The sequence below is a fragment of the Cryptomeria japonica genome, chromosome 7 (assembly GCF_030272615.1).
Source record: "Cryptomeria japonica chromosome 7, Sugi_1.0, whole genome shotgun sequence".
Lineage (NCBI taxonomy): Eukaryota > Viridiplantae > Streptophyta > Pinopsida > Cupressales > Cupressaceae > Cryptomeria > Cryptomeria japonica.
Genome location: NC_081411.1, coordinates 493,794,715 through 493,938,893, shown reverse-complemented (window position 1 = coordinate 493,938,893; position 144,179 = coordinate 493,794,715). Strand labels below are relative to the sequence as shown.

At 35.7% G+C, this 144,179-nt stretch overlaps 1 protein-coding gene across 1 annotated transcript; it reads left to right on the top strand.

Moving 5' to 3' along the window:
• Positions 1 to 33,069: 33,069 nt before the first annotated feature.
• Positions 33,070 to 124,850, top strand: LOC131856828 (uncharacterized). Its single transcript, XM_059208766.1, has 8 exons — positions 33,070 to 33,242; positions 33,724 to 33,775; positions 33,845 to 33,943; positions 60,759 to 60,999; positions 91,801 to 92,067; positions 92,155 to 92,270; positions 92,415 to 92,561; positions 124,557 to 124,850. The coding sequence occupies exons 1-8, from the start codon at positions 33,070 to 33,072 to the stop codon at positions 124,848 to 124,850; spliced, it is 1,389 nt and encodes a 462-aa protein (XP_059064749.1).
• The last annotated feature ends 19,329 nt before the right edge of the window (positions 124,851 to 144,179 follow it).

The window sequence follows — 144,179 nt, the reverse complement described above, 5'->3', positions numbered from 1 at the left end:
TTGCTCAATATTAACTTCCTCATCAAGATCCCCATTAAAAAATGCACATTTAACATCCATATGATAAACCTTGTAGTTTTTATAAGCATCATAGGCAATCAATAATCTTACAGCTTCAATTCTAGCTACAACTGAAAAAGTCTCTCCATAATCAATTCCTTCCTTCTGAGAATATCCTTTACAAACCAATCTAGCCTTATTCTTTATAAATTGACCATCCTCATTCAATTTATTCCTAAAAACCCATTTAGTTCCAATAAGATTTTTTATTTTTAGGTCGGGGAACCAAAGTCCATGTGCTATTTTTTTTAGTCTGATCTAATTCTTCTTCCATAGCGTTCAACCAATATTCATCTTTACATGCCTCAATTACTGATACTGGTTCAACTTGTGAAATTAAACATACCTCATTATTTTCTAGTGTTCTTGTCATCACTCCATTTCTCTTATCTCCAATGTTTTGTTCTTCAGAATGATTCAATATCACATATCTAGGAGTCTTATGACTCTTTGTTCCTCTTCCCTGTTCTTCAATTACTGTAGAATTCTCTTATACTATCGGAGTAATTGGTTCAACTCTTTGTTCAGGTAAAGGTGCTACTAGTTTAGATATAATCATTTCCACTACCAGTTCCTTCTCATAAACTCTGATTTGACTTTTGTTCAGCTCATCTACTTTGACATTTTCACTCTCCACAATTCTCTGCAATCTCTTTTTATAACATCTAAATGCTTTGATTTCATTAGAATAACCAATAAATATTCCTTCATCACATCTAGGATCAAATTTTCCAATAATATCATCTCTCCTGATATAACATTTACTACCAAAAATTCTGAAATACTTAACTGTAGGTGTATTGCCAAACCATAATTTATAAAGTGTCTTACCGGTTTCTCCTTTGATATGTACTATGTTGAATATATAAACCACTGTACTCACTACTTCTCTCTAGTAGATATGAGATAGACTAGCTTCCATCATCATCGTTCTAGTAGCATCCACAATAGTTATGTTCTTCCTTTCCACAACTCCATTCTGCTGAGGTGTCCAGGGAGCAGAAAATTTTCTTCTTATAACATGCTTGCCAAAAAAGTTATTAAACTCATCGGATGTGAATTCTCCACCATGATTTGATCTCAAACATTTAATCTTTAATCATGTCTTAGTTTCCACTTTAGCCTTAAATATTTTAAACTTTTCAAATGCTTCAGATTTTTCTTTAAGAAAAGTAACCCACATCATTCTAGAATAATCATCAATGATTAGCATGAAATATATATCACCTTGAAAACATTTAACTCTAGTAGAGCCACACAAATTAGTATGAATAAGATCAAGAACGTCATTTGATTTATCTTGTATACTCCTAAAAGAGGTTCTGACTTGTTTACCCATTTGACATTCTTTACATACCGGATTATAGGGCTTCATAATCTTAACTATATCTCTAACTGCCTGAGTTGAACTGATCTTCACAATGCAATCAAAATTCACATGACACATCCGTTTATGCCATAGCTAACTCTCATCAATCTGTGTAATCAAACATATCTTCTCACCAGAGTTCAAATGAAATATATTACCTTTTATCTATGTATCGGTTGCAATCTCCAAGCCAGATATGTTAATGATTTTGCATTTTCCATCCTTGAACTATAGTTTAAATCCCTTATCCATAAATTGTCCTACACTCAAAAGATTATGCCTCAAACCTTCAACATAATAAACATTGTCAGTATTGTTCTTACTATCCAATGATATAGTTCCTTTTCCTTTTATCATACATGCCTTGTCAGCTCCAAATCTAACTAGACCACCATCAAATTCTTGCAAAGATAGAAACTTGCCTTTATCTCTAGTCATATTATGTGAACAACCACTATCAATTACCCATTCATCCTTGTCTTCAATTTTAGCAACAAGTTCCTTCTCTTCAGGTACATTTTCTTCTAGTGCCAGATAATCTTCTTTGATAGCCAGGAACACCCATTCCTTCCCATTGTTGGATCCACTAGTAGAGTCTTCTGCCAGTTCATCATCAAAATCAGTAATGCCTTCCTCATCTACTATGTAGCATGGTTTGTCTCTGTTTTTCTTGTATTTATACTTGTTCTGATATCTAGGGTTAGGCTTAAATGATCTTCTAACTCTTACTTCAAATCTTGAATTTCTTTCAAGACATCTAGATGGAAAATGACCAATCTTATTACATGCAAAACATTTAAAAGGTGTTTTTCCTTCATACTTACTTCATGTCGGTCCTTTAGGTACTCTTCTAGCAAATAGTGCTTCAAAATTATCAAACTCATCATCTTCTCTTTTCATATCTTCCAATTCCTTTGCATACAAAGATTTCCAATCTTGCTTACCGGTTGTAGATGTAGATGCATGAAAAGAAGGTTCAGACTTCACAGCTCTAGAGGGTCCAAATGCTTCAAGTTCAAAAGAAGATAGTTTCCCAACCAAAGTATCTTTGTTGACAGATGTACTAGCCATTGTTCTCAACTCATTAATAGAAGTAGCCTTTATTTTGTAATCAGGTGGCAGGGCTCTTGAGACTTTAGAAACAATTTCATCTTTGCTCAAAGTTCCACCGCAACATTGAATTCCCATAACAATCTCATTTATCCTTTCATCTTCTTCCATCTTTAGGTTTTCATATCTCATCCGGTAACCATAAGGTTTAGCAATCTTTACTGTAGGGTCACCTTCATTAAGAGTCTCCAACTTATCCCATATAGCCTTTCCAGATGACTTGTCAGTTAATCCCATTATTTGTTGATTAGAAAGTGCACACAAGAGGGCTTCTCTTTCTCTACAATCATTCTCAAGCTCCTTGTCTAGGTTTTTCAGAGGAGGATTTCCAGATCTTGAATTATAGGGTCCAACACCATTCTATGTGATCTCCCAAATCTCCTTGCGAAGACATCTCAAATGAGTCTCCATCTGAATCTTCCATATAATATAATTTGTTCCATCAAGCCTCACAATATCCCTTCAAAAGATAGCTCCAGAAGAACTGGATGAACTTGAACTGTTAGTTGCCATAGGATCTTACTCGAGCGGTTAAGCTTTCTATGGAGAGGACCAAAGCTCTGATACTAATTGTTAGACAACCCAAATAACCAAAAGACAACTGAAAGGTGGGGGGGGGGAGTGAACCAGTTGTCACAGATTACCGAAACCATTAAAAATTTAAACTTTAATACTGAAACCCAAAACATTAATACCAAAATAGAAGATAAAATAATTAAGCATAGACAATAATCACATAATAAATACCATTCACACAACACCAAGATTTATATGTGGAAAACCTGGTAAAGGAAAATAACATGGTGGGAAGCATACCCACAGTCAGATAATACTTCTATAGTATGTGAATTATAATTGAGGGGCCTGCACTTGTAGAAAGGCCAACAACCTAGAGCACACTACTCATCACAAAAGGAGCCTCACTGACTACATAGAAATCTAGACTATAATCCGGAGAAGTGTTTAAGTGCAAAAGATAGCATCTCCTATGCCTGAGTACAGTTTCGGTTTAAGCTCAATACTGGAGGACTATATCCTCTTACACAAACCCAATTCGATCTCCAATGATTGACCAATTCCTCTACCTGAATGATATTACATTATTCACACATTACATTCCTTGACCATGACCTCTAACAATAACCTTGATAATCTACAATGAGATCTTACATCTATATATACAAACCCTCGACCATAAACAATCAGGTCGACCACCAAACAATAAAATGATTACATAATTACAAACCGTGTAGGCCTTAGACCAAACAAATAATATCAATGCATAAGAAATCCCAAAATACATCAATAGGTGTTATCCACATGTTACATTAAAGCCGGTCCATAACCTAGATCAACCGAGACCCAATATAGGTCCACATGCTTCACCAATGATCTCCAACCGCCAACTCTTGAACATGATCACCAACAACATCCTGAATCTCCATCAGAAGCTGCACCAACACCACTTATGCAATTCATCAAAGAACTTCACCAAAAGCTCTGCCAGTGAAACGCTCGCCGAAACCAGAAACCAATCTTCTAACCAAGAAGGATAGCATCCGATCACTAGACCAAAACCAACTAACCAAATATGAGCATGAGTATCATGAACAAGCCAATTCCATCACTAGACTATATCAGAGCCTACTAGATCATGTTGGATCCAAGTTAACCAGAAACAACTCAACCTACTGAGACCAGAAGTGTGTTGATAAAGCATCCAAACAGCTAGTGTTGGCATCAATGACAAAAAAACAATACAACACATAATCAATTCCACCAAATGACCAACAACCTTTTGGAAGGAAGCTATTAGAATTTTTTTTACACATTCAACTGGGTGCATATAAAAGGTGATTTTGGTAAGACTCCTTATGAGATATGGTTTGGTCATGTTCCTACAGTTAGATATTTCAAATATTTTGGAAGCAAATGTTATATCAAAAGAGATGAGGATATAGGAATATTTGATGCAATATGTGATGAAGGAATCTTCTTGGGATATTCTGTTGGCCATTTGGTGGAATTGATTACATGTTTCATTGATGTTTTGTCATTGATATCAACACTAGCTATTTGGATGCTTTACCAACACCCTTCTGGTCCTAGTAGGATGAGTATTTTTTGGTTAACTTGGATCCGGCATGATCTGGTTGATTCTGATATAATCTGGTGATGGAATTGGCTTGTTCATGATACTCATACTCATATTTAGTCAGTTGGTTTTGGTTTGGTGATTGGATGCTATCCTACTTACTTAGAAGATTGGTTTCTAGTTCTAGCGAGGGTTTCACCGATAGAGATTTTGGTGGAGATCTTTGATGCATTGCATAATTGGTGTTGGTGCAACTTCTAATGGAGTTTCAGGATGATGTTGGTGATCATGTTCACGACTTGGCATTTGGAGATCATTTCTAAAGCATGTGGACCCATACTTGGCCTCAGTTGATCTAGGTTATATAACATGTGGATAGGACCTATTGTTGTATTTTTGGGATGTCTTATGTGTTAGATATTATTTGTTTTGGTATAAGGCTGACATGGTTTGTAATTATGTAATTGGTTTATTTTCTGGTAGCTAACTTGATTGTTTATGGTCGAGGGTTTGTATAAATAAGATGTAAGATCTCATTGTAGATCATCATGGTTATTGTAAGAGTTCATGGTCAAGGAATGTAATGTGCGAATAATGTAATATCATTCAGGCAGAGGAGTTGGTTGATCATTGGAGATCGAATTGGGTCTAGAAGAGGATTTAGTCCTTCGGTATTGAGGTTAACTAAAACTATACTCAGGCATAGGAGATTATATCTTTTGAAGTTAAACACTTCTTCGGATTGTAGTCTGGATTTGTATGTAGTCAGTGAGACTCCTTTTAGGATGAGAAGTGTGCTCTAGGTTGTTGGCCTTCTTGCATGTGAAGGCCTCTTCATTGTAAATTCACATACTTATCGCATAAGTGTTATCTGATTGTGGGTAGGCTTCCCACCATGGTTTTTCCCTTTACCGGGTTTTCCACATACAAATATTGGTGTTGTGTGGATGGTATTTATTCTGTGTTTATTGTTTATACTTAATTGGATTAATTATTATTCTGGTATTATTGTTTTGGGTTCTAGTATTATTGTTTTAAATTGCTAATGTTTCTGGTAATCTGTGACAATTGATTCACCCCCCCCTCTTAGTTGTCTTCTGGTTATCTGAACTGTCTAACAATTGGTATCAAAGCTTTGGTCCTCTCTATAGAAAGCTTAACCGCTTGAGGAAGATTCTATGGTGACTAATAGTTCAAGTTCATCCAATTCTTTTGGATCTCTTTTCTGAAGGGATATACCGAGGCTTGAAGGAACAAATTATACAATATGGAAGATTCAGATGGACTCATCTGTGATGTCTTGGCAAGGAGATTTGGGAGATCACACAGAATGGTGTCACACCCTATAATCTGAGATCTGGCAATCCTCCTCTGGCTAACCTGAACAAGGATCTTAAGAATGATTGTAGAGGAAGAGAAGCCCTCTTGTGTGCACTTTTTGATCAACAAATAATGGGATTAACCGACAAATCATCTGGAAAGCCTATATGGGATAAGTTGCAGACTCTTAATGAAGGTGACCCTATAGTGAAGATTGCTAAACTTGATGGTTATAGGGTGAGATATGAAAACCTGAAGATGGAAGAAGATGAAAGAATTAATGCATTCATGGAAAGGGTAAATGAGATTGTTATGGGAATTCAATGTTGTTGTAGAGCTCTGAGCGAAGATGAAATTGTTTCTAAATTCCTGAGAGCCCTACCACCAGCTTACAAAATAAAGGCTACTACAATTAACGAGTTGAGAATAATGGCTAATACATTTGTCAACATAGATACTTTGGTTGGGAAACTATCTACTTTCGAGATTGAGGAATTTGGACCTTTTGGAGCTATGAAAACTGAACCTTCTTTTCATGCATCTACATCTACAACCAGTAAGGAAGATTGGAGAGCTTTATATGCAAAATAATTAGAAGATATGAAGAGAGAAGATGATGAGTTTGAACAACTTGAAGAACTATTTTCTAAAAGAGTACCGAAAGGACCGGTAGGAAGTAAGTATGAAGGAAAATCACCTTTTAAATGTTTTACATGTAATAAGATTGGTCATTTTGCATCAAGATGTCCTAAAAGGAATTCAAGATTTGAATAAAGAGTTAAGAGATCATTTAAACCTAACCCTAGATATCAGAACAAGTATAGACTCAAGAAAAACAGAGACAAATCATGCTGCATAGAGGATGAGGAAGGCATTACTAATTCAGATGATGAACCAATAGAAGATTCTGCCAGTGGATCCGGCAATGGGAAAGAATGGGTATTCTGGGCTACCAAGGAAGATAATCCAATACTGGAAGAGAATGTACCTGAGGAGAAGGTACTTGCTACTAAAATTAAGGATAAGGATGAATGGGTAATTGAAAGTGGTTGTTCACATCATATGACTGGAAATAAAGGGAATTTTTTGTCTTTACAAGAAATTGATGGTGGACTAATTAGATTTGGAGATGACAAGGCACGTATGATTAGAGGAAAAGGAACTATATCATTGGATGGTAAGAGCAATACTGAAAATGTTTATTATGTTGAAGGTTTGAAGCATAATCTTTTGAGTGTAGGACAATTGGTAGATAAGGGATTTCAATTACAGTTCAAGGATGGAAAATACAAAATCGTTAACATATCTGGCTTGGAGATTGTTACCGGTACGTAGACAAAAGGTAACATATTTCATTTGAACTCTTATGAGAAGACATGTTTGATTAAACAAATTGATGAGAGTTGGTTATGGAATAAAAGGTTGTGTCATGTGAATTTTGATTGCATTGTGAAGATCAGTTCAGCTAAGGTTTTTAGAGATATACCTAAGATTATGAAGCCCTATAATCCAGTATGTAAAGAATGTCAAATGGGTAAACAGGTTAGAACCTATTTTAGGAGGATACACGATAAATAAAATGATGTTCTTGATCTTATTCATACTGATTTGTGTGGCCCTACTAGAGTTAAATTTTTTTATGGTGATAGATATTTCATGCTAATCATTGATGATTATTCTAGAATGATGTGGGCTACATTTTTGAGATAAAAATCTGAAGCATTTGAAAAGTTTAAAATCTTTAAGGCTAAAGTGGAAACTGAGACATGATGTACGATTAAATGTTTGAGATTAGATCATGGTGGATAATTCGCATCCGGTGAGTTTAATAAATTTTATGACAAGCATAGTATAAGAAGATAATTTTCTACTCCCTGAACACCTTAGCAGAACGGAGTTGTGGAAAGGAAAAACAAAACTATCTTGGATGCTGCTAGAACAATGATGATGGAAGCTAATCTACCTCATATATATATTGGAGAGAAGCAGTTAGTATAATGGTTTATACATTCAATAGAGTACATATCAAAGGAGAAACCAGTAAGACACCTTATGAATTATGGTTTGGCAATACACCTACAGTTAAGCATTTCAGAATTTTTGGTAGTAAATGTTATATCAGGAGAGATGATACAGTTGGCATTTTCATGAAGATTGCATTAATGATATGTTATGTTGTCATTGATGTCAATTAACCGGTAATGATATGGTTGATATTGTTGTAATATTGTTTTGTAACCGGTAGGAAGAGCTAGTGAAGGAAACTATAACCAGTAGGAAGAATTTGTGGAGTGAACTGATATTGCTATATATTGGAGAGTTGAATAGGTAACCGGTAAACCCTACCTGTTGTTTTTGATAAACCCTAATCGATTAATTTTGGTGAATTGGTTATATTGGTTTACAATCTGATGATGAGTGGCAATTATTATGACACATATGATTATTGTATGAAGACAATTTCAAGTGATTTTGGTGAGTTGATGTGATGGTTTTTGTCTAGGGAATGAACAAGTATATTGCATATAATGCAAAGCACGTGATGAGCTACTAAGATCAATGAATTAGTGATCAAGGAGCGATCGAGGTTTTCTTGATTGATGTGCAGAGATTGCTATGTAATCCAACAGTCATACTTGAACTGACTTGTTTGTAATCTCTATGAGAATTAGGTTTTTGTTGTGTTACCGGCCTAATTGATTTGTTTATAAGGTCGATGAAGTTGTTTAGTTTCAGTGTTGGCAAAGATCAGTTGAGTGTGTTGTTGCCAAACTGGATGATGTATCTATAGTTTGAGTAAAGGTAGATAGGAGCATGAAAAGGATCTGATCAAGCAAGTGTAGTGCTATTCAGACAGATCAGCAAACTCCTGTTGTTTTCTAACAATTATAGCAGAACTAAAATCCCCTAACTAGGTAAGCTCTAATAGCTTGGTACTATTCAAATCCTCTAACAAGGTGATCCAGTAGCTTGGATTTTCAAATCCTCTACTGAGGTTACTCCTTATAGGGTATTGCTTCTAACAAGGCATTTTAGTCAATCCCTTAACCAGGTGGTCCCTAACATGATCTGTTCTTAACAAAACTTTTGTAAAGCTTTAATAGGCTAGGCTCCTAACAGGGCAAACTTCAGAAGAGTTCAAATAGTTATCTTGTGGGTCTCATGTCACCATGGTTTTTCCCATTTGGGTTTCCACATCAAAATATTTGTGTCAAGTGGTGAATGTTTTTGTGGTTATGTTCTTATAGTTGATTTAATTAACTACTTTGATAAGTCATGATAACTGGATGCATTGAGAAATGAAGTCTATTGACTTATGATAAAGTATTTAGATGTTTATGAGTTTGAAGTTGTTTACTATTAATTTGTTGTAATAGTCAACTGGTTTATCTTATGAGTTTTTATCTTGACAGTGGTATTGCATTGATAGTTTACTTTGAGAGATTGATTTTGAGATTGGTGAAGTTATTATCAGTTTTTCTATCTACCAACTCACCCCCCCTCTCAGTAGTTGATCGGATATTTATTCTTTCATCATACCATCAGATACTATTAGTAAATTTGATCCTAGAAGTGATGAAGACATATTTCTTTGTTATTATAATGAAAGCAAATTATATAAATGTTATAACAAGAGATTGCAGACAATAGTGGAGAGTGATAATGTTAAAGTAGATGAGTTGAGAAAAAGTCAAATCATAATCTATGAGAAGGAACTGGTAGTGGAAATGATTATATCTGAACTAGTAGCACCTTTACTAGAACAGAGAGTTGTGTTGGTGCCCAAAACCACAGATTGGAAAACCCAAAGACTTGCCAAATCCTCAAGCAGTCCAATCAGCCTTGGCCAATGAACAGGGATAGTCAAAGACTAAATCCCTCTGCACTTTAGGCTCCACTAAACCTAGGTGGGTGTAACTCACACTCTCAAGCACAAACAAGATTATTTAAAGTGGATTTAAGAATTTTAGCAAATTACAAACTAGCAAATTGTTGTATGCAATTATGCTTTATTATGTGCTTTAAATAAATGCCCTAAAAAAGAAATGATTGTGAATGTATATTGCAAATGAGATTTCTTCCAGGACCTAAAACACATATGCATAGATAAGTTCATATAGGATTTGGGAAGGATGTTTTTCTATCAAGGACCTTGAATGCATACAGATCAAAACCTTGAAAAATCAATAACAAAACAGTGCCTCTATCCAGGGATATATATGACACTTTGTGGACAAAATATATTATCAACTGAAGAGACAATTTCTCATCAACTATGAAGGTTCAGTATGTGTTACACAAACAATAAAAACTCAATCTTTCACTTAATGCAACAACATGTGATTCACATCATAGCTAATCTATACATAGATTTATCAAGAGGACAAAGATCATCAACACAAAAGTGTGCACAATATTTGGAAAAGAAATAGCAAACCTTGTATATTAACCTTCGGGAAATGATTGCATACATAAGCTTCACTTGTAGATACTCCATTACAAATTTCTTGCACAAAATGGTACTTCTTTTTCCTACAGACTTCCCTAGTACAAATGACTTTCAGTCCTTACAGCAGCATGATGTTCTCTATAAATCCCATCCCAAACAAAATTACTCCCTATAAGTATGTCCATGAAAAGGCATATATGAAAGGACACACCCTTTCATACACAAGAGGGAGTTATGAATAGTTGCATTCCCAAAGGACACACCCTTTGGTTTGAAAAATAATTACAAGTAATAATCCTAAAATCAAACTAAAGAAATTCTTTACTAATGTTCTTTTCAATCTTTCACTTTGATAAAACTCCACTTCCACTCTTGAACTACTTGATATTCCTCGTCACCAAACTTTGATAAAATATCCCTAATATGGATTCAATTCAAACATTAGGGTAAAAACATGATGAGAGACAATATCATTAAGTCACCATATTGAAAGCACTTATGTATAAATATAATTTCCCCTTTCTCAAAATTTATTCTTTTATAACTTCTTCAAAGGTAATTAGAATAATATAATAAATATCAAAGGCTACAAATAAAATTTATTTTCAAAGTACTTTTGCAAGTAAATAAAGATTATTATGTGGTGAGAAATACTCCCTGCTCAACATGTGCTTAGGAACAATAAATTCAAACTTTCATATGTAAGTTACCTGCACACCAAACAATGTAATAATAAAAAAATCATATTACATTAAGGATATTTAATAATTTTCCCCTTAAAATAGAATTTTAGGGCAAATGTTTACATAAATAAGAATCCCTAATATTCACATGATTTTCAAATATACTTCTCAAAAGTAACATTAACCACATAAATTTTACTTTGGAAATAATCATTTTGGGTAAATACTCCATCTTTGCAATAATATATTTTCACTTTTCAATTTAGGATAACATATCATCATAAAAGTGAATCAAACTCTTTATAATTTGCCCTAATGTATATGTTTTTATTTTAATGAATAAGGGTAAAAGATCATTCAACTGAACATAAGATGACATGCTAAATATTTTAAAGGTCACTTAAGTCAAGTAGGTCAAATGCATTTTTCTTTTCTGATAAAATGAAAACCTTATTACTATCTGAAAAGTAATAAATAATATTAAAATATTATTTATATCAAAATATAATAAATAGAGATACTTTCCAAAATGCTTTTGCAAATGATAAAGTTATATCCCAAATCATAATATCATAACATTATATTAAATTTAGGTAAGAATTACTTCTTGTTGTCGTGTTGTCATAATTTCCTTCTTGGAAGAATATATTTCTTTATACTCTTTTCACGTGTAACATCTTCCACTTGATTTCCATCAGTGTAGCTTTCCACTCTCGGGATAGCATGTTTTTAGTTATACTGATGCTTGATGATATAGGTCTTTCTCATCGGCCCATCGGGGTAAGTAATTTATTTCTCCACTGATCATCCAATGCATTTTGCAAAGCCTCATCAGTATAGCCACTCCATCGGGAGATCAAGGAAATGAGTTTTTAGTTACTTCGATACCCGATGGATTAGGGTTAGGGTGAGAATGCTGGTTTTTAGATAGCAGGATTATCATTGCGGTCCACCCAAGATATTTAAGATATAAATTTTGCATTACAGCTATAAATTGATCAATCAAATTCGTACCTAGGACCTTCCCTAGAAGGGTATTACTTTTTTCACCTCTATAGTTATAGGCGGGAAGTTCAATATCCTTCCAAATCATGCATGCAATGCTACTGAGTTGTGGACTTGTGGTAGTAGAAACCCCCGCATTCCAACTTTCTTTCAAAGCTCAATCAAAGCATAATGGTGACTAATAGCGTGATCGGGAGCTGCCTTATAATAGTTGGCTTAGAAAATTCAAAGCTACTGGTTACGGAGCCGATCTAGTCAATATGATTGCTTTCATGCTTCCAGAACGGTATTCCTTTTATGGAATCTTAGAAGGGGAGCCCATCCCGCTGTTATAGTTTCTCTAGAACAACTGCATCTAGATCCGTTTCTGGGTCTGTTCGGTATGCCCATGATAATGCACTCACTTACACCAGCAATTTGATCAATTCTCCCATGAAAAGAAGCATCAAAGAGATGATCCATGTTTTTCTCAAATGATGCAAGCATTAAGACACTATCTTTCATTTTGGCAATGCCAAACCTTTTCATTCCTAGCACTTCTCCCTTGAATGTCATAACAGCCGCAAGAAGCATCATATGTCGAATATCAATGCTCATCCCATGACTCTTCATGGTACACTCTATTTGTTCAATTATGACACTTCTAGCCACCTCTATTCCAAGTGTTTGTTCGATTTCAATAACATGATTACTTTTGGTATTTCTTCCATCGACTCCTTCAATACCCATCATAGCTGCAAGATTTGTACCTTCAACTAATAGATTGTACTTTCTCTTGTCTTGGTTAATGATAACATGCTCCATTGTGGAAAACCCTTCACAACCACCTTTGTAAGCATTTTTATTAATGATTGCATGGAAAAATGAAGTTTCATTCTATCTGCTTCAGGAGGAAAAATCAAGGGCTTCTCATGGTGTAAAACTAGAAGGCGCTGCTGCTTCAATTTTGGTTTTGGAGCTCTTAAAACAGATTCGGCCACTATAGATGCATTAATGTCAAGCTGAAGAGAGTCGATTCTCTTCATATCCAGCTTAACAGGCAACAATGCTTGCACCTTATCGGGGGATCGGGAGGCTTTGAAAATGCCTACACCGATACCCGATGGGTGAGACACATCGAGCCCGCTTCGCACTTTTCCTTCAACAATTTTATAATCATTTATTTAAAATGATTTAGAAGATTAATGCCCTTTTCTATAGGACTTCTCTAATGTTTGAAATCTTTTATTCAAAAAATTTAAATAATTTCTCCAAAAGATGCTCTCATATTTTAAAACATTTATAAAATTTTGAAAGCCAATAGCATATAATTGAAACATCTCTTACCCCTACAATAACCACACTCAAAGATGTATTAATTTTGAAAAATGTCATTTAACCTTTAAGAACACAAAATATTTAATGAATATATTATGATATCAACCTAAAGGGAATTAACATGTAAATTAAGACATTGAATTTAATATATTGAGGCAGGAAAAATTGAGATAAGATGTAAAAAAAAAAAGCTTTCATGAATGCATATGGCTTCAACATTTTGTACTAGGTTAGATATAAACATTTCGTAACACGATCTGCTCATTGAAATATTCCTGCATGAATGGAATATCCAACATGTCTTTAAAATATCATATCTTGCATTTGGATTTATTCAAAAGATAGTGAATATTAAAATTGAAATACTTGAATATAAACAAATTTCAAAAAAGCATCATACTTTTAGACAAAAAGAATTAGGGCTTGAGAGCACGCACCTCGAGATTCAAATTTGTGCAATACATACTTACCTGAAGTTTTGATTGCATAATAGGTTCCTGAGGGCTAATCATAGGCGATACACACAATCGTATGAAAAAACCTGCCTTCTGACTAAATATGGAACTCTAAAATTTGAAAATTTTAGGGTTCCAATAGTGGCTCTTTCTGGAGACATATGCTCCTTGTGAGCATAGCAAGACTCTAGTTGTCTCTAGGAGAGAAGACCACAACATTCATCCCCTTTTGTAAATCATCATCTGAATCTTGGGTAGCCCTAGGCCCCCACAAATTAATATTTTCTCTTCCCTCTATCAAATACCTGATTCTAATTATGCAAGAATATGAACCTTCTGAAAACACTATAATTCTCACTTGCTCCAATATCTATATATTTGATTGTATTCCTTTTCTCCACTCTACTATAATAGGCACAAACACGCTCCACCAATATTACTTGATCACTGTATCCTTGATTATATATGGCTTCCAGATTTGCAATTTGAGAAATATTTATCCAATGTTTATTTGAAAACCCTAATTTTTCATCATGTGCCTCTTCTTTAGAAAAAATTAAATCAAATTTACTATATGTGAATCTCACCTGAGTGCAATTTTCCCATAAAACTTCCATATCATAAATTTGAATATTTTTCTCATGGTGCAATGCATTTTTCAACTGTGCAATACTCCTTGGGTAAAAAATATTTGGTAAATATTTCTTATAACATTTTTAAATATTTATGTCCATAATATATGAACTTGGATCCCCAAAATTTTCATAATTATCCTTTATGTCATGTTGTATCTTCTTTATTGACATTATGTCCCAAAACACCCTATTTCTTTCACATAACGATTTAACATGAAAGTGATTTTCAAAAATATTTTTGTGAGATAAGTCATCATATATTATTATTTTACTTTCATCATATAGTTGATTTGAAAAAATTAGGTCATCCCCAAATGCCTTTTCTCCTTCCCTTTTCTCATATGATGCTTTCGGAGAAACATTATTTTTGGAAGTATTCTATGAAAATATACTATTCCTTTTGGTCATATCACTATTTATTATTACCATATTTTCCTCTATGGTTTCCATTTCTGAAAAACTATGATCAAACTTGCTTCCCTCTAACTGCAACAAATGAAAAATATAGGCATGCCTTGATGTCAGCCTTCATATAATTCATTATTTAAAGGATTATTATGATACGTACTTTCATGAGAGGTATTAAGTTCTTTATCTTTTGGAATAATGTCTTCACAAATGTCCTCTACAGAGACGTCCTCTTGTGCATAAAATGTATGTATATCTATTTCACAAAATGGATTAGAAAAGAATTCATATCTTGGAAACCTTTCTTCAATTTCCTTTGGAGATTTGTTGTACTGAAGATTTGAAAAACTATTTCCAAGTACACATCCCCTATTATACTCATCACCGTGTACGAATTCCTTTGACATAATTTCCTGGGAATTGTCACTTACTTCATCAAACACATCCTGAATGTGCCCTAATCCATTAGTTTGCTTAATTTGAAAAAAATATGGACCATTTTTCTGAACATACCTTTCATATTCTTTATCTAACAAATACGAAATTTATTCTAGACCGAGGAATGTTTCCTCTTTATTATTTATGTTTGTACCTACAGATATGGATTCTTCCCTTGCTAAATCCACAATTTCTTCTTTATCATTAGATTCTTCCTCTAACATGTTTTCATATAAAATCTCAAGTAGAATCCTTACCTGAGGATCATGATGAATCCCCAACTCATGCATTTTTCTTGAAAATGGGGGCTTGATGTTTGAAGGTATTTTTGTGTATATATTGAACATCCTCATAAATAATTGTGTTGTAGATTCATCTTCCTATTTTTCTATGTCAATAAATTCATCCAAAGGAGACATACAAACTTCTGCTTCTATTATGTATTGTTGGTCCTTCTCTAGCTCATAGCTCATACTTCCCTCTTCACCTGCATCATAAAACACATCAAGGAACCATTTCTCCAACTCACTCCATGATGGGATGCTATGTGTAGGGAGTGATTCATAAGCTTCTCTTGCATTGTCCTTCAAAGTCTTGACAAGTAATATCATCACATAATCTTCTGCATAAACTTCATAATCCTTTACAAATGTATAAAATACATCCAAATGATCAATTGTTGATTCATCATATTCACTATGGAATTTTGGTACAAGTTGTGATAGCTTGGGGAACAAATTTTTTGGAATACATTGAAAGCCACTGAGATCCAATGGCCTGATGCCATCTGGAATAAAAGACTTTCTTTGAAACATTTTCAAAAAGGAAATTTCTCATCTCCCTCTAGGTCTCTTCCCCTAGTAGAGCCATCAATTGAAATAAAAATTCCTTTTAGGTAGAGTCACCACCTCCTAAGAGGAATAATACTTTTATTTACATTTCGAGCTTCTTCCTCTAGCAAGATCTGAAACAAGCTCACCAGAAATTCTGAATACTTTTTGTAACAACTCCCCAATAGAGTCGCCAATCTGTTGTGTGACTCAAATGAAGAAAACAAAACTTATCAAATCTTCAATGAAAAAATACCAGAGCTTCTAGGTGAATGTCAAACTATGTATAACAACTCCCCAACAGAGTCACCAATCTATTGGTGCCCAAAACCATAGATTGGAAAACCCAAAGACTTGCCAAATCCTCAAGCAGTCCAATTAGCCTTGGCCAACAAACAAGGATAGTCAAAGACTAAATCCCTCTACACTTTAGGCTCCACTAAACCTAGGCGGGTGTACCTCACACTCTCAAGCACAAAAGAGATTATTTAAAGTGGATTTAAGCCTTTTAGAAAATTACAAACTGGCAAATTGTTGTCTGTAATTATGATTTATTATGTGCTTTAAATAAATGCCCTCGAAAAGAAATTATTGTGAATGTATATTGAAAATGAGATTGCTTTCGGGACCTAAAAGACATATGCATAGATTAGTTCATATAGGATTTGGGAAGAATGTTTTTCTATCAAGGACCTTGAATGCATACAGATCAAAACCTTGAAAAATCAATAACAGAACAATGCCTCTATCTAGGGATATATATGACACTTTGTGGACAGAATATCTTATCAACTTAAGAGACAAATTCTCATCAACTATGAAGGTTCATTATGTGTTACACAAACAATAATAACTCAGTCTTTCACTTAATGCAACAACATGTGATTTGCATCATAGCTGATCTATACACAGATTTATCAAGAGGACAAAGATAATCATCAACACAAAAGTGTGCACAATATTTTGAAAAGAAACAACAAACCTTGTATATTGACCTTCGAGAAATGATTGCATACATAAACTTCACTTGCAGATACTCCATTACAAATTGCTTGCACAAAATGGTACTTCTTTTGCCTATAGACTTCCCTAGTACAAATGACTTTCAGTCCTTACAACAACATGATGTTCTCTATAAATCCCATCCCAAACAAAATTAATCCCTATAAGTATGTCCATGAAAAGGCATATATGAAAGGACACACCATTTCATTCACAAGAGGGAGTTATGAATAGTTGCATTCCCAAAGGACACACCCTTTGGTTTGAAAAATAATTACAAGTAATAATCCTAAAATCAAACTAAAGAAATGCTTTACTAATGTTCTTTTTAATCTTTCACTTTGATAAAACTCCACTTCCGCTCTTGAACTCCTTGATATTCCTCATCACCAAACTTTGATAAAATATCCCTAATATGGATTCAATTCAAAAATTAGGGTAAAAACATGATGAGAGACAATATCATTAAGTCACCATATTGAACGCACTTATGTATAAATATAATTTCCCCTTTGTCAAAATATATTCTTTTATAGTTTCTTCAAAGGTAATTAGAATATTATCATAATTATATCAAAGGCTACAAATAAAAAAAAATTTCAAAGTGCTTTTGCAAGTAAATAAAGATTATTATGTGGTGAGAAATACTCCCTTCTCAAGATGTGCTTAGGAACAATAAATTCAAACTTTCATATGTAAGTGTCCTGCACACCAAACAATATAAGAATAAAAAATTCATATTACATTAAGGATATTTAATAATTTGCCCCTTAAAATAGAATTTTAGGGCAAATGTTTACATAAATAAGAATCCCTAATAGTCACATGATTTTCAAATATACTTCTCAAAAGTAACATTAACCACATAAATTTTACTTTGGAAATAATCATTTTGGGTAAATACTCCATCTTTGCAATAATATATTTTCACTTTTCAATTTAGGAAAACATATCATCATAAAAGTGAATCAAACTCTTTATAATTTACCCTAATGTATATATTTTTATTTTAATGAATAAGGGTAAAAAAGATCATTCAATTGAACATAAGATGACATGCTAAATATTTTAAAGGTCACTTAAGTCAAGTAGGTCAAATGTATTTTTCTTTTCTGACAAAATGAACACCTTATTACTATTTGAAAAGTAATAAATATTATTAAAATATTCTTTACATCAAAATATAATAAATAGAGCTACTTTCCAAAATGCTTTTGCAAATGATAAAGTTATATCCCAAATCATAATATCAGAACATTATATTAAATTTAGGTAAGAAATACTTACTGTTGTCATGTTGTCATAATTTCCTTCTTGGCAGAATATATTTCTTTATACTCTTTTCATGTGTAACATCTTCCACTTGATTTCCATCGGTGTAGCTTTCCACTCTTGGGATAGCATGTTTTTAGTTATACCGATGCTCGATTATTTAGGTCTTCCTCATCGGCCCATCAGGGTAAGTATTTTATTGCTCCACCGATCATCCGATGCATTTTTCAAAGCCTCGTCAGTATAGCCACTCCATCGGGAGATCGGGGAAATGAGTTTTTAGTTACTCTAATACCCGATGGATTAGGGTTAGGGCGACAATGTTGGTTTTCAGATAGCAAGATTATCATTACAGTCCACCCAAGGTATTTCAGATATAAATTTTGCATTATGGCTATAAATTGATCGATCAAATTCGTACCGAGGACCTTCCCTATAAGGGTATTACTTTTTTCACCTCTATAGTTATAGATGGGCAGTTCAATATCCTTCCAAATCATGCATGTAATGCTACTGAGTCATGGACTTGTAGCGATAGAGACCCCCCCATTCCAACTTTCTTTCAAAGCTCAATCAAAGCATAATGGTGACTAATAGCGTGATCGGGAGCTGCCTTATAATAGTTGGCTTAGTGAATTCAAAGCTACTGGTTACAAGCCCAATCTAGTTAATATGATTGCTTTCATGCTTCCAGAATGTTATTCCTTTTATGGAATCTTAGAAAGGGAGCCCATCCCACTATTATAGTTGCTCTAGAACAACTGCATCTAGATCCATTTCTGGATCTGTTTGGTATGCCCATGATAATGCACTCACTTATGCCTGCAATTTGATCAATTCTCCTATGAATAGAAGAATCAAAGAGGTGATCCATGGTTTTCTCAAATGATGCAAGCATTAAGACACTATCTTTCATTTTGGCAATGCCAAACCTTGTCATTCCTAGCACTTCTCCCTTAAATGTCATAACATCTGCAAGAAGCATCATATGTCGAATATCAATGCTCATCACATGACTCTTCATGGTACACTATATTTGTTCGATTATGACACTTCTAGCCGCCTCTATTCCAAGTGTTTGTTCAATTTCAATAACATGATTACTTTTGGTATTTCTTCCATCGACTCCTTCAATACCCATCACAGCTACGAGATTTGTACCTTCAACTAATAGATTGTACTTTCTCTTGTCTTGGTTAATGACTGCACGCTCCATTGTGGAAAACCCTTCACAACCACCTTTGTAAGCATTTTTATTAATGATTGCATGGCAAAATGAAGTTTCATTCTATCTGTTTCAGGAGGAAAAATCAACAGCTTCTCATGGTCTAAAACTCAAAGGGGCTACTGCTTCAATTTTGGTTTTGGAGCTCTCAAAATAGATTCGGCCACTACAGATGCATTAATGTCAAGCTAAAGAGAGTCGATTCTCTTCATATCCAGTTTAACAAGCAACAATGCTTGCACCTTATCGGGGGATCGGGAGGCTTTTAAAATGCCTACACTGATACTCGATGGGTGAGACACATCAGGCCCGCTTCACACTTTTCCTTCAACAAATTTTATAATCATTTATTTAAAATGATTTAAAAGATTAATGCCCTTTTCTATAGGACTTCTCTAATGTTTAAAATCTTTTATTCAAAAAATTTAAATAATTTCTCCAAAAGATGCTCTCATATTTTAAAAGATTTATAAAATTTTGAAAGCCAATAGCATATAATTGAAACATCTCTTACCCCTGCAATAACCACAGTTTTAATTTTGAAAAATATCATTTAACCTTTTATAACACAAAATATTTAATGAATATATTATGATATCAACCTAAAGGGAATTAACATGTAAATTAAGACGTTGAACTTAATATATTGAGGTAGGAAAATTGAGATAAGATGTAAAAAAAAGAAAAAAAGCTTTCATGAACGCATATGGCTTCAACATTTTGTACTAGGTTAGATATAAACATTTCATAACACGATCTTCTCATTGAAATATTCCTCCATGCATTGAATGTCCAATATGTCTTTAAAATATCATATACTGCATTTGGATTTATTCAAAAGACAGTGAATATTAAAATTGAAATACTTGAATATAAACAAATTTTTAAAAAAAGCATCATACTTTTAGACAAAAAGAATTAGGGCTTGAGAGCGCGCAACCTCGAGATTCGAATTTGTGCAATACATACTTACCTCAAGTTTTCATTACATAATAGGTTCTTGAGGGCTAATCATAGGCGATACATACAATCGTATGGAAAAACCTACCTTCTGACTAAATATGGAACTCTAAAATTTGAAAATTTTAGGGTTACAACAAGTTTAACTAGTTACTCTGGCAACATCGGAGAATTCTACAATAACTGAAGAATAGGGAAGAGGAACAGAGAGTCAGAATACTCCTAGGTATGTGAGATTGAATCATTCTGAAGATCAAATCATTGGGGATAAAAGCAATGGAGTGATGACAAGAAGAATACTAGAAACTAATGAGGTATGTTTAATTTCACAAGTTGAACCGGCATCAATAATTGAAGCATATAAAGATAAATTTTGGTTAAAAGCTATGGAAGCAGAATTAGATCAGATTGAGAAAAATAACACATGGACTTTAGTTCCCCAGCCTAAAAATAAAAATTTTATTGGAACTAAATGGGTTTTTAGGAATAAATTGATTGAGGATTGTTAAGTTATAAGGAATAAGGCTATATTGGTTTGTAAAGAATATTCTCAAAAGGAAGGAATTGATTATGGAGAAACTTTTGCACCGATAGCTAGGATTGAATTTGTAAGATTATTTCTTGCCTATTCTGCTTATAAAAACCTCAAGGTTTATCAGATGGATGTTAAATTTGCATTCTTGAATGGGGATCTTGATGAGAAAGTTTATATTGAGCAACCTGATGGTTTTTGACTATCAGATGATACTGATATGGTTTGTAGGTTAAGGAAAGCTTTATATGGATTGAAACAAGCACCTAGAGCTTGGTATGCAAGGTTGGATAAATATCTTTTGAAGCTTGGTTTTACTAAGGGCAGTGTTGGCAGTAATTTATATTATAAAATCACTGATGATGATATACTGATTCTTGAAGTATTTGTTCATGACATTATTTTTGGAGGTGAAGATAAATTATGCATAGAATTTTCTAAAAACATAGAGAAAGAATTTGAGATGTCTATGATTGGTGAGATAAAAAATTTCTTAGGTTTGCAGATTACTGAAACTGACAAAGGTAGTTTTATCTGTCAAACTACGTATGCTAAGGAATTGTTGAAGAAATTTGGTATGGGAGATTCTAAACCAGTAAGTACACCTATGGTTACAAGTGATTAATTGACAAGGAAAGATGTTTTTGCACTGATAAATCCTACAAGATACAAATCTATGATTGGAGGTCTACTTTATTTGACTCAGACTAGGCCTAACATTATGAATGTTGTTTGTATTGTTTCAATATTTCAGAGTGATCCTAGAGAAAATCATGAGATGGAAGTGAAAAGGATTTTTAGATACTTGCAAGGTACATCAGAATATGGTTTGTGGTATCCTAAGGATGATAACTTTACTTTATGTGCATATACAGATGTTGATTAGGTTGGAGATGTTGATGACCGAAAAAGTACTTTTGGTGGAGCTTTCTTTCTCGAAAAGAAGTTGGTTTCATAGATCAGCAAGAAACAATCATCTACTTCTTCATCTACTGTCAAAGCTGAGTATGTTGTTGCTACTACTAATTGTACACAAGTTTTATGGATGAAGAAAATATTGAAGGATATAAAGGTGGATTGTGATACACCGATAGTTATTCATTGTGATAACTTTGCTGCTAATGATATATCAAAAAATCTGGTATTTCACTCCAAGACAAAGCACATATCTATCAAGTATAACTTTTTGAAGGAGAAGGCGGAAACAAATGAAGTTAAACTTGTTTATGTGAACACTAAAGAATATATTGTAGATATTTTCACTAAACCTCTATCCAAAGAATCATTTGAGTACCTGAGAGACAGATTGGGGGTTTCTGCCCCTCCAATAGAGACTTGACTAATGCGGTTTGGCATCAGTCTAGTATGCATTATCAGAGATACTATTCATTCCGGCACTAATGTGGGATGCTACTACTCAGGGGGAGTAGTCAGCTTTGAGATTCAGAGGCTTATGTTTTTGCTTTGATATTTCTGTCAGATTTCTGGGATTGATGTCAAAGGGGGAGAGATAGTGATGTGAAAAAGAAATTCAGAACTTTTATAGAGATATTATTCAAAGGGAGAGAGACATTGATATTCACAGCTATATGTAGGAGATTTTTGGCTGTCTTCCCTAGGGGGAGACTTATTTGACATTTCTTAGTACTTAGATGTTTTTCACATCTAGTGTTGCCATCAATGCCAAAGGGGGAGATTGTTGGCCATTTGGTGGAATTGATTATGTGTTGCATTGATGTTTTGTCATTTATGTCAACACTAGCTACTTGGATTCTTTATCGATACCCTTCTAGTCCCAGTAGGTTGAGTAGTTTTTGGTTAACTTGGATCCGACATGATCTGGTTGACTCTGGTATAATGTGGTGATGGAATTGCCTTGTTCATGATAATCATACTCATATTTGGTCGGTTGGTTTTGGTCTAGTAATTGGATGCTATCCTACTTACTTAGAAGATTGGTTTCTGGTTTCGGTGAGGGTTTCACCAGCAAAGATTTTGGTTGAGATATTTGATGCATTGCATAATTGGTGTTGGTGCAACTTCCAATGGAGTTTCAGGATGTTGTTGGTGATCATGTTCGAGACTTGGAATTTGGAGATCATTGTTGAAGTGTGTGGACCTATACTTGGTCCCAATTGATCTAGGTTATGGACCAACATTTATGTAATGTGTGGATAGGACCTATTATTGTATTTTTGGGATGTCTTATGTGTTGGATATTATTTGTTTTGGTATAAGGTCAACATGGTTTGTAATTATGTAATTGGTTTATTTTCTGGTAGCCGACCTAATTGTTTATGGTCAAGGGTTTGTATAAAATAAGATGTAAGATCTCATGTAGATTATCATGGTTATTGTAAGTGATCATGGTCAAGGAATGTAATGTGTGAATAATGTAATATCATTCAGGCAGAGGATTTGGTCGATCATTGGATATCAAATTGGGTCTAGAAGAGGATTTAGTCCTCTGGTATTGAGCTTAACTGGAACTGTACTCAGGCATAGGAGATGCTATCTTTTGTAGTTCAACACTTCTCTAGATTGTAGTCTGGATTTGAATGTAGTCACTGAGACTCCTTTTATGATGAGCAGTGTGCTCTAGGTTGTTGGCCTTCCTGCATGTGCAGGCCCCTTCATTGTATATTCACATACTTACTGTAGACGTATTATTTGACTGTGGGTAGGCTTCCCACTATGGTTTTCCCTTTACTTGGTTTTCCACGTACAAATCTTGGTGGTGTGGATGATATTTATTCTGTGTTTATTGTTTATACTTAATTGGAATAACTGTTATTCCGGTATTATTGTTTTGGGTTTCGGTATTGTTGTTTTAAATTGCTAATGTTTTTGGTAATCTATGACAACTGATTCACCCCCCCCACTCTTAGTTGTCTTCCGGTTATCTGAACTATCTAACATATTCTACTAGGAGCAAGGCCTACCGGTGTTACAATAAGAGGTTGAAGAGGATAGTGGAAAGTGCAAATGTGAAGGTTGATGAATGATTTAGAAATCAGATCAGAGCATGCGGATATGAGATTGATGATAAGGATATTGTTTCTAAGCCTGTATAGACTGAGATCCTAAAGCAGAATAGTTAGGTAGAGATTCTTAATCCAAATATTGCTGCTACCGATGAAGAAGTTCAAGAGCTTGAGAATCAGAATAAGCTAAAGACTCTAAGGTATGTGAAACTGAATCACTCTGAGAATCAAATTATTGGTGATAAAAACAAGGGTGTAATGACTAGGAGAAGACTTGTTGCTGAAGAGATATGCTTGATTTCTAAGATTGAACCTAAAGATGTTGTAGAATCATGTAAGGATGAGAATTGCATAAGAGCTATGGAGGAAGAGTTGAATCATATTGAGAAGAATAATACTTGGGAGCTTGTTCTGAGACCTAAAGACAAGAATGTGATTAGCACTAAATGGGTGTTCCAGAATAAACTAAATGAAGCCAGTGAAGTAGTAAGTGTTGGCATAACTGATGGAGATGATGATGAGATGAGAAAATGATTAATTGATGGAGATAATGATGAGATGAGAAGATGAACAGTAAAGTTGATATGAGGAGATTGTTGGCTTGATGATGATGATATAATGTTTGATGACTTTATTTTTGTTGTCATTGATGGAAACCATGTTTGTTTAGTCATCTAGGTCATCGAGACCAACTGATAGTGGAATGAGTTAGACAACAAAACTACTAAGTTGCTATCAACTGGTAAATAGGAACATAGAGATGATCAAGTCACTGGTATGGATGATTGGTAAAGATTTAGGTGTTTTGGTTCAGAATATATCTTCATAACATTGGCAGGATTTTGTGATTGAAATTGCATGAAGTTTGGTGAACTAGAAAGCACATTTGTAATTGACTGTTATGAACTCTATGAAGAAGAATGAATACTGGTATCAAATCTTTAACCAGTAATGATTTAAGGTTTGGTGGTGGATCTTATCATGATCATAACTTAGTGATGATGTGTCATAATCCATGTGTAATGATAAGATGGTATTTGAGCACGTACAAGGATCAAATTTCTTGGGAAACAACAAAGTTCTTAGAAGAATGCAACAAGGGTTTGATTGCTTATCAAATCGATGTGCGGTGATCATTCAACAACAAAAATCATCTAGAAATTTGTTGTAATGATCTGTAATGTATTTTGGCAGAGTGTTTTGCCATGCCAAATGTAAATTCATTGTAACTTGTTAATATAATTAGGGTTTGTAGCCGTCCTAACTGAAAAGTGTATTTAGGGCTAGTTGGAGAAGAGATTATGTGCTGGTAGTTTGAGAAGAAGGTATTGTCAAACCGGATTGAAGTGTTTGCATGTGTGTAGTAGAGTTGTGATAAAAAGGATTTGTACTAGCAAGCAAGGAAGTGTTGTAATCATTTCATTTTTCTTGTTGTTCCCTAATAGTTACAACAGTTTGACATCCCTTAACTGAGCAGATCCTAACAGGTCTTATATTATAAATCCTTGACCGGGTGGCTCATTAACTTGAGTTTGAAATCCTCTAACAAGGTTACTCTTAACAAGGTAGAGCTCCTAATAGGGCTAAGGCAAAATCCCTTAACCGGGTGACTCGTAATAGGGTCTTCTCTTAACTGGGCATATTGTAATCTCTTAAGTGGGCTAGGCCTTTAACCGAGCACATTCTAAAAGAGTGGAAATATTTTGTGGGTGTTGATTCCCACCATGGTTTTTCCCAGTTGGGTTTCCATGTGAAAAATCATTGTGTTATGGTTTGCATGCTTTGTTGGATGTTTGCTTATGTGATTATATTTCTTGCATGCTTATTGATTTTCAAGTTGGTGAAAGTTGTTATCAGATTTATTAAGTTTTTACTTATACTGATTTAGCCCCCCCCTCTCAGTGCCTTATAAGTTTATCAATTGGTATCAAAGCCTAATTCCCTTAAGGCTTAACCACTTGGGAAGGATCTTTAAGGATAACATGGGGGAAGGTTCAATGAGTTGCAAAGAGCTTTCACATAGGCTAGCAAAATATGAAGAAGCCCTTGGCGAACTAAAGGTCAAGTACAAAGCTTCATTGGCTAAGAGAAGAGAGTTGGTTGAGCAGTTATTGGAACTGAAATAAGTTCAATGAGGAAGCAACCATGGATGCCTTGTCTAATGAGGTGGACAAGGTGAATGATGAAAAGACAAATCTGAGGAGAGAGTTGGAAGCCCTTACCATCAGGATGAGCCAAGAGTTGGAATCCAGGAGGACAACTGAAGACAAAATAAGAGATAAGGAGCATGATATCTTTAAGCTGAACCAAGAGATTGGTACCTTGTGTGTACATTTTTATGAGGAAAAAGAGGAAATACAAGATGATCTAGACATGGCTATGTCTCTTAGAGAAAGTCTCACAAAGAAAAATGAGGAGCTTACCAAGGATCTGGCTAATGCAGATGAGTTACTAGCTAAATTCAACAAGAGTGCTGCTATGCTTGATGAGAAGATCCAGGCACAAAGGCAGAAATAAGATACACATGGCTTGGGATACACAACCTTTGAATAAGGAGAGCCATCTGGTACCAAGGACACCATGCATGAAGCCAAATCTGCACCAAATACCAAGAAGAACACTGATAAGAGAACATACAAACTAGTATGTTTTAACTATTATAAGGTAGGTCATATAGCAAATGTTTTTAGAAGTAGATCCAATACTTTTGATGGATATAGACCTAATGCATATGAAGGATATAAGCCGAGTACTTTTGATAGATATTGCTTCAATTGTAACAAGTATGGGCATAGAGTTGTTGAGTGTAGGGTAAGAGTAAACAATCAGAGATCTTACATGGATCAAAGGTCTAATGGTGAATGGCAGAGATCTTACAATGACCAAAGAAACCCTACTTGGTAGAGACCTTATGTGAACTGGTCTAGTCCATATGAAATGGAGAATAGATAGAATGTGACATGTCCAATCTATCACAGCTATGGTCATGTGCGTATGAATTGTTAGAGAAGAACTGATAGAGGCAATGTTGGACCCTGGAGACCATTAGGAATGGCATGTTTCCACTGTCACAAACTAGGACACATTGCAAGGTTTTTTAGAGCTAGAATGAACCAATTGGTTAATCAATTTGTTGACCGGAAAGGAAAGAAGAAGGTAGATGTGGAAGAAACCAGAAGTGAGATGAATACGATATGGAGGAAGAGAAGTGAGGAGAAACCATTAGAGGAATCCAATTCTTCACTTGGTGTGGAGAATCCCTCATTAGAAAACTAAGCTATGTATGAAGCTTAGGGGGAGCATATTGACAGATACATTTCTGTACCCCCTAAATGGTGTGCGGTAAGTCAAATCTGCATGTTTTGATGCAATATGATGTTATGAAGTAATTTTGAACCAGTTACATCTCAAACTGGTAAATTGGATGTGATATGTGAACTGGTAGCAAGTTCTAGGGTTGAACGGTGATTAGGGAACATTCAACTAGTTTAGCATTAAATATAATTGGTAAAAGGCAAAGAAAAAGGTGTTTTATAGTCTCATTTTTCACTTAGAATTTTTGAGAGCATATTTGGAGAGAAATAGAAACATAGAAGATCATTTGATTGCTACTTTGGTGAAGCTGATAGTAGATTGTGAAGATTTAAGCAAAAGTGAATCGATGGAAGAGCATTCAGATTAGAAACCCTAGTTTCCAATAAGTTTGATGCTTTTAGAAAGTTTAAGGCATTCAAAGCCTGTTGAGCACAGAGTACCACTGAGAGGGGGTTGAATCAGTGGTTCCTAAGTTTTTCCTTTTCTGATCTAGATTGAGAATATCAATTATGTACATAATCACTTAAATAGTCAAACTGCTAATACAAGAAAGAAAGCCAAGGTGACCATACACACACAAGTAACTCACAAAACCAGATTTACGAGGAAAGCCCAATATGGGAAAAACCTTGGTGAGAAAAGTTGCTGAAGACTACTGCTTCAATATAGCCTCATAGGTAAAACACTGAATTACAAAGATTTTGGGCACCAACTCAAGGATTACTAACCCCTGCACTTTTAGGGCACCAACCCAAGGAGCACTAACCCCTGCACTTTTTAGGGCACCAACCCAAGGAGAACTAACCCCTATACCAAGCTTCAACTTGGCAATGTATATTGAAATACTATTTAAATACAATTAAGGCTTCTTATTGCAAATGAATTCTGCAACTCTTGAATCAATTAACTCTTGTTATCTTTCTCTCCCTTTCACACACAATCTCTCAATGCACTGTGTCACACTAGGATGTTGCCTGCTCTGCCACACCTTACCTGTTACGCTCAACTATCTAACTATGAAACTACCGGTAGAATCCTCTCACTAGTTTGTCTTCTTACTTACACTATAACTTGATCGGAACCCCCTCTCAATTTTTCTCCTTGCTTACTCTAACTTCTCTCTCGTGCTCTATCTTCACAACAACATCATATTCTTCTGTCCATAGTTCCCCCTTTTTATCAGATGATTTCCCGCCAAGAAGTAATTCAAAGTTTTGATGGATAGGGTTTCCTAACCATCTATGAGGCAAACCAAATTCAATTAGATCATGTAAGATCTGATCACCTTGATGTCCATCTAATCATCTCCATCATTTTCATGCCTTTTAAGATACGTTTTTCAGGAAAGGGAAACATGATCCTTTATATAGATCTACAGCTGTTAAACTGCTATTAATGCCTCTATTGTTTCCTTCTCGAGATATTCTTTCAATTCGATCTTCTTTTTTCGATCCAGGTGCCAACTACTCCCCTGATCTTCCTCTTTCATTCCTTCTTCCTGGAGCCACATTTAGTCTATGCAATCCCTTGATTTGTGGTTCCTTCATTAATGGTGAATAGCTGATTAATTAAGGCTATGGATGAAGCTTCACCAACCACACCCTACTTGCCACCTCAACTTCACACAAAATCACACTGATCAAGACACGACCTTCCAATGTTCATTCAATCCGACAAACACATACCGGTAAAACCCTTTGCCAGTAGAGTGTTCTTCTTCTGTTGACCAGTATAGCATCCTGTACTGGTTGCACATCTTAACATTCTACCTCTTCATCATTAACCAAGCAACCATCTACCATGCTCAATCTCCACCAGTTGACATCAATGACAACTTATTGCCAAAATGCCAACAAAGCCTTAGTGGAGAAAGAAATTCGTAAGAACCTAAAGTTCTTGAGATTTGACTGGGGTGGAGAATTCACATCAGTTGAATTTGTGATACTGTGATCAAGAGAACTATCTGCACCAAGGACACTACATCAGAATGGGATTGCAGAAAGGAGGAACCGGACCATAGTTGAAGTAGGGAGAACAATGTTGATACAAGGGGATGTACATAAAGAGAGATGAGTATACTGAAAAGTTTGATCCTAAATGATGTAGGAGCACCGGTGTTGTTCTTACCAGTTGAGCAGTTAGCAATGGAATTGCTTAGAGATCATGGCATTTCTTTTTGTTTGAGATTTTAGCATTGTCGATTTGGATTTATTCCCTTGAGTTTGTGGTCATTGTCGTTTTCAATTTTCATGGCATTTGGATTTTATTCCGATGAGATATCGATTCTGGTATTGGCCTGATTGATATGTTTTTACCAGTTAGTCTTGCAATGTGTTGAGCGAAGTTGGATCCAGTTGTAGTTGATTCCCGTGACTTGCGAATTGTTGATTTTTGTTTCTTGTGCCTTGTCTGATGTTCCTGGAGAACCATGTGATGCTTTGTGCATTAGAATTTGTTCTTAATAATTTGAGCCGACTTGTTATTGTTTACACATTTCATGAACTGGTTGGTCTTTGGGCCAACTTGATCAAGTTATTATTATTTGTAGATGGTATAAATAGAAGTTTACGAATCATTTGAGAGGACAGAAGATGGAAGATTGAAGATAGAGTTTAGAGATTAAGCGAAGATGTAAAACCAACAAGATTTTGGCCTGGTGGACTGAAGCTGAAAGGGCTGAAGTTTGGATTAGGGTCGAACTAGAAGATTGTTTCTGGGGGCCACTTTGATGTGTAGATTATCTTTAGATCTTGTGTTTTTGTTGTAAGCATTGTTTGTATCCTGAACTGCGATCCAACATGTGGCATATGTAATTCTTCAAACTATTATAAGAATTGTTCTTACTGTTTACCGATAGTGTATTCTGTGATGTTATCGGTTGTTCTTTCTTCTTTATCTGGTATTGTTTTACCAGTTACTGGTATATCTTGCATAGTGTTTGTGTTAAGCTGCAAGGATGGACAGTCCTTCATTGGATCTCCCTACCTTGACTGCATCAAATGGTATCAGAGTTGGTTTGTGAACCTGTTATTGGATGAAGACCCGGTTATGCACCACTTGGTTGGAGAGGAAGTTGAGGCAACTTGTGGACTTGTTCAGATCGCCAAATGTGAGGCAGAGCAAGGTTTGCAAGTAGATCGTACATCCTAGAGCTTGAGCTTGAGGCAATTAGTGGGTGAAGACTTGAACAGATAGCTGATTAAGGTAGGTTGCAGTTGGAGCGGTAGATCGCCGAGGAGAGGCAACCGAAAGTTGCAGTCAGATTGTCGAACCAGATCAAATGATGGGGCTCACTTTTCAAATAACCTCAAGAGTTTGATGCAAGAGCACCTGTGTAATTCTTACCGGTTGAGTAGTTAGCAGTGAAATTGCTGGGCGATCATGGCATTTCTTCTTGTTTGAGAGTTTAGAATTGTGGATTTGGAATTATTCCCTTGAGTTTGTGGTCTTTGTCATGTTTGAGCTTCATGGCATTTGGATTTGATTCTGGTGAGATATTGATTCCAGTATTGGCTTGGTTGATATGTTCTTACCGGTTAGTCTTGCACTGTGTTGAGCAAAGTTGGATCGAGTTGTGGTTGATTCCTATGACTTGTGAATTGTTGATTTATGTTTCTTGTGCCTTGTCCGATGTTCCCAGAGAACCGTGTGATATTTTTTGCATTGGAAGTTGTTCTTAATGATTTGAGCCAACTTGTTATTGTTTACACGTTTCATGAATCGGTTGGTCTTTGGGTTGACTTGATCAAGTTATTATTATTTGTAGATGGTATAAATAGAAGTTTGCAAATCATTTGAGAGGACAAAAGATGGAAGATAGAAGATAGATTTTAGAGATCAAGCAAAGATGTAGAACCAATGAGATTCTAGTCTGATGGATTGAAGGTGGAAGGGTTGAAGTCCAAATTAGGGTTGAATTGACAAATTATTTTCGAAGGTCAATTTGATGTGTATATGATCTACAGATCTTATGTTTGTGTTGTAAACATTGTTTGTATCTTGGAGTGTGATCCAACATGTGGCATATGTAATTATTCAAATTGTTAGAATAATTGTTCTTAATATTTACCGATTGGGTATTTTGTGATATTACTGATTGTTCTTTCTACTTTATCTGGTGTTGTTTTACCAATTACCAGTATGTCATGCCCAAACTTTTGGACAAAAAAAGAACAACAATTTTTTTTAAAACAACATAAATACACTAAATAATCTATGTTACAAAATGGAATAAATAGGTTTTGTCTAAATAAAGGCTAACTCAGGATTAAATAGAATGGTTTCCTAAAGTTGATTTAATCAACTCCATCATTAATGCGTCAATTATTAGAGTAGACTAATTAATCCTTAAAAAGGGTCGTCACAACTTAATTAATTAATTTTTTTCTAATTACAATTCTCCAAAAAGGATCAAGAGATATTAATTATCTCAATAGTATTTAAAATACTCAAGACTAAAATAAAATAATGTTATCTTATATTAAAAACAATTAATTGAACATACGCGAAATCGCTTTTAAATTTAACTAATAAAGTTAACCAAATCGATTATAATATTTGCCAAATAAAAATCATTTTATATTAAAGTCGAATTTAAATCCCCTTAGATATTTAAATTTCAACTATTATATAATTGACCAACAATGACCTCATAGGTTAAAAGTTTACATTAATACTTTTAATAAATTCCACTAATAAAAAAAACCCCAAAAGATTTTTTTATCCCAACAACATAATTAATCAATTATGCAGATGTTTACCGAGTGAAAGGAGCACCCCTATCAGTTGACCAAAGTGAAAGATCGAGACCCTTTTTTGCCAGCAGGACTAGAGACAGTTAGAAATCGAGATGAATAGCTCATAGCATATCCATACGCAGGTCCAGATACAGATGATCCAACTACGGATTGATACCTAGACCCATATCCAGATCATACAGTGAGACCCGGGTTTTGACCCATCATTATTAGTAGCAAGCACCCCCGAGTGGGATGATGACATGTTCCCCATCCATAGGTAGGTCCATGGGTAGATAAAGCCGCCGCTATTCCACGCCATCCTTAGAAAATGCACCCTAGGTCTTGGTAGCATACCCGTGATAGGTGTACCCATACATTGAGATTCTTCCCCATCCCCAAGGGGCTTTCCTGGCCCGTGGTTAGTAGCCCTTCCCTTCGCTTAGTTTCATATTCATATGACCTTCATGATCATTATGCAGTCCTTAGTGATCGTGCTCCAGTTTATGCTTTTCGGGATCGAGACCCATAGCCTACAGTAGCAGGAGATCCGGTTGGCTCAGTAGTTGACAGTATATTCAGTAGTTCCAGCTCCTTATGATACTTGTAGTCCAGTTCTGGCCAGGTAAAGATCCAGTAATAGGTGCATCAGTAGAGTATGTTGACCTAGTCGATGAAGCACTGGTTTAAGCCATTGATACGGAACCACCTCCTATAGTAGAGTCAGTAGCTTGCCTAGTTTCTCCAGACCCATGAGTAGTACCAAGTACAGTAGATCCAGGTGCAGGAGCAGATGGAGCATACCTAGGAGAAGTTACAGGTATAGATGAAACAGTTGATAGAGCACTAGGAACAGATCCATATGTGCATGTTTAAGATCGATACCCAGGCACACCAGCCGAAGGAGAAAGACATAGAGCCATCTTCTCATCGGACACTAGTTAACGATTCAGATGTTCATGGTCGAGATAGGGGTTCTGACCCTCATGCGCGAGATCGGGACAAGGAGCGAGATGAAGAGACTGACCTGCTCTACTTAAGGTAAGAGTTCACCTGCCTGTAGAGACAGAAGCAAAGGTAGAAGTAGCAGAGGCTGGGGTAGTGCCATACCTAGTCCCATATCCATATCAGGATCAAGACCCAGCATCATCAGTAGCACCAATACCAATAGTTGAATTAGAGCTACCAGCACCAGTACTAGTTGCTTCAGTCAATTAAGCTGTTGATACCGAAGTATGAATAAGCACCTAATCATGTGTTTTTTGCTACTTTTGGATGATTGGTCGAAGAAGGAACGTAGAGAGAGCGTAGTGATCGAATCACCACATAAATTGATCACCAAAAATGATGATTTTGACTTACTCTAGCAGGCGTACATTAATTAGGGGTGGAGATCAAATTGACACTTATATCCAACAAGCTCGAGCAGATCCAGCATTTTGGTAGCAGCATAAGTAGATGTTGCAGTCGATTCAGTAGTTCCTGAGTTTGATTTTGTCGATTATGAGTTTGAGTCAGTTAGTTATGCAGTAGATTCTATTGAAGCAGCATCAATAGATCCAGTTGTTTATGCGGTTGGTCCAGCCACCGAAATTGGGTTAGGGTTGCTTGTTCCTCTTTTTCTTTTGTGTGTGTGTGCGCAGATGATGGAGGTTGAACCAGGGTTCAAGAAGGGAAGAATGTTGAAGCGTTCACGGAGGAGGCTGACTTTAAATAGGGATGGGAAGACGACGATGACCGCTGTGAGTGGCCACCCATAGTGGTGGCCATGGGCACCCCTATGAGTCGAGGCCCATAGTGGCGCCGTGGGTGCCATGTGGGACATGACCCATAGTGGTGGTCAAGGCCACCCCTATGGATTGCAGCCCACAGAGGGGCTCGACCCACCCTATGGGCACACCCGCAGGGACCTCGGCTCCGGCAAAAAAATGCCCAACAAAACATTTTTTTTTTTTTTTTAAATTATTTCTTTATTTTTATTTTTTTTAAACGTTAAAAGGGTTATATATATATGTATATATGTATATATATGTATATATATGTATATGTATATGTATATGTATATATGTATATATACATATACATATATATGTATATATACATATACATATATATGTATATATACATATACATATATATGTATATATATATATATGTATATATACATATACATATATACATATGTATATATACATATATATATACATATACATATATATGTATATATACATACATACATATACATATATATGTATATATACATACATATATATACATATGTATGTATATATACATATATATATATGTATATATACATACATATATATATATGTATATATACATACATATATATATATATATATATGTATATATACATACATATATATATATATATGTATATATACATACATATATATATATACATACATACATAGATATATATATATATATACATATATATATATATAGATGTGCATTTTTATTACAACAGCCTACTTATTAATCATTTAACTAAGAAGAAACAACAGATTAGATGTATAGTTTAGAACATTAGGAATAAACTATATATTTCTTATGACTAAATTTGTTTCTTTTTTTTTTATCAATAACATATAGTTAACATTTTGATTTAAATAACTCTATATCTAGATTTATTTACTTTCCACTAACATGCTTTTACAGAATGTAAAATATGACAGTATTTTATTTATTTATAGCTGCAACTAACTTTTTCTAAAAATCATTAAATCCATAAACAACATGATGTGATACAATACTAATATACACTCTAAATATCTATCTATCTTTCTTTTGTGTTTGAACTATAGACTTGGGCAAATATTTCATTTTTATTTTAAAGTGACTACTAACATTTAACTTCTTACAATACTTTTTTTTTCAATAGCAATAAGAAGTAGATTATAAATTTCATTCTCAACCCCCCTTTTTTTTTCAAGTAACTATATCACTAAAGAAATAATCCAATAATGTATTCTTCTCATTTCAAGGATAAATACTTCAAGTTAAAATACAAATTTTTTTTTATATTTCATGGCAACACTAGACAAATAGTTACATTTAGTACATCAAATTTTCTCTTACTAAATAAGAAGATAACTAAGTCAAGCCTCTCATTTCTACTAAATGAGGGCTTATCCATTAATTTATTTTTGCAACTAAATACAATAAAACATAAGATCATCTCAAAGCTTTCCTTCCAATCTTTTTTCAAGCAAACCTGCAATAAAAACTTGTAGGTTGTGACCATGGAGGCTCACCTCCCAACCTAGGCTTAAAAGAAGCCACCCCCGAGCTAGGAGAACCAAGGCTAAATGGGAGACACACAATAAATATACATACAAGAAAGAAAACTCACAACATTCACACTCCCAACCCAAGGATAAACAACATCACTTATGTGAATTTTCAAGCAGGGTGAAGGTGGACCAAATACCTAGAAGAGAATTCTGCAAGTAGGAGAACATAATGCCATTGCAAGGCTACCAAGAAGTACATCCACAAGTTCCAAACTTGTCCCAACAATTCCTTATGTCCCCTAAGGAATACAAGCCAAGAAACTCCCCTTATGACCCCCATTGCATAAATAAAACACTATACAACAAGGGTCCCATAATCCCTTGTAAATCACTCTCTTCCAAAGAGAGCCTCTACACTCATAGACTATCAAAAAACCCTTCACCCCAAGGCCACTCTACCCTCCCAAGGGTGATTTTGGCCTTGAAAACTCCCAAAACAATAACATAAAACCTCAATACAACACATAGGGAAGAACTCAACATCTTCCTAAACATGCTAAGAAATCAACAATGAAAAAACAATTACAACAAACAATCTTTTCAAATACAAAGCAACATACATGAGATAGTAAACCAACCAACCTTAAATCTGCCCAAAGGATGAATAGAGTTGTAGGAGAGCTGCCCAATCCACTAACTTTTCCTTCATAATACTTAGTCAAAAAAACTTCCCAATCCAAGAACCCAACTCAAGAAAATCTATGTCTCCAAAAAATGGAGAGTGGGTGATCAAACTTTTCCCTCCCAAACTATTCCCTAAGAAGACCCTCCTCACTCTTTCAACCCCTCTTGGGAAGGGTGAAGGATGTTCATAGGTTGGTATTCCCAAAACCTTACAAAATTTCTAGCCAAGGCACCTCAAAAAGGAAAAAGGAATGGAAAGAGCAATGCCACTCATGAGGAGGGTTGTCTAACCTAGGTAGGCTCCTCAAAAGTTGAAATTCGGCCAACTTGGAAAACTCAATTTTTGGGGTGACTAAACAGTCCCTAGGGAGTGGACACATGGCTAAATTTTGCCTTCATCCATAGGTACATAATATGGCCCACTAAAAATGCCCCTAACTTGACCCTATGATTTATTTTAACCCTCTAGAAACTCACCCAAAGTTTACCTACAGGTCAACCCCGAGTTGACCTTTCTAATGGCTCCCTATCCAATACTTTCTTGGGACCATACTAGGATAATTGAAAAATACATTGGTAAAACAAATTTCCTCCAAAGGGACATGTCATTGCCAACTCACTTTACAACACATGTATCAAGTGACACCACAAAAAGAATTACACATCACTAAAATACACATGGCAATGTCCCTTTTTGGAATTAATAAATTAAACAATTTTTTAAAATTAAACACACATCCAAGCATAAACATTTACAAATTAAAACACATTTACAAATGAGGTGTTTTCTCTCTAAATAGACAACCCTTGGCTTCACAAATTCACATAGGTCTAGGCTTGATTCTCTGAATAGCTTCCATGGTCACATGAAATAATTTTCCTGCACATCTCACTTTGCACATTAGTAATTCCAAAAATCACATATAATACTATCATATGAAAAGAATACAATTCAAATATTGCATACAATTTCAATTATAATAATCAAGTTTCCAATTATCTAATAACATCCACATAAAATAATCTACTAAATGGCATCATCATAATCATCATGGAATTAAATCGTTTATAGAGAATGCATCCATAATTTTCAAGCATCAAAACAAAGTACTGCAAATCAAAGTAAATGACATAATCATGTCAATGTTATCCAAACATTAGATCCTATAAAATCTATGTCCATAATGCATCAAAATATAGTATCAATAGTAGGTCTAACATGAATATAACTAAAATTCTATGATGGCTCGAGGTAGGGCCTCACACAATATATCTTGCATGGTGTTTGTGTTAGGCTGCAAGGATGGGTTGTCCTTCATTGGATCTCCCTATCTTGTCTACATCACTAAAAGTGATGAAGTAACTTTCCTTGGTTACTCAACTAAGAGAAAAGCATTCAAGTTCTTTAACAAAAGAACCAAGAAGATTATGGATAGTGTTAATGTGATATTTGATGAGTATTATGACAAATCTAATGATACTAGAAAGTCTGATGTAGTAGATGAATAGATGATAGTGATCATTAAACTAGAATTTTAAAATGATTCTAATCATAACAGTGTGGAGGATACTGCTCAACCAGTGGAAGAAGAGAAGAAGAAGAGGCTTCTACATTAGAATTGATTATACCTAGATATGTAAGGATGAATCACTCTGCAAATCAGATAATTGGAGACAGGATTATGGAGAAACTGTTGCACCATTTTCTAAACTTGAAGGAGTAAGAATTCTACTTGCATTTGTTGCATTCAAAGGATTCAAGATATACCAAATGGATGTCAATTTTGCATTTTTGAATGTAATTCTAGAAGAAGAGGTTTACATTGAACAACCAAATAGGTTTGCATTGACTGAAGACAAGGACATGGTGTGCAAACTTCATAGAGCTTTATATGGGTTAAAGCAAGCTCCAAGGGCATGGTATGAGAGAATCCATTCACACTTGATAAAGATTGGATTTCAAAGAACCAGTGAGGACAATAACATTTACTTGAAGATAGAAGGAGACAATTTATTGATTGCAGAAGTGTTTGTAGATGATATCATATTTGGAGGAGATGATGACATGAGTAACTTTTGCAAATAAATGAAAAAGGAATTTGAAATGTCTTTGATAGGTGAAATCAAATTTTTCATTGGTTTGCAAGTCCAATAGATGAAAGGAGGAATCTTTATCACCCAGCCCAAATATGTGAAGGAGGTATTGAAAACCTTTGGAATGGAAGACTCTAAACTAGTTGGAACCCCTATGGTTACTGGTTGCAGATTATCTAAGGAAGATGATTTAGATCTAGTGGATGAAATTGAGTATAGATCAATGATTGGTAAACTACACTATGTTGTTCATAGCAGACCAGACATTGCTCATGCAGTTGGTATAGTGGCTAGATTTCAGAAAACTCCTAAAGAGACTCATATGGTGGCAGTAAAGAGAATTTTTAGGTATCTTAGAGGAACTATTGATTATGGATTATGGTATCCATACAAAGGAAACTTCTCTTTGAATGTGTTCATGGATGTTTATTGAGAAAGTAATATAGATGACCGAAAGAGCGCAATCATGGTGCATTCCTTCTAGGAGGAAGACTGATATCCTGGACTAGTAAGAAACAAAGTTGCATTTCTCAGTCTACAACAAAAGAAGAGTATGTGGCTGCATATATGAGTTGTACTCAAGCAATATGGATGAGACATGTATTAGAAGGATTCAAGGAGAATATGACAAAACTGGTGGTCATATATTGTGATAATACAAGTGCAATAAGAATTTCAAAAAATATTGTACTATATGCTAGAACAAAGCATATTGAACTAAAGTATCATTATTTGAGAGAAAGAGTGTAGGAAAAGAAAGTCAGGATGGATCATGTGTCAAGCAAGGAGCAGTTGGCTGACATTTTCACTAAGCCGTTTCCTAAAGAAACCTTTGAGTATCTCAGAGGCAAGCTAGGGTTTGTACCCCTACAGAAGGTCAACTAAAGTGTTGTTGCAACATCAATCCAGTGGACTAATTGAAGATATTTCACTATGGATTGATGAGAAAAGGGATACTCCTCAGGGGGAGAAATGAAGATGAAGAAAACAATTGCAGCAGAAGATGAATTTGACACTTTTCACCTTTGGCATAGTTGTTAAAGGGGGAAAAGAAAAGTAGAGAGGGAGAAGAAAATTAAAGAGAGATAAGAACAGTGAAGAGTAGAAAGAGAAGAAATGATAAAGGGAGAAGAATAAGTACAACAAGTCATAGCAGTTAGAGTTCTAGTTTTGCATAGTGAGATTTTGGTTTTACCATCAATGCCAAAGGGGGAGATTATTCACATAACTGATGGAGATGATGATGAAATGAGAAGATGACTGATAAAGTTGATATGAGGATATTTTTGGCTTGATGATGATGATATAATTTTAAATGACTTTATTTGTGTTTTCATTGATGAAAACCATGTTTTTTTAGTCATCTAGGTCATCTAGACCAACCGGTATAGCCTAACCGGTAGTGGAAAGAGTTAGATAGAAAAACTACCAAGTTGTTGTCAACCGATAAAAAGGAATAGAGCAATGATCAAGTGATTGGTATGGATGATTGGTGAAGATTCAGGTTTTGCAGTTCAAAATATATATTCATAACATTGGCATGAGTCTGTGATTGAAATCACATCAAGTTTGGTGAACCAGAAAGCACATTTGTAATTGACTGTTATGAACTCTGTGAAGAAGAATGAATACTGTATTGGATATTTAATTGGTAATGATTTAAGGTTTGGTGGTGGATCTTATCATGATCATAACTTAGTGATGATGTGTCATAATCCATGTGTAATGATAAGATGGTATTTGAGCAAGTACAAGGATCGAATTTCTTGGAAAACAACAAAGTGCTTATAGCAATGCAACAAGGGTTTGATTTCTTATCAAATTGATGTGCGGTGATCATTCAACGATGGAAATCATCTAGAAATTTTTTGTAATGATTTGTAATGTATTTTGGCGGAGTGTTTTGCTATGCCAAATGTAAATTCATTGTATCTTGTTAATGTAATTAGGGTTTGTAGCCGCCCTAACTAAAAAGTGTATTTAGGGATAGTAGGAGGAGATTATATGCCAGTAGTTTGAGAAGAAGGTATTTCCAAACTAGATTGAAGTTTTTGCATATGTAGCAGAGTTGTGCTGAAAAGGATTTGTACTAGAAAGAAAGGAAGTGTTATAATCAGATAATTTGCTCTATTGTTCCCTAACAATTATAGTAGTTTGAAATCCCTTAACTGGGTAGATCCTAATAGGTCTTATATTGTAAATCCCTTGACTGGGTGGCTCATTAACTTGAGTTCAATATACTCTAACAAGGTTACTCTCAATAGGGTAGAGCTCCTAATAGTGCTGAGGCAAAATCCCTTAACCAAGTGACTCCTAATAGGGTTTTCTCTTAATCGGACATATTGTAAGCTCTTAACCGGGCACATTCTGAAAGTGCAAATATTTTGTGGGTACTAATTCCCATCATGGTTTTTCCCAGTTGGGTTTCCACGTGAAAAATCATTGTGTTATGGTTTGCATGCTTTGTTGGATGTTTTCTTATGTGATTATATTTCTTGCATGCTTATTTATTTTCAAGTTGGTGAAAGTTTTTATCAGATTTATTAAGTTTTTTCTTGCACAGATTCACCCCCCCTCTCAATACCTTATAAGTTTATCAGTAAGAAATAAAAAAAGATTGGTATGCAAGGGATGCTCTCAGATGGAAGGTATTGATTATGAAGAAAATTTTGCTCATGTGGCTAGGATTGAAGCTATTAGATTGTTGTTTGCATATGCTGCTCACAAGAATTTCAATGTTTATCAAATGGATGTCAAATCAGCCTTTTTGAATGGTGATCTTGAGGAGGAAGTCTACATTAAGAAACTAGAAGAATTTTTCTTATCAGATGAAGGAGACATGGTATGCAAATTGAAGAAAGCATTGTATGGACCAAAGCAAGCCCCTAGAGCCTAGTATACAAGATTAGATAAGTATTTGATGAAGTTGATATTCTATGAAGGTACTGCTAACAACAACTTATACTTTAAGGTTGAGAATGATAATATTTTGATTGTTGAAGTATTTGTGCATGACATTATTTTTGAAGGAGATGATGATTTGAGTATGAAGTTTCCTGATGATATGCAAAAGGAATTTGAGATGTCTATGATAGGTGAAATAAAATTCTTCTTCGGATTGTAGATTAATCAGAATGGTAAAGTTGTTTTCATTTCTCAATCTAAGTATGTGAGGGAACTGTTGAAGAAATTTGAGCTAGCTGATTCTAAACCTATTGGAACTCCTATGGTGACTGAGTGCAAGTTGTCTAAGAATGACCAATCTTAGAAAGTGAATCAGACCTTGTATATATCTATGGTTGGTGAAATGTTGTACCTAACTCATACTAGATTGGATATCATGTATGATGTTTGTCTTTGTGCCAGATTTCAAGTTGATCCTAAAGAGACTCATGTTACTGTTGTTAAAAGGATTTTTAGATATTTGAAGGGAACTGTTGATTATGGGCTCTGGTATCCGAAGAATGATGATTTCATGTTATGTGCCTATACTGATGCTGATTGGGCAAGTGATGTAGATTATTGAAAGGGCACTACTAGTGGAGCTTTCTTTTGGGGGAAGAAGCTGGTTTCATGGGAAAGTAAGAAACAAGATGCTATATCTCTATCTACTTATAAAGCTGAATACATTGCTATTGTTAGCAACTATACTTAGGTAGTTTGGATGAAGTAAATGTTGAAATATATTAGATTTGTGTATGATGAGCCTACTATTATCTATTGTGACAATTAAAGTGCTATTAATATTTCTAAGAATTCGGTATTGCACCCTAAAAAAAATCATATATCAATTAAGTATCATTTCTTGAGGGAGAAAGTTAGTGATGAAGAAGTAAAATAGGAGTATATATTTATAAAAGATCAGATTGCAGATATTTTCACTAAGCCTTTTCCTCTAGATACATTTGTGTATTTGAGAGACAAGTTAGGGGTCTCTGCCCCTCCTAATGAGAACTAGGTGCATTGAGATGCATCAATCTGGTGGACTTCACAGTCTTATTTCTTTATCCGGGTTGATGAGTTGATGCTGCTACTCAGCCAGAGTAGTTAGTGTGTTGTTCAGAGCTATGAGTTTATCCTAAAGGGAGAGATTATGTTGCTTGTGGAAGAGAAGCTTGATCGGTTTATATCTTTGGCATTGTTGTCAAAGGGGGAGAGATGCATGTAAAAAAATTCTTTATCTTTGGAGCTTTATGTGCATGATCTTAAGGGGGAGTCTATTGGTGATAATTTATTCTTTTGCATTGATTGTTTTTCACATTCATATTTTCTATCAATGCCAAAGGGGGAGACTATTGGATATTGCTCCTACTAGGATATGTTGTTGTCATTGATGTCAACATATTCTTGTGTTTTGGTCTTGCAGAGAGTTGTTTGGTGTTTCGGTGTTTGGAGTGAGTTGATCAGGTTGGTTTATCTCTTTGGGATGCTGAATCAACTAGTGATACTTCATTCTTTATTGATTCCATGATGCTAAATGATGATCTGGTCAAGTTGTGGATTCTAGTATGAATATTGTTCTTCTATGTTCGGTGGTTGGCAGAGTCTAGTATTTGATTCGTTGTGCTCTGGTATGATCATATCTCTAGTTTTGGATTTGGGAGAGTATTTTGGATGTTCATGTGTATCTGCATTTCAGACAGTTAATGATTTGGTGCTCTGCAAGTCATCTTTCTTGTTTGAATTATTGATGTTAAGTGTTCTTGAGTGTTAGCATGTTGATCGATGAAGATTTGGATAAGTGGTGTTGGTGCAGCTATTGCAAATGGTTCTAATGTTCTTGTTAGTGTTTTCAAATTGTGTCCTATTTGTTTTGATGGTCTACATTGATTCTTGTATGCAGTATTGGTGATTTTGTTGATTCGGTGATATTTTTCATGTTATGCAGTATTTTTGGTGGTGTAGCGTGTTGCAGTTGATCTTAGCATGATTTCCGATGGTGATGCATGTCTAGAGATTTGATTTAGGTCCATGCTATGATGTCTATGACATTGTATTGTTTGGGTGGTTGATTTATGTATTGTGTGACTTAAATTTGTATTTAGGTGTTAAGGCTTTGGCTGACCTTGTAGTCAAGGTTGATGATTTATATAAATGGGTGTAGTATTCATGTAATTGGTGGATTTTTCGTGAGGATTTTGTTGGGTTTGCATTTTCAAAGAGTGGTGTATATGCAATCAAAAAAATTCATCTTTTGGTGTGGTGTGTTGAGTAGAGATTGGTGAAAGGCAGACATTTGAGCTTAACTAGAACTGTCATCGGGCATTAGAAGATGCTATTTTTGCAATTCATTCTTTCCGAATTGTAGTCCAAATATTTTTGTAAGGTAGTGAACCTTCCATGAGGGTTCGATCCTTCTAGGTAATTGTAATTTGAGCAATGAGCTCTAGCTAGTGTGCTTGAATGCATGTGCATTCCCCATTTTAATATTTACACATACTACTACAGAGTATCATCTCATTATGGGTAGGTTCCCACCATTGTTTTTCCCTTAATCGGGTTTTCTATGTCCAAAATATTGGTGTTATGTGTGTTGATGTTATTGTTGTTATTATTCTTTTTGGTGCAGTTGATCGGATCTAAGATTGTGTTTAATTGGTTTAATCCGGTGAAAACTGATTCACCTCCCTCTCATTTTTCCTTGTTGTTTCCAACACAGTGGACATCACAAGGATATCTTGTGATCTATATTTGTGAGTGAGGTTGCTACTCATGGAGAGTAGTTAGTATTTAAACCACATACTTATTCAGATATTTAGTTGTTCACATTTGTGTGTTCATCTAAGGGGGAGAGAATCAAGATTGGTGTTGTATATGCCTTTTGCATTTATGTCAAAGGGGGAGTAAAGCATGTGAAAAATGCTATTGGGGAGAAGAACATAAGAAAAACTACTATATCCTATTTCAATCTTAGGAGGTGATTGTTGAGAGTTATGGGAGATTGTTGGTTGTTGATTTCTTTCTTTGCATGTAAAGTTTTTCACATTCATATGTTGCCATCAATGACAAAGGGGGAGAATGTTGGATATTGCTGAGATGTTTGCTGGAATGATGTGTTGTCATTGATGTCAACATATTCTTCTATGTATTCCAATGTTGCATTTAGGTTGGATGAGCTGGTTTGGATAGTGTATTGTAGATGAGATATTGTGATTTAATGGGTTTAGAGACACTTATCTCTAGTTAATTTAGCTAAAGTTTTAGAGGTTCACATGATGATTTGATCAAGTTGTGGGATCTGGTATTATGGTTGGCTATTCAGTTATTCGTGTTATTCGGTATTCTAGTTTGTGCTTTAGAATTGCATTATCTTGGTTTGCAGATTTGGTAGAGTGTTTGGGACATTCATATGTGTCCCTAATTTAGATGGTTCATGATTTGGAAGTTCGCAAGTGAATCTTTCAGGTTGACAGTCAGTTCAGTGTATGTTCTTGAGGTTTGGTATATTAATGATGAAGATTGTAGTAATTGGTGATGTTGTGGTTGTTTTCGTGGTGATTCACATTGCTTATAGTTGTTTCTATATACATTTCTATCTGTGTTGATGGTCTGCATTGATTGTTGTGCGCATTATTGATCATTTTCTTGATCTGGTGGTGTTCTTCGTGTTATACGACATTCTTCGTGATTGTAGTGTGTTGCAAATAATCGAGGTGTAATTATTGATGGTGTTTATTGGTTACAATATTGATTTGGGTCTAGACTATGTCTTAGCTAACATTGGTTTGGTCCCCATATATTGGTGTAGCATGTGAGGGTATTCTTTTGTAATTTATGTTGAGGGTTTAGCTGACCTTGAAATATAGGTTGATGATTTGTATAAATATATGTAATATTCATATGAGAGATGTATCTGCATGTGCAAACATTGAATTGATCTTTCAGTAGTAGAGGAAACGTGTGAAAGAGTGTGAATAAGTGTGAAGAGAAGAGTTTGAGTATCATGCTTAACTAGAATTGTAACTAGGCAGTAAGAGATGTTATCTTCATAGTTTATGTAAGATGGATTGTTGCTAGATCTTTGTAAGGAAATGATCCTTCCTCAAGGTTGTAGCCCTTCTTGTATTTGAGTAGTGAGCTATAGGTAGTGTGCCTGAATGCATGTGAATTCCCCATTTTAATATTTACACTTACTCCTAACAGGATATTATCTCATTGTGGGTAGGTTCCCACCGTGTTTTTTCCCTTAATCGGTTTTCCATGTCAAAAATATTGGTGTTATGTGTTTTGTTGATGTGATGTTGATTTGTGATTTTATTGTTAATAATCAAATCTGAATTTAAGTTTAAGTTGTGTAGAGTCTGTGAGCAAACTGATTCACCCCTCTCTCAGTTTGTTGCATTATTGGCAACAGTTTGTGGGGAAAGTAAAGAACTAGCAGAAGGTGAGGAGGGTCCTTCACAAGATTAATTAAGGAGGAAGAAAGGTGAGGAGAATAAAATGTGTTATGTAATGATAATTTTAAGGTTGGAAAAGGAAATAGAGGAAATTAGAAGAACCCTTGCATATGAGTAAGTTTTAAAGAAGAAAGAAGAAAACTTGTAGCAAGTTAGGGCTAATGTAGAGCACATTGTTCAACATTCAATAAAAAGGTAGAGAATACACAAAATAAACTTAGTGAAACTAAGGATGCATTAAATTAGGAAAGTGCTTAAGATATTTCAAATATGGATGAAGTAAAGAACTTGAAAGAAGAGTTAAAGAGAAAGGAAGAAAAAGTGAGAAGGCAACCCTCAAGACCTCATGATCACAAAGATTCAACATCCATAACTCCTCCAAGATACATGTCATTGGATGCCATGAAATATAAACATGAAAATGGTCAACTAAAAAAATAAGTGGAGGAATAAAATAAGGAGTGAGAAGAAGTTGATCAGAGATTAGTAAAAGTTGTGGAATTGGCATTTTCCATGCCAGCCATGTGGAATCCATTTGGTATGCATACCTTATTTCTAAGGGAGGATTTTTAAAATGGAAGATTAATCAGTAGGTATTAAAAAGAAAGGTAGATTATGAGAATGATTCTAAATTCTTAGAGTAATTTATGAGAAGTCATCCTTTTGCATGAGTTGTCCTAATATTACCTATTTTAGAAACCCTAAACCCAAAATTTAATGAATGCATAACCATGATTAATTTTGTCATTTATTTTATAGGCTCAAAAGTCTTGTTGTTATTGTGCCCTTTGTATACGGTGAAATTTGGAAGATTAAAACTATTGCAAAACCATAAAAGATCCAACCACATAAACCATAGTTTTACAATCAAGAATCCACAATACACCAATGAAGAACCTAAAACATGCAAATCACAACAAAAATAGAAACATTATACCACTTTCATGCTTAATTGGGTTTGATTTCCTTTGTTTCCTATCTTCATTGATCTTCTTTGATATATTTTCTCTCAAATTTGGTATGTGTGCACAAGAGCTCAATAAAGAACAAATTATGATTGTGAAGTCAATTGATTGCTTGAAGGCTTGATTGCATAAAAGTGTTAGGGTTGATAAGGATGAGAGTATCATCTTATATGTAGAACACTTTAGAAAATGAAAGGATAGGATTAAGAGGTACAAAGGATAAATGGTTGGCTAGGATTAAAGGGTAGGTGTAGAAAATAATAAAATAATGAGAGGGGTGGTTAGGATAAAATGAAGAGATAAATGACAAGTGCCATGGAGGGAAAAAGCTAATGAATTAATTTAATAAATGAAGATCTATTTAATTAATAGAAGAAGTGGGACCAATTAAATAAAATATTTATTTAATTTAGAGAAAGGATAATTTAAATAAATAAAAACATTTATTTAAATAGGGAAAGGCTAGAAGAGGATTAGTGAATTAAATAAATAAATATTTAATTACTAGAAGGATTAGAATAATCTAATTAAATAAATAAAATATTTATTTAATTAGGACAGGACAATTTTAGGTGTCTACATTTTGCCCTTTTTTGAGACAATGCAATTTATCACATTGTTTGAAAGAAGATAAGATGAACTAATGCAAAGTTGCCTCAAGATGAGAGTGATATACCCCCTCGATAGATTGGATGAAAGATTTTGAAAAAGATCTCAGATAATCTCTCGATAAGAAAGAAATTCTTGAAAGGTGAAGGATAGAGTGACAAAGTCACACAGGTGAAAAACTGACTCAAGAGGGATCAATGAGTAGCAAAAGATAGACAATGGATTAGGGTTACACAACCTATATATACAAGCCATGAGGAAAAATATCCTTATTTAAATCTACAGCCCTAAGAGAAATCAGAGCACAGAGTATTCAGAGAGCATAGAGAGCACTCAACAGTCAGAAGCGATAGTAGTCAGATTACATTGATTTGAGAGAGTCCAGTGGTTCGAGTGACCATAGGACATGGGTGAGCTGGTATGTACTTCTATCTTTCTCCTTAATTTTTCATTTATTACACATTTATTGCATTAGATAGGTAGATAAACAAAAACGTAGAATCAGGTTTTAGGTCAAGGAACACATCTAGGTTTCTTTAGGGTGTGTTTGCGATGCGTAGGCACCTCTGGGTAGAGTACACATACATTTATGGATGTAATCATGTTTTTGGTTTGTGTGTGTACATCTACATCCAATGGCCATGTCCAGGTTAAAAAGCCACATCTAGGTGATAGGGGTGTGTACATGTCAAACAATATCGCATCTATGTTATGGAAACACATTTGTGTAGTAAAGGTGCATTAGGTAATTGCAACATGTCTGTGTTATACAAAGTCACGTCTATATTCAAAAGGATAAAATTGGCAGTTATGTGATGAACATATGCTATCAATTAGATAAGATGTTGAGAGGATTCACTCAAATAGGTGCCCTGAAACAAATAGGTTTGCTAATCTGAATATAGGATAAGTTGTCAAATTGATAAAATCCAGCACGTGCTCTAGAAGAATAGGATCAAGTGCAATGTGATAAATATATACACTATGATAGAGCTTGATGAGAAACACCATGTGATAGACATAGGTACCACTAAGCTAGGATAGCATAAGAAACACTATGTGATAGACATGAGTACTACTAGGATTGACACGATTGGATTGGTTGATTGCAGGAGTATCTACCTCAGATAGAGTCACAAGTGAGGTTCCCGATGACACAATGGCTATGGTTTAACCTAACTACCAATGATCATGTAGAAATTGAGGCTATGGGTTTGAGACATATCATGTTCATGCCTGAGATTCAAGAGAACACAAGACTAATGACTGCTCTAGCAGAGAGGTGGTATTCTGATATGTGCTCATTTTATTAACCAACTAGTGAGATGTTCATCACATTAGAGGATGTTTATTGGATATGGTAGATTCCTATCCATAGAGAGCTAACAGTCTATGATAGAGAGGCAGATGTGGATGCATTGTGATGAGTCTTCAGAGACCTAGAGTGTGAGCTAAGGGGAGGAAACTTGAGCTAGAAGGTGATGTACACCAACATGCATACATTGGTTGTGGTGGTGGGAGGGGTGATCAGTGAGTTCTTGTGTCCCAACAAAGCTACATGCAGATAGGGTGGGGGAGAGCACTAGAGATTCTCCTGACACATAGGACTATGCTTTCTTAGGGACCTTGCATGTTAGCACATTTGCACCATGTTTTGCATCAGTTTGTTTACCTTGGTGGCTATGAGTTGGGATGTGGGGTCACATTATTATAGGTATGGTCTTATGAGATAGTAGTGACAAGGCCTAATCACTTTAGATTCAGAGGTCATGGATAGGCCTATGTTCACACTTATGGCAAGATCACTTCCCAGTCATGGATTGGGAAGCTAGAGTATTGGCGATGGGTCATTGATGACATAGACACTATGACACGGTGGACATACTTAGATTGTGATGTCTGGGAGGAGGATGACAGGGAGTTACCATTTTGTTTTCGCAATGGGTACGTCATTGGGTGGATGCCTTATATTTTGTATTTTGGACATACATTTATTGGAAAGAGTATCTTGACATTTTGGTAGGGTTTGACAGATGCTTCAAGGTTCAGGTGAGTTTTCTACTGTTAGGGAGCAGGTACACTAAGGGTCAATTTTGTCTTATGATGCAGCCTTGACATAGTTTCAGGAGATAGTGCTTCTTCCTTGGGATATATTGAGAGATAGGTTGATTGAGTGTGTGACATATTTTCAGGTGTTGGGACTAATTAAAATTGAGTCAAGTTTAGAGGCCCAATCCAAAAATTTGCTCTGTATACCCAAATGAGTCAGTTTGAATGGCCTAGTTTGCGAGAGGGTAAAATGGAGCCAGTTGATTTTCAGAGGGTAAGGCTCGGGATTCATGTCCCACACCTTTCATTTGGACTATTCAATGATGTGCAACTTTCAAAATTCAGTTTGGAGAATTTTACGAGGTACCCATTTTGAGGGGTGATCTGAAAATGCATTTTAGGCATAAATGCAGATTTTATTGAGTAGCCTACTTTGAGCGATTATATCTTTTGCCCTATTGATTGTCATGGAGAAATTCAAAATGGATTCATTTGTATGAATTAATGTGAGTCATCCTACAAAATTTCAGGCCTTGACGAATCCATTTGCAGTTTCTATGTTTCGGCAAGTCCCTATTTCGACAGCTAGTCGGAGTCCTATTTCGCACAAGTGTAAAAGTTGCCTCAGTAAGCGTCATGTTAGAATGCTTGTTCCAGGATAATGTTGGTATAAATGATGAGCTACTTTTCAAATTTCAAGGCTCTACCAATCCGTTTGATCGGTTTTCAAAAGAGCTCATTTTGCCATCAAATTCAGTTATCCACACTCCATTGTTATATCAGTTAATGTAGCTGTTTTGGTAAGTGCACCATTTGCATCCTATCAGTCTCATGATTGAAATGAGATTTCCAAGTTTTAATATGTACTTTAAGGTACCTATGTTCCAAATTTGAGGACCCATGGAGGTCGTTTGATATTTTTGAGAAAGGCGTCATGTGTTGCCAAGACATTGACTTCATCAGGTGCGCAGTGTCGACAAAGCCAGTTGGGCATTTTTGAAAATTAATATCTCTTCGCTCGGGACTCGTCTTGAGAAACTATTTGGTAGAAGTCATCCTTGTATATCAAAGTACATGTCTGTCAGACGGTGAGCTCCAGAAAGGTGTTTTGATAGGTTTGAAAATTACGTCTTCACGATTAAATGCGAAAATTGTGGCGTAATTGCCTGAAGGATGTAAAATGCAATTTTATGATCCGAAAACGATGTCGATCGTTCCCAGAGGTATTTTTGAGGTCCGTGAAGATATTCCAAAGGCCAGTAGCTTGAAAACAAAAACTTTTTTAGTCAGACCCACTTTGGGGCTCGACCTGGCTCATGCCTGTGCCGTATTATTTTATTGGCGACTTTGTTTAATAAAGGATTTTCAGAATATCTGAGTGCGGATTGTGATTATGTGGCATGTCATAAGAGTTGAAAAGACTGTAGACCTCCAATAAATTTCAAATTGATGATTCTAATGCCCAAATCCTCCTTCAGCGACAGAGAAGGGATTTTAAAAAATGCAGCTGGAAGGTGGAGCATGGTGTTTGAGAGGTAATTAAAAGAGTCTTCAAACCAAATGCAATTGGTGAGTGTTTAAACCAAATTCAGCAGAAAATAATGAAGTTTTAAAACAAATAAAATTGGCTGGGCTTGCATAGTGTTTGGTGAAGGTCATTAAATATTTTAAAATCAAATTGGTGAGCAGCAGGCAACGTGGTCTTGAAAGGGGCATTTTAAATTTTGAATCAAATGCAATGGGCATGCATAATGCCAATCTCCTTCCTATGAATGTTGCAAGGTTGTAGACGCTTTTAAATAAATTGCTATGCAACAATAGATGTATTGCCAGCAAAGTTCTCCATGTGCTAAGGAGTATAAAAAGTAGAATTTTTTGGAAGCCATTCAGAAAACCAAACAAATGCAAATTGGAAGGCATAAAACTCTACCATCAGTATCCTTCCTCCCATGTGATGGCTGGAAAAGCTACAGAAGCTTTCTGCAAATGAAAATAAAGGTTCTATAAACTTCCAAATCAAATACAATTTGTAGTTCAGCCAAATTCAATGTGGTATGGTGGAGGAGAGGCAAGTTGAAACATTTTAGTAAATGTAAATAGTAGTGTTTGGAATTGAAGAAGCCATGTCAAACCTAAACTCCAGAAATTGCATTGGCATTAAAACTATTGGCATTTTCCCCTTTTTGCATGGAGTTTGAAGTCCATAAGAGCTTCTAAACAAATTGAAGTTAATGCAGCAGGAAACAAGGTACTGTTGGAGGCATTTTAAACTTCTTACCAAATCCAATTAGCAGTAATTCCTCCTACGTGGCATGTGAAATGCAGAAAAGAAAAAATTCCACAACAAATGCTAATGGTAGTCCCTGTGTGGTAATTAGAAGACAAAGTTTTAAAAACAAAGTTCAAATGCAAACCAGTATTCTCCCTTTCCCTGCGTGGTACTGGAGCTGAATGTGTGGAATCCTGCGTGGAGTTAAGTGAGCAACGTATAAAACTCTTAGGCAAATATAATGGGTATGGTATATGAGAATGGTGTTTGGAGTGCTTCAATGATGACTTCTTCCTCACGTGCCTCCCCCTTCTCTTTCTCTGCAGACCAAGCGATGCCTTTGCTAAGGAGTGTGGAGTGTATTAAAATAGATTTTGAGCCAATGTGGTTGGCATATTAACCCCTACGTGGTGTTGGGAAGGCTTTGATTACTTTTCAAGCTTTCTCCTTTGCAATTAGAAGATAGCATAGCTTGGTGGAAGAGAGACTTTTCAAAGTCTCCAGCGAGCAAAACCTCAGCAAATGCTATGGCATCCATCTTCCTTTCTCACGTGGCCTCCTTCTGGGAGCAGCAATTAAACTTTTCAAGCAAATGCACACTGGTAGAAGGCGTTGAAAACCCCAAGTGTTTTCCCTCTATGTGGCAAACAGCAAGCAACAAAAACAAAGGAAATTTCCTCCCCTACGTGGAAAATGAAGAAGGAATCTTAGAAGATTTTAATCAAATGCAAAAGACTTCCATGAAAGTCTCAGGAAAAGCTTCAAATGCAATCCCAGGTTTAAAGCCTTTACCCCACATTCACTGTGGAAGGGACTTTTTTGATGTTTAAATATAAAGCTCCATAGTAGTAATATGTCTAAGCCATAAAGGCTTTTGATGAATTGTGCCTATGGGTGCCCAAGGTTGGCCCACACGTGGGTGCGGATCTCAAGGTGACTGAGTGGCGACCAGGTGGATCCCACACAGGCACGCTTCCTGAGGAAACATGCAAAATTTTGTAGAGAAAGGCCAACTTAATGAGTGAGCAAGTCCGAGATGGATAAACAGTGCGCGCGGTTTCGCAAAGGCGAGATGCATGGAAGTTAAGCCCTGCGAAGTTGCGAAAAGGGTAAATGTCGAGCATGTTAGATAGAGATCGATGACCCGCGTGGTTTCACAGATTGAAGATGCACGAACGTTAGACCCTGTGAAGTTGTGAAAGTCAGGTGGCGGGTATAGTTAGATGTCCAGCAGGTGGGTCCCAGTGAGGTGGCACAGTGGTGGTGCCTAGGTGGCGATGACGTGGCACTGAGGTGGTGTACATGTGGTAGCCAAGTGGCAGTGATAAAGCAGATGATGAGGTGGTGATGAGGTGTCATCCCAGGTGGCGTCCGATGAACCCCATTGACCAATCGAAAACCGCCACGTGGCAAAGCGTCAGGACCAAATGGAGGCAAAAATCAAAATTAAAATGAGTAAATGATATAGTCTAAACTATATTAAATTTCAAAAAATTTAAATGATTGAGCACATTGGGAAATTAATTCGCCCAGGGTCTAAATTTTGGCGAAAATATAAAGTGTTGTATGTTCTCGGAAAGCTCTCGGAGTGAAAAATCCAATTATGGGTTTAATTTTGACAAATGTGGGATATTTTGGAAGCATTTTGGCTGGGAGTAAAATTCAGTTAGAGAGAAGATATTTGATAATTTTAGTTGCAGATTTGATTTTTTTCCCTCCTCTTTTAATTCCCAATTCTTCTCAGTTGTAAGGGTTCCAGAAATTTAGATAATGGCTCCATTTTTTCATGGCTTCCAATTCTGAGTATTCTTCAAGATTGTACAGAGCAAGGCTATCCTTTCAGTAATGGAGTTCAATTCTTTGCTATAGGTGTTCTTAGTTGCAAGTTCTTCTGTATGTAAGGCATGTACAAATTCACACAAAAGTTGTCTCTGGATTTGTATTTTCATTATATTCAAATCAGATCCTCAAGGAGGCTGAGATTTGTTATCTCAAGGAGGTAATTGTGATTGATTGCAGGGATTCTTCAAGGAAGAATTTAAATTCTGTAATAAATCACGAATAATGGAATATAGTGTCTGGATTTGATATTTTCTGTGAGTGAGATGAGTAATGCATTTATGCAAGGCATTAAATGCATGAATATTTAATAATGAAGATGGATTTGCAGTATAAGCTTTCATTTATAGTGTGATGTGTGACTCTGTTGCCCTTGGATAAGGCACTGGTCTTACAAGTTTGGGGATGTTTTCAGATTAAACAAATTAAAAGATAAATCTATTTTCCTTTATGTTTAGGGGTTAATGTTCTATCCTTCCAAAGCTTTATTTCACATATTATTTGTATAAGATCCAGCCCATCTATACATGTTACCTAATTTGGTGAACTTGTGGAATGGTTTGTCTGCTTATTGTTGATGCAGTCTTATGTTTGTGATTGATGTATTTAATGCATCAAAAGGGTGTCCCCTCCTAGGTCTAGCAGAACCTGAAGTGCAGGAGGATCATTAGGATCCTATGTTATGTTGTCCAAGCCCTGAGGTGTTTCATTGATTGAGATCGGCTATCTCATAGATAGATTTGCAGGTGTCTTGGGTTATCACTTTTGGTGAACAACATCAGGCACATCCATTCTCGGGGTTGACAGGTGGGGTTGACAAGTCTAGGAGAGCCAACTCCAGGGTTGGATGATGATGAGGATGAGGAGGATGGATACAGATGATGGAGGAGACAAAGGAGAGGAGGAGAAAGGAGGATTGTGAGTGGTAGAGGTGGAGGAAGTAGGGATAGAAGAGGTAGGGATGGAGGAGGGGGAGAGAGGGTACAGGGTAGAGATGGAGGATAGGATAGACCATCGAAGCCACTGAGAGGGAGAGGGGGAAAGCAAGTGGCAGTTGCACCATAGGAATAGGGATAGAGACATGCAAAAATATAGGGATAGATATAGGATTTATTAAGACAAGAGGAGAGAGAGGAGGAGATGGTGGAGGTAGTAGGAGGAGGGGATGAGGAGGAGGATTAGCTACTCATGTTGAGAGATCTCATATAGGCTTAGGCCGATGAGATCAATGATATCAAGAGAGAGGTGACACTATTGAAGTGGAAACTACATGAGGCCAAGGATGAGAGAGATCCAACCATCGAGCGGTGCACAACCGCTGAGGATACACTCAGGACAGCCAAATCTACACTCCAAGGAGATATAGGGTTAGGATACACATATTCTATTTGAGCAGGAGAGGAGATTACCTATTGGTGAAGTCTATATGAGGTGGTGGTTCCTCCTCATTTGAGAGTAGACAGCTATAGGCAGGGGCATCTCGGACCACAACTACAGGTAAAGATAGATAGAGGGCATTGAGTGGAGGTGTGATGGGGCTGCCAACACCACCAGCAAGATCCATAGGAGGGGGTCATTGAGATGATCCAAGGGTTGGGACTTTGGGAGCTCATATTCCATCAAGGACTACCATCTTTGAGGGAGGGAGTTCATCATAGTTCACTTTGTTCCATTTTGTATCAGTTTTTGTATGATGATATATAGACACCTTTGAGTGATTTTGTTTTCATGTGATTTTGACATCATTGTATCATGAAACTTATATTTTTTGTATATATGAGATCACCTATTCCTTGCAATGACTATATGATTATGATCTTATGTGATGCATTTTCTATGATGTTGTGATGCTTCTACATGCTTTATGATGTGATGATGCAGTGTATGTATGCTTTCTATATGAATTGTGAGATGTTCTATCATGTATGATTCTTATAAAATTGATGCATATGATGCAATATGTCTATGTGGTGATCCTATATCATGGTTATGCTATGGATGCATGTATATGATTTTATGTTGCTTATATATGATGATGTAGATGAGATGCAATATGATGATGATATGTACATGATGTATTAACAAATGATGTGTGCAAGATATGATATGCTTATATATATATATATATATTTATGATATATGAAAGATGAATGTGATTAGTGTTTCTATCTATATGAGATGCATGATGCAAACTAACATGTGATGATATAGATGGATACTACATGAGACACCTATATCTTTGGTGTGTCATTATACTCAATCATGTGATACCGGACTATAGAGAACTCAAGATGGGACAATGGAAGGCACACAAGAAAGGAGAGATGGAAGATAGAAGATATCGAGGTGAAAGAGAATCTTGCACTATTATCATCATTGAGCTTTATTATGGCAAATAGGTTATGAATATCCAGATATAAGTTCAACCTAGATAATCACTATACCCTTTGCATGGAGATCAAACAATCATAGACAAGGAATGCCCCAATTCACACTAGACTCACAATGTTCACATATCCTTGGTTGATCCATAGTATTACTACAAGACAATCCACAAATAGAAATTAGGTGAGCATACCCCATCCTCGCCTTTCTAGTCAAAGACATCATGGAGATAAAATCTCTAGTCAGAGACATCTTAGAAAAGATAAAAGACATGCCACCATAAAAAATAAAATAAAAATAAAATCAAAGACTTTACAACAACATAAATTGTAATTCTCAAGTTATAAGTGTATCTTGACACATATGCTAACATGTTTGATCTGGTCACAATGTTCTCATCTTGATAAAGGACAAATAATAATAAAAAACCCTGTTGTAGTCGAAGTCTACCAAAAGATTGATTTATTGAAAGCTCATTGCTACTTGTGTCTCATCAAAAACTAAATGGATCCATGAAACTAATACTTTATTTCGAAGAAGAGTGAAAAATTTATTGCAGATCGACAATACAAGTGATCTTTTATTGCAAATTGTGCGTGAAAAGGAGGAATGAAAAGATGATGCTCCTCAAAACATTTGATGCAAAGGTTCTACTTCCATCACTAGATTTAGGATTTGCCCCCAGTTACAGACTAGACCTGATTTATTATGGGTGGAGGAAAAGAGATGGAAAAAGGTTTATTATGGATGGAAAAGGGTGGAAAAAGGTTTATTATGGATGGCGAGCCAATCTTAGGTAAATCAATAGGAAGCCATGATGGGAATGGGAAAATTTTATTATCAGATGAAAGGCTATGAGTGTTTGCAAAGTGAAAAGGGGAAACTGAATCTTGAAGAAGGGATGAGAAAAAGTCTCTACACATGGCGGTAATAATATGTTTTTCACCATGGTACTTGCCTAGGGCACCATCAAAGTGTTGGAATTTGGCATAATTGATGCAAATCAAGTCATGCAGTTGAAGTTGGATGACTACACCAGTAAAGGATAGAAGTCTATTTGTGATGAAGAGATTGAGATTCTATGAATAGATGAAATGATCAGTTATTTGTGTTGTCATTGCTGGAAACTGATGTTCTTGATGTTTATTTTTAGCATCTAAGTGATTTGGTTTACCGATATTGATCTAAAGTCCGCGAATTAGGACTTTAACCAGTAAAGCTGAATTGTTTTGATTGGATCGGTCGATTGGAAATGATTGGTGATTTGTGGTTTAGATGGTGAACTTGTATCATGGAAATATGTATGTGACTGGAACCAGAACTTGTGATGATTACTAGAAGGCGTGTTTCAATTTTTGATGAAGTTTTGCTAAGGTTTTAGTAGGGTTTAAGGTCTGGTGATGAAATCTTCAATCCGGTAATGATTTATGTTATGATGGTGATCGAAAATGATTCTACTTAAAGTTGGTAACATGGCACAACCCACGTGAAAGATTTAATAGCTGTTTTAGCATGATTCAAGGAAGATTTTCTTGGAAACCAATGAAATGATTTGGAGACTGTTTTGAGGATACATATCGGATTTTTGTGATGAGTTATAATCAATCAATGATTGATATTGCATTGTAATTTATTTTTATGATCTAGATAGTGATCTACGATGATCTTTTCTGATCTTATTATAAATTCTTGATGTAATTAGGTTGTGTGGCCGACCTAGTTGTGATGGCTATTTATGTAGACACAATTGATGTTTATTGAGTTGGTGGTCTAACAAAATGTGTTAAGCCATCCAAGTGAAGTGTGCAATCTACCTAAGAGTTGTAGAGTAATGTGTATAACTAGATTTGATCAAGCAAGCAGTGAAGTGCAAGAAAACAGATCATTTTCTTATTGTTGTTCCCTAACAGTTGCAGTAGGTTAAATCCCTTAACTGGATAGGTTCTAACAAGCCTTAATTATTGAAGTCCCCTAATAGGGCAGCTCTCAAAAGAGTGTTAAATCCTCTCACAAGGTTGATCCTAATAAATCATCAAGATCCTAATCGAGTTGCAAGGCAAATCCCCTAATCGAGTGACTCCTGACAGGGTCTACTCTTAACCGGGTGTATTGTAAGCTTATAACAAGGCTAAGCTCCTAGCAGGGTATACTTTGAAAAAGTACAAATATTTGTGGGTGCCAACTCCCACCATGGTTTTTTCCCTATTTGGGTTTCCATGTCAAAAACTTATGGTGTTCATGTGTGGAATGTTTTTCATTTGATGTTCTTTTTTATATTTCATTTCATACATTATTTCTGAGAAACCGTTTATGATGTTTTATTAGAAGTTTATCAGAGGTTATTGGTACTGATAAGAAGTTGTTTGAGATTCTTTTTGATCTTATTGATAAGGTTAATGATTTGGTAATTGATCAAGTTTATATGATTACTTTGGTGGTGAAAGTATTGGTAAATGATTTGATTAATGTGTTAAGAAAATTTGGTAAAGAGGTTATTAGATCTGATTACAGAAGTTGAGATAATTTTAGATTTGAGATAAGCTTAAATAAGTTTGATTCTGAGTTTATGTTGAATTGGTCTTAATACTGATTCACCCCCCCCTCTTAGTATTAACCGGATCCTCATAGGATTAACAATTAGTATCAGAGCTTTAATCCTCTGTTTGTAGAAAGCCTAATCGCTTAAGGAAAAGATTTTGAGGAATTCAAGACGATAAAGAAATATGGGTCCCAAGTTCAACAAGGATAACTACAAGATCTAGAAGGACATGATGAAGATCTACATTAAAGGTCTTGGTGTATAATATTGGAAGCAAGTTGAAACAAAATATGGTGCTCCTATCACTACTCCCTTGACACTAGATGAACTTAGAGAACAAAAAGATAACATGCAAGCCCTAGAAGCTATTGTAAGTACTTTATCTAATTCGGAATATATTGATGTTCAAAGATTGGAAACTGCAGGTGAGGTTTGGGAAAAGTTAGAGACAATCTATGGAGGAGATGGGCATGTTTAAAGAGGTAAAGAGGAAAGCTTGAGAGGAAAGTTTGATGACATGAGAATGCTTGAAGGAGAGAATATTAGACAGTATGGTCAGAGAATCAAAGAAGTTGTTGGCAGCATTAAGAGTGTTGGAGGAAAAATAGAAGATGATACAATAGTAAGTAAAATGCTCAAAACTCTTCAACCTCAGTATGCTATTAGAGTATCAGCAATCCAAGAAATTAGATCTGTTGCTAAAGATAAGGTAACTGTTGATTCATTGATTGGTAAGCTTACATCTTTTGAATTAAATAGTTTTGACAATAGTGTGACAAAATCTATTGAATCTTCCTTTAAAGCTTCTATTACCAGTTCATCTTCTAGAAAAGGAAAAGATATATATCAAAATCATGAGTGTAGGACAAGTCATGGAAGAAACTAGGGAGATGAAGACAGTGAAGATCAAGTGATGGAACTTGAAGCATTGTTAGAAAAGATATTTCCAAGAGGCACTAGTAAGTATAGAGGAAAGCTACCTTTGAAGTGTTTCTCTTGTAATAAAATTGGTCATATTGCTGCTAACTACTCTAGCACTAATAAGAAAGAAAATTTTAGAAGATTCAAAGGAAAGGGAAAGAAACATTGTTATGTTGTAGTAGATGAAAGTGTGACCGATGAGGAGTCGGAAGAAGAAAATGACAATGAAGAAATTGAGTTTGTAATTGTGAAGGAGGAACTGTCTGATAAAAAGGCACTAGTATCTCATATGGATAATAGTGATGAGTGGATTATACATAGTGGCTACTCACACCACATGACCGGAGACAAAAGTAAGCTCATAACCCCTAATAAATTTGATGGAGGTGTTGTTATATTTGGAAACAACTCTCCTTGCATGGTGAAAGGTAAAGGTTTTATCTCTCTAAATGGAAAGAGTAATGTTGATGATGTATTTTGGGTTGATGGTCTTAAGAATAATCTTAAAAGTGTTGGTCAACTCAATGATAAAGGTTATTTGCTTGAATTTAAGAGTGGAGTCTACAGAATTCTTGGAAGTAATGGTGAACTAATTGCTACCGGGAAGCAAACTAGAGGTAACTTATTTCATTTGAACAGTAATGTTAATAATTGTCTGGTTGCAAGAATGGATGACAATTGGTTATGGCATAAAAGATGTTTTCATGTTAATTATGATAATCTAATTAAGATAAGCAAGTCAAGTGTTGTAAGAGGATTACCACAACTTGTCAAACCAGATAGTGTGATATGCAAAGATTGTCAAATCGGTAAGATGAATTCTATTTCTTTCAAGAGAAAGAATGGTATTTCTAAGAATTTTTTAGATTTGGTACATACCGATATTTGTGGCCATATGAGAACAAAGAGTTATTATGGTGATAGGTATTTCATGATCTTCACCGATGACTATTCTAAAATGATGTGGGTAGCATTTCTAAGAGAGAAACCAGAAGCATTTAATAAATTTAAATCATTTAAAGCTCTGGTTGAGAAGGAAACAGGTAAGAACTTGAAGTGTTTAAGATCAGACCGAGTTGGTGAATTCACATTTGATGAATTTGTTAAGTATTGTGATCAACAAGGTATAAAGAGACAAATGTCAGCTTTGAGGACACCACAACAGAATGGCATTATAGAAAGAATGAATAGAACAATAGTAGAAGCTACAAGAACTATGTTATTACAGAGAAATGTATCCAAAATGTTTTGGAGAGAAGTGGTCAGTACTATTGTATACACTCTTAACCAGGTACTAGTAAAAAGAGGTAACAATAAGACACCCTATGAGCTATGGTATGGAAAAAATCCTTGTTTTAGTTATTTTAAAATCTTTGGAAATAAATGTTTTATCAAGAGAGATAACTAAACTGAGAAGTTTGATGCAAAATCTAATGAAGGATTTTTTCTTGGTTACTCTTCGAAGAGTAAAGAATATAAATGTTACAATAAGAGGACTAAGAAAATTATTGAAAGTACTAATGTAAAAGTTGATGATTTATCTGATAAGTCTGAAGCTACAAGCAAATCTAAACCTGAAAATGATGATAATGAGGAAAACTGTGTGATCACTGAACTAGAAGAAAAGAATAATGAACAACTGGAAAATGCAGAACTAGGTGCTCAACCGATGAGCGGTGAAAGTGAAAATGGAGAATCTGATGAAGAAGATGCAGAACCAACACAAGTAATACCTAGATATGTCATACTGAATTATTCACAAGAAAATATAATTGGTGATAAGAATGCAGGTGTGCAAATCAGGAGAAAGATAAGAGAGAATTCATGTTTGATATCTACAATTGAACCCAAGACAGTTAATGAAGCACTAAAGGATGATGATTGGGTGAAAGAAATGAATTAAGAATTAGATCAAATTGAGAAGAATTAGACATGGTCACTTGTTCCTAGACCGGACGATAAAAATGTAATTGGAACAAAATGGGTCTTTAGGATGAATTGGATGCAGAAGGAAGGATTGTAAGAAACAAGGCAAGGTTAGTCTGCAAAGGTAATGCTCAAGAGGAAGGTAAGGACTATGGTGAAACATTTGCACCTGTTGCTAGATTGGAAGGTGTAAGAATGCTACTGGAATTTGCTGCATATAAAGGATTAAAAGTCTACCAAATGGATGCCAAGTCAACCTTTTTAAATGGGATTCTAGAAGAAGTATACATCAAACAACATGATGGATTTTCCTTGACCGATGATAAAGACATGGTGTGTAAATTGTACAAATATTTGTATGGTCTTAAGCAGGCACTAAGAGAATGGTATGAGAGATTACATGCACATTTGATCAAGATTGGATTCCAACGTACCAGTGAGGATAGGAATATTTATTTGAAGAGTGATGGAGACAAGATGTTGATAGCTAAAGTATTTGTTGATTATGTAATTTTTGGTGACAATGATGATATGTGTATGGAATTTTCTTATATAATGAAAAAAGGAATTTAAAATGTCTCTAATCGGTGAAATTAAGTTTTTTATTGGATTATAGGTCCAACAACTAGATGGTGGTATCTTTATTTGTCAGACCAAGTATATCAAAGAAGTGTTGAAGACTTTCGGCATGGAAGACTACAAATTGATAGGTACAACGATGGTGACTGGTTGCAAGTTGTCAAAAGAAGATGATTCCCCCGATGTTAGTGAAAAAGAGTACAAATCTATGATTGGCAAGTTACATTATGTTGTCCATAGCAGATCGGATATTGCTCATGATGTTGGATTAGTTGCAAGATTTCAAAAAGAGCCTAAAGAAAGTCACATGCTAGTTGTGAAGAGAATTTTTTGGTATCTCAAAGGCACAATAGACTATGGTTTATGGTATCCCTATAAAGGTGATTTTACTTTCAATGTCCTTACTGATGTTGATTGGGTAGGTAATGTTGATGATCGGAAAAGCACAACCGGTGGAGCTTTTCTACTTGGAGGAAGATTAGTGGCATGGATGAGAAAGCAACAAACTTGTGTCTCTCAATCTACAGTTGAAGTTGAGTATGTTGTTGCATCCATGAATTGCACACAGGTGATATGGATGAGATATGTGCTAGAAGGATTCAAGATAGATATGCCAGAACTGGTAACTATCTATTGTGATAATACAAGTGCAATCAATATTTCTAAAAATCCTTTATTACATGCTAGAACCAAGCACATTGAATTGAAGTATAATTTCATAAGGGAAAGAGGTCAAGATAAGGAAGTGAAGATGGAATATGTGAAGAGTAAAGATCAGTTGGATGATATCTTTACTAAACCCTTATTGAAGGCTACTTTTGAGTTTCTTAGAGGTAAGCTAGGGGTTAGACCTCTACACAGAAAGAACTAGAATGATGGAGATCCATCAATCTTGTGGATTTCATGTTTTTTTTACACCAAGGATTGATGAAGGTATAGGCTACTCCTTTGTGGAGCAAGTCTGATGGAAAATTGTGATTTAATTCTCTATTATAATTTTCTAATTTATGTAGTAGAGATGGTGAAAGAGTCAACAATAGAATTATTGACAAGTGATGCATTTACATCTTTGGCATTGTTGTCAAAGGGGGAGAAGAAATGAATATAAATCAGATTTGGCAGACATGTGAGAAGTTGAAGATCAAATTGAATGAAGCATTGGTTTAGGGGGATATATAAAGAAAAGATCATGTAATATCGACAAACAAGTTGATGATGATGATGGTATTCTAATTGTGTATCTGATTAGTGTTTCCATCAATGCAAAAGGGGGAGATTGTTGGCATTTGGCATAGCTGATGCAAATCAAGTCATGCAGTTGAAGTTGGATAACTGCACCAGTAAAGGATAGAAGTCTATTTGTGATGAAGAGATTGAGATTCTATGAATAGATGACATGATCAGTTATTTGTGTTGTCATTGTTGGAAATTGATGTTCCCGATGTTTTGTTTTAGCATCTAAGTGATTTTGTTTACTGGATGACAGGGTTTACCGATAAAGCTGAATTATTTTGATTAGATCGGTTGATTGGAAATGATTGGTGATTTGCGGGTTGGATGGTGAGCTTGTATCATGGAAATATGTATGTGACCAGAACCAGAACTTGTGATGATTATCGGAAGGCATCTTTCAATTTTTAATGAAGTTTTGCTAAGGTTTTAGTAGGGTTTAAGGACCAGTGATGAAATCTTCAAACCGGTAATGATTTATGTTATGGTGGTGATCGACAGTGAGTCTACTTAAAGTTGGTAACATGGCACAACCCACATGAAAGATTTAATAGTTGTTTTAGCGTGATTCAAGGAAGATTTTCTTGGAAACCAGCAAAATGCTTTGGAGACTATCTTGAGGATATAGATCAGATTTCCATGATGAGTTATGATCAATCAATGATTGATATTACATTGTAATTTGTTGTTATGATCTGGATAGCAATCTACAATGATCTTTTGTGATCTTATTGTAAATTCTTGATGTAATTAGGTTGTGTGGCCGACCTAGTTGTGATGGCTATTTATGTAGACACAATTGATGTTTATTGAGTCGGTGGTCTTAGAGAATGTGTTAAGCCATCCAAGTGAAGTGTGTAATTTTCCTGAGAGTTGCAAAGTGATGTGTATAACTGGATCTGATCAAGCAAAAAGGGAAGTGCAAGAAAACATATCATTTTCTTACTATTGTTTCCTAACAGTTGCAACAGGTTAAATCCCTTGACCCGGTAGGTTCTAACAAGCCTTAATCATTTAAGTCCCCTAATAGGACAGCTCTCAAAAGAGTGTTAAATCCTCTCATGAGGTTGATCCTAACCGAGTGAATCCTGACAGAGTCTTCTCTTAACCGGGAATTTTGTAAGCTTGTAACAAGGCTAAGCTCCTAATGGGGCGTACTTAGAAAGAGTACAAATATTTGTGGGTGGCAACTCCCACTGTGTTTTTTCCATATTTGGGTTTACACGTCGAAAACTTATGGTGTTCAAGTGTGGACTATTTTTCATGCGATGTTCTTGTTTATGTTTCATTTCATGCATTATTTCTGAGAAACCAATTATGATGTTTTATCAGAAGTTTATCAAAGGTTACCGGTACTAATAAGAAGTTGTTTGAGAAATTTTTTGATCTTATTGATAAGGTTAATGAATTGGTAATTGATCAAGTTTATATGATTACTTTGGTGGTGAAAGTACTGGTAAATGATTTGATTGATGTGTTAAGAAAATATGTTAAAGAGGTTATTAGATCTGATTATAGAAGTTGAGATATTTTCAGATTTGAGATAAGTTGAAATAAGTTTGATTTTGAGTTTATGTTGAATTGGTCTTAATACTAATTCACCCCCCCCCCCCCCTCAGTATTAATTGGATCCTAACACGAAGTAGTTTTCACCATTGGACAAATTTATTTCTCTTTACTTTTTTTAATTTTTTAATTTTTTTGTGCCATAAGGCATCTGTTTTCCAGGTTTTCACCAAAATAATTTTTATCTTTATTTTTTTATATTTATAGTATTTTTAATTTTTTTTTTAATTAGGATACTTTGAAAAACTATGTGTAAAACCTGTGAAGGTGCATGTTGTTGATAGGATACTCCAAAGGTTCTCCTTTTGATGTTGATAGTTGATAGGCACCTCATCCATATATTGTTGTGATGACATAGGGCCCAAGCCAATTTGGTTCAAACTTGCCTTTTTTCTCTCTATCCTGCTAATTTTTTTGGATTTTCTCTTAGAACTAAGTCACCCACCTCAAATGTCTGAGGCTTTACCTTGTGATTGTAGCTTCAACTCATATTTTTTTGATATGCCTTGAGATGATTAAATGTAGTTTGTCTACACTCATTTAATAATTCTAAATCTTGTAAGCGAGATACCCTGTAGTCTTTGTCACTAATAAGACCACGCAAAGAGACCCGTAAAGATGGTAGTTTTACCTTGATAGGAAAGATGGATTTTTCACCATAGACAAGTGAGTAGGGAGTGGCTCCAGTGGGTGTGCAAACACTTGTGTGATATGCCCAAAGTGCAGGATTGAGTTGAATATGCCAGTTATGGCCAGCATCATCGACTCTCTTCTTGAGGATTATGAGGATAGTTTTGTTATATGCCTTAGCTTGACCATTACCTTAGGGATAATATGGAGTAGAAAAGAGATGATGGATATGGAATCAATCACAAAGCTCATAAACATCTTGATTTTTGAAAGGATTCCCATTGTCTGTGATAATAGAAAGAGGAACACTGTATTGTTAAATGATATAATTGAGGATAAAGGTTGTGGTCTTCTTTTTGGTGACTTGGGTGAGAGGAATGACCTCAATTCATTCCGTAAAATTCTTTGTGGTTGTGATAATGAATTTGTGCCCATTGGAAGAGGGAGGATGAATATTTCCCACGAGATCGAGCCCCCATTGACAAAAGGGCCATGGAGTGGCAATTGGTTGAAGTTCTTGTGTGGGTGCATGAATAAGGTCTCCATGGATCTGACATTGTTGCATTTTTTGACAAATTGGTATGAGTCATTTTCGATAATAGGTCAGTAGTATCCAGTCTTCATAAGTTTCTTGGCTAAAGTTGGACCACTAGAGTGAGAACAACATATACCTTTTTGAAACTCACATAACACAATCTGAGCTTCGTCACCTTCTAAACATCTAAGGAGAGTACCATCTAGACCCTATTGATCAAGGGTATCAGCTAAGATGACATAGTGGGAGGATTGGCGAATGAAGGTATAGTGTTGATTGTTTGAAAGGTTAGGTGGAAGAATATTGTTACAAAGGTAAGTTAAAATGTTGTCATACCAAGGGGAATCAGGACCAACGATATATATCATTTCTATAGGAGTGATCTCATATGAGGGGACCAAAAGATTATCCACCAAGAACTCACAGCAAGTCTCATTCTGAGTCATGTGGATGATTTAAAGCAATACTTCACATAGATAGTCTTTGAACAAATTCCAAGGGATAATAATCAAGTTGTCGATGCCTCATATCTATGTGAAGTATTGCTTTAAATCATCCACCATTTTCTTGTATGGCATTAACTTTTCATCTTTAGTCTGGTAGTCATCATTTGCAATCCATAATCTTGTTGTTAATGCCTCATATTCTGCTATGTTGTTTGTGCAAGGGAATGATAATTGATATTAAGAATTGAATCCCCTTGAGGTGTGATAAATAGAATACCTACTATTGTGCCATGCTGTGTGTATGAACCATCAAAATATAGCTGCCAAGGTTTTGAATTTGTCACTACAAAGATAGATTCATCTGAGATCTTTGAGATAATAGGAGTGTCATCAATCATAGGCACATCTTATAGCTTCTTTGCAATGACTTGTCCCTTAATTATTTTTCTTTCAATAGATTCAATATCAAACTCATTGGACATCATGGTCCATTTAGCCAATCTACCTATGAGTGTTACCTTATTGAGTAAGTATTTTAGTGGGTCAATTCTTGCGACAAGCATTTTTTTGTGAGTTAGCATGTAATGATATAATTTATGTGAAGCAAAACCACTATAAGAAATGTGCACTCAATTCAAGTGTAGTCAATCTCATAACCAAACAACATGTGACTAATGTAGTATATAGACCATTCTTTACCATCATGATCTTGTTGTGCCAATAGTGCCCCCAATGTTGTTTGTGTAGCTGATATGTAAAGTAATAGGGGTTTTCCTTGAATAGGTGGCATCAATACTGGTAGATTTAGTAGATAGTCTTTGAGAATCTAAAAGGCCCGTTGACACATATCATCCCATTTGAACTTGATATTCTTGTGAAGTAGATGTTGAAAATGCTGATAATTATCTACAAGGTATGCAATGAATCTACGTATTGATTGAATTCTTCCTTGTAGAGATCAAAGTTGGTTGATGTTCTTCAGAGGTGTCATTTCCAATCTGGCTCTAACTTTCATTGGATCTGTATGTGGGAAAAGTGAGTGTATGAAACTCAAAATGTAAAAAATAATGTTCAAAGGGCTTGTCCACACACCCATAGGACTTCTTGGTGCAAGTTATCGAGTCATGAAGAATGACTCAAATTCCCAAGGTAGGTTCCTTGGTTCTCTATCTCATAAGGTCCCTCAAGCCAATGCCTTTTCTCTCAAATCACTGGGCAAAGTGTCTTAGGGATGATGAATGCAAGAACGAGGGATGATTTAGATTTATTTTAACATGAATGCATCCTATTTATGCATGATTCTACAAATGAGTTAAACTAGATGATAAGATGACAAGGTTAGTAACAATGCTATCCTAACATGATCTATTAGTTAATGATTTAAGCTAATGATAATAGAAATACTCTAAAATGCTTATTAGATTAATTCCTATTATAAAGAGAGGCTAGATGTATTGATAAAATTGAGCATAATTGAGATACTAAAGCTTGGATCCCTTAAATTGGAGAAATGAGGGCTCTATTTATAGGGAAAATAGGACAATGGATGGTCAATATTGGAGGAGTTAATAATGGGTCAGGATTGAAAGTTATCAATCCATGTTTACAATTTCCACCAATGAAATGGTGACAATTTTCAACATAAGACTGCTTGAGAGGAGAGGTAAGAAGAATTAAATGCTTGAGAAGACCTCATGGTTACCCTAGAAGGTAAGGGTTAAGGTTAGGTTAGGGTTATCCAATGGATAAAGCTTTTACCCAAAGGATAAACTCTTGTGCAAAGGTTAAAGGGATAACCATGGTCAAAGCAATGAATGCTTGATGAGACCCCTAGGTTAGATGAGGGTTAAGTTAGGCAAAAAGTCTCTAACCATGCCACTAAGGGTTAGTTAACCATTAATAGTTTGAAGACTTTTGGGACAAATTTTTAAGAGTCCTTCCAAATTTGGGGGTATTCAACAAGTTATCTTGTTGAAGGCATAAAGGGTTTAATGCCTTTTGAAGACTTTACTCCAAATTTGAGAAGTGACCTCCTCAAATTTAGGGAAAGGGGATAATGGATGGGTTTAGGTTAATTGATTAGGATTAGATGGATTCTAGATGAATTTAGGAAGAGGATTAGGATGCAAGTGGGAGATGTAGGATTTTGCAAGTGGATGAGGGATAATAGGATTTAATTAAAATAAATTGCTTTATTTCAATTTGGTTGCAAGTTGGGGATTTTAAATAAATTAGATTTATTTAATTGGGGTAAACTATTTAATTAAATGTAAATTTAATTAAAAAATAGAGAAGGGATTTAATTAAATAAAATGATTTATTCAATTAAATGATGTAAAGGGCTTAAGTGAATTTAAATAAATAAATAGAATAATTTATTTAATTAAATAGAAGAATGTGGGTGATTTAATTAAATTAGATTTAACTAAATAGAGGAATGAGAATAAAATGAACATTAAATATTCATTTAGGAATATGGTCATTTTTATAAATCTACATTTTTCCCCTCTTTGAAGTGACGTGTGTGCACATGTTGATTCAAAGAAAATGATGTGTCGTCATGATTTGGTTATGATCAGTGTGATGTTATGTTGAGATGTTCATGCCATGCCCCATATTTGATAAACAATGCCCCAGATTTGATAAATGATGTTGATAATGCCCCCTCAAGAGATGAATCAAAAATTTAAAAATTTGATTTGTTTTGATAAATTTGATTGCATTAAAAAGTTTTGTCTATGTTGAATGCGATAAGTTGATTCATCTCCCGATAATAATGTTTGCGAGGGTTAGAAATGAGACCATGAGAAATTTACGTCCTTGTTCACGCAACCCTAATTTTTATTTACCCTATAAAAAGGTAAAAAGTGATTTATTTTGTCTCATTTGTGCTTGTTGACTTTGGAGAAAGTGACACTTGGAGAAAAAGACAAATGTTGATTCCTTTTTCTTCTCATCGATTCAAGTGCATTCGGAGGTATCAAAGGCCTGCCACGTATGGACCACTGGTAAGTCATCATTTTTGACCCCTTTTTAATTTTTGTTTTGTCATTTTTAGGCATGTTTTTCAATTTTTCCATGCGGATTTAATGGTTTAGCACGTCGGGTAAAAACCGTAACACATATGATAAGTTGTGTAGCGCATAGCTTTTTATAAAGTAGGGTAGTGTTTGGGTAGATTAGGATATCACAGGGGTGGGTTAGGGTAGCTCATAGAACTAGGTTAGCACATCGGGGGCACAGGGTAGCGCGCAAGGGAAAAAGAGTAGCGTGTAGGAAAGACCTAGCACATAGGGTTAGAAGGGGCTCGCATGGGTAGTGTAGGATAGCGCATAGGTATGACCTAGCATGTAGGGTTAGGTTTGCATCGAAGGGCCCAAGTAGGATAGCACATAGCCAAGAAGTGGTGTAGAGGGTAGTTTAGGTGGCACATTGATAGGACAGGGTAGCGCATAGGTGCAAGCTAGCACATAGGGTTAAGGGGGTAGCGCATTGATAGGATAGGGTAGCACATAGGTGCAGGCTAGCGTGTAGGGTTAAGGGGGTAGCGCATTGATAGGACAGAGTAGTGCATAGGTGTAGGCTAGCGCGTAGATAAAACTGTTTAGCATATGAGTGGAAAAATTTGGGAAAGTAGGATTTTGGATGAAGAAAAATAGGTAGGTTTTTGCCATATGCCGAGATGGGTGCAAATTTCAGTCTATGTGTCTACTGTCATTGTTTTGATAAGTTGTCCAATATGAGTTCCGATATGGTTTTTGGATAGATAACTTGATTTGATTTTCAATGTTTCAAGTCGATGTTGATCTGATGTTGATTTGATATGATGTGGATTTTGATATGGATGTTTTGATATGAACTTGATTTGATATGCATTGTTTCAAGTTGATATATATGTGGAAATTGAGTTGTTTTACAAGTTGATATGAATGTGAAACTTGAGTTATGTTACAAGTTGATGTGATTATGAAACTTGAGTTTTTTTACAAGTTGATGTGATTGTGAAACTTGAGTTGTTTTACAGGTTGATGTGATTGTGGAACTTGAGTTGTTTTACAAGTTGATATGATTTGATATGATGAGGAAACTAATATTGGACTTGTTTTGTTTGTGATAGGAGCGCATTGGGGTTGTTCAGTCATGAGACCAATTTTTGAGAATGTGGTCATTGATACCATGATTGACACAAGCTGACATGGATATCATTGAGAGGTGTGGCCTATCCTCTTTGTTAGAGATGCCCCGGTTTATCATTAACTAAGGTTTATTGACACTGTTGGCCGAGAGGTGGCATAGTGACACCAACACCTTCCATTTGGCAATAGGTGAGATCATAGTGACACTTGAGGATTGCTACTAGATTCTATGGATTCCTGTAGTAGGTGCACTATTACCTTATGAGCAGATAGAGGAGGGCAGGACAGAGGCTCTTTGCTGGATTTTATAGGATAATACAGTTTGCAGATATGAGATACCCTAGCAGGAGTTCATAGATTTGGATTACGCTCCTCTACCATCAGTGTTGGCAGGATTCATAGGTGGTTTCTTATGTCTTGACTGTAGGTCAAAGGGACTGGCAATAGGATGGGGGTTGGTCCTAGAGGACATGGTGACACAAGGTTGTTGATTTGCATGGGGGTCGGCTATGTTGGCCCACTTATACAGGGATCTATATCAGGTAGTTTACTTGGGGTACAATAGTCTATTCGCTAGAGTGACACTGCTACAGGTATGGGCGTGGGAGCATATTCCAGTAGCCAGGCCACTTGCAGATAGAGATAGGCCTGTTGGGTGTGCTTATGCATACAGATATCAAGGGATAGTTGTCCAGCATAAGCTGGGAAAACTAGAGCATTGGAGGAGAGTGTTAGATGAAATTGATATGGTCATCTGGAGATCGTACATGGAGTGCGAGGTATGGGCAGAGGATGGGATGGAGATGTCCTATGTCTATATGTCCTAATTTTTGATAGTGCAGATGCCCTTTGTGATTGAGAGATTCCTGCATAGCTAGGTGTTGCGACAATATGGTCGTCAGCAGGGGATTCCATAGGGAGCATGCTTGTATGCTTGATAGAGATAGGATATACCAGAGTGGGGACCCACTATTGATAGTGTTGCGGTGGTCAAGGAGTTCTTTCACTTAGCTGACTAGATATGGGACTACGCCTATGGGATAGTGGATGCAGGGATGACAGAGGAGTTTGCCACACTGTTTGCGGTACATGTTGTGGCTAGGATATCAGATCCAGTGGAGATGATTCCCGCTTTTGACGATGATGAGGATGAGAAGCCTAAGAGGCAAGGGAGATGGGGAGAGGATGGAGAGGAGCTAGATGAGGGAGGTGCGGATGGTGGAGGTGATGATGTTGGAGATGGTAGAGGAGGTGGACGAGGTTGGCGAGGGGATAGAGGAAGAGGATATTGGGGGAGGAGAAGAGATAGGGGTGGAGATTAGGGGAGGAGAGGAGATAGGGGTGGTGATGGTGGGGACAGAGGGATTTAGGTGGAGAGAGAAGTGCGGAGAACTGTGGTGGATAAAGGGAGAGGAGATTTGGCTATTGGAGTTGGGGTGAGGAGCAGGTGGGAGAGGTGATAGTAGCGGTAGGAAGGACTGATGAGTTTAGACGGTCAACTTAGAGGAGGAGGTCAGATGTGTTACCCCATCAGTACTGAGGACAGGGGGAGGGATAGGGGGTACCACTTCATAGGTACCCATCTAGATGCAGATTTCGACACACCAGGAGGACGTGCAAATTAGGTCATTGTAGTTATCAATGTAGCACCTACAAATATAGCTACTGGCGCATCAATGACAGATTACACAGCTGACCACTGAGCGGGATACAGTTTTGGAGAGTTGGGTCAAGTTGAGGCTCGATTAGAGGCTTTGGAGAGAGCATCGGTGGGTGTCTTGATGAGAGATACCTTGAGAGAGATGGCTTTGAGAGCCAAAGGAGGAGGAGTACTACTGGAGGCATTACGAGGATGCGGTGCCCAGGGAGGGCCGAGTTTTGAGTTTTACAGCTTTGAGATCCAGTTGATTTAGAGAGACTGGGTCGAGGATAGAGAGAAGAGGCGTAACAGGGCCTACTAGACACTATCCACCTGGAGATCCAGGTGTTGGGACATCTGTTGTGAGACCGTCACCCTTAGGAGATAGTCATACCTGAGAGACGTTGTCTCTATTGTATTTTGATCATTTTGTTGTATTGACACAAACATGACATATTTTGTACATTGATCATTTTTGATATATATATGACACTATTTTCCTTGATCTTCATGTGATATGTTATGGATGATGCTTTCTATATGATTTTGATGTTTTTATGATGATTATGCAATGCTTAGATGTATGTGATTTGATATGTGATGAATATGATGTGTTATTGCATGATGTTATGAGATGTATCTTGAAAATAAGATGTATGATATGATGTGTTGTGAGATGTATGATATGATATGTTGTGAGATGTATCTTGAAAATGAGATGTATGGTGAAGATATGCTATGAGATGTGTCTTGAAAATGAGATGTATGATGATGATATGCTGTGAGATGTATCTTGAAAATGATATGTATGATGATGATATGCTGTGAGATGTATCTTGAAAATGAGATGTATGATATGATATGCTGTGAGATGTATCTTGAAAATGAGATGTATGATATGATATGTTGTGAAACTAAATGCAATATTAAAAATGATGGGCAACTAATTGTAAAATGATATGCAACTAATTTTAAAATGATATGCAACTAATTGTAAATGATATGCAACTAATTTGAGCATCCTCATTCTTCCATTTTATCATCTCAGTATAGTCACATGTTTTTGCTTTCTTTGTAGGTATCATCATTGAGCATTGATTTGTTGAAAATTTATACAAGCATAATGGTATAATTGAACCATAATGACCTGAGAAAAATTTACACGGTTTTTGATTTTGCAAGATAGCACAAGCGTCAAGGTATAATTGAACCAAGATGACCTGAGTGTGGCTTGCATATAAACAGACAAGATTAAACCATTTGTATGTGCAAAGTGGAATCATGTCTTCAGTGATATGCTGTGAATCACGTCTCGAGACAAGTATTTGCATAGTACAAGTGATCGCCTTACAGACAGAAAATTAAAAAATATTGGAGTCCCCATGACTTTCTCTAGCTTGATGCCTCGTTGAGAAAATGTAGAGGATCCAATAGTTCAAAAAGTTCAAGCGCAAAAATAGTCAAAACTTCATGCAAGATGCAAACATTTGATACTTCAAAAAATTATCCATCATGTTTTGTGAATCCTTTTAAGTGATCAATGTTTGTTTTTGTGATTGTTTATTTGTTTGCTAGATAGGATGTTCTGAGTTTGCTGCAAGTTTTGATTGAAGATGAAATTTTGATCAATGCTGCCCCTAGTTGAGTTTTCCTCTTAACGTGGATATGTATAGTGATTACCAAGCCATGGTGGGATACGATGAAAGGATATGTGGATAAAACAAGATAGTGACTATGGTAAGTATGTCTTGGATAATGTGATAAAATGTCAGGCGATGGCCTATAGTTCTGGACTATGGATATAATGGCTTGTTAGTAAATATAGATAGAGGAGTTGTCCCTTCGTAGTAGCGCTTGTTGCCAGGTTTTCACTAGTTGCTTTTATTGTACCTTTTTATTTGCTTTTTCTTGATTTTTTTGATTTTTTGATATTTTTTACTTTTCCATGCATTAGACTGCTCAGGTATAGTATTTATTCAGATGGATGTTGTTAGTTGGTTCATCGAGCACATCTCCTTCTAAAGTTGTTAGCTGATAAGCACCTGATCCATAGGTTGATATGATGACATAGGGACCTAACCAGTTAGGTTCAAATTTCCCTTTCTTTTCCCGATCTTGCTGATTTCTAGGATTTTTCTTGAGTACTAGATCACCAATTTTAAAAATTCTGGGAATGACCTTGTGGTTGTAGCTTCTGCACATGCGTTGTTGATATGCTTTGAGGTGAGTTTAGGCATGCTGGCATATTTCATCTAGAAGTTCAAGCTCTTGCAGTTGGTTGACTCGATACTCTTCATCTGGAATTAGGCCTTTCAAAGAGACTCTGAGAGATGGAATTTCTACCTCTAGGGGTAAAATTGCTTCTGATCCATATACCAATGAATATGGTGTAGCTCATGTAGGTGTGCAAATGCTAGTTCTATATACCCAAAGTGCTGGATTGAGTTGTGTGTGCCAATCTTTGCCTGCATCATTCACTATTTTCTTTAGGATTTTCAATATTATTTTGTTGGATGCTTCGGCCTAACCATTCCCCTATGGGTAGTAAGGTGTAGAGAAACAATGTTGGATCTTAAATTTGTCACATAGTTCTCGCACATCTTGGTTCTTGAAAGGTCATCCATTATCTATGATGATGAAACTTAGAATGACATATCTGCAAACTGGATGATTAAGAATAAAAGAGGCAATTTGTTTCCCAGTCACTGTGGTCATGGGGACCGCTTCAATCCATTTGGTAAAATATTCTATTGTAGTTTTAATGAACTTGTGTCCATTTGAAGATGAAGGATGTATTTTGTCGACTAAGTCCAGTCCCCACTAGCAAAAGGATTAGTATGTTGTGAATGACTGCAGTTCTTGTGCTGGTGCATATATAAGATTGCCATGGATTTGGCATTTAGGACACTTCTTTGCAAAATGGTAAGAGTCTTTTTCCATTGTTGGTTAGTAATATCCCATTCTCATAATTTTTTTAGCAAGAGTAGGACCACTTGAATGTGTGCCACAGATACCTTCATGAAGCTCTTGTAAAGCGAAGTCGGATTCATTACGATCAAGGCAACAAAGAAGAGTACCATCTAGACCTCGACGGTACAAAGTATCAGTAGTGAGAGTATAATGGGCAGCTTGCTGGATAAAGTTGCATTTTTGGTTTCGAGATAGGTCAATGGGTAGGATATTTCTTTTAAGATAGTCATATATTGGTCCGTATAACGGAGAGTCAAAACTGGTCAAGGCATAGATAACATGGGATTCGGAATGGTCATAGGATGGGGAGAATAGTTGCTCTACCAGAAACTTGTAACGACTCTATTGCTCTAAAATTTGTAGTAGTGAAGCGATAGTATCCATTGCATCAGCTGCTCTATTTTCCAACCTTGGTATTTGTTTGAAGGTGATGTGTACAAAATATTGTTTGAAATCATCCACCATTTGTTTGTATGGTAGCAGCTTGTTGTCCTTCGTCTGATAGTCATTGTTGATTTGATTGATGACTAGTTGTGAATCTCCGTAGACTTTAATTTTGTGATTCTCCATTCTACAACCATTTTGATGCCTATAACCAGTGCCTCATATTCAATAATGTTATTTGTGCATGGAAACATGAGCCTATAAGATCCTGGTATGGTGTGCCCGTCAGCAATGATGAACAGAATGCCAACACCTGAGCCATGTTGAGTATAGGATCCATCAAAGTATAGGGTCCATTGTTTGGTGGAAATAGTAAGAACATCCCTATCCAAAAATTTGATCTCCATTGGTTGTTTTCCCGGTAGCGGTGCTTCAGCTAGTTGATTTGCAATTACTTGTCCTTTGATAGCTCGTCACTCTATATAGTGGATATCAAATTCACTAAGAATCATGACCCATTTAGCCAATCTGCCTGTAAGAGCTGCTTTGCTGAGCAAATATTTGAGAGGATCAATTTTTGTGACTATCTTAATTTTGTGAGCTAGCATGTAATGCCAAAACTTTTGAGAAGCAAATACCACTATTAGACAAGCATTCTCAATGAATGTATAGTTGAGTTAATATCCGTTTAATGTCTTGATGATGTAGTAGATAGCTCATTCCTTGCCTTGTTGATCCTCTTGTGCTAATAATGCCCCCAGTGATATATCTGTTGTTGAAATGTAGAGAATGAGTGGCTTCCCTGCTATTGGTGGTACTAGAACTAGTGGGTTCATTAGATATTGCTTGATTTGATAGAATTATTCTCCACATTTGGCTTCCCATATGAATGGTATATTTTTATGTAGCAATTGATTGAATGGTAGACTTTTCTCTGCTAGTTGAGCGATGAATCACCTGATTGACAGGAGTCGTCCTTGTAGAGATCTAAGTTGGCGGATGTTCTTTGGTGGTGGCATCTCCATTATGTCTTGTACCTTTGCTGGATCCACTTCAATGCCCTTTGCTAAAACTATGTAGCCTAGTAATTTGCCTGATGTTACCTCGAAGACACACTTTTTAGGGTTGAGCCTGACTTTGAATTTTTCCAATCTATCAAAAATCTTTTCTAAGATGCTTAGATGTTCTGCTCGGGTAAATGATTTAGCTAGTAAATCATCCACATAGTCCTCCATGAAGTTATGCATCATGTCATTAAAGATTGTTGTCATTGCTCATTGATAAGTTGCCCCAGCATTCTTTAAGCCAAATGGCATGACATTTCAACAATACATTCCCCAAGGATAGGTAAACGTTGTTCTATCTTGATCCTTTGGGGCTATCTTGATTTGATTATAGCCTGAAAAATCGTCCATTAGTGATAGCATTGCATGGCCTGCTGTGAGGTCTACAATTATGTCGATACTAGGCAAAGGAAAGTCATCCTTTGGATAGGCTTTGTTGACATCTCTAAAATCAGTGCATATCCTGATACTGCCATCTAGTTTAGATATTGGTACGATGTTGGAAATCCATTCAGCATAGTCGATAGGTCGAATAAATCCAACATCTAATAGTTTCTTCAGCTTAGCTTTGACCATGAGTGCTACATGTGGATTCATCTTTCTCAGATTTTGCTTGACTGGCTTAGATCCTGGAGTAATGGATAAGTGATGCATGATTAACTATGGATCAATCCTGGGCATATCTGCATATGACCAAGTAAAGTTGATTTTCTTTTCTTTGAAAACTTGGATAAACTCTGATTTTTCTTCCTCTGTCAAAGATTCTGCAAGGTGTATGTTTTTGGCTGCTTCTGTTGTACCAATGTTGATTGATTGAGTGGGGTCAATCAATATGGGTGATCGCTCCTGGTAATGTTTAGGAAGAGTGTCAAGTCTCCCATATTTAGGTGCCTTAAAAAGGTTTTCACTCTTAGATGCATCCTTTATTTTTACTTTTTTGTTATCTATTGCTGACATTGACTGGTTTTCAGCAACAAATCCTTTATTTTGTTCATTTTTGCGACTGAGAAACTTGGCATTCCCTTGATTGCAGATGTCGTTACTTTGTTAACTGGTAGAGTCTGTTTCTGGGTTAATGATACACAAGTAATAGATAATGGATTCATCATTTGAGAAAATGGGTATGTCATTATTTTCAGGTTCATCCTAGTCTATGAGGTCAGTAAAGATAAGTGGTAAAGAGTCATTAAGTGGATCAAGTTTAGCTACTGTAAGTGTCAGGACAGAGGTATTATCATGGTTGGCCAGGATATTAAATAAGTTAAGGATTTTTTCGAGGTCTTCAATGGTATCATCTTTTGTGTAGACTTGCTCCTAATGTCGCTGCTCATTTTCCATGGCGTCATAGATATTCTGTGGACCAAATTCAAGTAGTCTAGGTTTTGTGTCGTGTTCTTCTTGAGAGATGGGTGTATGACTGTCATTTGCAGCAATATCTTTAGTAACATTAGAACAGCTAACCCATTCATAGTCATTTGAATTAGTCTCAGAGGTATTATCCCAGATTATGGTAGTGTTGTGGATGGGTATGTTGTAGGGTGAAAATAGGTCTTTGATGATTGATACAAGTCTAATAGTTTTCTCTGATTCTGTGTCAGATCCTGCTTCCACTCTTTGCTTTTGTTCATAAATTGTCTCTCTTTGGGGAGGAATGATGTTATTAGGAGATGATTCCTCTTTGTCGGATACTAGCTCTTGAACATGATGTACTTTGGCAGTAGATGGTTCCTTATTTTGATTGATGGGCTTCCCTTGATGTTGCTTTCTTTCTTGATATTCTCATTCTATACATATTGTCTCTGCTGATTCAAATAGTGCTTCCTGCCATGAGTTCTCCTTGTATTTCTTCTTTGCCTTCCATTGAGGTTTTTGGTATTTTCTTGGTGTCATCTTGGGTGGTAGTGTTCATAGCCCAATCCTATTTTGTCTTTACTGAATTGTGAAGGAGGATCTAATGATTCTGTGATGCCTTCCTAACTCTTGTTGATAGGTCCTTTGCCATTGTATCCCATTTGTTGCATGATTAAGTAGCCCTTTCCATACAGGTGTGTTGGTATAGCTACCTCCATAGTAGCCGCTCTGTCTTCTTCCTCATCCTTGTATAGCCAACTAAGGATGTCTCTTTCCTTTGATTCATGTGCTAGAGTGCCTAGTTGGATAAATTTGCCGTCAAACTTGGTGATGGGTTGTGTTGCTTGATGTGTTGATGTTGTAGGTAGTCCATGAGATTTAGGTGATACTGGTAAGTTGGCTAAACACAAAGGTTCCAAAGAGTATTCTCCCATGCCTTTCTCTTTGATTTTCATTTTCTGCTTGAAATCCATAGATAGCGATTTAGACTTTTCTTGTTGAATAGTTGGTGCTGAGGAACTCTCTTTTTCTCTATTATGTGGAACCAAGCTGTCTTGGGCTGCCCCCATAGCATTACAATGTTGAAACGGGTTATGATCTGTTGATATAGAAATCTCTTGTCCATTGTTGGGGAACTTAACACACTGACAATAAGTAGAAGGTACTACTTGCATTTCATGTATCCAGGGTCGACCCAATAAGATATTATATGTGAGATCTATGTCTAAGACTTGGCACATAGTGTCTTTTTGTATTGGTCCTACTTGAATTGGTAACATTACTATTCTTTTGGATGATCTTTCTTCATCATCATATGCTTTTATAGTGATCTTTTTGCATGGATTAATAGATTGCTAAGAGAAGCCTAATGCACGGATAAACTTCAAGGTATAGATATTGAGTCTAGCTCCGCCATCTATTAATACTCTTTTGACTTGATGCTTATAGACCAAGACTTCAATGTAGAGTGGAGTATTGTGTGGATGGCTTAATGAGATATTATCATGCTCAGAAAAGGTATGGTTATGAGGCCCTGTCATATGAGCCACCATGACTTGGAATTTGTCAGCATCCAGATCTTGAGGTACATTTGTTTCGAATAGTGCTTGTTCTAAGATGTCTTTGTGTTTTGGCGAAAGTTTTAGCAACTATAGTATAGATATTTGAGCAGGAGTTTTGCACAGTTGACTGACTAGATCATATTAAATTTTGGGTATGGTGTTTTTTGTTGACGTATGCCCCTTCAAGACATATTTTTGAGCTATGGTTGTTACATTGAAGGATTCATGTTCACGCTTGTCTTTGATTGTGATGAGATTTACTTGATTGTCCTCAACTGATATATGACTGATGGTGTTATTTTATATGTGATTGATACGAGATCCACGTGTATCATTTGAGGTTGAAGCTCTATCCTTGTTGTAGTTTGGAAGAGGATTCTTAAAGGCTCCATGGTCACCGTTTGTCTTGAGACCATTGACTGTTAAATCACCTCTATCAATCATGTCTTGAACAATGTTTTTTAGTCTCATGCAATCATTTGTTTGATGACCTTTGTTGCGATGAAAATCAAAAAAGTGTGAGTCATTCCACCAGGGTGGTTTGATTTGTGGTTCAAAGTTGTTGATCATTGGTAAGGAGATAATTTTGTTTGCCAGGAGTTCTCTGAATGTTGACTCCAATGATTGCCCTAGTGGTGTGTAAATGCATTTTAGAAAGTTGTTGGTGTTACCTCGTGAGTTTGTATTTGGTCCTCGATTAGTGTTATTGCTTTGGGTATTGTTGGCATTGTTTGCATTGAGATGATGTTGATTGGTATTTGGTGCATAAGTGTTAGTGCCTTGGTTAGCACCTTTTGGATTCTTTATAGCTTGAAGATTACCTGATAACGCTAGTACTAGTTGTTTAGATTTTGCATCATTTGATTCGTTTCCTCCTTCATTTCTAGTGTTTTTGTTTCTGGTCCAGAATCTGGATTTGTCTAAGTTGTTGTTTTGGTTTTTGTAGTTGGATGAATTTGTTCCTTCTTTGAAGAATTTTAATGTTCCTTTCTTGACAAATGCCTCCTCTACTTGGATGCCATTTTCAATCAATTTGGAAAAAGATGGTATGCATTGAAGTTTGAGTATGTAACTCATCTCACTATTCAAGTTGTCGATGAAAATTTCCATCTTTTCCTTGTCGGGCACATCTTGAGGATATCTGGAAACCATACGTCGCCAACATTGAAGGAATACCATGAATGTTTCATTGTTTTTCTGCTTGGTATTATAGACATCTAGCATAGTGATAGCATGTTGAATGTTGTAGGAATATTGAGTTATGAATTTGTTGACTAATTCATCAAATGATCTTACAGGAGGTGTGATTTTGGATAACCATTCCATTATTTGTCCTCCCAAGCTTCTTGGGAATAACCTCATCAAATAGGTGTCATCATGGGCAAATTCAAGACTCATGGTACAAAATTCCCGAACATGATCACGAGGATCGCTTTTCCCATCATATTTGTCAAATTTGGGAATATCTGAGTTTGGGGGAAAAGGTACCATGTTTAACCGTCTGTCAAAAGGATAAGGAGAAATTTTAGTCAAGGAGTACCGTACTGTTGTCCCTTGTTGCATGTCTTGCATTTGTCTTTGCAACATTTGCATTTTTTTAGTGAGAGCAATCAAAGGTGCATTTGCCTGTCGAGGGAAGAGTTCTTCCCTCACATTGTTTCTAAGCTGGAATGGTGTGTGTAGGAGTATGTTTTGCTTAGGGATGTTTTTCTCGGGCAAATTCTATTCTGGTAGATTTTGCTTCGGTATGTTTTGTTCAGGGTCATGTGCTTCCTCCTCTCTTTGTCATTCTTGATAATCATAATGTTGAGATCTTGTTCTAAATATGTCAGTGTCAAATTCTTCAAGGAGTTTAACTCCTTTTCTTGTGAGCATGAGTAGATATTTTTCTTTGTCATTCTCCATGAGTCTTTCCACAAGTTTTTGAAATGAAGCGCTTTCTTGACACTCTTGGAGGAGTTCCTCAAAAATTTTGGTGTCTTCTAGATTTGGACACTCGAAAGGATTTGATAATATTCGATCCATGCTGGACTCTGGTTGCATTTTGCTTTGATTGTTTCGTTGAGAGCGAGTAACAACGGGCATCTAGTAGAAACTTTCTGTGACAAAGGGAATGAACTCCTCTTCAATGTGTTGCTCAGGGGTTGGTGGTTCAAACTATAGTATATTGTAAGTGATGCACTCTTTGGGGAATAAGGCCAGATCGATCTTTCCTCCTTGATTTAGGTGTTGACTGAATGTTGATTTTTGATAGAATGCTCGACTCCTCAATGGTTTCTTGTTGAATTTGTTTGTTTTGTCTTGAATATACAAGTGCATATGACAAAGGAATTTTTGATGAGATTTGAAGAGTTGGCGATTGATGTATACAAATTTATTCCTTTTGGCAAGTTTCAGAGAACTGGGTTGTTGTTTCCTTAACTTAGTGTTATGATAAATACTCTTTCTTCTTAGAATATGAGGATTAGTCATGCACAAGCGATCAATGGTTTCCTTTGATTTGTTTTGGATTTAGTTATCTTGTTTGGAAACTCAAGTTTTACTTTATCAAATGAAGGTTTAGATTCCCCCTCACAATAAAGCGTGCCAAATGATATGGAATAGGAGCTTTCCCGATATGGAAACTTGATTTGACAACATGGAGTTTAAAAACAAGTGTGTTTTTGGATAGAAATCCATTTGATTGAAGGGCCTGTTGATACTTGTGATGATGTTTCTTGAATTTGATAGGAGAGATGTGTTTTATCTTGCGACTAGTTTTCAGATTCTGACAACTTTGTTCTATAGAGAACTTGCTTTTGGAGTAGTTTTGATACTTTGATTTCATTTTTTGTTTGATGAAGTTCAAGCTGAGGAAAGAAAACTTCCTAAATTGTTTTCAGATTTCTCAAAAATAGCCTCTTTTTTGCCCCCTGTTTTCTTAGTTTCTGCTACGTGCTAAGATAGAAACGCAATGTGCTACTGAATTTCCTCAATGTGCTAGAGAACAGACTCCACGTGCTAAGCTGCCCTATGTGACGCGCTAACTGGTTGTTTTGAATTTGTTTTGGTCTAAAAGGTTATGCACTAATATGGGCTGCCAATGCACTAACTGTTGTTCTCTATGCGTTAATTCTTGATTCCCACGCTCTAAGCTATTGTTTCAACACGCTAGAATGTTTCCAGAAAGTACTAAGTTTAAACTACTAGTGTTGGATTTTGATGAAGTGCCAAAGTTAAGAATGAATGCGCTAAAGTGAAGTTCAAGTGCGCTAAAGGATAGTTTCTACGTGCTAAGAAGTTGCTCTTACATGCTAGACTACCCTGATAGTTTGACTTGGTGGTTTTTCTGCAATTTTTGGATTTTGTTTTCAATGATGATGGATGATTTTCTGAAGTAATAAATGAAAGCATGACAAAAAAGAAGCAACCATTTTGCTTAGTCTAAATAATGAGTGTATGTTCTACAAGGATGTGTTCAAATCCCCAATGTTTTAACATGTTTAGATACAACAACATAGAATTTAGTCAAACTCTTTATTCAAAGGTCATAAGTAATATCATAGCCCACTAGTCTTGATACTCCATCAACTCAAACAGCCTTGTCATCCCCTAGGGGTGCCCCTTTTTTTTTGTCTTTTGCCATAAATTAACCCAAAGTGAATTGCTTCACAATTGATTAGTTATCTTGGGAGATATATGGTGAGTGATCTTGGCAACAGATTCTTCCCCACCCTTGCACTATGATATTACAAATGTTTGGATACTGACTCGGCTCAAAGTTTCTATGCTAAAGTTCATAATCAGGCTTCCTGTTCGACCATCAGTGATAAACTCCCTCAGGAGGCTTCCCAACCCTTAGAACAAAGGCTTTACATATCTCTAGGATAGTGGGGGAAGGCTAATCGCCACACGCAACCATTGAAAAGGAATTTCATCACTTTCCACTTTTGATTATAGTGGGTTGGAATACTTGGCGTCAAAGTCATTTCCCACTTCGGTTGTTCCCTTCACACCAGCCAAAGAATGGCTTTAAGAGTTTTTCAACCCCTCGGGAAGGTAGGCCTTCCAAAGGATTTAATGCAATAAACACCTAAAGCGTAAGAGTGGTTTGGCTTTTTGATCACCCAGTTAAGGGGAGACCATATTCATTCCACTTTCTCTGCAAAGCAAACAAGTGTTCTTTTTAACTTTTATTGCAATGATTTGGTAAAATATATATGGAGATGTTGCTCCATAAAAACATGGTGTTTATTTTATCCCTTCAATGCAATGATTATCTGATCTAGTAAAGGAACCTGGTCAACAAAGCAAAACTCCGATTTGGCGTCAACAAAATAAAATCGGTAAAAGGGGAAGATCGTCCCTCTTTAACTTGAAATAAAAATTTAAACAAGTGTGATTATTTTTCCTTGCAAAAATTGAAATTGATCCTTTTATGCACCAAAGGATGGTGAGGTTATTTTTAAAGCTCTTTGTTTGCAAAATAGAAAGATTGTCTTGTTCTTTTTAGAGCCCAAAATGATAATTTTTCTTCTAAAAAAAAGCAAGAAAGATGTTTTTATTGTTCTTTTTATTTGCCCAAAATAAAGATGAGTTCAATTTTATCCAAACAAGAATTAAAAGACTTTAAATTTTAACTAACTTAGCTAAGTTAGTAAAAAAATTTAAACTATTATAACTCTTAAAATAAAACTAAGCTCCAACTTGCAAGAAACTGTCAGAAATCCTGCAAAATATTAATCAAAATAGTTAGAAAAAACTTGGCTTTTGAGGACTTCTACAAGTCTAAATTTAATCTCGGTTACAATTTAATTTTTTTCTTTTATCTGTGATGCGCTACAGAAAAGACTGTACGCGCTACAGGTTAACCGGGATGCGCTATCAGACAGACTAAAAGTGTTGTAATGTTTTCCAAATGCACTGCTCTGTTAAGATCGCATGCCGAGACCTACAGGAAAATGTTAAAAATTCTATGCGCTAAGGGATACTTTCTACGTGCTAGGAAATGAGTCCCACGCACAGAATAGTGTACTGGATGCGCTAGAATGTTAACCAGATGCACTAAGGGATGTTCCCCACGCGTTGATCCTTGTTTCCCATGTACCTGCAAAAGTGGTTAGATTCAAAAACCGATTTGGTTAATGGGGTTAAGCCCCACGGTGGGCGCGAGAAATGTATGCGGGAAAAGCGAGTCGATGAAACTCAAAATGTGAAAAATGATGTTAAAAGGGCTTTTCCACACACCCACAAGACTTCTTGGTGCAAGTTATGGAGTCATGAAGAATGACTCAACTTCCTAAGGTAGGTTCCATGGTTCTCTATCTCACAAGGTCACTCAAGCCAATGTCTTTTCTCTCAGATCACTAAGCAAAGTGACTTAGGGATGACGAATGTAAGAATGAGGGATGATTTAGATTGATTTTAACATGAATGCATCCTATTTATGCATGATTCTACAAATGAGTTAAACTAGATGATAAGATGACAAGGTTAGTAACAATGCTATCCTAACATGATCTATTAGTTAATGATTTAAGCTAATGATAATAGAAATACTCTAAAATGCTTATTAGATTAATTCCTATTATAAAGAGAGGCTAGATGTATTGATAAAATTGAGCATAAATGAGATACTAAAAGCTTGGATCCCTTAAAATAGAGAAATGAGGGCTCTATTTATAGGGAAAATAGGACAATGGATGGTCAAGATTGGAGGAGTTAATCAAGGGTCAGGATTGAAAGTTATCAATCCATGTTTACAATTTCCACCAATGAAATGGTGTCAATTGTCAACATAAGACTACTTGAGAGGAGAGATAAGAAGCATTAAATGCTTGAGAAGACCTCATGGTTACCTTAGAAGGCAAGGGTTAAGGTTAGGTTAGGGTTATCCAATGGATAAAGTTTTTACCCAAAGGATAAACTCTTGTGAAAAGGTTAAAGGGATAACCATGGTCAAAGCAATGAATGCTTGATGAGACCCCTGGGTTAGATGAGGGTTAAGTTAGGCAAACAGTCTCTAACCATGCCACTAAGGGTTAGTTAACCATTAATGGTTTGAAGACTTTGGGGACAAATTTGTAAGAGTCTTTCCAAATTTGGGGGTATTCAACAAGTTAGCTTGTTGAAGGAATAAAGGCTTTAATGCCTTTTGAAGACTTTATTCCAAATTTGAGAAGTGACCTCCTCAAATTTAGGGAAAGGGGATAATGGATGGGTTTAGGTTAATTGATTAGGATTAGATGGATTCTAGATGAATTTAGGAAGAGGATTAGGATGCAAGTGGGAGATGTAGGATTTTGCAAGTGGATGAGGGATAATAGGATTTAATTAAAATAAATTGCTTTATTTCAATTTGGTTGCAAGTTGGGGATTTTAAATAAATTAGATTTATTTAATTGGGGTAAACTATTTAATTAAATGTAAATTTAATTAAAAAATAGAGAGAAGGGATTTAATTAAATAAAATGATTTATTCAATTAAATGATGTAAAGGGCTTAAGTGAATTTAAATAAATAAATTGAATAATTTATTTAATTAAATAGAAGAATGTGGGTGATTTAATTAAATTAGATTTAACTAAATAGAGGAATGAGAATAAAATGAACATTAAATATTCATTTAGGAATATGATCATTTTTATATGTCTACATTATCTACTTTAATACTCCATTATGAGATAATGTATACTAGGAGTTTCCTAGAGGTCGCCCCAAAGACACACTTCTTAGGTTTTAATCTGACTTTGTTTTTTCCTATTGATCAAAAACCACAGATAGGATATCCAAATGTGTTTCTCTTGTAATAAATTTACTCAAGAGATCATCAACATAATCTTCCACAGTAACATGCATGAGATTGTGAAACATGGTTGTCATGGCTATTTGATATGTTGTGCCTATGTTCTTTCATATGAAGGGCATGACATTCCAACAAAAGATACCCCAAGGACATGTAAATGTTGTTTTGTGTTGTCTTTAGGCATTATTTTAATTTGATTATACCCAAAGAATCCATCCTTAAGTGATAGCATTGCATGGCCCGCTGTAAGATCAACAATAAGATGAATTTTTGGCAATGGAAAATCATCTTTGGGACAAGCTTTATTTATATCTCTAAAGTTCATACATATTTTGATATTGTTTCCTGGTTTTTTGACAGGTATGTGATTAGAAATCCACTCAAGGTAATCAATTGGTTTGATGAAGACAACATCTAATAAATTCTCGAGTTGAACTTTTACTAATAATACCACCTATGGGTGCATCTTACCGAGTTTATGCTTAACCGATTTAGCACCTAGAGTAACTGTCAAGTGATGCATAACTAAATCGAGATCTAATCTAGGCATATCTTCATATGACCATGCAAAATTGATTTGTCACTCTGTGAAGAATGTTATGAACTTTAGTTGTTCAATTTTTGTCAAACACTGTGCTAAGAAGATGTTGTGCAGTACCTCTGGTGTCCCAATATTTGTCTTGATAGTCTCTTTGACCAACATAGCTGATTTTTATTCATATGATGTCATGGGGAGAGTGTCAAACCTTCCATCCTTAGGTTCCTCAAAAAGGTTTTCACCATTGGATGTATCTTTTATTTTTACTTTTTTGGGGTCAGATAGTGCCACAATGTGGTTTTAACCATAAGACCCATGATTTGTTTTTATATTTTATACTTTGGTGACTAGAAGATTTGGAACCCTCTCCAAAATATGTCATACTATCGATTTATATGAAGTATCCTGCTTTGTGGTCCCCAAGAGGAAGATCATCTTGTATACCAAGACAGTCAATAAAGGCCTCATCATTCTGGAATGTGTTAAGTTGTGGAAGTACTTGTTGGTCCTAGTCAATGAGTTGAAGATGGAGGGAAAATCCATTGGTGTGTTCAAATTCAGCGGGTGTGAGGGTAAAGATGCAAGAGTCTTTAGGTATTTAAATGCAACCATCGAGGTCATCACTAATACTCTCCTCATTAGCCTCAATTATAAATGATTCCAAATCGACGTCAATAGAAGGAATCTTAGCAACAAGAATCTTCACTTTTTGCAGTTTTGACCTAGAACCTCGAGATGTAGAGGGTTTGGGATCCCAAAATATTTTTATCCATGGTTCTCCACTATCTTTTCTTGAGATTTAGAATTAGATGATGATGCTTGAACAACTCTAAATTACTTTCTAAATTTCTCTTCTTCAATGGGTTCATCTAGTTCTCTTAATATTTTTGTAAGCTTGTAGTCACTAGATGACTTGTCTAAATCCCATTCCCATTCATTATATTATGTGGAATAGAATTTTTCTTCTTGTTGGTCATTAGTGGAGGTAGAATCTATGATTTATATTGTTGTTTGAGAATTAATACCACTTAATCTCAATGGTGTAAACTAATTCCTTTGATGTGTTGCTTCTTTGGTACTAACTCTAGTTATAACGGCTTGTTGGGACTCATAAAATTTGAGTTAATTTGATAGGCCCATTTTCAAAAAACGATAAAATGAAGCCAACATTCTCCCCTCATGTGCCTATGAATAGTGACGGCATTTGAAACTCTTAGGCAAATGCCAATGGCAAGCTTTAAGCCTAATTCCCACGACCTTTACCAAAACCTCCCTACTATATAGAGGAACGTGGACGATGAAGAGGCATGGGAAATTTTTAACAAATACAATTAGCAGATGTAAGCCAAATATTCTGGGTCATGTAGCTGAGTAAAAGACATCAAAAATTTTCTGAGCTAAGGCAATTTGGTAGGTGTATCACCCTCCTTCGCATGGCGATGGGCATTTGAAAATCCAAGCAAATGTGTAAAACCAAGGCATAATGCCTTTATCCCACATTGGTTCTGCAAGGGGCATTTTTTATATTTTAATACAAATATGCACACTTCTATAGTGTCAAAGCTTAAGGGCTTTTGGCAAGAGGTGGCTTGTGGCCCAGTGGACCCCCCGCGCGTGCGCATCTCAAGGTGTCCAAATTTTGGGACAGGTGGTGGACAAGTGGCACCCAAGTAAAATTCCAGGACTATCAATGACCGTCATTGTATCGCGGTTGTGATGTGCCTGAAATGTTAACCAATGGGACATGGTGACCAAGTAGAAGGTTCAGCCTAAGGTGACGTGGCGGTTAAGGTGGCGCCCAGTTGGATCCAAAGGCGAACCAGAGGTTGACACATGGTGGGCCTGATAGAAGAGGTGAGTGGAAAAAAACCAACTCAAGACCTCACGACCAAAGTAATTTCATTAACAATCTCCAGATCGCTAGCATAAAATACTAACGCCCAAAAAAATAGAGACCTCATGAGCAAGTAGATCCAAAGAAGACCCAATGGTGGTCACTAGGTCGCAATGGGAAACCGCTCGTTGGCATATCCCTTGCGACACAACGACAAAGAAGAGCTTCATTCTGGTGGTGAGTCCGGTCATGCTAAGGTGGTAGGATAGGGACTCCGGTGCCAATCCAAAGGTGACATGTGGTGACACGTGGTAGAAGGGAAGTTGTATGATGAATATCCATTACAGATCAGCGACAAAGAAGAGCTAAGGCCTAAGGTGGGTCTGGAGATGCTGACGTGGCAAATGAGGTGAGAACTGGTGGATTCACGGATGAACCAGGAAGTTCCAAGTGGCGGAGAAGAAACGGATTAAATCAAGATTGAATATATAGTTTCAGACTATAGTGAAAATGAAGAGATTTAAATGCCTCGTTGCACCTAGCTGCATGAAAGATTAATGGTTGACGAGGTATTTTTACCTGAATATACAAATGTGATATACCGTTAGAAAGCTCACAAAACGAGGAGTCTATTTGTGCAATCAGTTGTAACAATTATCTTTGTTTTAGAGAGCATTTTCCATGAGAATCACAAAGAATATTTTCTATTAGGGAAAAGAGGACACTCGACAATTCATGATGGAGATCGGATATTTTTCCCTCTTCTTTATATTTTGAGTTTTTCTCTTTTGTAAGGGTACCAATTTTTGAGAAATTATCGAAGCGAGATTTCCAAGAGGGGTTCCAGTCCTATGCATTTAATATTCTAGGTTGTAATTGTTGAATGTCCTCATTCTTCTGTCATTGAATAGATGCATTTAGCTGTAAATTCTTAGTTGCAGGTCGCATATATGTAAGGCATATATGCAGTTCCATTGGATTGTCTTCAGGCATTTTTTCAAATTCAATAAATCCAGTCTTCAAGGGAGTTCTGGTTTATCCTCCCATGAGAGAGTGTAATTCCTATTCTTGGGTATCCTTTATAGAAAGGATTTAAATTCGATGAGCAGAAATTGTGAATTCTGAATTAATATTTTGGATATGTATGATCCTATGTTTGAGTTTGAAATGTATTAATGTCAGGGATTAATACAGGGATAATTTTTAGTAGATCTGATTTGCAGCTTGGATTTCATTTGTAGCTATTTGTATTGACTATATGCCTGGATTGAGGCACTAATCTATTACAGTTAGAGGTTACTTGCAACATTTTAAAAGAATTAAATCATAATATCTTTCTTTTCAGTTTTGTGGAATTGGTTCCACTTATCTCATGTTCAAACTTGTTGAGTTGTCAATCTAGATTTAGCCTATCTACAATACCCTCCTTTTTTTTGAACCTTTAATGAGATCTATCTACTTATGTTGATGTTGTCTTGTGTGTCATTGGTCTAATTTTATGCATCAAAGGTACACCCACCTAGGTTTCACAGAGCCTAAAGAGTAGAAGGATTTTTATCCTTGTTATGTTGTCCCAAGCCCTGAAGTATTTCATTGATTGAAATTGGCTACTTCATAGGTAAATTGCAGGTGAACTTGGGTTTTCTCTTTTTTGAGAACAACAAAAATGGCAACTCTACTGGGGAGAATGATGTAAATTTTTTGTTAAATTGAAGCCAGTTAGTCCAGCCATGTCCATTTGAGGAAAGAGTCAGTAAAGTGTTGAAAATATGTTATCCTCTTATCTTTTTGTAAGTCCAGATCTGTTCATGTTATATAAATGATTTTAAAAATTCTCACAACAGTGAGTAGTGACTTTGAAAGATCTCTGCACCAGTGTGCATTATTGTGAAAGTTTTAAGAGATTTGGTGAAGTTACAACAAAGATTTAGCAGATGCTTGGAGTTTCAAGATTGAAGATATTTTGCTCCATGAAGGAGGTGGCAACTCTGAGGTAAAAGACCAAGCTAAAATGTGAATAAATGTTCAGATCTACAAATTTTATATCTGCAAATATCCAGGTACTTTCAAAAGTTTCGATGCAAAATATTTTCTTCTGAAAATTTGAACGAGTAAAATAGTTTTCCCATTAAGTGAACAACACTAGTGAAGAGGGAAAAAGAGGAATTATAAGTCTATTTACATATCTATTTTGTTGTAGTTTTCAACATATATGTTCTGTTGTAGAATGCAAATTTAAAGAAACTTTGTGTCAAACAATGTTATGAATAGATCTGAATGATGATATATGCTTGAGTTTTTTTTCATTATTCTACACAAGGTTGTACAATTATTTGTGGAAGCAAGTAGAAATGTGTAGTGAAGTTTTTCAGCCTTGTACACTTCCACATATAGCCATGCCTAGTGAAATGTCACATCCATGTTATAAGAGAAGTTTCAAAATGAACTACTATGCTGCTCTGAAATTTGAAGGTATTCTGGGTTACCCAAAACTTATACCCACATAAATTAGAAAGCATTTGCCAATATTCAGTGGGAAGAAATCAGAATCAGCACATCTACATTTGAAAAGATTTTTAGACTTGATGGGAGATTTTGAAGTTTGTCAAGAAGATGTGTGCATGAAATTATTTATCTAGTCACTGAAAGAGGATGCAAGGGATTCATTTTCTTTTTTGCCAGCAAATTGTATTTCCTCATGGGATGAATTAACAGTTGACTTTATGGCCCAATTTGCTGAAAAGGTGAGTGATTATGGTATGCTGAGAGGATTCATGTACATACAAATCAGGGAAGATGAATTGGTACCAGCATTTAATATCAGGTTTTCACAAACATTGTCTAAAATTTCCAGCAAGTATGAGTTTAGTGATGGAGCATGCTTGGAGATCTACATGAGTTCTTTGGACAAGAAGATGGGTTTCTTATTGAGAGACAAGGAACCCAAAACTTTGCATGAAGCTTTTAACATAGTTAGGGACATTGAAACAATTTAAAATTTGGGATCTCAAAGAGATTTTCATCTGCTACTGCTTCTTGCCAAAACATCTTCAATGGTGAAAGTAAATGTGAAGCTAAGCAAAACATTCTTTGTCAAAGTGTGTCAAGCTTTGCTGTTCAAAATGGTCTTGCTGATATATGTGATTCAAAGTTAAATAGAGTCAAGAACCTTTACTGTCAATGTCGATTGTCTCTTACAATAGTGATGGAATAATCAGTGGGAAATTTTGTGACAATGCTATTACAGAGATAGATATATATAAAGGATATGCACCATTTGATTTGTATGCCGATTATGCTGATTATGTGGCTGCAAATTATGAAGTTAATCATGCATCTCCCAAGGATAATGATAATGAAAACAATTATGATGATGACCATTGGTCTTTACATGTTGCTAATGTATTTGATGTTGAAGTACCAAATACTGAGGTATCACCAAATGCTGCTGATTATGAGGACATTGAGTTCGATTTTCAGCACTTTGGAGATGTACAAATGAGTAATGAAGATCAATTTCAGAATAGGAATGATCTTGACACAAGTTATTCATTTTCTTATGATCAGCAAATGAATGTCAGTCATGTAGCTAGGGATACTTATGAGAATTCTAATTATTCATCTTGTGAAGATGATATAAGAGGAGATCAAGTTATGTATCTAAGTCATGAATCTGAAAATGGAAGTATTTTTTAAGATAAAAACATATATGAAAGTGCAGATAATGTTTCATTTTCAGATTTAAATGCACCTATATTTGAATGTTTTCAAGGTTTGATATACTATGAAGAGGATGTGAATGTGGATGGCATGCTTGAACTGGATATGGAGTTCTTTGCCTTTGATAATAATGTTCATAGTGCAGATGTCATTGATGAAAATGCTGAAGTTTCCCCTTGTGCTGAGCAAATTTTTTATGTTGATAAAGTTGCCAACAACAATAGCATGTGTTGTGAAAAGTTATTTCATGATGAAGATAAGAGGCATGGGCTGTGTGATGTTTATTTCAGACCATAAATGAAAGTTTTTTAGGTGGATGTAAGTTTGAATGAGAAAGACTTAGTCGAGGAGTTGCTTCAGCCAGAAGTATGCATTCTTTTCCGTGATTGGGATATTGACAATGCTGATGTATTGAGTTTGGTGAACAAGGATAATATAAAGTGTGATCAGCATAGTGAAGTATCATATCTGGACCAAAATGTTTATGTTCCTTGTTTATATCAATCAATTATTAATGTCCCTCATTCTATGAATCTAAATGATAATAAGGCACGTTTTGATGAAAACTGCAATGTTGAAAATGAATGTTTTAATTTTGAAATTCAGCATGATGATACCCTTGCAAAGGATAGATTTGATTGGGATAGTGAAATGTATGGCAACTTGTGGGAAGGCCTCCATAGTGATTGGTCTCATGATTTTACTTTTGTTGAAGTAGTGTGTGGCTATAAACATCCAAATCAGGCAAAAGGCATGCACACCACTAATTACAGTAATATGATGGAAGGGGTTAATCATAAGGATTATGCTAAGTTGTTGTTAAAGGGTTCCTTTGTTTGGATCATGATATTAGGTGATGAGAATCATATTTTTGATAGAGGTAAATGCTGAGATTGTTTGGGGCAAGTTATAATAGTTGTAGGTTTGTTTTCAATAAAATTCCATGTTGTTCGGGTAGAATAAGGAACCCCTATTTTGGAGAGTGAAGCTCATTGAAGGTTTTAAAAGAAGAGAAGTGATTTCTTTTTAGGTGGTCTTCTATACCATAGATTCTGAATTCTTGTATTGATCTTGCAATCAACCATCCCCATTCAGAGCCATTGTTGGGACTCATAAAATTTGAGTCAATTTAATAGGCTCATTTTCAAAGAAGGGTAAAATGAAGCCAACATTGTCCCCTCGTGTGCCTATGAAAAGTGAAGGCATTTGAAACTCTCAGGAAAATGCCAATGGCAGGCTTTAAGCCTAATGCCCATGACCTTTACTAAATCCTCCCTGCTGTGCAGAGGAACGTGAACAATGAAGAGGCATGGGAACTTTTTAACAAATACAATTAGCAGGTGTAAGCCAAATCTTCTGGGTTGCGTAGCTGAGTAAAAGACATCAAAAAGTTTCCAAGCTAAGGTAATTTGGCAGGTTTATCGCCCTCCTTTATGTGGAAATGGACATTTGAAACTCCAAGCAAATGTGTAAAACTAGGCATACTGTCTTTATCCCACATTGGTTATGCAAGGGGCATTTTTTGTATTTTAATACAAAGACGCACACTTCTATAGTGTCAAAGCTTAAGGGATTTTGGCAAGAGGTGGTGCATGGCCCAATGGACCCCCCCCCCCCCCCCCCACATGCGCATCTCAAGCTATCCAAATTTTGGGACAAGTGGTGGACAAGTGACACCCAAGTAAAATTCCAGGACTATCAACGGTCGTCGTTGTACCACGCTTGTGAGGTGCTCAAAATGTTAACCAATGTGACATGGAGATCTGTTGAAATGTGGCAACTGATCAGCAAAGTACTGTACACTTAGCACGTATCCTCACCGGGGTCCGGGGCCGGGCCGGGCCCCGGGCAGGGGTTCGGGGGCGGCAGCCCCCGAGAAAGAGGGGGTTCGGGGGCAGCAGCCCCCGAGAAAAAAAAAATTTGTCGTTTTTTGTTGATGAAAACCGACATTGTAATAAAACCCTAAAAAAGGCCGACTTTTTTTGTTGCCCTAAAAATGCATGTTATAAGCGGCTGGGATGCTTAAGGCATGGTAAGGTTGATGTACTATTTTTGCTGGATAATAAGAAAGATTGGACGGCTGTGTATGGTGGACGTAACCCATTCTGGGTGAACCACGTTAAATCTCTGTGTTATCTGTGTCTTGTTTTATTTCTTTATCTTTTGTATTTAAATCTGCATATAATTGTTAGTTCATATTGGCTTCGAATCTGCTTGAAACCCTAACAATTGGTATCAGAGCGAGGTTTTCTGTAAATTGGCAGGACTTTCAGATTTGAGTGGGAGCAATGGAGGATTCCAAATTCAAGGTTGAAAAGTTTAACGGCCAGAATTATCAGTTATGGAAAATGCAGATGGAAGATTACCTGTATCAAAAGGATTTGTGGTGGCCATTGGAAGGAAAGGCAAAGAAACCGACCACAATATCAGATGAAGAGTGGGACATTTTAGATAGAAAGGCACTAGGATCCATTCGATTGTGCCTTGCGTCGTCTGTAGCATTCAATATAACAGAAGCAAAAATGACTGTAGATTTGATGGCAACATTGGCTAAGCTGTATGAGAAACCCTCGGCTTCGAATAAGGTATTTCTTATGAAGCGTTTGTTTAATTTGAAAATGAGGGAGGGAGGATCTGTAGCAGAGTACTTAAATGAATTTAATACAATTACCAGTCAATTGCCTTCGGTAAAAATTACCTTTGCAGAAGAGGTTAGGGCTCTCTTGATTTTATGTTCTTTGCCAGAAAGCTGGAATAGCTTGGTTATGACTGTAAGCAACTCTGTCTCTGGTAAAAATACTTTGGTATTTGATGATATTGTTGGTGTTATCCTAAGCGAGGAAATGCGAAGAAAAAGCACAAGTGAGACTCCAACATCATCGGGTAGTGTTTTGAATGTGGAGAACAGAGGAAGATCAAAGGAAAGAGGAAATGGCCCTGGGAATGAGAAGTCACGAGGGAAGTCAAAGAAAGGACGCTCTCAATCTAGAGGAAAGAAAGATTGCTGGTACTGCGGAAAGCCTGGTCATCTAAAGAAAGACTGTTGGTCTCGAAAAAACAAAGAAGGAGACAAAAATGAAAATGATAGTAAGGAAGCTAATATTGCAAGTAATACTTTACAAGATGCTTTAATCTTATGTTTGGATAATGTTAATGATTCCTGGGTAATAGATTCTGGGGCTTCATTTCATGCTACACCCCATAGAAAATATTTTCTAGATTATGTTCAAGGTGATTTTGGACAGGTATATTTGGGTGATGATGAGCCCTGTCAAATTGTTGGAAAAGGAAAGATAAAGATCAAGTTGCAGAATGGTAATGATTGGTTTCTGCAGGAGGTAAGACATGTTCCTAATTTAAGAAGAAATTTAATTTCTGCAGGGCAACTAGGTAGTGAAGGTTGCATAGTTACCTTCTCAGACAGTATGTGGAAGGTCACTAAAGGATCGTTAGTAGTAGCTAAAGGTGCAAAGGTAGGCACATTATATCTGTGTACTGGTAACACTTACTCTACCTTAGCTACTACAGATAAAGTTACTGCAGGGACAACAACAATAAATGTTGCAAGAATAGATTCGATAATGTGGCACCATAGGCTTGGGCACATGAGTGAGAAAGAGATGAAAATCCTTCACTCCAAAAATCTATTGCCAGGACTAAAGAAGATTGATTTAGAGTTCTGTGAAAACTGTGTTTATGGTAAATAGAAAAGAGTCAGATTTCTCAAGGTTGGGAAAGAGAAGAAGAGTGAGAAGTTAGAGCTTGTACATTCAGATGTATGGGGACTGGCTCAGGTATCATCTCTTGGTGGCTCTTGTTATTATGTTATTTTTATTGATGACTCAACCAGAAAAACATGGGTATATTTCCTAAAACAAAAATCAGATGTTTTTGAAACTTTTAAGAAATGGAAAGCTCTGGTTGAGAATGAGACAGAAAAAAAATTGAAGTGTCTCAGATCGGATAATGGAGGTGAGTATTGCAGCAAAGCATTTGAAGATTACTATTCCTTAAATGGGATTTGAAAGCAGAAGACAGTTCCAAGAACTCCATAGGAAAATGGTGTGTCAGAGAGAATGAATAGGACCATCATGGAACGTGCGAGGAGCATGAGATTGCATATTGGATTGCCCTTACATTTTTGGGCAGATGTTGTACATAATGCTGTCTATTTGATAAATAGAGGACCTTCAACCCCTTTGGATGGTGGTATTCTAGAGGAGGCATGGACTAGTAAAAAGGTAAATTATTCTTTTCTAAAAACTTTTGGTTGTGAAGCTTTTGTCCATGTTGATAAAAAAACAGAACCAAGCTTGATGCTAAATCTCATAAATGTACCTTCATTGGATATGGGATAGATGAATATGGCTATCGGTTATGGGATTTTGAAAATAAGAAAATAATTAGAAGTAGAGATGTTATATTCAATGAGAAGGTTATGTATAAAGAACAGATGCAGGAAAAGAAGCATGAACAGGACAAACAAGAATATGTGGTGTTGGATGAGATTCCTGAAAATGAAATGCCACAGGTACCTGATGCTCAGCAACAACAGATTGTCCCATAAACTCCTGCAAGTGTTAGATGTTCTACGAGGAAAAGTAGACCCCCTGAAATATTTTCTCCTTCTTTGTATTCTATTTTATTAACGGATTCTGGTGAACCAGAAGAATATGAAGAAGCAATGCAGGTGGATGCCAAACAACAATGGCAACTAGGCATGAAAGAGGAGATGGACTCCTTGATGAAAAATAAGACTTGGGACTTAGTCCCTTTACCTGCAGAAAAAAGAGCCTTGCCTAACAAATGGGTTTATCGGCTAAAGGAGGAGGGAGGAGGTCAGAAAAGATATAAGGCCAGACTTGTGGTAAAAGGTTTTGCACAGAAAAAGGGTATAGATTATGATGAAATATTTTCTCCAGTTGTAAAAATGACTTCAATTAGAACTGTACTTAGTCTTGTGGCTATAGATGATTTACATCTTGAACAATTAGATGTCAAAACAGCTTTTCTCCATGGAGATTTGGAGGAGGAAATTTACATGTTGCAACCATAGGGATATGAGGTCAAAGGTAAGGAGAACTTGGTGTGCAGGTTGAAGAAAAGTCTGTATGGCCTAAAGCAAGCACCCCGACAATGGTATTTAAAATTTGATAGTTTCATGGCTGAACACGGTTATCATAGATGTCATTCTGATCATTGTGTATATTTTAAGAGATTTGATAATGGCAGTTATATTATCCTGTTGCTTTATGTTGATGACATGCTTGTTGTTGGGACTAACATGCAACATATAAATGATCTTAAACATAAATTAGCCAGGTCATTTGCTATGAAGGATTTGGGTGCAGCTAAGAAAATTCTCAGTATGAGGATTACACGGGACAGGAAAAATAGAACCTTGAATTTGTCACAAAGTGAGTATATAAAGAAGGTGTTGAAAAGATTTAACATGCAGGATGCAAAAGCAGTTAGTACACCTTTGGCTAGTCATTTCAAATTGACTAAGGAGATGTGCCCAAAGGCACAGGAAGAGGTTAATAAAATGTCTAACATCCCCTATTCATCAGCTATTGGCAGTCTAATGTATGCAATGGTATGCACAAGGCCAGATATTACACATGTAGTGGGAGTTGTGAGCAGGTTTATGAGTAATCCAGGTATGGAACATTGGAATGCTGTGAAATGGATTCTTCGGTATTTGAAAGGAACTACTACGAAGGCATTATGTTTCAAAGGATCTAATGCTACTCTAAGTGGATTTGTTGACTCTGATCTGGCGGGTGATATTGATTCACGGAAGAGTACTACAGGGTATGTTTTTACTATAGGGGGAACTGCAGTCAATTGGATTTCTAGGCTGCAAAAGGTTGTTGCACTTTCAACCACTGAAGCTGAGTATGTTGCTGCTATAGAAGCCAGCAAAGAGATGATTTGGTTGCAATGTTTTCTGAAGGAATTGGGTTAGACACAAGAGGATAGCCCATTGTATACTGATAGCCAGAGTGCCATTCATCTTGCGAAGAACTCTGCTTTTCATTCAAGGACAAAGCACATTCAACTCAGGTACCACTTCATCCGGACTATTTTGGAGGAGGGTCAGTTACGGCTTGAGAAGATTCACACAAGTGAGAATCCTGCCGATATGTTCACAAAGGCAGTTCCATAGGAGAAGCTGATTTCTTCATCAGTTTCTGTTGGTCTTCTTGATTGATAATTGTGGAATTTATACCAGTCAATTCCTAGTGTTTTATCTAGCGGATGTTGCATGTACAGTGGTGTCATGTAGTATCAGTCTCCAAGTGGGAGATTGTTCGGTGTGGAGCCTGATCAGTCTCCAAGTGGGAGATTGTTGAAATGTGGCGACTGATCAGCAAAGCACTATACACTCAGCACGTATCCTCGTCGAGGGTTCGGGGGCGGCAGCCCCTGAGAAATTTTTTTTTCGCCATTTTTTGTTGATGAAAACCGACATTGTAATAAAACCCTAAAAAAGGCCGACTTTGTTTGTTGCCCTAAAAATGCATGTTATAAGCGGCTAGGATGCTTAAGGCATGGTAAGGTTGATGTACTATTTTTGCTGGATAATAAGAAAGATTGGACGGCTGTGTATGGTGGACGTAACCCATTCTGGGTGAACCACGTTAAATCTCTGTGTTATCTGTGTCCTGTTTTATTTCTTTATCTTTTGTATTTAAATCTGCATATAATTGTTAGTTCATATTTTCTTCGGATCTGCTTGAAACCCTAACAAGATCAAGTAGAAGGTCCAGCCTAAAGTGACGTGGCGGTTAACGTGGTGCCCAGTTGGATCCAAAGGCGAACCAGAGGCTAACACGTGGCGAGCTCGACAGAAGGGTTGAGCAGCAAAAAACCAACTTGAGACCTCACAACCAAAGCAATTTCATTAACAGTCTCCAACTCGCTAGCATAAAATGCTAACACCCAAAAAACTAGAGACCTCGCAAGAAAGAAGATCCGAAGAAGACCCAAAGGTGGTCGCTAGGTCACGATGGGAAACTTCTCGTTGGCATATTCCTTGCGACCTAGCTACAAAGAAGAGCTTCATTCCTATGGTGAGTCTGGTTGTGCTAAAGTGGTGGGACAGGGACTCCAGTGCCAATCCAGAGGTGACACATGGTGACACACGACAGAAGGGAAGTTGCACAATGAATATCCATTACGGATCAGTGACAAAGAAGAGACAAGGCCTAAGGTGGGTCCGACGGTGCTGATGTGGTGGATGAGGTGATGAACTGGTGTATTTGCGGATGAACCCAGAGGCACCATGTGGCGGAGGAGAAAGGGAATAAATCAAGATTGAATATATAGTTTCAGACTATAGCAAAAATGAAGAGATTTAAATGCCTGGCTGCATGAAAGATTAATGGTTGATGGGTTATTTTTACGCGAATATACAAGTGTGATAGACAGTTAGAAAGCTCGCAAAATGAGGAGTCTATTTCTGCAATCAGTTGTAACACTTGTCTTTGTTTTGGAGAGCAATTTCCATGGGAATTGGAAAGAATATTTTTTGTTAGGGAAAAGAGGACACTCGGCAATTCATGATGGAGATCTAATCTTTTCCCTTCTTCTATATATTCTGATTTTTTCTCTTTTGTAAGAATTCCAATTTTTGAGAAATTCTCGAAGTGAGATTTCCAAGAGGGGTTCCACTCCTATGCATTTAATTTTCTGGGTTGTAATTGTTGAATGTCCTCATTCTTCTATCATTGAATAGATGCACTTAGTTGTAAATTCTTAGTTGCATGTGTTGGCATATGTGGAGAGTATGATGACATGATGATATTGTATGTTGTCATTGATGTCAATATGATGAAGAGTGAACTGGTATATTGAAGCAAGCAACTTGCAAGAGAACCGGTATGATGTTGTGAACCGGTATATGTGAAAAAGTGAAGCAATATGTTTGTACGAGTGAACTGGTATGTTGGAATGTGAACCAGTATATGGAATGTCTTGTATCAAGGTTTCATATGGTATGACTACCGGTTGGTAGTCTTAGCTTCAGGGTTTCCGGTTGAAGTGTTCTATGCCTGTGTAATTCAACTGATGACATCATGTGATGAGTTAGCATTGTAATGAAGAACAAATTGTGTTGCCATATCAGCCTTGTGCGCGTGAAGGATCTTACATGAAGGAGATTGATCCTATCTACCTTGGGAATGTGTGAATGCTCTGTAAATGGTGGAGAACGCATGATGGGTTATCAGCCTCCTAGAAGCAGTGAAGAATGAATGTTGGAGAGAGTCTTGAGATCTGTTCAAGACTATTGTAATCAATGCAATATGTTCAATGGTTAGGATTGAACTGACTAAATTTCTTAACCTAAATGTTTAGGGTTTAGGGTTTATGCTATCGACCTATCTGTTTCCTATAAGGTCAATGTTGTTTTTCATGATGAGGTTGTTGCCAAATGTTGTGTGTGTATCTAAGTGCAAAGATATGTGATTCTTGTCAAACTAGATAAGAGAATAGATACCTACAGAGTGTGATTGCAGAAGGAAGGAACTAAAGTAGATCTGTATTGGCATTGAAGTGTTATTACCAGATCATTGTAATACCTATTGATCTCTAACCACTTCAATAGTTGGAAAATCCCTTAACAGGGTAGCTTTAACCAGCTTGTTGTAAATCCTTTAACAAGGTGACTCAAAATCATTGAGTTCTTAAAATCCTCTAACAAGGTAACCTTTAATAGGGTTTAACCCTTAACCATGTATTTTAGCCATCCCTTAACTGGGTGATCCCTAGCAGGATCGGTTCCTAACAAAACCTATTGTAATGTCTTTAACCAGACTAGGCTCCTAACAGAGTGGACTTCAAAAGGATTCAAAGAAAAACTTGTGGGTATTCATCCCCACCGTGGTTTTTCCTAGTTGGGTTTCCACATGAAAAATATGTGTGTTATGTGTGATGCTTTTCATGTGATTCTTTGTTATTCTTTGTCAAGCTGTAAAGCATGTTGAACCAGTAACTCTTTACATTTTTGTTGATTTATTACTAGTGCATGCATATGGGTGAAGTGGAAATAAGATGTTAGATTGTGTGGAAAGTTGAGTTACCGGTTTATGTGTTTCACACTCTTACTGTGTTTAACTGGTAGTAATCTGGTTTTGACCAGTGCTATTGTTTGCCATTCAAGTGCAGTGTTTTTAGTCAAACTAGTTCAAGGAAAAGTGTTTTATTAGTACTAATTCACCCCCCGCCCTCTCAGTATCGGTTTGGTACTAACAGTTCATCATTGATTCATCAATTGGTATCAAAGCATCCTCCAGGTCCTCTGTGTTGAAAGATTAACCGCTTGAGATAAAGATCCTACTCTAATGATGAAGAGGGAAGGTCCAAAGTTCAACAGAGATAAATTTAAAATATGGAAGGATAGAATGAAGATATACATCAGAAGCATGGGTGCTCAACACTGGAGCTATGTTGAGAATTCTTATGTTATCCCTACCGGTACTCTCACCGATGATCAAAAGAGAGAGATTCAGGAGAATGGGCAAGTCATGGAAGCCCTAATCAGCAGTTCATCTAACATTGAGTTTATTGATGTTCAATATAAAGAGAATCCCATAGAAGTATGGGATTCCCTTGAGAATATATATGGTAGTGATGAGCATGTGAAACAAGCTAAGGAAGGAAGCCTTAGGGGAAAGTTTGAAGACATGCAGATGGTTGAAGGAGAGACCATTCAACAATATGGAATAAGACTCAAAACTGTTGTTGGAGATATCAAGAGTGCAGGTGGCAAAATGGAAGATTCCACTGTTGTTAGCAAAGTCTTGAGATCCTTATTACCGGTCTATGCAATAAGGGTTGCTTCTATTCAGGAGTTGAGGTCTGTAGACAAGATAAAGGTATCCCTGGACTCCATCATTGCAAAGTTAACAACTCATGAGCTAAATAATTATAAAGGAAGTATTTAGAAGACTGAATCATCCTTTAGAGCATCTGCTGCACCATCTAGAAAAGGCAAAGAAGCTAGTATCAGTGGTGAACCAAGACAAAGTAGAGAAATAGATGATGAGGAGATCTTGATGGAATTTGAAGCTCTTCTTGCCAAGAGACTTCCCAAGGGAACCGATAAATACAGAGGTAAGCTTACTTTGAAATGCTTTTCTTGTAACCGGATAGGACACATTGTTGTAAACTTCCCTAATGGTGACAACAAGGACAAACCAGAGAGGTTCAAGAAGTTCAAAGGAGGAAACCAGAGAAACTATTTTGTAGTAGTTGATGAAGGTGTCACTGATGAGGAATCAGAAGATGAAGAAAGTGAAGATATTGTGTTTGTAGCAATCAAGGAAGATGTGTTAGACAAGAAGGCTCTTGTCTCCCACTTAGATAATTCCAATGATTGGATTATTGATAGTGGCTATTCTCACCATATGATTGGTGATCGGAGTAAGTTTCTATCTCTGGAAGAGTATGATGGTGGTGACCAGAGTAAGTTTCTATCTCTACCTATTTGAGAGGGAAATTAGGGGTTCTGCCCCTTCAAGAGGTGAACTAAAGGTGTGTGCTCCACATCAGTCAGGACTTACATTGATATATCTTTTTCAAGATTGGTGTGTTGAAGGATGCTACTCCTTAGGGGGAGCAACATATTAGAACATAGATGTTTATGCCTTCACTTTGGCATTATTGTCAAAGGGGGAGAAGATGTGAAGCGGATAAAATATCTGCAGTATTGGTGGAGATGTGAAGCTGAGAGATATATTTGTATATTGCCATCAATGCCAAAGGAGGAGATTGTTGGCATATGTGTAGAGTATGATGACATGATGATATTGTATGTTTTCATTGATGTCAATATGCTGAAGAGTGAACCGGTATATTGAAGCAAGCAACTTGCAAGAGAACTGGTATGACTTTGTAAACCGATATATGTGAAAAAGTGAAGCAGTATGTTTGTCCAAGTGAACTGGTATGTTGGAATGTGAACCGATATATGGAATGTTTTGTATCAAGGTTTCATATGGTATGACTACTGGTTGGTAGTCTTAGCTTCAGGGTTTTCGATTGAAGTGTTCTATGCCTGTGTGATTCAACCGATGACATCGTGTGATGAGTTAGCATTGTAATGAAGAACAGATTGTGTTTCCATGTCAGCCTTGTGCACGTGAAGGATCTTGCATGAAGGAGATTGATCCTATATACCTCGAGAATGTGTGAATGATCTGTAAATGGTGGAGAACACATGATGGGTTATCAGCCTCCGAGAAGCGGTGAAGAACAAACGTTGGAGAACATCTTGAGATCTGTTAAAGACTGTTATAATCAATGCAACATGTTCAATAGATAGGATTGAACCGACTAAATTGCTTAACCTAAATGTTTAGGGTTTAAGGTTTATGCTACCGACCTATCTATTTCCTATAAGGTTGATGTTGTTTTTCATGATGAGGTAGTTGGAAAATATTGTGTGTGTATCTAAGTGCAAAGATATGTGATTCTTGCTAGACCAGATAAGAGAATAGATACCTGCAGAGTGTGATTGCCAGAAGGAAGGAATTGAAGTGGATCTGCATTGGCATTGAAGTGTTGTTACTAGATCATTGTAATACCTATTGATCTCTAACCACTTAAATAGTTGAAAAATCCCTTAACAGGGTAGCGTTAACTGGCTTGCTATAAATCCTTTAACAAGGTGACTCAAAATCATTGAGTTCTTAAAATCCTCTAACAAGGTAACCTTTAACATGGTTTAACCCTTAACCGGGTATTTTAGCCATCCCTTAACCGGGTGATCCCTAGCAGGATCAGTTCCTAACAGAACCTATTGTAACGTCTTTAACCAGACTAGGCTCCTAATAGAGAGGACTTCAAAAGGGTTCAAAGAACAGCTTGTGGGTATTCATCCCCACCATGATTTTTCCCAGTTGGGTTTCCACATGAAAAATATGTGTGTTATGTGTAATGCTTTTCATATGATGCTTTGTTATTCTTTGTCAAGCTGTAAAGCATGTTGAACTAGTAAGTCTTTACATTTTGTTGATTTATTACTAGTGCATGCATATGGGTGAAGTGGAAATAAGATGTTAGATTGTGTGGAAAGATGAGTTACCAGTTTATGTGTTTCACACTCTTATTGTGTTTAACCGGTAGTAATCTATTTTTGATCGGTGTTATTGCTTGCCAGACAAGTGCAGTGTTTTCAGTCAAACAGGTTCAAGGAAAAGTGTTTTATCAGTACTGATTCACCCCCCCCTCTCAGTACCGGTTTGGTACTAACTGTTCATCATTGATTCATCAGCAGGTCGCATATATGTAAGACATATATGCAGTTCCATTGGATTGTCTTTAGGCATTTTTTTAAATTCAATAAATCCAGTCTTCAAGGGAGTTTGGGTTTTTCCTCCCATGAGAGAGTGTAATTCCTATTCTCAGGTATCCTTTACAGAAAGGATTTAAATTCGATGAGCATAAATTGTGAATTCTGAATTAATATTTTGGATATGTATGATCCTCTGTTTGAGTTTAAAATGTATTAATGTTAGGTATTAATACAGGGATACGTTTCAGTAGATCTGATTTGTAGCTTGGATTTCATTTGTAGCTATTTGTATTGACTGTATGCTCGGATTGAGGCACTGATATGTTACAGTTAGAGGTTACTTGCAACATTTTAAAAGAATCAAATCATAATATCTTTCTTTTCTATTTTGTGGAATTGGTTCCACTTATCTCATGTTCAAACCTGTCAAGTTGTCAATGTAGATTTAGCCTATCTACAGTACCCTCCTTGTTTTTGAACCTTTAATGAGATCTATCTGCTTATGTTGATGTTGTCTTGTGTGTCATTGGTCTAATATTATGCATCAAAGGTACACCCACCTAGGTTTCATAGAGCCTAAAGAGTAGAAGGATTTTTATCCTTGTTATGTTGTCCCAATCCCTGAAGTAGTTCATTGATTTAAATTGGCTACTTCATAGGTAAATTGCAGGTGAACTTGGGTTTTCTCTTTTTTGAGAACAAAACGGCTGAACAATACCTTTCTTTTATAACCCAAGAGGGCCTTTTCCATAATATCCCATCTTTTGTAAGAACTTAAATTGTTTTTCATAGTTCTCACATGGTATTATGATGTGGTCTTGTTTAGATTGTTCTTTAGGTTCCTTATGAAGCATTTTGTAAAGGTCCTCCTCTTCCTTCTCACCCCATTTTTTGAATCTAGTGGGATCCCATTTTATGATAATTATGGATACTTTCTCTAAAGGGTGCGGTCATCCATAGTCCTTAGGAGAATCCATTAGTTTTCTTAATTATATGGTTTGATTCAATCTATACTCTCCCATGCTTGTGTCTTTGTATTTTCCTTTAAGTTCTCCTTGCTTTGATGTAGAGGCTTTAAATGATTCTGGATCAACATATGTTGAAGATGAAGTTTCTTCTCTATTGATTGGGACTATCATTTCTAGTTGTGATCATAGGTTGTTGCAATATATGAATGGGTTTGGATCACCTTTGACTGTCACTTGAACTCCATTATGGGGAAATTTAATGCATTGCTAATATGTTCATGGTACTGCTCTCATTTCATGTATCCATGGGCATCCAAAAAGTATGTTATATGTGAGATCAAGATCAAGGACATGGAAAACCACATCCTTTTCCACTATCCCAATTCTTAAAGGTAGGGTGTATGTTCCTTTAGATGAGCATTCTTTGTCATCATATGCTTTTATGGTGATCTTAATTCTTGAATCCACAGTTTGTTTAGAGTGTCTCAATTGTTTGATAGTGTTCAACATACAAATGTTTAGACCTACTCCTCCATCTATCAAGACTCATTTGATAAATTTGTTATGGAGAAAGGCTTCAATATGGAGGGGTGTGTTGTGTTGTTGACATGGAGATGTGTCATTGGCTTATGTGAATGTAAGGCAGTGTGAAGTGGGAAGATATCCCTCCATGGCTTGAAACTAGTCCACATTCAGATAAGTGGGAATGGAGGTCTATCTTAATGTTATTTTAAGAATAACCTTATGTGAAGGTGAAACGCGCAAAAGATCAAGAATGGAGATAAGGGCGAGTGTCTTCCCTAACTGGTCTACAAGGTCATACTCATGTGAGGCCCTACCCCAACCCATCCTAGCATTTCAGTGATTTTCATGTTGGAACTATTATGGATGCTTTATTTTTATGCATTATGGATATAGAACTTTATATGATCCTAGGAATTGGATAACATTGATATATTGATGCTTCATTTCTATGCATTATGGATATAGAATTTTATATGATTCTAGAATATGATAACATTGAGATGGTGTATGTCATTATTTGATTTGCAGGACTTTATTATGATGCTAGAAATATGATGCATATCTTATGAATGGATCAAATTTATGAGGATTATGATAATTGCTTATGTGGATTTGCTTTGATATATGGTAAATTGATTTGTATGATGTCAATTGTATGCAGAGTGATTGATGTGTATTCTTATTTATGTGTTTAATATTATATGAGGCTATTGGGAAATACTAATGTGTAATTGAGATGCGCAGGAAAATAATCCATGTGACCATGGAAACATTATGGAGAATCAAGCCTAGACCTATGTACGCTCGTAAAACCAGGGGTTGTCTATTTGGAGAGACAACACCCCGTATATATCATATTTTATTCGTAAACGTAAATGTTTGCATGTGTGTTAAATTGTATTTATTAAATTGTTTAAATCATACATGAGGACAATTGCCATGTGTGTATTTGTGATGTGGAATTATTTTTGTAGTGTCACTTGACACATATGTTGTATGTTGTGTTGGTATTGTCATGTCACCTTATGAGAGATTTATTTTTTTACCAATGAAATATTTCCAAATTATCCTTGAAGGTCCCAAGTAAATCTAAGATAGTGAGCCATTAGGAGAGTCAACTCAGAGTTGACCCGTAGGTAAACTTTAGGTGGACTTTCAAAGGGTTAAACCAACTCCTAGAGTCAGTTTTGGAGCATTTTTAATGGGCCTCATGGGGTACCTATGGGTGAAGGTCAAATTTGGCCATGTTTCCACCCCCTAGGACTTGTTTAACCTCCCAAAAAAGTGGATTTTCCTAGATGGCCGAATTTCATCTTTAGGAGTGCCATCTTTGGTTAGATAACCTTCTTGGTATGTGTCATTCCTCTTCCCCATTCTATTCCTCTTTTTGAGGTACCTTGGTTAGGGAGTGTGTAAGACCTAGGGAAGACCAACCAATGAGAGCCTCTCACTCTATCCAAGAGGTTGGAAAGAGTGAGAGAAGCCTTCTTAGGCAAGAGATTGAGACTTAAGAAGTTAATCACCCACTCTCCATCTTTGGAGATGAGATCTTGCAGTTTTGAAACCAGTTTAGAATAGAATTTTGGATAAGTGTTGAAGAAAAAGAAGTGTGGATTTGGGCTGCTCTTCTCCAAGCTATCCCTAGTAAACCCTTGGCAGATTCAAGGTTGGTTCATTTTCTTTCTTGCATGTTGAAAATTTGTTTTTAAAAGATTGCTTGGATGTAGATGTTCCTTCCCTTGTATTTTATTTGTGAAAATGTTTATATGATTCTTCTTCCATTTTGTTATGCATTTTCTTGTGTTTTGGGAGTATCCAGGGCCATCTTACCCTTGGGAGGGTAGAATGGTCTTGGGGGTGGAAGGTGTTTGACAACCTTAAAGTGAGAGGCTCTCTTTAAGAGAGTGATCTCAAGGGTTTGTTTATGTGACCCTTGCTGCATAGTTTTGTTTATACATTCGGGGGTCATAAGGGGAGAAAGTATGACATGTATGCCTTGAGGGTCATAAGGATGTTGGGTTAAGATGGACTTATGTTGTGTTCTTGGTTGCCATGAGTTGGCTTGCGATATACTATCTTGTAGTTCTCCTCAAGGTACTTGGTTCACTTCCACCCATGTAAACATCACATTATGTGATGAAGTTCAGCCTTGAGATGGGAATGTGTTTGCTGTGAGCTTTTCCTTGCTTATTTTTGTATTGTTTGAGTGTAACCCGTTTAGGTCTTGGTTCTCCAAGCTCAAGGGTGGCTTCTAGTAAGCCTAGGTTGGGAGGTGAGTTCTCCATGGTCACAGCCTTAAGATTTTGTATTGCAGGTTGCTTTGTGAAGGGATTGAAGGAAAAGCTTGGAAATGGCCTTGCTGAATCTATTTTAGTTGCAAAAAGAGAATAGGAAATGTAATATTGTATTTTAGTTGCAGAAATGAAAGAGAATAGTTTTATGTTGTATTTATTTTGAAAAAGGAAATGTACTATTCAAAAAGGCTTACCATGTAATGTAGTGTATTTTACTAAAGATGTTGATCTTTCAAGTAAGGAGAAAGTTGAATAAAATTCTATAATGTTAATGCTGATGTCATTTATTTGAAATCTATCATTTTCTTTCTAAATAATACAAGAAATTTACATAGATAAGTTAATTTATTTCAAAGAAAGGCATGAATGTTAGTAACATAAAAGTAATTATTTAGTTCTAGTTATTTTCCAAATGCAAATAGGGTTAAATAGACATTTGAAGTATCATAGTTTTGCATTGTACAAAATGATAATGTTTTTAAGTGTTTTTCTGGACAATTTAACTGCTGCTGTAATTTTATTTATTACTGAAAAATGCAGAAAGTTAAGGTAGACAAATTTAAATTTATCTTTTCCTATAGTTAACTATTAGAAGTTAAAATGAAAAGAAATGTAGTTAGATAAATCTGTTAGTTTTAGAAAGTTTGTTTGTTATGTGATTAAGAAAAAAAATACATATACATATTTAGGCATAGAAGAGAAATCTAGAGATACATGTAGATAAGAAATGAAAGTAAAGGATAACTATTGAGTTTATGTCCTATTTTGCTTTCTATCAGCCATTAAATTTATTTTATTACTATATAAAAACAAAAGGGAATACAACAAAAATAAATCTAATACATGACTAAAAGATTTATATCTAATTTAAAATAAAAGAAATGAACTTATTTATATATGATACAAGCTACTATAAATGCTTTAAAGAAGACCTACATGTTAAACAATAGGCAATATTTCTTCTTCAAATAACTAAGTTGTTTTAAAAAAATTATAGTTAGACCTAATATACCTTATACCTAAGAAAATAAATATTTACCAATATTAGATTTTTATTTTATCCCCATGACAGTCATTATCTTATGATTTTATTACTGCATTCCTAAAAAAAAAGAGAGAGAAAAGAGAGATTTATACATATATTAAAAAAAAAAAATGAAGTATCTAGTTAGTATGTTGGCTGGATATGTATTTTTTTTACAGTCTTATATTCCTGCAACAAATTAATATCATATATATATATATATATATATATATATAACTTTTTAAAAAATATATATATTAAAAAAATATATATATAAAAAAAAAATTAGGGTTTCGGCCCCTACGGGAAGACCCATAGGGCGACCTACTCGCATTGTGGGCCGCAACCCACAAGGGAAGCGGCTTCGATCATTCCCTATGGGCGGCGTCCCACAGTGGTGGCCATGGCCGCACTATGGGCCGCAACCCATAGGGGAAGTGGCTTCGGCCGTTCCCTGTGGGCGGCATCCCACAGTAGTGGCAATAGCCGCACTGTGGGCCGTGACCCATAGGGCTCGACTACAGTCGTTCCCTGCGCGGAGCCCCCTTATTACCCGCTGCCACTATGACCTCCCCTACGACCCCCCTTAGAACACACCGCCCTACCTCCATGGCCACCGCCTCCCACTTAAGCCCTGCACACCACACATTCAAAAAAAAAGAGGAGCAAGGCACCCGAAATAATAAAATATGCAATCCTAACCCATATTCGGGTTAGGGTTAGCATATATAAATAAAAAGAGAGAAGATAAGAAATGCAACCCTAGCCCATATTCGGGTTAGGGTTAGCATTTGGTAAGAATAAAATATTAGGGCAAAGCATGTGTAATAAGATTTTTTTTTTTAAAAGAAAGGGATAATTAGTTTTTATAAAATAAATTTAGGGTTTATGTGTAAGCTGTAGTATTATATTTAATTGGTATAGTTGGTTTATTTTATTGACACCGTGTTTATAATATATATATATAGGGTTAAGTTGAAACCTATTTGATTTGATTTTATTAATAAATATTAATAAACGCTTAATTAATAATTAGACCATTAGGGGTCTTTTTATTTGGCCATCATTAATTAAGATTTATAGGGCAAATTTTATTAAGAATTAACTTAGCTCCCTTAGTCAAATTTGAGACATTATATTTATTGCTCATTTGATTAATAAATTTTAATAATCTAAATATTAGAATTAATTTAATTAATTCCTAGAGCAATTTAAAGATTATTTGAGATTAATAATATCTCTTGTCAATTGAGTTAGAGATTGTTGTTTAAATTAATTTATTAAAATTAATGAAATAATAATGATTCTTTTGGAGAGTTATATTCCACATTTAATTAAATCTTGTATGCTTGATTTAGTTAATTAGATTAACTTAGTAGCAAGCTCTTTTAAATTTCTAGAATTCAAACATAGTTAAGACAAGACTTATTACAAAAAAATTTATTATAGCTTAATTAGTTTTATTAGGTTGTCAGAAAAAAAATTTGTTGTTCTGTTTTTTGCCAAAAATTTTGGGCACGGCAACTCATTTTTGGTGGATGATGAAGTTGTGGTCTTGGATGGAGCACCTTACAAGGTGACTTTATCCCATCGAGTTGTAGCATTGCATTTGGGGGTTTTAGATCATTAGATGATGAAGAAGATGGTCCAATGCCTTTTAAAACAACTTTAGCCCTTTAGGTGGAACCTTCAGGAGTTTTGTCCTTGATATTTATAGTAGACACATCATTGTCCATTGAAATATGATTGACTTTATAATCATAGGATGTGGTAGTATAATTGGCATTGTTATCTATCTCAAGATATTTTCCCTTATCATGTTTTGGGAATGGTTCCTTAAACATTACATGTTCCTCATTGGAAGTGTGACCATCAAATTCTATGTCGCCCTTGTCAATAACATCTTATATGATGTTATTCAATCTATAACAATTTCTAGTATTATGCCCCTTGCTCTTGTGGTATTCACAAAACTTGTCATCATTCTATTAGATTCTGCGAGAAGCGAGAATCAAGCTAGGATCCGATGTTGATTGTAGATCACATGCAAATCCCTCAGAAATGGATGATCAAAGATCAAAATAGCTGAATGAAGGTCAATTTGATATGAGAGAAAAATAGAGACAAAGAAGATAATTTTGAGAAGACTCTCACTGAACTATCACTGAACGAATGAAGGTGAGAGTATAGTGCTTATTATATAGAAAAATAATAGCATATACATCCAAGGGGTGCATTAAATCCTATTCCCCATAAAAGGTGGGAGGTTTTACCTACTTGGTAAATGCCAAAACATGTGGCATGACCTCTGTTGGAACCCTAAATTTTGGCAAAATTTAGGGTCTCCTAAATGAGATAATTTAGTGAACACCCCAAAAAATGCACCCATGAATCTTGATCCCAATGGACAATTTGACCTTGCAATTATTTTTACCACCCATAAATAAGTATGATCATCCATATTGAGCTTCCCAGAATCAAATTTGATACCTCTGTCAAATAGGGAAATTTAGGTGCATACTAGTCTGAGTCACAAAACTATTCCAAGTAGCCACTTTTGAGAGTTAATAACTTGGTCCATGTAAGTACTCATTCTAATCCAATTGTTCCACTCAATTTTCTATATGAAAATGAACTCATGTGTCAATTTTTAGAGACCTATGACCTCATTTGCTATTTTTCCCAAGTCAATTCCATTTGTGATTTATTCATTTTATTATTTACACATTGCAAAATCTACCAAAGTGGCTTTCTGTTGAAATTATTATTTCACACTTGGATTACAATTAGACTGAACCAATTGATCCACATAATTGTTTGTATCACAATAGACCACAGTGCAAGGTTCTGGAACCCTACCAATCCGTTTGATAATTTTCTTGAGCTTAAACCAAATACAATTTATGCATATCTAGAACTTGCATAAGGGTAAAATTGATTGTGGAGCCTACTTTGGAAATTAATATCTTTCACCTCAGAAGGAATTTATCAGAGTTGTCACTTGCATTGTAATCTCTGGTTATATGTCTACATGATTGCCAACTTTCGTGACCTCATGGTATGATTTGGATAGTTTTCAACATTGATTCTAGATACAAAAATCATGATTGGACACTTTTTACAAAATATCAGAGTGCACAATTTGATAATGTTTAATCAGTTCATGACCACAAATTTACTCTAAATTGTTCCTGTCACCTGTTCAAATGAATAATTTGGAAAAATAAGTCAGAGCAAGGTATGGAGTGTTTATTCAAGAAGAATGGCTTATTTGATCATCAGATAAGGTTAGTACTATTACAAGTTCATTAATGAAAGACATCTTCTTTATGAAAGTTGATAATTTAATATATTTGATATTATTAAAACTAAATGTTTACTATATGTGGGGATAAATGTGGCTCCCATAAGGGTAGAGCCCAACATATGGTTTTAAAATGGGATCAACTTTCATCTGTGCAAACCCATAATAGCTTGTTATTCAAACTCCAATAATAATATTTGAAATGGCCACATTATATGTTTGAAGAGGAATAACACTCAAGAGAAATCAAAATTTAAATCAATCAAAAATTATTTAAATTAATCATTATGGAGCATTATAAGAAATGATCTTATATATAAACTATATATGTGATGGTAAAATGAAAAACCATTAAGTTGGTTAATATGAGCCAAAGTGGTGGACCCCACAAAGAGAAGAGTTTTCTCAATTGTGTTATCGAAAAAACAAGGCTAATTTGTATAACAAAAAATAGCTTATCTAAAATGGTATGTTACAACGAAATAGTGTTGCAGATCTTGATTAACACAATCAAAAATATTGGTGGGCCTCCAAGGTTCCAACAACCTCCAAGCAAATACAATTAATAGGTGTAAGACCAAATTTCATGAAGAAGATATATTAGTGAAAGATGAATATACTTTCATAAAGAGATTTTGATAAGTGAAAAAAACATAGCTGCTAAGTAAAAGTGTTTCATTTAAAGAAGGTAAAAGTGTGAAGATTAAGTGGGTGTTAACTTACAAATAAAATTATATGAGAGAACAATCAACCAAGGATAATTAATGAAAACCTTTCAGAAAACTTTTTCACATTTAAAAGGTAATTATTTATCCATTTGCATATTGAAGAGGAATTGATATATGCTAAGTTGAAGTATTATTACACCAATAGAGTAATTAATTTTACAAAGGAAAAAATGCAGTTAGATGTATTTTTATGAATTATTTCATTAAAAGGTAAAACAGACATGGTATGATAGGCTATAACCTCATAGTATGCTACAACTCCACAATATGCACAAAATAAATGTGTTGGAATGGTTTGAAAGGTTTTAATTTATTTTTTTTAAACATAACATAGGAAACCATCATATTGTGATCAAATCTACTCATTAATGAAGATGAATTTTTCAAAATGGTTTTCTTGGTTAGTTTCTCCTCAGAACCATCTTTCCAGAACATTTTGAAATTCTTAATTTCGTTAAGAAATGAAAAAGTTATGGACATTCTATCAAAACTAGTTTTCAGCAAAAACAAATTATCAAATAATAATTTGATAAAACCTCTCAATTGAAGTTGGACAAAAATATTAAAGATGGAAGAGGTAATAGTTTTCAAAGATTTGAGAAGGATAGAATTATTCTACCCAAAGTATTTTCTTCAACATTTTACAAGACTTGAAGGGAAATGATAATGAATCATCTTTAATTAGTTTGACAAGTTAAGTAAATATAAAAATTGAATATGGGAAGGTGAAATCTTTACGATAAATTACCCTAACGAAAGAATGAAGATGAGTAAAGTGTTTTCACTTAGGGTTGGATGACTCTATATGGAAAGTATAAATATTTTAGGGAAATCTTATAAAGCTAAAATGAAGTGGGAATAATAACTTAATTGGTGAAAAGATGGGTGAAGTATTTTCACTTGATTATGAAAGGGAAGAATTATTTTGAGAAAAATAAAATCATTTCAAAGAGTTTTACATGGTGAATGTTATAAAGTGTATTATGATACTTTGTTAGCATCCACATAAAATCAGGTCAGAAAAGATTATTTGACTGTAAGGTGAAAAATAAGTAAAACATTTTTACTTGATTGATGAGAAGTAGGTAAAGTGTTCAATCAAGGAAATATTTTATCAATGACCAAGAAGAGTATGATAATTCATAGTGGACACTTTTAAATATTTTTTTCCATACGAAATGCATTATGGTATTTTCTCATTTTTAATACCCGCAGTTTGTGCAAGGAAGGATTATTTTTCAAGTGAAAATTATTACGAGAAGTTGCCAGTGAAGGAGAGTTATCATAACTATCTTCAAGAAATACAAAGGGATTAAAATTTAAATATTTTTAACCTATTGAAGATGGTTAATCAAATGAAATATTGCATCACTCAAAGTGAAGGGTCATAACCCTAAAATTGTAGTGTAAATTAACAAAGGTGGTAATTAATATATTTTAGGGCAACATGACTTTGTTTTGTTTTGTTTTTCGATAAAAGTGGAATATTCCACTAAATTTTTATTAATTTTTTATTTTTATACACAGGATTCAAAGAGCATACTGGAGGAAAGAACCCTGGAAAGAAAACCTCCGGACACAACTCATAAAATAAACCTATAAAACTATCATAACAATTTATACAATCTGCCGCATTCAAAATGCAGTCACCTATAAGCTCCACATTACATAGAGGCCATATGGCACATAGCAAACCCATCAAATAATTTTCAAAAAGTAAACTCCTCTGTTGCTAATAATGGGGAAGACAGATGATTTCAAAGCCCTGTTCCACACTCGTGAACTAAAATCTTTCTTCTATCTTTTGCTCTGTAATTCCTTTACTATATTGCAAAGCCAAGTGTCTTTATGACAAAGAATTCAAATACCATGTGCTAGAACCTTCCAATGGAGGAGAAGAAGGAGGCACCATCTGGATAGGCAAAACTGACACTGGCGAAGACCGAACAACATGCATTGATTCTAAGAGAAAGTGAATTCCTATAAATATATTAACATCTGCAGCCAAACAATCCGGTGATACAAGATCTAATAGAGCTACCATAGAAAACAACATATCATCATATGAGTTAGATATCAAACCATTCCTTAAAATTGAAAGAAGTTCCCCATGCCAACCAGAAGATAATAACTGAGAACAAGAAATAAAACAACCATACTCAAAATCACCAAATTCAAAATGGTAATTAGATAATGCATTATCCAAATCATCAGTAGTGTAGAAATGGGAGTTGAAATATGCATCAAAAATTGCCCTAACCATAGAAGAATCTAGCAGCACATCCATACAGATAGTGAGAAAAAGAGATGCAATATCAACAAGAGAACAACCTGAGCTTCCCGCCAGCCATCACTTTCCCAAAACCTTGCAAAAAGCCAGAGAAAAATCTAGAGAATAAACTTGAAACAAATTCCCAAGCTTTTCATCATCCAAAGCATAAGAGTCTTGGAAATCATAATGTTTGTGAGGCATCAAAATGCGGTAGCCCACTGATTCCATCAAAAAGATAATGCAAAGCCAAGAGAAAGCACAAAGTATAAAGAGCTCAAATGTCATAATAAGAGAGCAACACTACCACCAAAGGATGCCGCAATAAATATTTCCTCAAGCAAGCCCAAAAAGATACGTGCCAAAATGCAATGACAAGCCGCCACCTTTATAAAAAATGATGACAAAATCCACACGATGCTGAAAGTCATAAATAAAAAACATGCCAAGAAATAAACCAAGATATCCATACGAGCGAAATCTCCCATATGAAACGAGATAAAAAAAAAAAATGGCCACCACTTGGGAAGAAAGTAAATGATGCAATAAAACTGAAAGCAAGCCATCCAGACAGAGTATAGTCATCATGAGATGAACACATGAAATCCATGCAGTCATCAAAACAAGCAAATGCCATATGATAATAATGATAATCGCAGGGCAACTTTAAATCGTGCAGAACATAATTGCCCCTGCACACCACAAATCCCAGCTAATTTGCAATGAAGGCAAACCTGTACCGAGACTGAGATTACACAGTAATGCATTCATAATGAAACCTCATCATGTTGTTGCATGCCTAAATATAATCATCATGTGAGGTACAAGGTCAATCTGCTACAAATAAGATAGAATCAAACAAAAACAAAGTGAAAAAAAAATGTATAAGATGATAATAAGAGACTCCCACACACCACAAGTTCCAACCAAATGCGAGGAAGGAAAAAACTTGAACCCAACCCGAGATTACACACAGTAATGCAGACATAATGAAGTAATGACCAAAAAAACCAACACCACTACATTAAGCTACATGCCTGAATATAATCACCAGGCTAGGCACAAGGTCATGCTTCTACAAATGACCTAGAAACATTTAAACTGGATGAGGAGGTAAAGAACTAGAGGCCACCTCAACCAAGTTTTGGATATCTTCATCCAATGCTTTATTAGCCAGGAAGTCTGCCACCTTATTAGCTTCCCTAAAACAATGAACCATAGTGAAGGAATTAAACAAATCGAGTTGATCAAGGATCCTATCCAACCAATACTCTAAATGTCAGGAGTGGGATGAACAATTAGTGACCATGTAAAAAAATACTTGAGGATCACCTTCAATAACAACATCCAACAAATGTAACAAAAGAAGCAAATCAAGACCTATGGAAAGAGCATAAAGTTCAGCCACATTGTTAGTCCCATAGGCAATACATTGACATTGAGATTTTATGATACCAGCCTTGTCATCAGAGACCACAATACCAATGGAAGATTTTCTAGGATTACCATGAGATGCTCCATCAAATTTCAATTTAACCTTTGAAGCCGGAGGAGGCAACTAGACCACTTCCGCTCTATTTATTAAAGGACGCGGTTGAGAAATTGCCCCACTCAAAGGGAGTGATTGTAAAGATGCCCAATGATTGGTCACCCAATTATCCCATGGTGTGAAAGTATTATGGAGACTAGAACCTTTGTAGATGAATGCCAAGATAGTTTTAGAAATTGACTTCTCTATACAAAAGAGAACATCTTGCAGAGAGGAAGGGTGTTTCTTAAAAATCCTATTATTCCTCTCAAGCCAAATTTTCCAAATTAGAACAGAAGGAGCAATTATCCACATAAAAGCATAAAATGAGGATGGATATAACAGGGGCCAGCTCATAAAGTAAGATATAAGGTCCTTACTAAAAGCAGACCTTCAATTTAACTTATTAAAAAGCCAATTCCAACAATGATGAGCAAAGGGACAATGCAGGAAGAGATGATCCACTGACTCAAGGGACCCACCACACATGGCACAAGGAAAAACCACAATAATACCTAACCTATCTAACCTCATGCCAGTAAGAATTCTATCCTGAATAGCCAGCCAAGAAAACACCTCTACTGTGGGCAAATAGGCAGCATGCCAAAATAGCTTAAATGGCAGTTCATCCCTTTTAACATCTAAAGACAATTAATTATATCCTTCTTCGACCGAGTATTCCCCTAATTTTGAATAAGTCCAAATGAGCTCATCATCATTCTCAGAGAAGATTAATGGGCATTTCATAAGCTCATCCATAAATGCAAACTTAATATCTTGATCCAATGAAAGAGAATCAATTGACTTCCATCTTGCCACAGGAAAGGAGCCCGAGGAATCTACAAAAAAATAATCCACCACAAAATACCCCAAGAGGATTTAAGGATGGACATGAGGGGCAACCAATCCTTAAGACTAGAGAATATAGGGAAGCCATTCCATACTTCATCCCAAAACCTAGCCTTACGACCACTATGGATAAGCCAGGACAATCCTAGAAAAATGACAGATCTACACTCAACCATGAAATTCCAGATCACAGACCCTTTGGGAAGTGAAGAAACAGTAAAGATAGCCTCCCTAGAGAAATTATTCAGGTACTTTGTAGATAAAATAGATGCCCATTTGGAGGCAGGTTGCTTAAAAAGTTTCCAAACTAACTTAGCACCAAGAGCTAGATTTTGTTTACCTAGATCCTTAACCCCAACACCTCCTTTTTCCCTAGGAGAACAAGCCCTATCCTAAACCAACAAGGAGATCCTATTTTTCTTATTAACATTATCATTACATAAAAAATATCTTACAATTGATTGAAGAGCAACCACAAATTTTTTAGGAGCCTTCAAAATGGCTAACAGGTAGATAGGAATTACATTTAAAACTGCTCTAATAAGCACAATTTTACCGGAAAAAGTTAACCACTTGTGAGACCAAGAAAGAATCCTGGAGGAGATAACCCCTGAAACCCATTCCCAAAAATTATGCTTCTCTGAACCAGTATAAAACGGAAACCCCAAATACTTACAAGGAAATTGGCCCACATAGAAGCCCCAAAAGCGAGACAATCTAGTCTACACCAGAGGGGAAACATTAAGGAAGAAATTTTTTGATTTAGTTTGATTAACCTTTTGTCCAGAGAACAAAGAATAATCCAAAATGATCTTATTAATGATCTAAGCTTCCCCATGGTAGCTTTTCCAAACAACAATGTGTCATCCACAAATAAGCAATGAGTATGACTCATGGCCATATGAGGGATGAAAATCCCCTTCCACAAACCACTCTCCCTGGCACATGAAATTGCCCTACTAAAGGCTTCAACCAAAATTATAAACAAAAAGGGCAACAATGGATCCCCTTGCCTAAGTCCTCTAGATGAGGCAAAAAAATCACATGGAGAATCATTCAAGATTACTGAGAACCTAGCCATGCTAATACAAGCCTGAACCCATTTGACCCATTTAATTCCAAACCCAAATTTCTTGAGCACAATCAAGAGTGCCTGCCAATTTACCCTGTTGTAGGCCTTCATCATATCCAACTTGAGAATCATGGCTGGAATAGATAACTAAGAGATAGAATGAAGAATCTCATGGGCCACAATAGCCCCTTCTGCCATCTCCTTACCAGGGACAAAACCCCCCTGTTCACCCGAGATAATTTTAGGAATGAGCTTAGCAAGCCTTAATGAAATAGCCTTAGAAATAATTTTATATAAGGTGTTGCATAGCACAATAGGGAAAAAATCCATGAAAGACTTAGGATTCTAACATTTTGGAATAAGAGCAATTAAAGTTGAGTTAAGCTCTCTTAACATAGACCTATTACTCCTAGCTTCTTCTAAAACCAAACAAAGATCCTCCCCAAGAAAAGACCAGCATTTTTGAAAGAAGAGAGTAGTAAAACCATCAAGACAAGGAGGCTTATCAGGTGACATTGAGAAGACAACATCTTTTACTTCTTGAATGGAAAAAGGAGCCATGAGCATTGCATTATCCTCATCAGTTATAAGCTTAGGAATGGAAAAGGCAAAATTATCGTTAAAATAGATGACTCTTCAGAAAGAAAAGACATGAAAAATTGGACACCCTCAATAACAATCTCTGATTCTTCAATGAAAAACCCCCCATCAGAGTTTTGAATACAATAGATCCTACAACATTGCCATTTCATCTTGGTTGAAGTGTGGAAGAATTTGGTATTTGGATCCCCATCACTCAACCATAAATCTCTGGATTTTTGTTGCCAATAGATTTCTTCTCTTGAAAGGATCTCTTCTAACTAAGAATTCAAAGACTGATGCTTCTAAAAAGTAGCTGAATCCATGCCACCATTCATAACCCTAGCATTAAGAGCTTCAAGCTCTTCCTGAATCTTAACCTTCTCAGAAAAAATATTTTTGAAATGCAAAACATTCCATTTCTTGATTTCTTGCTTAAGATAAGAGATTTTTTTAGAAAACCAGAACATCCTAGTACCCTAAACATAAGGAGCTGCCGACCACCAGGATTATAAGAGAAAAGAAAAGGAAGGATCATGAAACCACATTGGTTCAAACTTAAAAGAAGTATGCCTAGGGGCTTTGTCATCAAACATGGATAACACAACCGAAAAATGATCTGAGCCAGCATAAGGAAAGACCGAGGCCACCACATCCACATTAGAGGAGATCCAATTGTCTGACACCAGAAAATAGTCAAGTCTCTCAGCAATATGTGAGAAATCCTTTCTCCTATTTTTCCAAGTAAATGGCCCATTCAAAGTTTTACAATCCACTAGATCATTATTTAGAATGAAAGCAAAGAAATCCTCCAAGATATGCTTATTAGGTAGAATTCCCCCACACTTCTCATCATCATAGGAGATGGCATTAAAGTCTCCTCCATAAACCACAAACTAGCCATGTAGGGGGGAAAGAGTGAGTGATAAGGAAGCCCAAAGATATTTCTTACCCCTAATTGACATTGGACCATAAACATTGAACAACTAGAGTCTAACATTCGAAACACAACTTCTGACCAAAGACAACATCCAGAAGGGAGTATAAGCAACCAATTTCAAACCAATAGTCAAATCCTTCCAAAGGAAGGCCAAACCCCCAAATGCCCCCGTCGAGGGGGATACACAAAAATTCCAAGGCTTCCATTTGGAAAACAACAAATCAGCACCTTGGCAACTTAACTTAGTTTCCTACAAAAGTAACACATCACACCTCATTAAATCCAACTGAGATTTAATGAGATGTCATTTGTTAGGGGCATTTAAGCCCCTAACATTCCAAGATGAAAACTTCATTGCCCTCAAGGGGAGGCATCCTCTCCCCTCTTCTTAAATAATAAATCAGCATTCTCCAGCTCAAGCTTCAAGCAACACTTAGAAGCCACAGACCGAGTGAATGGTGGACTAATTTTTTTTTTTTCTTACAAGACCTTGATTTTGGGCTCAAGAGTGTAGACTGAATGCCAACATCAATTTCTAACTATCTGTAAAAGGTCTTCGGCTTCCTACCCCTCTTCGCAGGAGAAGGAGATGGTAAAGTAGGGGATAAAGGAAACTAGACCAAGGGTTTATTAATCATAGGATCCAAGCCCACATTCTCAACTCCATCCTCGAATAAACCCAAAGCAACTTCAACATCCTAAATTTTATCAGACAGAATCTCAAAAGGATTGCCAGTTGGGGGAATAACCTGAGAAGAGTTTAAATTAACCAAATCCTAATCACTTGCATTAACTATTTTATCCATAGCATCTGAATTCAAAGTAATGTTATGATCAAAAACCACTTTCTGCACTTTAGAAATTAAATCATTGTTAGGAAGGAAAGATTCCATACAATTAGCCATCAAGCCAACATCTATCGGTGAATTGATGAGCGGGCCATCCTTCATAGCTGAAGGGAAACCTAGAATTGTTGCACCTTCCCCATCCTTCTGTAAAATTGAAGGGTTATCGCCATCAACTTGTAGAGGAGGGGGATTAGGTCGGCAAACCTCATCAACCTTAGAAGTGAGAGGAACAAATTTAGATTTTGAAGCATTATTCCCAAGCTGTGAGACCTTATCTACAAAAGATAAACCCCTAAGAGAAACAAAAAGGCCAACATCCATGGTTACAAAAGCCTTAGAAAACCACGCAGAATCACAGACAATACTCTGACACCAAATACCATCAATTGACTTCAAATTACAATTAGAAGGAATCACAGCAGATGAAGTAATCAAAACACAATTTTTAACCAAAAAAACCCCATCCTCGAAAACTGAATGTGAATGGATGAATTTCCCAAATGAATCCCCTATTTTTTGTAAAATATCTAAATCCAAAAATTCATAGGGAAGGCCAGGTAAAGAAAACCAAGTGGGTGTGATTTTAACAATATCTTGTGATACAGAAAAAAGAGGTTTCCAATATTCTACAAAAATTAAATTACGCCCTACCCACAAATATGATTTTTCCAAAGCCTTCTATTTAGCCTCCACAGAATCAAAAATAACAAGGAAAGTGTTTGCAGAGAGAACCTGAAAGTATAACGTGCCATACCAGAGAGAATGAATTTCATGATGGATCTTAGAAAGAAAAACATTATCTCCCCAAACCTGAATAAGAACTGCCAAGGAATGCAAATCCTGTGCTTTCTTATCAAATGGGGCATCGGCCATAGAAATACATGGCATTGGTGACCAAACCCTCTTTGGTGAGGAACCTTTCTCTAAAGGTTTATTCCCCATAATAGGGGCAACAAATTTTGGCCGAGCCACACGAGTAGGGTTTCTCCGAGGGCTATGGTGAAGATTTAACCGAGGATTTTTTCTAGACCCTCCAATCCTATAGGACTTGGCATGCCTTGAAAGATTCTATTGCGGCCCAAAGAAACCCTTCAAATATGAAGAATGTAGTCTTCCTGGATGCCCTCGACGCCACTCCGAAGGGACCCTTGATAACACATCCACCCAAATGCCATTCCAAAATACCCACTGCAGGACATGACTAGAGTGATTCTTGAAAATATCTCGAGGCGACAGAGGATCACAAAGAGCCTCCTCACCCCAGTGCCGCTTAACCTTAGAAACCCTAAAGTGTGAATTTTCGCCCATATTAGGACTACCCTTGAAAAAAAATTACATATGTGGAGCCTTTTGAATAGACTAATATATTATATTTTATGTTGAGTTGGAGTAAATTTTTTTGTCTTTCTTGCAACATGACTTTGTTATTAAGCATTGTAACGGTTTGAAAAAACTCCTTGAATATTATAAAAGGATAAATCAAAACCGAAGATAAGGATTTTAAGAGAAAATAGGGGATTTTAGAAGATAGAATATACTGGACAGATACTCTAGCCTCTGGCATACTATTGTACCATTTTGAAGTTTTAATATAATCACTCATTTTTCTTCTGCATATGTGTTGTGGATTATCTCTTTTTCTGTAGGCAGTTGTTTGTGATATTATCTAAAGGAGATAAGGTTATTTGTATTCTTACAGTGAAGTTTATGTTTCTATGTTATAAATTTGGATTAAAAAGGATCTACTTGCGGATTGTAATTGTTCCTTGTAGTTCTTCCTTGAATGGTCCTTTGAGGTTAAGGTTAAATTCATTCAAATGGTTTATGATATAAACATTTAGCAGATCTCATGAGAAATGGTAACTGATAGATTTACCAAAGCAGGTAGGTTTAAAAATTGTCTCACAAATCATACATTAAGTCCTAGAGAAATATAAGACTCTGTAGCCCAAATAACAAAGAAGGCACTGATCATCCATAAACCATAATTATCATTATATGAATGCACCTTTACATTAAAGCAATAGGGATTAGTTGAGTAAGAAGTATAGAGTTAGTTAGTAATAGTGTACATATATAGGAATTTCAAGCACAAAGATCGAATAGCTTCCATAACAACAATCTTGAACTCATCCGAAAGACATCTATTCCAAGAACCTTTGCCATTCTGAAATAGGGGTTAGTTAGATCAAAATAATCAATCTGCTATAAAAAGCATTAGTTATCAAAAGCCACTAGTGAATAGGTATACCCGCCTAGGTCTTGCAGAGCCTAAAGTGAGGGAGTTAGTAACCGAATAGGTTCACTCTATAAGTTGGCCAAGTCAATTGGAGGGTTTGATCATAGGAGTTGGCATTTCCTTAGAACCTATCCAATCTATTGATTTGAGATCCAATAGATTGGTGACTCTGCTGGGGAAGAATTATTAAGACTCTGTTGTGGGAGAGAACTCAAAAGAAAGAAATAACTTATGTCCTCTATGAAAGAGGTGTCAACTCTATAAAAAGGAAAATTAAATGAAAAAGAACAGTAGCATTCAGTATGTTTCAATATCCATATTTTTATGGAGAAGCATCTTCAGAAAAATATGCATAGTGGCAACCATAGCCACAAAGAGGCAGGAATATTCCAATAAGTTTTAAGCCATTGGATTTCAGTAACATCCCTGAGTATCCATATGAATTTCCCTATGAGCTGAAGATCTATATGTCGAGGATCCATGGAGATGAAAGGGAATCACCAATTGGGTATCTAAAATCAATTTTTTGGTTTATTGAGACCTTCAAAATCTACTCAGAAGAAATGATCATGAAATGGTTTGTGCTAACATTGGAGGATGTTGCAGAGCAGTCATTCAGATTGTTACCCCCACAAAATATCTCATCATGGGAAGAACTTGAATGGTGGTTCATGGAAGAATTCTACAGTGTAATCGAGGACAACACTTCAGCTGCTAGCCCTTCAATTGGTTCTCCATAGCAAAGTCAGATTCAATCGGATTATGATTGTGGCAATGCAATCTACAACATAAGAAGAAAGGAAGGTGAATCTATAGAAAAACTAATTGGCAGAATAATGGTGACTTATTTCCAAATGCCTAATAATATACAACTTAATTCAGCTATACTGGAGGAATTGATCATGAGAGAATGTGGGACTGACAGTTTGGAATCAGCATGTTCAATTTTTAAAGAATTAAATAAAAAACTACATGTTATGTATTAGAAGAGTAACATCAAAACAAGAGATGAACATGAAGATGAATGTACAGAAGAACTACTTGTCCCTTTTGAAGGCCCATCTGATGAAGAAGCAATGGATGATATTTTTAACTATGATTTAGAACTTGAGGAGATTATTGTTGATGGTGATGATACAAAATTATCTCCATGTGAAGAAATATACTTGTTTGACAGGGAACAAATGGTTGTTTCATCCATACTTGAAAACCATGAGGATATTTTGACAGGAACAAAAACTTGTATCAGTAACAAAGAGGAAGAAGAATGTGTATCATAGAAGTGCAATGAAGACGAAAGAGGTGCATCATGGACAATAGACAAAAGGTACATGTGCACCTAGAAATAGGCTCAAAATTTGTTCAAATCAGTGGTGTGAAGAAATGATAGAAGAAGGTTGTAGTTTGAAAAAGGCTTCACATGATGAGTTCCCTTACAAAGAGAACATATATGATGACGTACAGGTTAAAGGGACTTATAGATGTGAAGATAATTTTAAAATTTATACAAATCCTCTCTATGATGATACAAATAGCGATGATGAGATGATATACTGCCATAGTGTACCTGATAGAGACTTCTATATATTCCCAAATCCACTATATGAAGAAGAAGGATGTTCTAACAGTATGGAAAATATCATAGAGGAAAAGGAATTTCAAGAAGAAGGTAAATTAGATAAAGGTGTTCTGCGTGATCATCACATAGAAATAACCCCACCCAAGGGTAATTCCCAAAATGTTCATGGTGACAACAAAGCACATTATGGATCAGGGCTGAAGGAGGAAAGAAGTTGTTTTTTGAGGCCTGATGGTGATACTATTAAGACAATTTCACTTGAGGATAAAACAAAGGGGGAAGAACAATGCCAGCTAGATAGAATGAGACACCCCTATAAAATACGTATAGAACATAAACACTATAATTATTATTCAAGAAGAGCCCTTGAGTCTATAGTGAAATATGAGGAAAGCAATAGGGGAAGTCACAACATCGCACCAAATGCATGTAGAGATAGTATATCACCTTATAACAAAAAATTTAAGCACAGACTTAATTTCAAAATATGGAGTGTTGATAGTGTAATGAATAGGAATAATGCACTACATACAAGTGGTGTTTTCAGAATTGATATATTATCACATGATGAAATTTAGGTGTTTGATCCAGGAGTAAATTAGTACTCACTTATGGGGGCCTTGGGGCCACTGGATGCAATTTTAACATAATCTATAGAAGGGAGGTGATTGGCAATGGTCTACTCTACCAGAGAAAACTAGATTCTTGCTATGCCCACAAGGGGCATACATCCCTAGACAAAGCCACTGTTGGGGCTTCAAATTTCCAAATAATTTCAAGCACCCTACTATTAAAAATGGTGGTCACTTCATGGAAATGATACATAATGGATGATTAATGATTTGAACAACTAGAGTAAAGGAGGATATGAATAAATTAATTCCAATGGACCACATGAAAGACTAGTGTTTTTGATCTGTAGAAAAGATGATATGAACAGAGAATTAAAATGAATGCAAAATGAAAATATAAGAAATACCCATTTCTGAAAATGAAGTTTCCAAGATCTAGTAAAAATATTAGATCTGTACAATATGTTTTTGGTTGTAGACCATACAGAAGACCATAACAAGGCTAAAAAGCTTGTTATTTTGACCTTCATGAAATAAGATGTCGACTTGGAATGAAAATGTATGCAAATATCAAATTTGATGAAGACCCATTTTAGACATGGATGTTTTTTACCAACACAAAAAATTTCAGATTCACATCTGAATTTTAAGCTAGCTGACCAAACAAAAACCCGAAAGATAGCTTAAAACAAGGTCTATTGACTAACTAGTTTGCATATTAGTTTCAAAGGGTTTTGTTAATTTTAATGTAAAATGGTGACTTTTCACCCCCAAAGGGGTATGGTGCGCATTCAACCACATATATAAGTGGTTAAAAAATGTAAATTAGAAGAGGGTGAGAAGAAATATAATAGAGACTCTGGCATGATACTATATTATTTTTGAACCTTTAATACAATCAGTTGTTTTCCTTCACATATGTGTTGTGAGTTATTTCATTTTCTATAAGAAGTTGTTTGTGATATTATCTAAAGCAGATAAAGGTTATTCATTTTCTTATAGTGAAGTCTATGTTCCTATATTATAAATTTGGATTAAAAAGATCTACTCATGGATTGTAATTGTTCCTTGTAGTTCTTCCTTGAATGGTCCCTTAAGGTTAGGGTTAAATTCATTTAGGCGGTTTATGATATAAAACTTTAGCAGATCTCATAAGAAACAATAATTGATAGATTTACCAAAGGGGGTACATTTAAAAACAGTCTCAAAAATCATACATTAAGTCCTTGGGAAATATAAGACTTTGTAGCCCAAATAATAGGAAAGACACTGGTCATTCATAAACAACAACTTTTTACCATATCAATTACCTTTACTTTAAAGCAAAAGGAATAGTTGAGTAGGATGTATATAGAATCAATTAGCAATAATGTATACATATAAATTTCAAGTACAAATATCTAATAGCTTTCACAATAGCAATTTTTGAACTCATCTAAAGGCCACCTATCATAGGAACCTTTGCCATTCTGAGATAGGGAAGAATTTAGATCAAAATACTCAATCTGCTATAAAAAATATTAGTCAGCGAAAGCCATTAGTGAATAGGTATACCCGCTTAAGTCTTGCAGAGCCTAAAGTGAGAGATTTAGTAACCAAATAGGTTCACTCTATAAGTTGGCCAAGTCAAATTGGAAGGTTTGATCATAGGAGTTGGCATTTCCTTAGAACCCATTCAATCTGTTGATTTGAGATCCAACGGATTAACTATTGGGGCTTCAAATTTCCAAATAATTTCAAGCACCCTACTATTAAAAATGGTGGTCACTTCATGGAAATGACACATAATGGATGATTAATGATTTAAACAACTAGACTAAAGGAGGATATGAATAAATTAATTCTAGTGGACCCATGAAAGACTAGTGTTTTTGATCTATAGAAAAGATGATATGAATAGAGAATTAAAATGAATGAAAAATGAAAATATAATAAATACCCATTTTAGAAAATCAAGTTTCCAAGCTCCAATGAAAATATGAGATTTGTACAATTTGTTTTTGGCTGTAGACCATACAGAAGACCATAAGAAGGCTGAAAAGTCTGTTATTTTGACTTGCATGAAAGAAGATGTCGACTTGGAATGAAAATTTATGAAAATGTCAAATTTGATGAAGACCCATTTTACAAGTGGATTTTTCCTACCACAAAAAACAATTTCAGATTTGTATCTAAAGTTTAAGGCTACTGACAAAATGAAAACCCAAAAAATAGCTTAAAGCAAGGTTAATTACTAACTAGTTTGCAGGTCGAAATAACAGACTCTTCAGCCTGCTTGACCAACAAACTAGACTAGAACCAAGTGAGAAGCAATACCCTAAAGTAGACTTCTGATCTTGAGAATCACCTACCCAATCTGAATCTATATATCCCACCAAGTCAATATCCACACCTACTACATACTGAATTCCACCTGAAGCTTCTTGAAAATACTATAGATCAGAAGATAAAGCAATGAAGAGATGTGGAGCCTAATGAAATTGTTACCTTGTTCTTCTAGTATCTGATGGATCACAAGGCCAATCTCCTACTGACTCAAATGTTTGTCAATCCCAAAGAGGCAATGAGGTTGGAGAGTTTGGGAGAGAATCATCAACTTTTGAATGACAATATGAAAGGAATGTGAATCCTCATCATCATTGTCACCATTTAAAGTGGAGGAAGAATACTCCTCATTAGGTTAGGAGGATTAAGATCCTCTAAAAGACTACCATCATGATGCAATGTCTCCGATGTGATAGTAGATGGAGAATTGGTATGAGGAGAACTATAAGAACTCTTCTCAAAATAAACACTCCTCTCAATGAACAACTCATGAGTAGAGGGATGGAGAAGTCTATACCATTTGACATCCTTTGGATACTCAACAAACATAAAAGGATTTCTCTATGGATCCATAGCCTTGTGTTTCTCTATTGGAATTTGGGCCCATGCAAGAGAACCAAACACTTTGAAGTACTTAACTCTAGGTTTCCAACCAATCCAAGCTTGAAAAGGAGTTACCCCCTTCACAGCTTTGTGAGGAACTCGGTTCTGGATGTAACATGCATAATTGATATCCTCTACCTAGCATTGAGGTGTCAAAGACTTGAAGTAAATCATATAATTGGCAATCTCTTTCAAAGACCTATTCTTGCATTCTATGACACCATTCTGTTGAGGACTGTGTGGAATTGTGTGTTGCATGTTGATACCTTCTGAAGCACAAAACTATTCAAACTGATTATTAACATATTCACCTCCATTATCTATACATAGAATCTTGATGAACTTCCCACATTGTTTCTTTGATAAATCTTTGAAATCTAGAAAATTCTCAAAGACTTCATACTTTTGTTTGAGAAAGTAAACCCATGTATATCTGGAAAATTCATCAATAAATGTCAAGACATATCTAGCTCTGCTGAAAGATGGTTGTGGAAATCATTGTGTACCGACTCTAATAGTTGTGTAGCTCTCCCTGATTTACCTTTATCATACTTCTCCTCAGGATGCTTACCAAGAATACATCCCTAGAAAACTCCATCTAAAAATCGAATAGAAGGCAACCCTGAAACCATGTCTTGTTGACTGAGTTGTTGCAAGTAATGATAGTTCAAGTGGCCAAATCATTGATGCTACAAATAAATCACCTCATTTGTATGAGTGAGTAAAACTATAAAAGGGGAGTCAGGAACAAAGTGAGAAAATTGATATAATCTGGAATGATGATCTTCTTTTCCCAAAACAATAGTAGACCCATTATGCATTTCACTGATTACCACTGTATCTAGTGTGAACTCAACTCTCTTACTAGAGATAGTGTGAGTGATCTAATAAATAGATAGGAGATTAGTTAATAAATATTGAACACAAAGGACATCCTGAAATGTTCCTTCGCCCACATCAACGGACCCTCTCCCATGCACTTCAATAGGAGTGTCATCACCCATTAGGATGGAAGACATAGAACATGACTCTAAAGAGGTAAAATCATCTTCTAAAGAAGCCATGTGGTGTAAATCACTTGAGTCAATTATCCAAGGATTAGGTTGTGAAGAAATAGCAACTAGGGCCTTACCCTTTCTTTTCCCCTTACTCTTATCGATGTCCTTAGAAGATCCTTTTGATGAACTATGTTTGACTAAATCAGGCACCTTGATATTATTATTTTCAAGAAGATTTGAAAGGTGATCAATTTGTTTTTTTAAACACTTATGTTCATCATGACTAGGCCTCTTGCAATAAGAACACTTTGCCTTCTCCTTCTTAGGTTGTTCACCTTTTGATGAAGAGGTTTGATTATCTACTTTTGAAGTAGCAAATTTCTTATCTTTCTTCTTCTCTGAATCTTGGTTCTTTTGTTTCTTATCTTGCTTACTAGACCCTTTCTGTTCTTTTGTGCCTTGATTTATAGCTAAGGCATGTGACTTAGAGGGTTTTCTTATAACCATTTGAACCATTTTTTCCTACTCCCTAGTGATTTCTACAACAAATTCATCTAGAGAAGGCATTTTGATTGTGGTACCTAGGGCACATTTCGTAGCATAGAATGTAGAAACAAACACTGAATAGTTAGGATCAAGCCTAGAAAGAATACTTGAGATCAATTGCTTATCATCTTTCTTAGTTCCAAACTGTTCCAACTGCAATATTATAGACTTGAGTTTTGTGAAGAAGTCTTGTATAGTTTCAAAATTGGTTGGATTCAACCCTATGAGTTCATTCTCCAATTGATGACCTCTTAGCTCATCCTACTTACTAAAGAGGTTTTCCAAAGTGGTCCACACTGCATTTGGTGTAGTAGCAGATTCAATGTGAAAAAGGTCAAGAGAGACTGACATACATAGAGTACCACAAACTTCATCACATTTATTAAACCATTTAATCTTTTTTGCAACATCTTGAGGTTGAGTTTCAAGTCCTATAGTAACACGATGATATCCATGTCTTTTCAGATTTATTACCATCTTAGATTTCCATTCAAAATAATTATATAGTGTTAAAAGTAGAACTATAGATGCATCCATGATAGCAAAAAATAAGATTGCAAAGAGTCAGAAAAAGTACAAGAAAAAAGACATAAGAGACACACCCTTTCCACTAGTCTCAAAAATCACCCCCCAAATATTACAAGGTTGACACTTTATAATTAGTGCATTTACAAGGCCTTTTACCAGATTACAATGCTCCTTAAGGCTCCAAAGGCCAAAAATAGAAATTTTTAATACAAGTAAATTTGATACAAGATCTAAAAAAAATAAAGCCTTATAGCTGCTCAATTCATCTCAATACCTCTCCAACAACTATTTGGTTTTGAAAACCAAAGTTATGAGGTGAAAGATATGACATGTTCAAGAAAAAAATGCAGATGATTCAACCTAAAATATTTGATGAAAAAAGGTAGAATATTTCAATGAGACCTGCAATAATGGAAAGTGCTCATTTCCATCTTTCCATCAAGTATTCGTTTGCAAAAATCTGACACCCGAGGCAAAAGTTATGCAACTTTTAAGAAAGGTTGTTGAATTTGCTTGCTAGAAAAATGGCTTAGGCCATGTTCAAAATTGATTTCTGGAAAAAGTATTAATTTTTTGGGAACACCATCAAAAACCCATAAGTTTTTCAATTCTAGGAAGAAATTTCAAAAATCATTTTTCTTAAAAATTAATGAAAGTTGGAACATTAAAGCCAAAATGAAAACAGCTCCAGTAAAAATATTCCACTCTAATTTTTTTTACTGTGTCCTCCAAACTCCGATTTTGGTGAAATAAAAGTCACTTTTGACTTTCTCAAGCCTTATGGATTCTTTGTAAATGTTAAATAGTCCTCCAATATTTCCAAAATGTCACATTCACCCAGATCTCAAGGAACACATATATATAATAAACTAGATTAATCTAGAAGTTATTTTCCTTTAAACTGTTCTGATTCTCTAGGTCACATGAGAATGCAGGAAAAGAGCATAATTGGTATTTAAGAAAAATATGAGCTATCTAATAGTCTCAAAGCTCTCAAATAAATTAGAAAAACAATGAGCTATACCAGACAACATGTCTCTGATACCATGCTAGATTCTGCAAGAAGCAAGAACCAAGCTAGAGTCTGATGTCGGTCATAGATCACATGAAACTCCCCAAGAAATGAATGATTGAAGATAAAAATAGTTGAATGAAGACCAATCTAATATGAGAGAAAAATAGAGACAAAGAAGAGAATTTTGAGAACTCTCACCGAGCTATCACTGAACTAGTGAAGATGAGAGTATAGTGCTTATGATATAGAAAAATAATAGCATATACATCCAAGGGGTGTATTAACTCCTATTACCCATAAAAGGTGGGAGGTTTTTACCTACTTGGTAAATGCCAAAACATGTGGCATAACCTCCTTACATGAAAACAAAACAAGAGTTATAAGAGGTGACACATAAAGCCAAAAGAGGGTGATAAACCCAACTATCCCATAACCCACTTAGGAAATGACAAAATAGTGGTATGGGAGGTGGTACAACAAGCCAAAAGAGGGTGTGTAACTCAACTACGTATGTGAGGTGAAGAGTTACACATGTAGCTGAAGTATTTTTCCACGTGTCCTCATATTAACTACTCCTAATAACCTAAGAAAGCTTAAATAATATGTGTAGGAAAAATAAATACTCCCTAAGGAAAATAAAAAACCTACACTAACACATTCCACCATGTAGGTTTTACTTTTGGTTCATATGGTGGATTGTCTAATATTGTTATAAGCTTATTCATAACCAATTTCTTAAATGTTGTCTCAATTGGCTCTCCCAATGAATTATATTTTCTTGGAGGCTCTGATGATCTTTGAGATTTCACTTGATTATTAGAATTAGATGAACCTACACTGGGGAAAGTCATCTTTTGCTTTACCATGTTTACATCCACTGCCCCATTGTTAACGATGTTCTTGTTCTTGTTCCAAAAGTGGGGTTTATCTTTCCCATTTGATTCCTCTTTGTTGTCCTTTAATATATTAATGGTACCATTCTCAATAAGAACTTTCTCAACTGCCAATCTGTTTTCAATGAGTTCTTTAAAAGTAGACAAACAAGCTTTCCTAGGTTCACATCCAATGTCCTTATTAACATTTTGAGTGAACATTTCAACCATTTGTTTTTATGGGATATCACAAGAGCATCGACTAGCTAAACTTCTCCATTGCTATAAGAATGATGGAAAGGATTCTATTTTTTTTGCTTGGTATTACACAAAGTAGTAACCAACGCATCTATTTCACTATTGTATGAGAAGTATTGTATGAAAGTTTCTGCCAAATCACTCCATGATTATATCCCAAGTGGAAGTTGTGAAAACCATTCCATGGCTTTTCCACCTAAACCTTGTGGAAATAGTCGCATCAAATATGTTTCCTCTCTTACTACCTCAATGCAAGTCGTGAAAAATTCTCTTATATGTGCCTTAGGATCTCCCTTTCCTCTATAATTGTCAAATTTTGGTGTCACAAAATGTGGAGGAAATGGAGGCATTGGAATACTTCTATCAAATTGATAAGGACATATGCCTTTCATTATATAATCTTATTTTGGTGCATGCATATTTGCCATCTATATTTGCAAATCCTTGATTTGTTGTTGCAAGTCATTCCTAGGTGGTGTCTTCTCTCTTTGAAATAGTCACATGCTTGAGCCATCGGGTAGAGGGGGAGGAATATAATGCACGTATGGATGATATTGGTCATAGACATGCTATGGAGGAGGGACATGCTGAATATCTAGAGTACTGAGAGGAGAGGGGTGAATCAATATTCCCTTGAACTTATTAAAACTTCTAACTAACCAATCACATAACATATTTTAAATGCAGTAAAGAAAATTAACACAAAACACAACACCGGATTTGTACATGGAAAACCCAATATGGGAAAAACCATGGAGAGAGTGTTCTCTCAGGTATAATGCAATATGTAACCAATTACATAGTACAAAGGGTGGCTCACTACCCGAATACAAAAAGGCTCACTGTCGGATAATAGAATATACAAAATTTGAACTATTAGAGTTGCATCTAACATATGCAAGAATTATAGTTCCTTTGAAGTGCACAAACTAGGTTACACATCCACTGTACATACACTGCATAACAATATTTGAATTCACAAACTTTTTTGCATATGAACACTATACACAAATAGTTGTTTTACAACAACCATACCTCTAGCATGCATCACAAATGGCTATATATATCTGCATAAATAGTTTTAACATTTCGACCTAGCCAGAAAGGGGTGAGACTGGATTATCCACACATTACAGCATCCAAACATCTTCAAGCGGTGTTGGCTTCCAACTTGAATCATAAAATGCCTTGTAGAATACACCTTTAATGTATCTGAATAAGACCAAAGTCAAAGACACCTCAAATAATCTTCTCCCATTTCATCTGGATAGGATCGGACCCAAAATCATCTTCCGGTAAGAGGAAATACTAGATCTCACAGCTGGATGAAATAAGTACATACATACATTGCAAAACATCATGTACTAAAGAAAACTTCTGGATTGAGTTAATACATACATGCTAGACCAAATCACATCCATGATATCAATGACAACAGGCCAACAATGTCCCCCTTTGTCATTAATGGCAACAAAAGATAGTACATTATAAGTTTTCTTTAAAAAACAACTAAAATAACAACTGCCTGATCTAATGTCTAAGAGTTTGTATAAAATAACATAAAGATAGTGCTAATATTAAAGATGCTACTAGTATTTAACTATTCTTAACACTACTCCCCCTTTGAAAACAATGACAAAGGGCCAAAAAAGGGGTTAGAAACTATCCATAAATAAAGATTGAAACTCCCCCTAAGAGAGACAATGGTTGTCATCCGAAGAGCTACTTAATATTTTGAATGTGTGCAGTCCAAGAGTCCTTGTGCTTATCCTAGTGAGAGATAGCCTTAAATAGGAACTTAATGTGTACCTACATGGACACATGCATTTTCTCTACCTCAGGAATGGAGTTGGGTACATAATATGTGAATTGAGTGGCTCAGGAGAGGGCTAGGTTAATGATGGAAATGCTTTCATTGTTCAAATCTAGCAACTTGCCTAAGGGAAGAATAATATTATCTTTGTTGCTACAACTCAAAATATTTTTCATGAAGTTATTCAAATTTGGATCTGTCAGACCCATATAAGTCTTTAGAGAGTTTGTAGTTTGTATGATCTTGCGGGATCTTATCCTCAATGATGTTCATCTCATCTTTGATGCTCTTTGTGACATCTGGCCACTAAAAGTTATATGAGAGGATAAATTCACCATTTTCTAAATATGATTGTCCTTGAGAAATAAGCTATATGAGTTGAAGATGTGCATTCTCACACTTAGCCTTGAGTTCATGTAACAACTTCTCTTAGTCATTTGCTCTGACTTTCTCATACATTTCTTTTAGTTTCTCAGTGTGGCTACTCAATGAGTTGATTATAGTTTTGTATTTATCTGCATTAGGGGTGTCTGGATCTATTTGACACTCAGCAATTATAGCATGAAGTGCTGCCAACAAATCCTCAACAATTTTATCCTTTTCTCATAAATCTTGTCTTGCAAGTGAGAGAAGTGCTTCTCTAATTTTGAGCTTTTGAACCAGATATACATTAGAGAAATCAACAAACTGCATAGATGAAGTAATAGGTTGGATGATTAGTGATGCAGTGAATAGTTTCTTCCAAGTATCATGAGTAGTACTGGAACTGGTACCAACCACTGTCACTGAACTACATATATTCACACTAGATTGCTTTAATGGATTATCTGCCTTATCTTCTGATATAGACTTGGGCTCACATTCATTCTTTTTAGGCTCAGCAAGCACCTGTTCATCTTGACCTTTATCAATAGACCCTTCAATTTACTTTCCTTTACCAGATTCAAAATTGATCGAAGGAACATTAGAAATCTTGAGGATATCCATAACATTTTTCATGACATATGTATCAACAATGGGGCTATTATCAGTATTATCAATAGGGGCATCAATAGGATTATTAAACACATTTTCAGGCACATGGGTAGAAGTTTTAGAATCAATAGTAGGGAACAAACTAAGATTCTTAGTAGCTATCATTACAGTCTCCATGATTTCACTTTTAAGCTTTTCTTTGGCATTAGCCTCTCCTAACATGAGACTACCTAGACTCTTCTTGGTTCTCAATTCAGTTTTGCAGGCTTCAATAAGAGTAGCCTTATTATCTTGGGAAAGTGCAAAACCAATTAGTTCAATTACTTGATCCTTAGTAGATTGTTCCTCTTCTCTAACTATCTATTTGATCCTAATCAATTCATCATATAGTTATTTTCGAATATCATCCATAAACTGATCAGTTGTAACTTCAAATTGAACACAATATAACAAAAAATCTTTAATTATGTTATTTTCATCCTCTAAATTTGCCTCATTATAAAGACTGCCTACCTCTCTTGGGATTTTACCTTGAGCAAGGGATTCACATAGGCTCTTCGCATCAAGTGGCTTCTTGACTTTCTTGACTTTATACTTTTGGAAGCGTATCTGGTATTGCTCTGCATCTTCCTCTTCTTCAAACTCTCAAACTATAGTCTTCCTCTTAGCTTATATTGGCTTCTTCAGTGAACTGGAAGATGGAAGCTCCTTCTAAGCAACTTTAGATGCTCTATATCTGCTAGCAAGTCTTCAGAAACATCTAATCTCAGTAATATCTTTCTTAGTCAGTTTAGCCTTTTACATGGATTCTTGAATTACTTTCTGTGTAGTCTTCTCATAGTCCTTCTTGGTGAGTTCCATGTGGACCTTCAAAGATTTTTCATCCATGGTGTGTGTGTGAAAAAGTGAAATAACTATTTGATAAGCTACAAGACACAACACTTCAATTAAGTCAGAAACATGTATGGTTAGACAGATATAAGCATGAATATGAAAACCATAACAAATCGACGAATTGCCTTCTAAAAGATGCGAGTATAAGATTACTCTCATATTTGTATAAGCAATACTGTTGACTAGACTACACCAAGAGGAAGGATTTAATCTATATGAGCATGATATTAAGATAAATAGATGCAAGATGGATGAATAATTCAAGCAATAAAGAATTCAAGTAATGATGGATTCAAGCAATTATGAATAAACTAGATATGCAAAAAGCTAAACGAAGATGCAATAATCTCAAAAAGGAAGCACAATATATTCAATGACTCCAGAGCAAAAAGTGTATAATAATAAATCTCCAGGGTGTTTTGAATGAGAGATGAAGGCTGAATTTATAGAGAATCACAAGAGAGATCAAGAAAAGGCACAATTTAGGATTAATTGAAATAATTAAGAAATCAGATTCAATTAACCTTGAGATAGATTCCAATTATAGTTTAATTGAAATGCATTCAGATAAGAAGTTTGAGTTTGCATTAGAGATAAGAATCAATTAATTCCATGCACTTGAGATAAAAATAGGTAATTCTTTGATTTATTCAAGAAAAGAGTCTTTTCAATGCAACTGAACTTCTTTTCTCAAAAGCTTTGAGTTCCAATTTTAGAGAATGATTAAATTCCTTTTAATTGCTTTTTTTATTTCAATTTCTCAATTTAGAAGAAAGAAATAATATCTCAAGTTTGATTTCTCTTTCAATTCAATTCTTTTATTTTATTTTTTTATTTTTTAATTTTTTAATTTTTTAATTTTTTATTTTTTTATTTTTTTTTAAACTATGCCTGGTAAACTTTTTAACATGATCGGTGACGCTGGCACGACACGCCCTCTGGGTCCACGTGAACGCTTTTGACCTGGAGCTATGAACCAGTGAGGCCACAAATGGGGGACCTCATCCCCACACTTCACTCGTTCAAACCCGCGAGCACAATGACCCAGCGAAGGCACAAGGCCTTGTGAGCACAATGGCCCAACAGGGATTTGAACCTTGGTGGCTGCTTCACCAACGAAGTGTTTTAACCGCAACACTACATGTTCGAAGACAATTCTTTTATTTTATTTTCAATTTAACTCTTACTTTGCGATTAATTCCTCTTTTGTAATAACTTAATTCCTTTTTTATGATTAAATGGCAAATTTATTAATTAATTAAATATGCTAGGATATTTAATAAATTAAATAGGATAATTGATCAAAAAGATATTCTTGGAATGATTTAATTAAATAAATAAATATTTAATTTATATAGAGTAATTGATTTGCCATGTGATATTTGATGATTGAAGAATTAATAATGTGCTCAAGATTGATTTAATTGCCTTTGGTTAGGACCTTGGTGATGTTTGTCGAGATTAGGGGCCCATGGTTTAGATGGCCATTTTTAGGGTATTACATTTCCCCCTCTTTGAATTAATGTGCGAGCAGTGCGTTGGTTCAAAGAATAGTTGATGTCTAGGAGATACCAGTTCTTTACTTGATTGATCACGAACCAGATGAAGAGCGAGATGTTTAGCTTATTTGAAGCAATGAAGCTGAACAAATTTGATTAAAGTGAAACTGATCCTAAACTTGATTGAACTAGGAACAATAGAGAGTGAAGATACTGAACTTGAACTTGATTGATCAAGAAGCGGATCTTACTGATCTAGAACTTGATTGAAATTGACATAGTGAGCAAAGATAAATTCGATCTTGAACTTGATGGATCAAGACACGATGAGCAAAGATAAAGTGTCCAGCTTGATTTGAAGTGATGAAACTGAACACCTTCTTAGATTGAGTGTGTGATCAAAGATACTCTTTAAACTTTTGATTGAGTTTAAACGAATAATCAGCTTGATGACAAGCGATGAAACTGATTGACGTTAAGAGACTAATTCAGATGAAGACAAATATGAGCTTGATTTGAAGCGATGAAACTGATATGCCCCTAGCGATTGATTCGATTCAGATGATCGAGAGATCTCAAATTGATATGAAGCGATGAAGCTAAGATGCCCCTTAGCAATAATAATTTGATTGATTTTCTTTAGTTGAAAAGATTTTTGCTCGACTTTTGATGAAGATTTGAAAATTTTCTCAACTTTGAAGATGTGAGGTCATGAGTATGCCCCCTTGAGAGGGAAATCAAAAGATAGCAAGGGTACAAGATTTTAGGCAATTGTTGGCAATGATAATGATTTGAGCATAAATGATTCAAAGGAATTTTTGAAAATTTAGCAATGATTCATGAGAAATTGAGTGCAAAGTTGATTTGTAGAATAAAATTGAGATTGAGTGTTGAATATTGAGAAATTGAGTGCAATTTGAAGAAAGAATGAGCTTTTGATGAAAAGCGTTAAGTGGTCCATGTTGTGAAATTTTGATGAGAGAATTAACATCAGATTTCAATTTTGATCCGGAAAATGGACTTAGGACAACCGATTTACGATCTCTTGATTTGATTTCATCGTACTTGTGTCAATCGATTTATGAGATGTTTTCTATATGCTTTATTCTATATGTATGTATATCTTTTTAGAATGGATGTAATGCAAATGAATATGAATGTTTATTTTTGTTTCTTTTCATATGCAAATAAATGATGCAAATGAGTAATGAGTAGTGCAAAAACAAAAAAATTTCTATGCAATAATATGAATGCAAATGAGCGTATTAAATGTATCGATCTATTTAAAATGCTTATGTATGCAGCTAACATCTCAATACACAAGTACTCGATCAGAGAAATGATGAAAAAGAGACCACTTAGCTAAGAAATGATGATGCTTCCAACTCTCATTGAGAAGATAAAGAGATCATTGTTACCATATCGAAATCACTCTAAATTCACAAAATGCAGAATGAAATGCAAAATGAGATGCAAAATGGAATGCAACCTAAACCTAGTCATTGGATTTGAAATGCTTAAGTTTCATCACTGAGTGTTAACAAACATAGCAAGCAGATTAGAGTTCCTTTTTTTTCATGTGCAATATTAATTATCTTGTCCTAAATGACCCTTTTTTGTTCATATCCTTGGACATATTACGCATGGACCCAGATTGCACAATAAAGAAATTCCCTCAAAATAGACAAAGAACTGATGCTAACCTCCCTATAGCATACAAATAAGCAGAGTCGAGGTATGTGTGGCGATTTCACCTTAATGTGAAGGCACTTATCATAGACACCCAGCTGATTAGATGTTTCTAGATCATCAGAATCAGTCCTACAAGAAGAAAACAAAGAAAATATTATGCCCCCAATCCTTTCTTTTCTTAGTCAAGATAGACTTCCTCAAGTTACTCAGAGGGATAATAATCCAAAACCAATATAAAAGACAACACACAAAGAAAATTTTCATTCATATCTCAAACTGTTTAGTGAGTGTTTTCTGTTATGTTGTTTTGCTTGTGTACTTAGTGATAAAACTCTTCAGTAGTCAGGAGACAGGTGACTGACTCGGAGTGGCCGACTAGGTTTCACAGATGTAAAGTTGACTTGGTTGATACTACTTAGTACATGTAATGTGCTATGTTGATTAACCTAAGACTAGGACATGGATCAGTTTCAAGCCATGAGGGTTCTAAAAGAACCAGAATGTCACAAAAGTGACTAAAATATATGTATAAGAGAAAGCGTAAATGCAACACTTAAGTACAAGAGATAAGACTAACCTGGACAAAATCCAGCAACCATACTGATCTATGCCATTATTTTGATTTGATGATCATTGATAGGAATTTCTAGTTTCAAAGAGTAAGTACCTCGTATAAGACCAATCTATCTGGTTTTGAGTGCTTTTATAAGACATGTTGATGTTTGATAGAGTTTGATAGATTGATTAACAAGACATGTGATAAGTTTGATTGCAGACTTTGAGAGTTTGTCTATGGTTGATTTGGTTTGAAGGATAGTCTAGGCTTTCTTGCTTTGGATTTTTCAGTTTTTTATTTTGTGAGTTTTTTATTTTTAGGATTTTTTCCAAGATATTTTATGATTTTTAGGAGTTTGTTCAGGACATGAAGATGCATTTCCTATTTGAACAAGGATGACTATGTTTGTTTAGCACTTTGTAATACACCAATTGAATTGGAGGTATAAAACATTTCATAGATAAGTGGTCAATCGATCCATAAGGTCCCTTGGAACATCCAAATTACCACACTTAGTGACTAGGATTTACAAATGGAGATGCAGAAAACTTCCCCATTGGTTCTTGAAACTTTGATCTTCTTTTTCCCATGTGAGTGAAAATGAGTTAATTCCCGCTCTTATGTTCACTAAAGATCCTTAGCATCCTATATGACTAGCTATGTGGATTATCCTAACTTCAAAAGCATCCCGAATAGAGCCTCGTTGCCAGTAAGCTTTTAGAGCTCCAACGAGGTTATAGACTATAATTTCTCAAATATTGCTCTATTGCTAGTAGCATCCATAGCCCTGATGGAGTTACTCGCATGTTCCCATAGTCAAGATTTTTGTCGCACTTGTATGCGTGATATTTCAGTTATATATCATTTCTCTTTTGCCTTGAGATGATTATTTGGCATAGCACTTTTCTCTTCTTTTTTTTTTTTCATGCCTTGACTTGTAAGTAATGAAACCTACTTGGGTGTGACAATTACAACGGTGCTGAAGTAGAATTTTAGATTTTTCACTAGTCATATGATCAACTAGGTGTCTAGAATGAATTAGAGATTTTATTAATGTGTTTGATATAGCAATTGATAGATTTTGGGTTAACAAGTCTCAAATAGTGAAATCACTACCCAACCATAAGTAAAGCGTCGTCATAGGGTAATGCTAAAAATGAATGACTTTATGACCTCAAGGACTTCATGTTTGAATATCTAAGAAAGGAGATGACCCTTATTTGTCTTGAATGCAAACAAATGATAAACTTGGATAGTTGCCTTGTTTTATTGATGCTACTATATGCTAATGCAAAAATTGTATGAATGAGATGCATTTGAAAAAGAAACTATACGTGATGCAGTGCTTTGAATAAAATGATATGCAATGCAGAGAGCAAAACCTAAACTAACCTAGCCCTTAGATATGATATCGTTGAAGGTGCATGTTGTTCATAGGGTCAGGGATTTTTGTGTTGGTAGTTCATTGGTCCAACATAAGAATGTCTTTTGAAGAAGTACTCGGCTAAGTGTACATGTCCAGCATTTCCAATGTTGATTTCCTTAGTTTTTGGATTTTGCGATGAAACTAGGGTAAAGTCTTATGCAAAGGATTGGATAAGAGGTATGGAAGGATGAAAAAGAGGTGTTGGATAATGGATCAGATATTGAAATTTTGGTGCATGAACGAATGGAAATGTTTGCAGGATCACCATTGGCACACATCTTGAGGGATGGTGGATTAATGGAGGAAAAGTGGATCTTAAATTGTGAGATTTGGATGGAGGAACAACCAGGGATTTTGGGACATAAGGATCTAAAATTGATGAAAGAGGGGAAGGAGAAATAGATTTGGAAGGTTTGGATGGAGGAACAACAATCTTGGTTGTGGATTTAGATTTTTCTGTAGACATTTGTGCTTCAAGGAGACGCTTAGGGATCCACATGGTTTTTGATTTTCCATTCTTTTGTAGTTTCTTGGAATGCATTGCTTCTACCAGTGCCTTAGGAACACATATAGCTTTTGATTTTTCTTTCTTTTGCTCAGTGAGCCTTTGTGTCTTTCTAGATGGATGGAAGGTATGCGAAGATGATGCCTTTGTTGATCTTGCACAAGGGATAGAGGAATATAGGGTCCTAAAATGGATGGAAGAGATGAAGGGGAAGGCATGTACCTGGATTTTGGTTTAGTAGGGATACCACCATCTTGAGGAATGTCACTGAGGACATGACCTTTAATAGTTTCTTTAACATGCATGGGTTCTTGCTTGTGAAGGTCTGCCCCTTTACGTTTATAAATATTTTAACTTGTAGGATCATGAGAGGGCTTTATAGGAATGATGGATCCTTGAGGTGAATGTGGAAGATTATGATAAGGAGATGAAGGTATACTTTGATCTTTACATGGAAGAGGGCCATTGGATAGAGTATTTGACTCTTCATTTTGAATAGGATCGTTTGGAAAGGTACAAGAGGCATCATGATCTTTCTTAGGAAATATTCTTTTCTCTTGAGATGGAAAGGATCATCTTGGAATAAATGGAAAGGTATAAGGGAATCATCATGGGATTCCAGTGAGATAGGATGTGAGGCCTCACCTCAACTCAGTCTGACATTTCAGTGGATTTTATATTTAGACTATTATGGATACTTTATTTTGATGCATTTGGAAACTTAGAACTTATATGATGTCAGGATTTGGATAACATTTCTATATTTTGATGATTTACTTATATGCTTTATGAGATAGAACACTACATGATTGTTAGATAAGATGATATTGCGATGATAGATGTCGTTATTGAATTTGCGGGACTTTACTATGATAATAGAACTATGATGTATGGTTTAGTTTATGTGAATTAGGATGAAATTGCTTATGTGAAATTGCTTGATAAAAGATGTATTTAATCTGTTTAGATGTAAATTATATGCAAGTGATGATGTGTATTGTTATTCCTTTGAATTATATTATCTGTGGATATTTGAAAGTACTAATGTGTAAATTGAGATGCGCAGGAAGTTATCCATGTGACCATGGAAATTTACGGAGAACCAAACCTAGACTTATGTATGTTTGTAAGCCAGAGGTTGTCTATTTGGAGAGACAACAACTCATTTGTGTTGTATTTTATTCATAACAGTATTTGTTGCATGTGTGTTAAGTGTTGTTTAAATTTATTGTGTAAAATCCACAAGAGACGATTTCATGTTTTAAATTGTAAAAGTGTTTTATTTGTGTCACTTGACACATGTGTGGATTTAAGTTTAAATGTTTTATTTTTGTCTCTTGGTGGGAAAGTGTTCAACTATAGCTTTTTCAAATAATGTAACGTGATGTCATAAATACCTTGGGAAAGGAATCTTTGGAGAGGCCAACATATGTTTGACCCGAAAATAAACTTCAGAGGGGTTTAAAATGGGTTAAATGAACACCTAGGGGTAGTTTAATAGGGTTTCCTAAAGCCCATAAGGTATACCTAAGGGTTAGGGGTAATTATAGGCAAGTTTCTACTCCTAAGTGATCTTTTAGACACTAAAATTTGGCTTTTCTGAGTTGTGCGAAAATTGAAATTAGAAGTTTGAACCTAGTTCTAAACTTTCCTATTCGAATGAGAGTTCTCTTTCCCATTCTGTCTTACTTTCCTCTTTAGTTTTTAGAAACTTGTGAGAACTTAGAGAAGGAGCTTCTTAAGCAAGAATTTGAAAATTTGAGGGTAATCACCCACTCTCCATTTTTGGAGACAAGAGAATTTTTTTGAAAAAAGAAGAGAATAGATTTGAAAAGTAAAATTTGGCTAAGGGTAGAAGAAAAAGATCCATGGAATTGGGCAGCTCTTCCTCAAATACTATCCTACCTTTCGGCAGATTAAGGTTGGTTTAATTATTCTTAAAATGACTTCTTT

What these genes read in the sequence shown, in the direction of transcription:
- LOC131856828 (XM_059208766.1), top strand. Translation starts at nt 33,070, where the DNA reads ATGTTTAAGATCGATACCCAGGCACACCAGCCGAAGGAGAAAGACATA. An exon ending in ACTGACCTGCTCTACTTAAG is followed by an intron (nt 33,243 to 33,723) that starts GTAAGAGTTCAC and finishes TGAGTCAGTTAG; the next exon opens with TTATGCAGTAGATTCTATTG. An exon ending in AGTGTGATCAGCATAGTGAA is followed by an intron (nt 92,562 to 124,556) that starts GTATCATATCTG and finishes GTTATGTATTAG; the next exon opens with AAGAGTAACATCAAAACAAG.